The following is a 144,179-nucleotide window of genomic DNA, read 5'->3' on the forward strand; positions in this document are numbered from 1 at the left end:
TTATTTTTGTGTAGTTGTATATTGCAATAATAACGTATGGTTGTCACAAAATCCCACGGCACACCCGGACTTGCCTCACGGCACACCAGTGTGCCGCGGCACACCGTTTGGGAACCACTGCTCTATAGTGCCCGTAATAGTGTTCACTGGAGTCCAGCACCTCAGCACCCCCACTCAAAATACCTTCTCGCGCCTCTGGGTCTGGGCCAGGGAAGCGACGGAGTCCAAGGGAGAGGGGAACGGAGGTCTGACCAGGTTGGAGAGTGCAGGGAGAAGAGCCAGGAGGAGCGGGACAGCGTCCAACGTTGGAGGTGGTCTGGAGACAGGAGCTAGGAGTCAGGCTGGCTTGAAGCTGCAGGCACAGGAGAAAACAGGTCAAACAGGGAATCGCAATCGAAGACTTTCCAAAGCTAGAGACTGACTGTGGGTACAGAGTCTACGATCTGGCGAAGTGGAGGAGTCAGGGCCGGAGTCTTATGCCAGAGGTGATTGGATTGTGGACGCCTGGCTCCCACACACCTGTCTCCACTCCTACACTCACACACAGGAGGTGGAGGCCATGACAGTTGCATGTTGTTTTTATCGAATCAGAAGATGTTTAAGACATATGCTTTATGTTACGTCATTTTGTACAAGATAATAAAGTAAGAGTATGTATCAAATATGTTGTTTGTTTTATTTTAATATATTGAAAGTTAACATAGTAGGGGTGTAACGGTATCCGTATTCATCCCGTACCGTCACGGTTCGGACGTCACGGTTCGGCACATGCAGTCGAATACGACTTTTTTTTACGAGTGGGAAAAAAAGTCTGTCATTCAGGGCAGTATCCACTACACCAGGGGTACTCAAATACAAATCTTATAGGTCCAAAATAAATGTTTCAATAAGACAAAGGTCATTACGGTCATTCAAACTTTTAAACAATGGCAACAAGATTCTTAACATGAGGTTGCAAAAACAAAATTTGTTTTCATTGTTATTGTGTCTGTGCTTGATCCCTCAGAGTCGCAGTGTAAGAGCTGCACAGTTATGAATAAAGGCAGCTGCACCCTCTTTCATTCAGCATTCCCATTATTGCTTTATACATGTCTTGCCCCCTTGTGTGTCCACTGAGGTTCGTCAGGCCCAACACATCTTCAACAAACTCCCCCTTTGCCTCATCATAAAAACTCACAAACACCAGCAACTGAGCATTGTCAGTGGTGTCAGTGGACTCACCCACAGCTAAGGAAATGCACTGTGCATTTTCTATTAATTTTTTTTCATTTCAAACCTTTATTTAACCAGATTGGTCCCATTGAGATCATAGATCTCTTTTTCAAGGGAGACCTGCAGCATATAGGTTCCACATGAAACATAAAACAATAAAGGACATTATACATTATATTTACAGGATACATAGTTATAGACATTTACAAGTGCCCATTGTATCAGCAAGCATTTCATTTAGCCTAGCTTTAAAAACATGCAGAGGAATGAGATTGCTCAGTTTCAATTCTTGCTGAAGATTGTTCCAAGCAGGTGGAGCTGCGCACATAAAAGCTCTCTTACCTAAGACAGTCCTTGCTCTTGGCACATCTAACAAGACTACATCATGTGACCTCAGACAATAGCTGCTTGCAACTCTCTGTGTTATCAGAGAGCAGATATAATACGGGAGTTTACCCAACAAAGCTTTATAGATAAACGTGTACCAATGACTGAGCCTCCGTACAGAGAGTGATGGTAAACCTGCCTTGGTATACAGTGTACAGTGATGTGTAAGCGCTTTACAATTTGTGACAAATCTCAGAGCACTGTGATACGCAGCATCCAATTTGCTCAGGTAATTGGCAGGTGCATTCATATACAACAAATCACCATAGTCCAGCACAGGGCCGTATTCACCATATACATTGGGGGGGGACATCTCCCCCAATATTCAGATACACTCCAAATGTCCCCCCCAATAAATAGCAACAAAAAAAAAAAGTTTACATTTTTTGATTTTTAAAATTAAAATAAAATTGCTATTCTATAACTTCTTTATTTTGGTTATTTGTATACGTGAAAATCTATATATTCTGGTTATTGTGAACTTCAACCAAAATGATATTTCTTTTCATATGTAAATTGGGTTCCTTATTTTGTACCCGGGGGTGTATTTCCCTGTTGCACGTCTGTGTCCACCTTCAGTTAGCTTGATGCTCCAAGCAGGTCAGTCATGTTTTAATTTGCCCTCCATCAGTTCTGGTATCTTTTCTAGTTAGCCCTAAAGTAATCTATATTATTTATTTCGTAATGGTAATGTTAATGAAACCCTCCGTTTAGCTTCTTTGTGTAAGTAACTTGTAGTTCTGATGTTAAAACCGAACTTTTCAGGAATAGTAGCTAACTAGCTGTGGGCTAGCTGGTTTCAGTTGTTAGCCAGGGTTTGGCGGGCTAGTGTCAGCTATGTGGAAAATGACGGTGGTCGTTTGGATGTAATCCAATAGATATTTATTCATGTGGATTATTTCTATTTTATTTGTAATTTGTAGGGTGTGGAAAGATTTAAAACTGTGAACTCCTATGGAATTCCAAAGGTGCCAGAATTATTAAATAATAAATATTCTACAATTATTATGAAATAGTATTTCATAATCGTCAGAAGCATTTAAAAGATACTCACACGCAGGAGGTTGCAGTGTGCATCATAGCTTGTGCTGGGGTTTAGAACGCTCAGAATTGCTAATAAACATGTTTAATGATCTTATATCCAGCGCTGCTGAACCCGTATTCATCACATCAGCAACTGCAGAACGCCGAGGTCAAGCTGTAAGGCATGAGCAAGAGGAAGGGTGGGCAGTGACATTAGACAGTTTTTTTGGGCAGCCTCAGAAAAGAAAAAAAAGTAAGTTAGAGCAGTGAGAAAGTGAGTATTGTTTCCAGTCAGATAGCTGTTTACTGATAATATTTCTTCCATGTTCACTCTGGTGTGTTCAGAGTAAGAGAGAGAGGGAGAGAGAGAATGTGAGCATGGCGACCAGACAGGGAGAGTGTGCGCTGGTGACATGGAGGTAAGTCAGAAAGGAGCTATATTGATGGTTAAGACAGAATAATGACAACATAGCAGTCTAATGTTAATGTTAATTTAAGATGAGATCATCCTCATATGTATTTCAGATATACCACCATCAAGCAGGGAGAGTGAGTTTGACATGAGAGAGAGAGCAGCCAGGCAGGCGAAAATGAAGGTACAGGAAAGGAAGGGGAGGAGCTTGGACTTTGCCCAAATCATCCAAATGTGAAAGTCATACCCAGTCAAACCCTATCAAATAGAATACTCTACTTTCAGGAGAAGTGGTTTGAAGATCATACATGGCTCCATTACAGCCCCTCTGTAAAAGGGGTCCTCTGTTTCTATTGTGCTAAATACTTGCAGCACAAAAGTCTAAGCTTGCGTCAAAAGCAGATTCAGTGTTTGTCAAGACTGGTTTTAACAATTGGAAGAAGGCACTGGAGAAATGTAGTGTGCATAAACACAGCCAGTGTCACAAATTAGCTGTGATGACTAGGATTCAGGAGCCAGAGCCTGTTAATGTGCAACTTTCACGTGAGCTTGAAAGACGGCAGCAACAAGCAAGAAGAAATCTGATGAAGATTGTTGAGGGTGTGAGGTACTTGGCGCGGCAAGGTCTGGCTTTTCGAGGCGATCAGAAGGAGAGTGGGAATCTAAGCCAGCTTCTAAAGTACAAGGCAACGGGCGATGCAGAGCTGACCTCCTGGCTAAAAGGTCCCCTCGATTTCACCAGTCCGGAATTGCAGAACGAACTGTTGAAGGTGATGGCCAATACAATCGTCAAAGAAATTGTGTCGGAAATAACATCAATGCCAGTGGTCCAGTTCGCAATTATCATTGATGGCACCCAAGATATATCAGGAGTTGAGCAGGAGTCAATATGTGTGCGCTCTGTAGATGCAGATCTACAACCAAAGGAAGAATTCCTGGGAATCTACCAAGTGTCCTCAACAACAGGGCAAAATATAGCCAAGATGGCATGTGATGTGATGACGCGCCTACAGCTTCCTCTGTCTCAACTCCGAGGACAAACTTATGATGGTGCCGCAAACATGGCTGGACGATTGCAGGGAGTGCAAGCCATTTTAAGGAAAGAACAACCGCTGGCTGTGTATTGTCACTGTGGTCCCCACTGCGTGAACTTAATTACACAGGCTGCCTGTGGAGCCTCTCCACTAGTAAGAGATGCAATGGGTCTGGTCCATGAATTGGGGGGGCTTCTTTAATCAATCTGGCAAGTTCATGTTGATTTTCCAGAATATCGCAAAATCAGAGCATGGTTCAACTTTCACCTCATTGAAGCCTCTCTGTCCCACCAGGTGGACTGTACGTACCCCTGCCATCCGCTCAGTTCTCAAGCAGTATGAGTCAGTGCTGATGGCCCTTGAAGAAATGGCATCATGCAGCTCACCTGAAACTTCAGCCAAGGCCAATGGTCTTCATGGAACATTTCTTAAAGGGAACACTGTGCTCGGCCTTTTAATGGCTGAAGACCTGATGGGGATTTGGAGTGCCTGAACACCTCCCTGCAGCTTAGGAAACAGACCGTTTCAGGCATGTTGGAGGCTGTAGACCATGTCAAAACAAGCATGCAGGTCAAACGAACGGAGGAGCATTTTGATGTATTGTTCTCGAAAGCAACTGCTGTGTCAACAAAGTTGGACCTACAACCAATTCAGATCCCTCATGTCCGCAAACCTACAAAGCGTTACACGGGTCAGGCTGCAGCCCATATCCATCCCGATGCCTAGTCCTTGTACAGAGTCCAATTCTACAATGCCTTGGACACAGTGAATACTCAATTCATAGAGAGGTTTGAACAAGCTGGATTCCACAAACTGCAGCAGCTTGAAAATGTGCTGCTACACGGAGACATGGACAAGGTGGTAGAAGAGTATCCTGAATTGAATTCAAGACTACTGCAGGTGCAGCTGGCCATGTTTGAGGCTAATTACACCTATGAAACAAGCTCAGATGTTGCTAGCATTATTCGGGAAATGGTGGCCAGAGGTGAGAGGTCTCTTCGGTCAGGTGGAAGCTTTAGTAAGGCTTCTGTTGGTCGTCCCTGCCTCTTCTGCAGAGGCTGAGAGGAGTTTTAGTGCCCTGAGGAGGCTTAAGACATGGCTTAGATCATCGATGAGTCAAACAAGGCTGAATAATGTGGCCATATGTCATGTGCACCAGAAGAAACTGGACAGACTGGACCTTGAAGGAATATGCCAGTCTTTTATCAGTGCCAACGATAAGCGCAAAAAGGCTTTTGGGTCCTTTACTTGAGGGTTGGGCTTTTTGGGCGGGTGTCTGGGAGGAAGATGGGGGTCTTTTTGATTTTGAATGAGCGGCAAGCAGCTAGTGCGAGTCGTGGCTGTAAAACAAAAGGGCAATAAAGTGTTCCTGTTTCTATTGAGATTGCGTGGCACAGACCTTTCTATGGATTGAAATGCTTTAATGTGATTATGGTTATAGTTGTACTTTATTCATCCCTAATCTCTGCCATTACAAACAACAAAACAAGAAAAGCTAAACTAGATAAAATAGGGCGATGTAATACAATGCACAATTAGACATTATGGTAAAACATTTTAACCAGTTAAGCCCCAAGCCTGTTTTTCAGGTCTCAGGTTTGAAAATGACATTCCCAGGGGGTCTGGGGAGCATGCCCCCAGACCCCCCTAGAGGAGGTTAGGTTCCCCCCCCCCGCCCACACCCCCCGTCAAATTGTCCCACCCACATTGAGGATGCTTCCTACACCCATGCCTGAGACACAGTTTCGTGACTATTGTTGTGTTTTGCCCCCACGGGCAGGGGCATGGGGTTTAACAGGTTTTAAAGTATCCAATGTGTTAGTGATTTTTTATGTATTTTCCTTTAGAATGGCAGGAAATTAGTATTCAAATTTTTATTGAATTTTTGGTCCCCCCCAATGTAGACTCCATGAATACGGCCCTGGTCCAGCACAGGTAAAAAGGTCACAGTGACTAGCCTTTTCCTGGCCTCAAGCGAGAAACAGGACTTGTTTCTGAAAAAGAAACCTAGCCTAACCCTCAGTTTTTTAGAGACTTTCTCTCATAAATGTCCGATGAGCCACAACTTTTCTTTCAAAACAAAGCTGCCAACTGGGGTGGCAGCTGGGCAGCTGGGTACCCCGGTAGGTGAAACTAGGCTACTAGCTACAGTACAGATGGAACTAGATGAGCTGTTAACTCTCGCTCTTAATTATTTTTTTTAAACTCTCGCTCTGAAAGAGACGAGACACACGTTTTTCCCACCCGCATTACGCGAAGACCCGCCCTACTGTGCCTCTGATTCGCAGATTGTTTGGGGGGAAAAAACGCTGACGGGATGCTGAATGTGATTGGACCAATGCGTTGACAGACACACACAGACAGTGGAACAGGACATGCAGAGCGCTGTTTGCAGTCTATGGACATAGCGGATCATTTTGACTCACTGAGTTGTGGCGATGTCTCGCAGATAACACAGATAATATATATGAAAAGTATAATTCGCTCAGAGTCCAGAGACAGTTGTGGTTCGGTCCGGATCCGGACCGGAGTCCGGACTTTGAGGATGCCTGCACTACACTATATATAATCCAGGGGGCGGTATTGCGCCTAAAAGCTGTTTGCCAGCCGCCCTTAAACAACAAATGAAGAACAAGAAGAAACAACAACAAAACGAACTAAATACAAGAAGAAGAAAAGTTAGTATGGCGATTTCAGATAACACACAGGAGCTAGAACCCACCTGCTTCTTTTAAATCAGCTGTGTGGGAACATTTCGGGTTCCCTGTGCACTACAATAATGATGAAGTGTGCGAGTGGTGGATCGGAAGAGGACGGTGTGTCGGCGTTGTTCGATAGCGGTGCGGTATGCTAATGGTAACACACGCCAAACATGCTAAATCATATCAGAAGGCATCACCCAGATTTGCCAATCACCGGAGCCCGGCAAAAGACAACAGCAGTTCAACAGCTGATCCCCGCTGTTTTTAAGAAGCCAATAGACATGAAAGCCGTGAAACCAAAATAAATAACAGGAGCTCTTGGCATAATGTTTTTCAACGACTTTGCGCTCTGGAAACACTTCCTTATTATTTATGATGTAATATTTTCAAGACATTCTTTTTAGTTTTACAGCTTGATGAAACCTTTTAGTTTGACATCAGCCATTATAGATAATATGGCCATCTGAGTGTGTGGTGCTGTTTGTGGTTTGTTTTTAACCAACCTGATCTCACCAGAATGCGTGACTCCACCACGACTCCTTAACACCGCATTGCGTGGTGGTGTCACGAACTTTGTTACAATTACGTGTCGGCACCACACAAACAACCCCAATGTAAAGTGAATGAGGTTCTTTTGTCGTGGTGCACACACGCATTTCTACAACGTCCTGCAGTGAGCTTTTATTCTATAAAACGTTTTTAAAATCTACTTTATAGCTTGTAGAAACTCACGGGAGGCTTCTTTTATTTTATTTGTATTCATAACTATTTTTATTTTTTCGTCAGAATGTATTATGGTGCATTAGTTACGAATTTTTGGTCTCAAAAAACAGTGCATTGTGTGTAATACAACTGTGATTTTATTAAATTAGTTAGTTTTTAAGGAAGGCCAGAGCTTCAGCTGTGTCAAATAGATTGTTCCCTTCAGTTAACGTTTTTTAAAAGAACATTATATTCTGATTTGATAATGTCCCCTTTATTGTATTACGGACAGCAATGTGAGCATCCATTCCCATTGGATAACGCAGGATTTTACACCCGGAAGTAAGTATACTCTTTACTGTCGATTGATTTTACAGTGCTATCTGCATTACTCATCAACTCAAAAACACCAGATTATCCTTGTTGATTACACAACATTGGTTGGTTTAAATTGTGTACAATGCTTTTGTAATTTTCCCCTTCGATTCGGAGAAACAAATATTTGTTCAGTTTAGGATGGCCGAAGACACTACACTACCCAGAATCCTCAGCTATTGTCTGCGTTGCCTCAAGCTCTGTGATTGGTTGACTGCATTCCATATGAAAAAAAACTTTTCGTGAAAGATAAATCATACTTTATTCAGCAGTGCTTGCTTTACTCTTTGAAAGTCATCACATGAATGCATTGTAATAAATGGTTTGGCTGCATTAAATATTACACATCTGTCGTAGTTCTGTATTTGTATTTATCTACAGAGATCTGGCTCAGAATAGACCGGAAACTATTCTTTTACCGTTCTGTTTTAATTTCACAATAAAGTTAGTAGTAATAATTTGTTTTGATATTATTGTTTTTTATTAACTACTCATGTTAAGACCATCTTTTCTGTGTTGCTGTGGGGTTTTTCCATCGCTTTTGTGTTACAAATATCAAAACAATAACTAAATATATCCGTCGTAAACTAAACCAGAAACAGCAGTATATTTTATTTTGTTAACACTGTAAACTTGACAGATTTTTAACCCAAACCACCTACTGGTTAAAGCACGTTATTACACGTTTAGAGTAATATTGAAATCTTGAAAAGGGATGTCCAAAATAACAATTATATACAGTTTTTAATTAACTATTTGTAGAGAATAACGAGTAATGTATATACTTTATAGGGATCTGCAGATACATATTTAGTCTTCTCAAGCACCAACAATCATTACATTACATTACATTGCATTTAGCTGATGCTTTTATCCAAAGCGACTTACAATAAGTGCGTTCGACCAACAAAATACAAGCTTGAAGAAAACAGAATCATAAAGTACATCAGGTTTCATAGAGCCAAAACATTTCAAGTGCTACTCAACTGCCTTTAGATAAGCCAGTCCTACAATCAAATATCTCTCCTGATTGTTGGCACTTGACAATCACCTTCCCTGAATTTTACTCAGGTGTAACTAAAGTCTGCTTTAAGGGTTGTTTATATTTCACATCATTAATCAGAATCTGTAAAGTAACTAAAATAAATGTTGTGGAGTGAAAATACCTGGTTAACCTTAAAGAAAGCCCTCAGGATTATAAAAGACTCCCCTCACCCCAGCCACAAACTGTTCTGTCTGCTGCCATCTGGCACAACAGCCGCATTCTAGGAGAGGATGTGGCTGTTGTGGAGGACTACAGTACCTGGGAGTGCACTTATGGGCTGAACTGGAGGATCAACACTGAAGCTGTGTACAAGAAGGGGATGAGCAGACTCTATTTTCTGAGGAAGCTGAGATCCTTCCACGTGTGCAGCAAGATGCTGGAGATCTTCTAGTCTGTTGTGGCCAGTGCACTCTTCTTTGCTGCGGTCTGCTGGGGGGGGGGCAGCATCAGAGCCGGTGACACCAGCAGGATCAATAAAGTGATCCGGAAAGCTGGGTCTGTCATCGGCATCAAGCTGGACCCCTTTGAAGCTGTGGTGGAGAGGAGGACACTGAACAGGCTGTTGTCCATGATGGATAACCCACCCATCCTCTCCACCTGCAGCTGGACAGACAACGGAACTCCTTCTCCAACGGACTGCTGCAGCTCCGCTGTCACAAGGACCGATACAGGAACACAATCCTGCCCACTGCAATAACTCTGTACAATAAATCACCTCTGGCTGGAAGAGAACTCTCTGCTCCATAGTTTCTCTAATACAACCTCGCTGTACATTGTACACATATATAATCTGTTCAATATTTGATATTCCATATTCCATTGTCATATATTTTTGAATATGTATATTTGCATATATAATATCTACATGTATATTTTCTATTTCAACACGTATATATTTTCTATTTTCTTTTCTTTTCTTTCTATTCTTGTTTATTTGTGGTTTTGTTTTATTGTAAAATGCCTTGTCTTTTATGCTGCTGCAACAAAAACAATGTCCCAAATTGGGATCAATAAAGTACCATCTTATCTTATCTTATCTTACATCCGGACCAAAACCACTAGACTCAGGGACAGCTTCATCCCACAGGCCATAAGACTAACCTGCACTTTGAAATAACATCCATAACATTCATCTGGCTGCTACTTAGAAATGATTTGTCTAATATATCATATTCCAATCACTTGTATAGACTCTTATTGCACTATTTCACTTTTTACTATTTTTCTGTTTGTATTGACTTGCACTATTTTTTCTGTTTATCTGTTTTATTGTGTTGCACTGTTGGAGGAGCCTGTGACCTAAGGGGGGAGGGGGGGGGGGGGGTAGGAGACGTTCGATTCCTGTTTTGAATAGCGTGCCGTCGATGGGTTTCATTCCATTTCAAAATGCTGTTTGTCGCTCAGCGTAAACTTCAACATTGTCAAGTAAAGCACATGGTGTAGTCCCAAACGATAGCTGAGGATTCTGGGTAGTGTAGTGTCTTCGGCCATCCTAAACTGAACAAATGTTTGTTTCTCCGAATCGAAGGGGAAAATTACAAAAGCATTGTACTGTAGTGCCGAGAGATATGGAGTCAGAGGCGGTGCAAGGAAGGTGCAAGAATAGCAATTTATTTACAAGCTGCAAAGGACATGTTGTCGGGTCGCAGCCCGGGTCGACCAGAGAGAGAGCCAAGAGGGCACACCTATTTATAGGTAACCCATAACATGTCCGTGTGGGAACAATAACCGCAACTGTAGTTCCAAGTTTGAATTATGTCCCAGTGGTTAAATAGGTGGTCACCACACAAGCCCCTCCAGAATTCAAACATGGCAAAAAAATATATCCCCACGTCCGTGGAGGAAGCACCACAAGGGCCGAGGAGGGTGGGGCCGCAGGTGAGGACCGGGCCATGGAACGGGCCATGGAACGGGCCATGGAACGGGCCATGAAAGGGGGCCGCAGGAGAGGGCAGGGGCCCTAACGAGGGCGAGGGCACCCACACTGGGGGCGGGCCGTCGTAAGGAGGCCGCACTAGGTGTTGCGGAGAACCCAGCAGGAAAGAGGGCAACCCGGCCGCAGGCAGACGCACAACGGCGGCGGGCATGAAGTCCTCGGCAGGCGTCGAGGTATCCCCGGAAGAGAGGAGCAGTCCCCCCCGGGAGGAAGGAGCACAACCCGGCCGCAGGCAGACGTGCAACGGCGGCGGGCACGAAGTCCTCGGCAGGTGTCGAGGTATCCCCGGGAAGCAGGAGAGGCCAGACAGGGTCCCGGAGCGCGCCACCCATGGGCCGATGGAGCATGGGCGACGTCCGGAACTGTCGAGGCGAGAGGGGGTCCAGGAGTGCGCAACCCAGGCGTCGATGAACGTGAGTGGCGTCTGGATATCCCCGGAAGGCAGGAGAGGCCAGACAGGCTCCGGAGCGCGCCACCCACGGGCCGATGGCAGCATGGGCGACGTCCAAAACCGTTGAGTCGAGACGGGGTCCAGGAGTGCACCACCCAGGTGTCGATGATACCGTGAGTGGCGTCTGGAACCGCCGTCGAGGTGGTGAAAAAGATGAGAGTGTCCACATGAGGTCAACCGGCTGGTCGAACCTCCTCTCCGGCACCGGAAAGAATTGTCAACAGTCAGATGTTAACAGAAATATGTCGACAGCCGTTAACAGCTAGCCGTTAGCCACTAGGTGGCAGCCATGGGCAGCTGCTAGCTGTCGTTAGCCCCTCGTGGTTAGCCGCTAGTCATCGTCAGCTAGCGCAGCCAAGACGTGCAGCCGCACGCCCCGAAGAAACAAGCCCACGAGGTAGCAATCGGGTTGCTGGTCGAGCAGGTCGTGCATCGTCCTCCTGCTGGTTGGAAAGCCGATGCGGGAACGGCGAGCAACGTCCCCAGCTCTTCTGCGGGGCGCGCACCGAGCCTCAGTCCGCGTGCCGGTGGCAGCCACGGACGATTCCAAAAATCCCCGGCATTTCGAGAAAGAAACATGAGTTCCTTTTGCCGTGTTCGGGTCCGTCCCGGAAACTTCTCGAGACTTGTCGGGGTCACCAGTGTAGTGCCGAGAGATATGGAGTCAGAGGCGGTGCAAGGAAGGTGCAAGAATAGCAATTTATTTACAAGCTGCAAAGGACATGTTGTCGGGTCGCAGCCCGGGTCGACCAGAGAGGGAGCCAAGAGGGCACACCTATTTATAGGTAACCCATAACATGTCCGTGTGGGAACAATAACCGCAACTGTAGTTCCAAGTTTGAATTATGTCCCAGTGGTTAAATAGGTGGTCACCACAGTACACAACTTAAACCAATCAATGTTGTGTAATCAACAAGGATAATCTGGTGTTTTTTAGTTGATGAGTAGTGCAGATAGCACTGTAAAATCAATCGACAGAGAATACTTACTCCCGGGTGTAAAATCCTGCGTTATCCAATGGGAATGGATGCTCACATTGCTCTCCGTAATACAATAAAGGGGACATGATCAAACCGGAATATAATGTTCTTTTAAAAAACGTTAACTAAAGGGAACAATCTATTTGACACAGCTGAAGCTCTGGCCTTCCTTAAAAACAAACTAATTTAATACAAATCACAGTTGTATTACACACAATGCACTGTTTTTTGAGAACAAAAATTGTCGAAAAATTAAAATTATTATGAATACAAATAAAATAAAAGAAGCCTCTCGTGAGTTACTACAAGCTATAAAGTAGATTTTAAAAACGTTGTATAGAATAAAAGCTCACTGCGGGACGTTGTATAAATGTGTGTGTGCACCACGACAAAGGAGCCTCATTCACTTTACATTGGGGTTGTTTGCGTGGTGCCGACACGTAAATGTAACAAAGTTCGTGACACCACCACGCAATGCGGTGTTAAGGAGTCGTGGTGGAGTCACGCATTCTGGTGAGATCAGGTTGATTAAAACATGTAACATCTAAAAGGGGTCATAAACAGTTTTTTCAATGCATCTGGCATTTTCTTGACACTTAACAGCAGTGGCTCTGGGAATTATTCATAGTGGTTGCTTCGCCTCTATCTCAAATGGATACTTCAAGCTCTTCTCTCTGTATAATTCATTCCATATAGTACATCTGCATTTTAAAACAGCTCATAGTTTCTAAATTGTAAGATGCGTAATACTTACAATGTGCAGGAATTATAGAGTGACTTTACTGCCAAAAATAAATGCTTGACCTACTTTCTCTCACCTGTTTAGCTACGAGCTTCTTTTGGAAATAGCTGCTTTACCTCTGAATACCAGGAGATGGCAGAATAAGTCAACTATCACAATACACAAATCTGTTTAAAGTTTCCTTTGCACAATATGTAACAACATCACTCTATTGTTATTTGAATTGTGAAACACCCCCACAACTTGTAAGTGAACAAAACACTTACAGTTTGCTGTATACACAGACACTGACACTTTAGTTCTAATAATCATAACTTGTAGACATTGCTTTTTCTCCGCACGATGGTGACATAGCATCACATTATCCAAATGATACAACATGTTAGCTGTTGAATGGGCAGCATGTGTGGAGGTGTGTTTGGATATTATCTTTCCTGCATGGCCCCAAGTCACCAATATGCCACAGAGAGATATCACTGTGCTTTGCAGTTATCTTTATTGGATAAGTTGAAATGAAGGGAGGGGTTATATTGTCTGATGTGATTTTTATTTTGGGTTGTTCTGTCATTCCGTTTTAGTTGTATATCATGAAGTAACATACAATTAGTAAATATTCGAAGTACTTAATATTGTAAAGCTGTACATGTTCCTTAAACTATTAATATGCACCACTTCTGTTTCACATACAATGGGCTAGAGAACGCCTAGCATATGTTGAGGTGACTTCATGTCTCTATATGACTTAAGTCTTCACTAAAGTCAGATGTCTGAAAAGTAACCTTGGAGTGTTACAGCTCTTAATTTTTTTTATCATGTGTACCTCATTGCCACAGGCCAGAATACTTTAAAAGCAAGAATGTTACCTTGATCTTTGAAACCATGTTGTTGCGGAAAACATTGTCAGTATGATTGCATATCATTACTTAGCCTGGGTATACAATAGTAAGACTCCTTCAAATAAATAAATAAAAAGCACACTTTAATAACTAATAATGTTTATTACAATACGCATAATCAAATGTGAAGCTTTTTATATTGACCAGAATCAGCTTCACTTGCCAAGTCAGTTGGACTCACACAAGGAATTTAATTTGGGATTCTGTGGATCTCTCAACATGCACTCTGTATATCTGGAAACAAATTGCCTCTGCAATGACTGTACATATTATAGTAGCAGTGTCCTGTTTTTATCAACGCTAATTGACTCTGGCCGTCTTTGGGTAGAAGGACATCCTCTGACTCACTGCAGAGGAAGCACTTCTGGCTGAGAATTTGAAACAAGTGGGGTCTCACTCTGACCTCACTTTCATCCTTTGGGAGGAAAAGGGGGGGAGTAATGAAATACTGGATGTGAGCGATGTAGAAGTATAGGTGAATGAAACGAGAATATGAGGAGGACATAATGTTGGCTTGAGTATACAGTACTTTTAACATACACAGAATATAGCTTGATATATAGTAAATGTGAGATGGTTTATAATGTGGGCATTTCCCCTAACTTTAAGGTGACTTAAATGGAAGGATATCAACGTTTTGATGGGCTTGTCAACTGTAATTTGCTTCATGTTTCTAAAGAGGAAATGAAAATGTGCAAACATATTTTTAGCTGCCATAATTTGGTTATTGTTCTCTGAACAGGAAGCTTTCTGTGGGAGAGGATATCATTTAAAAAGGACAAGAACAATCGAATTAACAGCATCTTGATGGCCATAAAGCATGTTAACAGTTATTGATTAAAGACACACCATCTTTAAATTCATTCAGCGATACTGAATGGAAATTCTTTTTTTAATCAAGTCATTTTCATTGAGAAGTCTATTTGTGAACATTAGATTACCCTATTATCATGATTTCCCGTAATGTAGATCCACTACAGTAAATGAGTGTTGGCTAAACATTAATATGACATGTTATTTAAAGCATCGATAACAAATGTATTTGTTGAAAATATGGCTTTTTTAAATACATACAGGTTATGTTATTTCAATATGGCAAGGGGACATTTCTATTCCGTTTTGAATGAATGATTATAAAGTTGTGGGCTTAACTGATTGATTCATTTATTTTTTTGCTCAACTGTGATCAACTGTCACTTTTTGATAGTGGGTATATTCTTTTACAATACATGACTATAAACTGGTTCATTCTGGCTTTTGATCTAGCTTCCAGGCATCTTCATTGAAAACAACAACAGGCCATGACTTCTTGTAAATGGCTATCACCACACAGTGACAGATGGAGAAATGCACCAGGCATGCTGGCTTTGGCAGGAAGTAGCACAGCTAAATCTGAGCTGTTTTAACACAATAACCACAAAACACACACTGTACATTGTCAATAAACATGTAATTTAAAAACAAAACAAAAAAGGTGTAAAGTAAGGTAAGTAATTTTGTAAAGTAAGGCAGCTGTTGCAGCAACCAAGAACATTCCTGGGACCCAGCCCATTGAAAATGTCCACTGTAGTGAACATTTTGTGAACATGCGTCTCCTTTGACTGTTTTGAGCTACTCTATCAATCTCTGATGTGCTGTACAGGGGACATCCTGGTCTTTCCAGTGATATGTCATTGGTTAAAATTGCATGCTGGGAAGTTCCTCTTTCTTTTCATCCAAAATGGCTGACATACCAAAAACAAAATGTTATAGAAGCAGGAGGAGAAGTCAAATATTGTTGAATAATTGCAATTGTTACCATGAAAATCACATATGTTCTTGATTATTAACATGTGAGGAACTATATAATTAGTTATAAAAGCAATTAAATAATTCAATTTTTCAAATAACAGATCTTTTATAAATGTCCATTCTAGAGGACGTCAGGACCATCTTCATGGACTTAATGACTCAATATGTTGCAGGAGACGGAACTGAAACAAGACATTTTCTGTACCAGATAGTTCAGGGGAGATTCAGATGTTGAGCTCTCAGATGATGAGAGAGATGAGGCTTTCACACCTGGGATAGAAGAGGGTCAAGAGGAAGGGGGGGAAAGATGCAGGAGGCTCCATGAGCGCACAGATAGATACATAGAGACAGATAGGGATGAGCTGGAAAGACATGGCCCCCTGTGGGCCAAGAGTAGCACGTATGTCTTATTGTTGTTTTTATTTTAAGTGGAGCCATGAAAAATAAGAATTGGAATGCAAGCTTTGTTTCTATGAGCATGGTGAAATGGAGACCACATCCATACAAACTAGTCAAGATGACCCTACACAGCCCGTGCCGACTGGAGTCGATTACTTTTCCCAGTACATTGACTACAAAGTCTTTGAAGATCTGGAAGGACTCACCAAAAACCAGACTAGTTTTTTAGTGAGCAAATAAACAGTGTTCAGATCAATTACTTATTTATGTTTTAAATAAAGGTGAATGTATTCTTTTATTAATATCACTCTATAACCATAATACGTTGCATAGTCTATCTGTTAATTTGGGCTGTCTTTTCAAACTAAAATGGTCCAGACGTCCTCTACAGTGGACATACTGTAACATTTAAAAATAAAATAAAATGTAAAAAGTCTATATTGCAAGATGTTTTTTTAACCCTAAATAGGTAGGAAATCACAAAAAAAAAAGGAAATTGGAAAACTCTTTTTTTCTTTGGGTCCCAGGAGGATATAAAGACAATACAACACAAGTTACTTTTATTGGATTTAGTGGGATTGCAAACTATTTGTCCTAAAAGGTTACATTAGTCGTTCCTGTAAACTAACGTTTGTCCTTTAGGAGATATTGACATATAGAGGGAAAATAAGATGATTTAGGATTTCTTCATCGTTTTTTCTTAATTAAAATATCAACCCTACTTATTTCAAAGTGAAAAAAGTCCATAAATGTTGGACAAACCAACTAGGAACATGTTGCAGTGCAGCTTTACGCCAAGAGAGGGCGTCAGAGAGTGACATCGGCTTTAATCCAAGGCAGATTTTTTGCTGGCAAGAAATCCACGTTTTGGCTAAAATTGACATCAGCGTCTCCTCCCACTAACCAGGCTCCCGGCGCGATGCATGCAAAGATTGTGTATTGATGGGGCGATGTACTACTCAAAAGCCTTGCATGCATTATGACTGTAATTTCTAATTGTGCTGCCATTGACTGTTGATCACCATCTTCAAATGTTAATGGTTATGTTTCGTCCTTTACTGTTGTACGCAGTCCAATTGTCTTCCTTGTTTCACTCAGATCTTCTCAGATTACATTTATCAATTAACATGTAAATGCCATATGCTTGTATGCATCCAAACTAATTGTGTGAGAAGGGCTAACATTGCTAAAGGTTGTGTATGGGGTGCTGATTCTTGTGCTGGTTTTTCAATGGTCTAGGACCATGTCAAACATGGCAGGTGACCTCCTGAATGCAAACACTTTGCCATTATTATTAATCATGAATTTTCAATTTGCATAGGACAACCTGAATGCACTTACCATGTGCACTATATATTTTGTGACACAATAGGCTGCAAAATATTAATTCCAATTTGTCCTCTAATTTATTTAGGCCCCTGTTGGCTCAGCGGGTAATTTATCACATAACCACCCCTTGTCAGATTCATTGTACCAAGATAATAATTGCATCTGATTTTGATTGCCCCCTTTCTTTCTTTCATTGCACATGGCTTAATCATGCCAATGTTATAATTTAGCTTGTACAAAGCACTGTACCTTTAAGTACACACTCACACAGAGCTTTGTGGTTATAAATGTTTGTAGATGTAATGAAAATATACATACAAACATCGAAGTGCTTACATGTAGGGCAAAATACAATTAATATAGTTTCATATTTGGAGAACCCTTTGGAAAAAGAAGATAAACACATTTGAAGAATGCATTGATGGTCTGCAGCAGCCCCAATTATTTCCAGGAACGCCGTTTTTAGAAGTAGGATCAGAGTGAGCCCTCTTCTCGTTTTTTGTTTCTGTTTTGGAGTAGCAAACCGCACTCCCGCCCCCTAAAGGGTCATCTCTTCAATCCGGCTATTTTATTGGCCGCAAGAGGCATCAATCAGGAGATTATCCGTGTCCGGGTAGGTTGATTACGCTCTGCAGCGCTGAGCTGAGCGGGGCTGTGCAGAAAGCAGTGCATTTAAAACCGCCCAGGGAAGACACCGCATTTACGAGGCTAGTTTTGTTTTTTTGCTGTCTCCCTCCCTCCCTCCTTGCCCCGGGTTGACTCTGTCCGGTCCACGATGAGTTGGTCGAGAGGAATGCAGCACTGGTTGACCTGAGCAAGTGCTTTTTTTGTGCTTTTAACCCCACCGTAACACACTTACTCCGCTACTTTTGATTTCATTTAATTGGATGCCGTGTCGGACTGCTGCTGTTGCTGCCACCCTGAAAGAAATAGGGAGGACCCTTGCTTCTGGCAAGTTGACTGTTTGCCTTTGCAAGAAAAAGCAAGGTTATGTAGGTAGGCATTGCTGTCGGATACATCTCCGCCCCGTTGTTTACATGCTGTAATTGGATTTTCCATCATTTCCAGCAACAGAGGCAGCTGTAGTAGCTCAGGGTTTCCTCCTCCTCCTCCTCCTCCTCCTGTTTGGAGCTTATTGCCGGGTTCAGGTGGTGTCAAGGCTGGTGGTGGTGGGAGAAGAAGATGGGACTACCTGCTCTGGAGTTCAGTGACTGCTACCTGGACAGCCCCCAGTTCAGGGAGAGACTCAAGTCCCACGAACTGGAGCTGGACAAGACCAACAAGTTCATCAAGGAGCTGATAAAAGACGGCAAGGCACTGATCCAGGCACTGAAAAGTAAGTGGAGCTTGACATGTGTGTGTTTGTAGACTCATCAATGCTCTCCATATTGACACACATCTTCTCTGGTGCATGTGGCTGTGTCGGAACGATCCAAATGCTTTGACAAAGTTGAGATGCCTTTAGGTGTATGTCTGGGAAAGAGATTGTTCTGGAAGTCTTATCTCAGTTACATTGGCATTACATGAAACACTTAGTGTGTTGTGTTGTGTGTGTGTGTGTGTGTGTGTGTGTGTGTGTGTGTGTGTGTGTGTGTGTGTGTGTGTGTGTGTGTGTGTGGTGTGTGTGTGTGTGTGTGTGTGTGTGTGTGTGTGTGTGTGTGATGTGTGTGTGTGTGTGTGTGTGTGTGTGTGTGTGTGTGTGTGTGTGTGTGTGTGTGTGTGTGTGTGTGTGTGTGTTGTGTGTGTGTGTGTGTGTGTGTGTATTGTGTGTGTTGTGTGTGTGTGTGTGTGTGTGTGTGTGTGTGGTGTGTGTGTGTGTGTGTGTGTGTGTGTGTGTGTGTGTGAGAGTTAGGAGGGCACGGCGGGTGAATTTGACGTGAGCCTTGTAGCTGTCAGCACATTTGTTTCCCCATCAACTTACATCACAAGGCCTTTTAGAGGGACATAGGGGAGTCGGCAGTGTATGTTTTACTCACACTTGTTCTCTGTTAAAGGCTGTGATGGGGTTTGACTACCAGAACCTACTATAAAAGAGCTGTTATAATTTATTAGAAGAGGTGACGACAGGTTTACTTTTTTAGTTTTTTAATGATGTGAATGAAAACCTGTTAAGACATGTAGCCTACAAGCGACACTACATGTAAGTGTAGGTACCAGCAATAGAAATCCAAATAGTTATATTTAGGTATAATAAGTGGTTATAAATGGTTATCCCTGCTGAAAAAAACAGCTTAGACCAATTTAGCTGGTCAACCAGCCTGACCTGCTAAGTTGACCAGCCTGACCAGCCAGTAGGTTGGCTGGTTTAGAGGGGTTTTGGACACTTTAGCTGCCCAGGATGGCTGGTTTGGTTAGCTGGTGCACCAGCCATCCTGGCCAGCTAAAAAAAACAGCATAGACCAGCATAGTATGCTGGTATGCTGGGCTGGCCACCATGCTGGAAGCTTACCAGGATTCCAGGTGACCAGCATACATTGTTTAAATACTGGTATGATTATTTAAACCAGAGAACATAAATATATTACAAAGATTCATTGTGTCATGTATTCTGGTATCTACCAAAATAAAGTCATTGTAAAGTGTTCATAACTGTATTTTAATTGAATAAATAGCTAGTTAATAATTATAATAAAATACACAGTAACAATACAGTAATTATAAAAATAACAACCAACCTGTAAATCAACCTACACATCAAAAATAAATATATGATCTAAAACAGGTGCATTTGATTTGAAAATAAATAGAATTACATATTTAAATGGTAACAAAAACAGTAACACCATGTATGATAAGAAAAAGGTAACAAAGAAAGTGTTTTTCCTTGTTCATGTCCATAATGTTTCCCGTTGTGTTGCGTCCAGCCTTTCCCAATCTGGCCTGCATCTCTGTCTGCTGAAGCCACTTCTTGAAGCAAACTGAAAAGAAATGTACAGATATAAGTACACTGTAAAAATAAAACTTGACATTACGTTAACTTGATCATCAAAGTATGGTAAAAATACATTACAAATTACAGTTGGTTGGCATAGCCGTTACAGTCAACAATTGCTTATGGTGAATTACAATGCAGGGCTCGACGTTATAAATAGCCCGGGTGTCTAAATAGTGCTTCCGGGCCATTTATAATGTCGAGCATAACGTGGCTTTCCACCTTGCCCGCTCGGGCCACTAAAAAGATTGCTTTAAAAAAAAAAATATATATATATATGGTTCCTGTAGTATAGCTTTTAGGTTAGGCTTTGGTTTTGTTACGGTATTTACAGAATGTTTTTGCCTGGATTCATAGTAGTGTAGGACTGGCAGCTGCATATTACACTGTGTAAAAGGTGTGTTTAGTTGGGTCAACACTGTACCTGCACGGCTGATACTGGAGATATCAGCAGAAGGATGGTAAAATCCTGGAAAGTTCAGCCTGCTGCCTGCCTGAATTATCCACCCTGTGTTATCTGCTGTACCTTTTTTTTTTATAGAAGAAACCATCTCAGTCTTCTTTATACTTCTTCTTGGTCAGCTGATGTGTGGCTATAACAACAATTCTGCTTTTGTCCATTGGTGAGATCTAGAAATCAAACAGCATGGCCTGATTCCCTGCGGTTGCAATGAGTGAGAGTCATTTGCTTGTTCTGTGCCATTGTAGCAGGGTGCTGCCCAACAAAGAGCAGATCAACAGATGTTCCCAGCTAATATTTATATACCTGTAGTACACAGTGTTGTTGCCCTTTGCTGGCACATGAGATGACTCCGTTGCAACAGGTCTTTTCTAACAGGACTGTTCAGCTGCACTGTAAATCGTACCTGCTGCATCGTTCAACACACCTCCTCTGCTGTGAGGCATTGAGAGGATGTGTGAATGTCCTGGGAAGTCCCTCACGTTTTGTGAGATACTAATTGCTGTTGGAGGAGGAGCCCCAAGAGCCCCTGACAGCTTTCACATGTGTTTTTGGTAATGACTACATCAATGTTACCACCGAAGGAGAAAGTGAAACATTTATAGCCTGCTACTCAGGAGTTTTATAGTGTTACAGTGTTAGTGTGGACTTAATAAAGCCTGTTGTTATGTAGCTGCTATCTCTATCTGATGATTATATAGACTGGTGGGACGACATAAATGGTACTGTTTAAACAGCTGCATCACTGGAATTCAAATATAAAGAATTGGCACTTCTGTGCTGTAAATAATGCATAATGATTGGATGAAACGGTACATTATAAAACAAATAAGATCTGTGAATACAAATATGAAAGTCTTGTTTTTGCACAAATGAAAACATGTACACCTATACTATTGAGTCTGGAATGCACTTATTTTTCTCTTCTAAATTGAGAAAGATGTTTTGACAGGCTCATGTGTGATTTATTGAATAGAGGAAGTTTCACACGGAGATCACAGCTATTGCAAATGTATAGCAGCCCTATCCTGTTTGTGGGTACCAACTTGGGTTATGTAGGAATTCAACAAGTGCACACGCACACAGGCAGGCTAGAGCTGCTATGCATGCACACTCACATATACACGCATACAAACATGTGTGTTAGCCAGATGTCATTTAAGGGCAGAGCTAGCTGGTCATTATGGAGCCTGTGGAAGAGTTTGGCTCTCTGCTCCACCTCTAACATGACACGGCTCAATCAGCCAAACAAACCCTAATTGCAGGCTTGAATCTCCCCGGTGCTGTGAGGGGAAACGAGACACCGTGTTTAGACAGTTTATGTGACACTGACACATGATGTTGCCAACTTATTAGCTGAAAGTGTAAAGAGCAGTGGAGTTTCTTCAAAGTTCACATCACTTGGCTCAGGAGAACATTTGGCACGTCTTCTGTGAATGTGTCTGAGCTGGATTCTGTGCCTTTGTTTTGATGCCTCCCTCTTTTTCTATATATCATCACTATGTAATGTGACATTAATATCTTCTAGTAATTTGCTACCAGATCTGTGGTATGCTGCTGTCAGTAAAACAATGCAACTTATTGCCCTGACAAGTTGACAACGGATAAATACAATCTTAGAACAGGATTAGAATCAACTTCAAAACCCTTTTACAATTTAACCAGAAGTCAAGCAGTTAACCTGCTATAAATAAATTGAACAATCCATGATTTTAGTTGTAAAACAATGCTAAAAACTGTAACTTTACACATTCAATGCATATTACTAGCTTCGAGTCCGAGGGCTCCGCTGTCAGGCACTATAGTTTTTCACGATGAGGTCATCGCCCACTGCACTGACAGTACCACTTCCTGGAATGAGCAATGATGGAGTCATTCTACCACTAGGACAGTTGGTGATCAAATTGTCAGGCACAGTTGCACACGACACACACACACACACACACACACACACACACACACACACACCACACACACACACCACACACACACACACACACACACACACACACACACACACACACACACACACACACACACACACACACACACACACACACACACACACACACACACACACACACACACACACACACACACACACACACACACACACACACACCACACACACACACACACACACACACACACACACACACTTGTGTTACAGCCAAAGCGTGACATTTCATTTTGTCATATAGATTTTTTCTTCACCATTAATAAGAGCTTTTAGAGCGCGGAGGCCTGAAACGAGAGAACACAGCTGGTTGTAGAGTCCAGTTAGTGTTGGCTGTGTGGGACTGTATGTGGAGTTTAATATTGTGCATGTATGATGTTGTTAATACGGATATAGTACATTCCTGAACTAGTATCAATGTGGTCTAGTGACCCCTTTGTGCACAGCATGCCCACAGTGTGCAATGTGAGTGTCTCCTGACCTTAGATATACTTTCTCATATATGATGCTAATTTAGAAAGGGTTAACATGTGAGGAGGACAGATAATCCGACATGATATAGAGACATGCAAAGGGGGGGATGGGCCTAGGTAACAATGCCCACTCATTTATTAGGTCTGGATTTGGTTTCAACTCGATAAGATTTATTTAAGCTATACAACACAAAGTAAACTTGACGTTATTTTAATGTATCCATAGCTAGGGCTTGGCGAGAGGGTCTGCCTCTTAATTTGGACAATAATGGGCTATTTTAGTCCTATATAATTTCCAGATTTAACTAATCAAAATGTTTGTAACCAGAGAAAAAGTTGATGCGGTAACCTTTATTAACATAGCCCAACATTAATCTTCAAGAACCACTGCATTTAAAAACATAGTAAACTGCTTATCCTGCTCTATACATTGCGGTACATATATTAAAAGGCTTGACTCTGAAAGCACACACACTGTTAAAGCATGTGCAGCTCTGCTATGTGCGGCCTGTTACTGCTTGAGAACATCCCTCCACCGATTAGCACTGTCTTGATAATGGCTTTGTTTTCAGACGTTGACTCTGGGTTCAAATTGAACCGTTTACGGCCCCTAGCAACCTCACAAACAAGCTGCAGGCTGTAAGAGCTTTTGTGTAAAACGTCTCTCAGAAGGAGAAGTGGGAATTCCCTGAGATGGAGCGTGCGCCGTTCCGATCCATATCGCTCTAGATCTTCTTCTCTCTACCTCCTGTCTGTGTTTTCCTGCAGCCACCCACTGTGCTGCTGATGAGTAATAAGGAGGGTAATAGCAGTCATTCCGTGGCTCAACTGTCAACTGTGCTGATAGATGAGGGTCACACACACACGCACAAACGCACACCACACCATACCATAACTAATTCTCAATTATGGCTGATGGAGGGAGTGAACCCTCGGTTTAAAAAGGTTCAGAGCAAAGGGAAGAGTATGTGCCAAGGGGCAAAAGAAAGAGAAAAAGAGGAGGTGGGGGTGTTGTTGTCTTTCACAATGCTGTTCAAAAGCCTATCATGGTCTTGTTTTCTACCCGCCTATAGAGGAGCACAGCGATGTGGGTTGTGGAGGGAAGAAAAGGGGAAGGAGGAGAGGATGGAGCAGCAATAATCGGGGAGAGAAAAGCGGTACAGGGTGTCACTGTCTGAAGGCATTCCTCTGAAAACATCTCTCATTAAAACAAAGAGAAAAAGAGGATGTGTGTCTGTAGGTTTTATGCATGCAGCATGTTGTCTCTGTAGTTGATTAATATTCTGGATCGCGCACACAACATGTGTGTTTCCTATTGTGCCAGTAGATTTCGGCTCATGAACACGTTTTGTGTTGTGTGTGTGTGTGTGTGTGCACGATGCCACTGGCAGTACAGCACAGTGGGGGTTGGGGTCTTCCTCTAGCCGTGACGTAGCTTGGAGGAGAAGGAAATTAGGGCACGACTCACTCAGCCTAGCTCTGGTGCTATTGTTGCCTCGCCTTTGTCAGGGCAGACTGTCTGACACAGACACGCACACACACACACAACCGCAGTTACATGTCGTCACTGACTTTTAACATCACTGCATCAAAAAAGATGTATATTTGTCCTTTAAAAAAACAGCAAATTCACCAATACTCACATTCAGATATTTTTTTCCTAGTGGAAGTGATTCATTTACTTAGTGCGCTAATTAGTGCGCTGAATATTCATTATTTCATAGTCAAAAGCATAGTCTTTGAGCATTAGGAAAAGCGCTATAAAAAATCCCATATATTATTAGTATTATCTTTTCTTTTTTTGTGAATATTGTCAACAAATAGAGCTCAAGATGATTTCCCACTTACATTCGATCGCCACACGTTTTCAAAATCGCAAGGATTACACATTTACCGAAGCAGCAAAGCTACAGTAAAGAAAGCAGCAGGCGTTTGGCTCTTTCACTTGATTACACGCTGGCTGGGGCCTTTCTGTGTTATACTTTTGTCTGTGTGGAAATCACTCCACATGGGACAACATGGGATTTGTTCTTTTGTTCTTGTACATCAGCATTTTGTATTATACATGAGTACATGCACTTTTTTTAGATGTACAGAGTAACAGTGGTTTAGTGGGAAAATGTGCATTCTTCAAGAACAGTTATGTAACTGAATACCTCTATATAATTAATAAGCTCATTAAAAATCTATTGGGGTCATACATCGGGTCATGGAGAGTATTTTAAATACATTTCTCAGCCAGCAGAGTTGTTGCAGAAGTGGCATGTGTATATAATACCCAGATCGAAAACGCTCTCATAACAATCTCACCACAGAAGCAGATCTCCAGCCAGTGTGCCGCTTCATCTCATTAGCTGAATCTTTGATGTGAGTATCGGCCCTGGACTCCAGCTGGACTGAAGCTGGTAAATATTTTAGCTCACGGGCTGATTTAGTTACACTGCCCGGCAATGATACAGTGACTCTGCCCCTAGATGCACTGTGGTATCACTTACTTTTGTGTTTTCTCTCATGACAATATGGGACTTATATTTCTGGTATGCCATCTCCGCTATAGGCCCTAAACATGCATATACAAGCAGATGTAACAGGAAGAAGCTTCCTTTTTTTTCTAAGCAGGTATTGTTGTTGCAAATGTGCAAATGTTCACACATGCAACCACTCGTCCATGGTTTATTCTCGTAATGTGTTCACGCCGTCTTCAAATCATTTGATTCTATGTTAATATGTAATGTACGTCTTTTGAAAGTAGATTTACAAATTAAATGGGGAAACGTTTTACACGATTTACTGGGTTAGATTAAATGTGAAGTGAGGAACTGAAAAGAGGAACTCTAAATGAATACATTAGTTTTCTCATGGTATAGTTATAAATACACTAGAGCATTACATGAATTATAGTTCCACATTTTCACATACATACAAAAACTGTTGAAGAAAGGAAGTGGGATTCAAAACCGACGTGTTCAAATTTGAATCCTGAGTGCTAAAATGCTCCTCTGACACTTACAGTAAGTTAATTGGCAGAACTGCAAACACCATCTGTGGTGTACCTTTCTCATGCTGTATCTGCTCGGCCACACAGTTTACAGTTCTGTGTAAAGAGAAGGCTGAGGAAACCTCCATTTCTCTATATGCTGATTCTTTTTATAAAATAATATCTCTGTTTTCGTGTACCAGTGACATTTCTTCAGCAAAAACCTTTGGCTGATGAACACCTATTTTTATAATATATATATATATATTTTTTTTTGCATTGTTCTCATCATCAAATAAAAGTTTGCTTCATCATTATCCTAACTTTTCCAGCCGAGGCCTAACAATCAAGGCGGTCATTCTTTCAAAACGTGTACAAGAGTGTTGAAATAGTTTGGGTTGAATTAGAAACATGTATACACGTCTCAAACTAAGATCTAAGGTGAGCACAGAACAACTCATTCTGCACAGTGAAGGTCAAACAGTCATGTGACGCAACAATCAGTAAAACACACTTTGATTAGAGGGGATTATAAGGAGAAGCGATGGAGTGCATGGAAACATTCAGTTTCTTGTCTGCTAAATCAATTGTTTAAACATGTTAATGAGGTTCTAAAGAAAGAATAAGGAAGAATGAAAAAAGAAACATCCATGGATGAGTCATTGTCAGGGAATACACTGTGTGTGTAACTTGCGGTCACTTGAAACTTGACACGGGAAAGATCCTGGCTGCACCTTGTTCCACCTGACAGTTTGTACTCTGTGCTTTTGCAGCTGCACGTAAGAAAAACTCTCCTAACAAGTTCCAGTGATGTATTGAAAAAGCACGGCTCATTCCTAACAGTTTAATTTTCCTAACATAAATGAAGCAGTCTGCCATGAGATGAGATAATGTCTCTTGTAATCCAATCAAAACTTGATTTAAGATTGTTCTCAACTTGAACTTTAGTTTCCTGTTACTGCTGCAGCTGCTGGCCTTATTCTCCATTACAGATGGTTCTGTAAAACCAGAAAACTTGGCGTTATGTAATTGATATTGGTAAGATGATGCTGTGTAAATGTTACGCTTGGGGACATACACAGTTTTGCTGACTACACATGAATTTGATTACATTACATTACATTACTTATAATGTCATAAAGGACCAGGACTTTGGTCAAAATAGAGTGGGCTTCGCATTTCACAGCTGCTTAAAATCCTGCTTTTATTATGCTTAGAGATGCATATAGTTTAATTATTCTACCTGAAACTCCAATGTCATCCTCTTGTAAGAAAAACAAACAGCAGCGTGATTGAGCTTGTCAAGTTTGGTTTAACTTGAAACAATATGAAAGCTTAGACATAAAGAAGTCGGGTTCAAACAGCATTATTAACTGTTGATCAGCACCTGATAACAATGAGGGGGGAAAGAAATGTTTCTGTTTTGTATGTTTTGCCGACTACAAGTCTGAACTCATTTTACTGAGGGCTGGAATGAAATAGAGCTCCAGGAAATGTTTGAGATGTGTTTTTAATTTCACTGCCTGGGGGCCCCCAGGAAGAGTCAAAGGTTACACATACGGTGTGTTTCTAGTTCTAGTTCTGAGCTTACATACCACCTTTTGTATTATTGTTTTGGTGGCAATACACCTTATCTTCAGTGTAACACCGGACAGGATGTTTTTTTGGATGTTGGAACTTGTTACTTTTCATACAGTGTCACAAGACCTGGATGTCTGCAGAATGCTTTGCTGGTTGTGAAAGAAAATATGTTTCAATGTAATAATGGCAAGGTTACCAAAACAGGAAGGTACTGATTACGGTTAATTATTGAATACCAAGACAATGAAATGCAGGTTTTTTGCTACCCTGCAGGAAGAATAGATGTCAGAGGAAGACAGGGAGATTTATATGAAGTGTTTAAGTGAATCTTTAGCTCCAGGGTATCATTAACTTCTTCGCCCGCAGTGTTGAGCTGTCAGTGTCAAATATAAGACCGTGTGTGAAGATGAACTAGACACTCTCAGCCTACGGTGGAGTATAGGTGTGGTGTCTCTGAGTTGCTACCTTGAACAATAAAGAAAACTTTGAATAAATGTTGCCTAGAAATGTTACCAGGAACACTTGGGGAGATTCAAACAGGTGCGGCTTAAAAAAGGGTAGAAATACACCCACACAGTCGTACTCTCACACAATACACACATATGCTGACACATGTTGTTGATAAAATAGATGTTTTCTTCCACTTCAAAGCTAGTGAGTCAGAGCAAATGGAGAAGAGCCAGTGTTACAAGTCAGACCAAGTATGGTGTTCGAATCCTGCCACTTTTCAGGGAAGTCTTGAGGTGAAAACAGGTTGTTGTTGGCTTTGAGGGATACTACTGTCTTTAACTTTTTTTAAAAGCACTCGACAAATGGAGGTTCAATCAAGTTATATTTTGGTGCCGTTCAACCTCTTTCTGTAAAAATGAACTATTGGGTGAAAGTATCAGAATATGTTATATAATATGATCTTGTGAATTTCTGTTTTGGATGACCAACTTCAAATGTAATTGATATTGGTGAAATGTCACTGCAAGTGTACATTTGACGCTTAGGGACGTGCACGGTTTTGCTTACTGACTACACATGAATTTGATTATATTACTGTACTTACAGTATAATGTCATAAAGGACCAGGACTTTGGTCAAAATAGAGACAGCTTCGCATTTCACAGCTGCTTAAAATCCTGATTTTATTATGCTTAGAGATGCATAAAGCAAATTGCATAATTATTCTACCTGACACTCCAATTTCATCCTCTTGTAAGAAAAACAAACAGCGGCGTGATTGAGCTTTATTGCCAAGTTTGTTGAACTAAAAAAAACGATGAAAAGCTTAGAGCGACTTCATCAAGATCATAACTTCTTCAAACAACTTAAAACGGTAAGTAACTATTGAATAAGTGTATTGCACGTCATTTTTATCAAGAGTTGTGAAAGGTCCTTGTCATTGGTTTCAACTTCTATATTTCTGGTATCGTGACATCCTTACTCCTCAGTAGCCACTCAAAATCCTCAAAATATTGTATGTTTCTATTGGCAACACTATCACATCCTCCCTCTTTTTTGTTCCTTCTCTTCCAGCTTACGATACGATATACTTTATTGTCCCCGTAAGGACATTTTGTTTTGTAATTCCCTTCACCATAAATGTTCTTGATAAAGGCGTTGAAGTGGTGTTAACACTGGCCATGATTACAACTAAAAATCACAGCTTAATATGCTATATTTTAAACAAGTCATTAAAGAACATCAAGTAAGTCCTGCAGGCTCTCATTGTGTTCAGTCACAATGGCATTGAAGGAGACGGTTGACCTTCCAATGAAACAATGATTCTACTTTCCCCTTCTCCTCCTTTTCCTCTTCCTTCTCCCTTCCTCTTTCCTAATAAACACACATTTCCACATTTTAACCTCATCCTCCTTCACCTTCTTTTTCTCATCCTCCTGTCCCTGCTCATTTCCTTTTTGTCAATGTGAAATGGAAATGCCTGTTACCCTTCTTCTTTCCTACAGTCCCTCTCATCCTGTTTCCCTCCCTGATGTTACTCTGTTTCGTGTTATTAAAATAGGATAAGTGCTTTCAGAGAAACCGCCCTTAGTTATTATTGAAGAAGTCATGTCAAATGAGTGAAGGCATATTCAATGAAGTGCAGGAACCTCTAACTCTTTCCATCACTCCCATTGTTTGTATCAAAGCAGACCGCTTGCTGGTCTTATGATGGGTTTTGCCAGAGGTTGTGTTATTTTTATAACAACGAGACATGAGCAAACCCCCACTGTTTAGTAATCATACCAGGCATCAATCCGAAACAAAGAGTAGACTAGTTCAATTATGTGATTAGAAAAAACTATGAGCAGTCGGTAGATTATGAGTTGTTCATAACAATCTTGATTCTGAGACATGCATATATGATAAGCGCATGTCCATGTGCATTCATACCCAGCCAGAAATGTTTTATTTATTAAATACAAATATACTTTGTTGAAATCTATGCTGTTGATCAGGGGTCTCAAACTCAAGGCCCGGGGCCCAAATCCGGCCCGCGACTTCATTTTATGTGGCCCCGCAAGAGCTTGCAAAGAATATAATACGTTTATTATACGGTAACATGCCACTTTACAGAAGCAGGTTGCCCATAAACTACATGTCCCACAATGCATTTAGTTTTGTGACATGCGCACTGAAGAGATTTGCAATGATTTGCCCTTGACTTCTGCTTTCAGACGTAGTTAATTACTAAGTTATTATCCTATCCGATAATAATCCAATTCAGAGGCAATAATGTAATATAAATATAATACATTATTTTATACATATATATATATATTTATATAGTTACAACCAGCCCTTTGAGTGCATGACATTGTGTTTGACACCCCTGCTGTAGATGGATGCACAATGGTTCTCAACAAGGAATGGATGCATTGAATTATTGAACACAATGCAGTGACAATGCAGTCTTGGCGTAGTGGGGAGTCAGCAAGCGTAGACATGACGGCATATCGATGGAAACAAAGTGAGTGAAGGCAACGTGTCAAGTTTCAACGGAGTGAAATGGAACCAACTGAACTTGTCGTGTTGCAAAAACCTACAGATGCGCAAACAAAATTCAAAACACCATTAGGAACCATTTATGTGCTCCAAAATATGTAGCCCAAACATCTCTGTACCTTTGACGGATAAAAAGGTTCACAGAACAATTGTGATTTGTCATCAAGACACACATCACAGTTACACATGAATAACCTGTTACGAGGTGAGCATACATGCAACATGACTATTGAGAACTGCCCAGTTGTGAAGTCATTTTCATTAAAGCATTACAGAGCAACCTGGTTACATTTGAATTGTGTTCGAGTTTAACTTAAATCATTTATTTTCATAATTGAGGAATTGTAGGTCTACTTCAATATCACAGTTCTACTTCAGTAGGTTATACTCTTTCTATCTCCAACACTAAATCACTTAAAGCAGTGTTTTCTGAGGAAAGAAAGCGGGCTACTGCTCAACTTCCAACTCCTAGATTTCTCAAGCTGGTAGAGGGATTAAAAGTTGTAGCCCTCCTGTCACAACCTATTATAAAGGCCTACATTAGATATGTAATGAAGGGCTTTAAATCAGTATCTCAGTGCCCTAATTGTCCCCTTTGACGCTCACCCCATTTTGATAATGTATAATTGTATACCAAGACAGAAACACACAATTTTAAACTCACTCTATCTGTGTGTATGAATGAAAGAGACGGAGCACGTGCAAGAGGGGACTGAAGAGAGGACTCGGCTACAGTGCTGTCCAAAGCCAACCCAAACAAACCACACTCCACTGGCATGGGGAGCGAGGAAGTGTGTGTGTGTGTGTGTGTGTGTGTGTGTGTGTGTGTGTGTGTGTGTGTGTGTGTGTGTGTGTGTGTGTGTGTGTGTGTGTGTGTGTGTGTGTGTGTGTGTGTGTGTGTGTGTGTGTGTGTGTGTGTGTGTGTGTGTGTGTGTGTGTGTGTGTGTGTGTGTGTGTGTGTGTGTGTGTGTGTGTGTGTGTGTGTGTGTGTGTGTGTGTGTGTGTGTGTGTGTGTGTGTGTGTGTGTGTGTGTGTGTGTGTGTGTGTGGTGTGTGTGTGTGTGTGTGTGTGTGTGTGTGTGTGTGTGTGTGTGTGTGTGTGTGTGTGTGTGTGTGTGTGTGTGTGTGTGTGTGTGTGTGTGTGTGTGTGTGTGTGTGTGTGTGTGTGTGTGTGTGTGTGTGCGTTCAGCTCCCATCCTGCTCCAAAAATAACCCCCCTGCTAAGATTATTTAATCCCAAGGTTAACACTCCGTCTTCGCTATATGCCTTGCTCTTTATCACACTCTCACACATTTTATATGACTACTGTACACATACTCACACCACACACACATGCAGGGGTAGTGTGGGGGGTGGGTGTCCTGGTGCAAAGCCAGGCGTAACTCAGGCTTAGTGGGGGTAATCTTGTAGGTGTGTGCTCGCTCTATTCTGTCTGTTTTCACGCGTCTGGTGTCATTGTCTGGGGTAGATTTGTTGGCTCGGCTCGATGTCTAGCTCTAGCTTTTCCCCTCAGGACGAGGGAAACTCTTTATTATTTAGGATTTTCTTTTGGTCTTCCTCAGGATTTTACTTTGTAATGATATTTTGGATCTTCCTACTCTGCCCTTTGGTTGAGATCACATCCTGATGGGACGCTGATGAGACTCAGGGTCACAGGGGCAAGCTTAGATTAATGCTAGAGAGCAGGGGGGTTACTGCTGGTGTAGGTGGAAGGGGATTTAGTTGGGGGGGGGGGGGTAGGGATTTATGTCCATCTCTGTGGGAAACTATAGCAAATACAGACCGTTTATGGGGTGGCTGTGGTTGATGCTAATGGCACTGGATGGGGCCCTCGTCTGATGAACTAACAGTGTTTTATAATCCTGGGGCACGTACCTCTGGAAGAAACTAATATACAATTTAAAGTTGACTAGTCTAATTTCTAAAATGTCCCAAATTGGGATCAATAAAGTACTTCTTATCTTATCGAACCCACTGACCCTGCCACAACTCTAAACCGCCTCACACAAAAAACACATGCAGATACACATTCGATAATTAATGGTTCATTTATTTCAACTGACAATTGTCTTTATTGTTTCTGTTAAAAATGTTCAACAGGTAGGTTTCTTTATCTAGATATTGTGGCATCATGGCCATCTATTGTACCGACACAGAAAGCCAGTTTGACTTGTCTGTTTTTAATTGTAATGATGGATGACTTTCCTCATCAAGCGAGACGCAATATCTGGGAGTTGGCACAAAGAAAATTCTTTCTACTCTAAATTTAGACCCTCATATAAACTGACAGAATCTTTCCCAAAGTAAATTGTTTTGCTGTGGCTTCTTTTTGAAGTGGGAAGTGAGGGCGAAAGCCGAGCAAGGCTGTGATAAAAATGTACATAAATGGAAAAGGAGGAGACAGCAAAAGCAAAAAAAACAAACAAACATTGCCATCTTCAATATTATGTCACTGGTGCTTATCTTAATTTGTACAGGCAACTGTGATAATAATACACTAAACCATCACCATTAACATCACTCCTGCTTCAGACAGCTGGCAAAAATAATATATTTTAAATTGAAGACTTTACACCGAGAGACGTCCAGTGGAAATGAAAGCGCTCACAGGAAGTGTGGAAGATCATATGTTGATAAAAGCACATTTTCTGGCTCACAACTTCAACACCAAAACCACAATAATGTAAAGCTCATTTGTCTTGTTGAACACTGTTGTCGGTCCCAAAAGTCCAACTATCAACAGACCATCACACGTTGAACTCTTTATCTGATTTCCAGCTATTTGAGTTATTTCGTCTTTTTAAAAAAAACAAGCTGGTGATAAGACTGCATTGAACTAAATGGATAACATATTGAAATGTGTAAATTGAGTGGACCCTTCAGCTTCTCTTTGAACCAATTCTCTGTCTTACTTGTGGGTAGTCCAGTTTGATTTCACAGAGTAACCCTGAAGTCTTCCACTGAGATGTATGGGGGATACATCTTCAGGGTAACTTCAGCTACCTTTTTAAAACAACTCTGTTAACTCCTCTAGTCAATTATGTGTGTTTTTCTTTGGAATACATTAGAAATGGGCTACAGGTAATTCTAGAAATAAGATAAGGGCAGGTGATTGCTTTATTTCCACCCAAATCTTCAAAGTTTAGTAAACTAAGTTTGCAGCATGTTTGCATGCTGAAAGAACTGTAATAGTTTGTATATCATTAGTATAGTCTCAGACTATATTGCTCAACATATATATCGGTTAAGTTTAGTTTCCCACAATGGTTTGTTATCTGCAGCAGTTCCTACTCAGAAAATCAGCTCAACTTAACAATGAACAGGATTTTGTTTATGAAAGTGTTATGTCATGCCGCAATATGTACACTTGTACTTCCTTGTATAGACGTCATTTTGCAAAAAGGAAGTGCCTATCAGAACATGGGGAGAGTATTTTTGGTTTTTGAGTTTTACATTTCCACTAAGAAAGAACCATTGGTCAATGTGGTAAAAAAACAAAACAACTACATTTGTAAATGCTATATTTGTGTAATCGTTTCAGTATACATTCTTATATGGATTATCTTTGTGGCAGACAGGAGGAGGCAGTAGATGTTAAAATGCCCTTCTGCTGTGTTCTCATAAAGACGAGGTAGACATGTGGGTCATGACCTGAACAAATGACAGAAAGAAGGATGCAATTCATAATGCACATCTTGGCTCAAGGCAAAATGCGTATATCATGTCTATGAAGGTTAACTTATAGCTTGTTCCTCCCAGATTCTGTGTGAACGCATTAGCAGGGTGGTATTTATTTTGCTGTCCTGCTCTGTTTTAAACCTCCAAGTAACCCATCATATTTAGTGTGTATATCTCATCTCTGTATCCCTCTGTGTCACACTGGCCTCAGAGGAAGGACTTGAACTGACAAGCCACCGAGCAGCAGCAGCCACTCGCCCGTGAATCCCCCAGGCTGCCATGATCTGTCCTGACAGAAAGAGAGACAGAAAAGGAAATAGGGTAAATGAAGGCAGAGGCAGAGTTAAGAGAGGGGGTAATAGCTACACTAACAAAAGACTCAGAGGACAGAGCATGTACTCTCTCTTTATCTGTGCGATCTGTGGACTCTGTAATGGCCAATGAAAAGACAACGAGGCTGCGTGTGTGGTTGGACTCTAATAAAGCGTATGATGGTGCCTTCAGGGCAGCTTTTAGTGTCCTACTGGGAGAGAGGCTGAGAGCAAGACGAAATGGAGGGTTCAGCTTCTGTGATCTCTGTAACAGATCAGATGTGTGTATGTATTAGACAAGCCAATCAGTAATGCTTTTATTACCATTACTGTGAAGTGCTGTGATCCTCAAGAGATACAAGAGTTTCAGTTAATCAAGCTCATCTTTTAGATACTTTTACAATGTTTAGTCTTGTGTTTCTGCCATAACTTAAATAGATTTTAAAATGTAAACGTCAGTAGGTGCAGTTGCTAATGGTTGTTTTGGAGAAGAGCTTTATTAATATTTAAGTTTAAATGTGCATCTTTTGCTCATCTCTGTTGAAGTGCCCTTCAAAACATATCATTCAACTGAAAGGTGAATACATGTGTTCCCAAAGGACCTACATTGCATTTGGTTGCAGTTTTTAATGGTCTTTTATTAATTTGCCTAGACTGTATTAACACTATTTGGCTATAGTGACTAGAGAGACAGAACAATGTGTGAAACATGATGAAGGCTACAAAAGCAGAAATTATGAAAAAACGTTTGCTGAAAATATATTCAAGCTTATCCCTCAGCGTTTCAACACCACATTAGCTAAGGTTCACAGATGTTTTGAATATAATAGCAATGTTCTTGTTAAAAATTCACATGACAGAAGTTGTATGTGTTGTGCTGTGGTAGCTAGGATGCCAGCTCTGCACGCTTTCTTTGCACACTGTCCTTTTATCCCCCAAACCTTCTGTCCTCCTTCTGACCCGCTAGCACACACCTCTCCCTAAACATTTAAATCCTGCCGTTGGCTCAGATTTACTCTTGGTGTTTGGGAGACCTAAACTGCCGCAATGCTTTCTCATGAGTAATTGTCAGATGTTTTGTTGTTCTCTTAACATCTGTCATTTCCTGAAAACAGCAATCCTTCACACGTTCTTCACACGGTGATTGGCTACGGTTTACATTTTTCTCTCCAATACCATAAATGAATTGTAGAAGAAACAGTGTGCCAATGTTTTCATCATTTCAGTAACATAACACCATGATGTTAAAGCAACATAACTCGAGCATTATGTAGTGATTTGGCTCCCGGCCTTTCTTGACCCTACAGCAGCTTGCCTAAGGCTGCAGCAGGTGTCAGAGACAGCTTGCTCACAGATGCATGCGTACGCACAGCAGCATGAATACATGCACGCTGAGACACACACACACTTGGCCCATCAGTTTGCATTGAAACTATGGCCACACAAAAGTCGGCACATTCACACATTTGCAAAGAGTTTTTTTCCCCCTCAAGCACAGATGCATGTTAGGAGATAATTGATAAAAGTATCAAATTCCACGCTTAAAGCATGGTAAATTATAGGATTAACAATTAAAAAAAGAGGGGAAAGAGCGATTTCAGCTGGGAGGGGCTTGATCTGCATAAGGTTTGTCTTGCTAAAGTTTGAGGTTTCAGCGCTGGTGAAGGTCGGTTGGGGGTTGGGTGTTGGGTGTTGGTGGGTATGACTTCAAGGCTCATTCTTGGAGCTCAAAGAATATTAATTTAAAGGAATATTTCTCTGCCTCTAGGGATAAGGAGTAAAAAGGCAGGGGAATTAGCCAGAGAAAGGGGGGTTTACAAATGCAGACTTGCAGGCTAGACTTTATATCTACATCAAAGTGCACATTTCTTCTTCCTTCTTTCCGGATTCTGTTTGAAGCTGAATTTTTCCGAACACCTCTTACACCTCCAGCCAAATCTCTGCTGCCACAACACATAACAGGCAGCTAGGTGTGGGGAGGGGGGGGGGGGGGGGGGGGGCACGGTTGCTAGGCTGGCTGGTGAATGTCAGATGGCATTGGATACACAATGAAATGACTTCTCTGCTCAGTGGTTAACTGGTGCTGCGTCAAGTTTAAGGTTGCCTCGTGGTGGCCATTTAGCCTGTGTATGTGTTCACTGAATCAGAACATATAGTTTTTAGGCCAACAATTATGGTCAAATTTCCCATCACCGAAGTTTATTCCATCGTTTCTTTTTTAGTCATTAATACATACAATTGACTAAAACAATCATTCAACCTTTAATTGCAAACATATATCAGTTATGAAAAAGACACGTAGTTTATTGTCGGAAGATTATTTATCAACAATTTTGTTGATTTAATAATTGTTTTTTATGCTAAACATACTGTACATGTTTCTTGCTCCTCCAAAGTTTGAGGATTTACTCTTTTTATTCATTTCATATTTTTGTAAAATTATTATCTTTGTGGTTTTTATGATAATCCTTTCACAAAAGATTTGTATTCAATATGACTGCGGTTGTTACAATAAGCTGTGCATGTTGTCAATGTCAGAAAGTCATTTAATGTGACTGACCTAAAGGAATCGGTCAGTCATTCTCAATAAACACTTTGACACCCCAGTACATGAGACATTTCCTGTGCTATAATAACACAGAATGTTCCCACGTCAGCTTTGGGTTGAGTTTTTCTGGCTGGAAAACAGTCTGGATGGAGAACCTACTTCCTCTTCCTGTTCTTGTTTGTTTGTTTCAAACTTCCCAGCGTAACGACAAAGAGAATAAAGAGGGTGGCACTTTAAACCTGGGAAAACTTTAAATTAAAAAAAAAAACACGAACGGCTGTTGCACATATTAAACTGTGTGAATATTTTGACAAAGAGCTGCAAGTGCCAAGTATATATATATATATGTGTGTGCTGTGTTTATATAATGTCTCATTTAGTTCAATCAACATCTTTAAACCCTACAATATTTAGTAAATTATCATATATGGCCAAGAACAACAGGTATTCCTTATTTTGGGAACCTACTGTATCACCAATGATTGTATTGCAGTTTTGCTTAAAAAATGCCCTGCTAAAAAATAAAAAAGATAAAACTTGGAGCTCAAGTTCTAAGCTTGAGAGCCATTATATTTTGGAATTTAAATAAAGAATAAAGTTGAGCAAGACTTCCAATGATTTAACTGCCACTGCGACTATCAAGTCAAAGGTTGATAACCTCTGTTTCCCATTTTAAACCTCAGTTATTCCTTTCACTCTTTTTGGCTTCTCTCTAAATCCTGTCCTCCGTTCCTTGAGAGTTAAGAAATGAGGTCATGGAGGATTTTAGCCAATCTGGTTAGAGACTGCTGATTTATTTCCTGCTTGATTGCACACTGAATCTGTATTCAGAACGGCTCTCGTGTGTCATTGGATGGAGAAGAACAGCATTCTTTCAAAGGTCTTCAGCACAGTCAGCACTGGCAGCTAATTCTAGCATTTCATTCAAGAATTTAGTATTAAATGAGGTTGGCATTCATTAACCTGTTAAACCCCGAGCCTGTTTTTCAGGTTTCAGGCTCGAAAATGACATTCCCAGAACAAATGACTGTAACTTCACTTCTAAAAGGTTTATATGAATAATTTTTGTTATCAAAGCAAGGTTACATCTGTGAGTTGGATGTAGAAGTGTCAGAATCAATATAGATGTTTCTGTGTCAGAGTAAATTCAGATGGAACATAGCAAAAAAATGTAAATTCCTGTCTCCGCCTAAAGAAAACCCATTACTTATAGTGAAGACCAACCTTGAATGATGGGTTAGTAGCCTAAAAGCTTTAGGAATCCAAATTATAACATATAATAAATACCCTGTATCAAGATTGAGGCAAAACAAGTGACATTTGACCTTTTTAGAGAGGTTTATGAAAATAAAATCCAGGCGGAATAAGCTTTGGGCACATTTGGGCCCATTTGGGCCCATCAGTGCCATTTGACCTTTTTCAGATACCAGACTATAAAAATCATTGTATTACATTGAATAATCACTATAGGTATTCATTCCATTAAAAAATTTTTTTTTTTAAAAATGTAAATAAAAAAAAATATTCTTAAAAAAATATTAAAAATATTTGTGTGAGTGTGTATAAAAAAAATCAGGGTCCCCGTCGGCGGGGACCTTCGGGCTTAACAGGTTAAAGGCAAGTTGAGCTGAGCTGGCATCTGCAGGACAGCCTACTCCATTAAGCATGTTATGTGTTTAAGACTAGCATTACAGACCCAACGGCTATTATAGTTGTACTACGTTACACCTTTGAAGGGTCAATTCTGCACGTGATGCTATCAACATTTCCTGGATAGGTGTTTGGATTTTTGAGGCCTTGATTCAAACTTGAGCACAGTAAGTTCAGGTTGTATGGTTTTTACCTTACACCTTTTTGAATTTTTTTTTTATCAAGGTGGGTTTTTAGTTTTCAATACACTGTTGCCCATAAGGTTTTAATACAATATTTGTTTACCTCGTCTCATGAAATTATTGTGTGTGTGTGTAGTAATAAAAAGAGGAATGTGTCTGAAAACAAAATAATTCCAACTTCATGGGCAACAGTGTAGAAAGACCATCAATTGGCAAATGAACTGCAAATCAGCATTTGCCTATTCACCGACATTCATACAGAGGCAAGGCACATGCCGACCGAAGCGACTAACTCCCCTTTTGTGTATGTGCTCCAAACATACACATGCATCAGGAGCAATCATGAGTTGAGTATCTTAGCAAGTTGACATGTTGACCCCAGGCGGTGGGATCGAACCCCCAACCTTGTTAGATGACCTCAATACTTCGCAGACACAGTTTCTGAAGATGTATTTAAGGAAAAAAGGCCCAATAACAAATGTAAAGATGGTATTCAATATAATTTTCATCATCACACATACTAAAAAATTACTTTTTACTTTGAATTATTGCATTTTTAAGTCTATATTAGGGCTGCTCGATTATGGCAAGAATCATAATCACGATTATCCATTGATGTCAAAATAATTTGAACAGTATGTTTTTAACAGTTGATTACCCTGAACTTTAAGTATAATTCAACTGAAAAACCAATACAAAAAAAAGAAAAGACATATATCTACGTTTTTAAATAAATAATATCAAAACAATAAATACAAATAAAGAAGATCAACAAATATTTTGGAGCGCACTTCCACAACCTACTAAACCTATATATATATATATATATATATATATATATATATATATATATATATGATAACTAATGTCACTCACAACCTGTAATGTTTAATTATACTGCTCCACGCAGTGCTCTCTCTTTGGTTACCCCTTATCCGGAAACCGGAAGTAGCTGAGAGGCTCCGGCTTGACGAGGTTAGTAAAGGTTGACTGTACGCTAGAGCTGACCGGAGAATAAAGACACGGCAACAAAAGCTTCTCTTGTAACGTGTTTTTATGGATTTATTAAACACACTGCAAGTCACAGCACAACCTGGCCGAGAGGGCTTTTAGGGAGCGGCGAAAGTGCACGTGCGGGCAGGATGTATAACTCAATACAAATTGAGCGCATCATTGGCGAAGTCACGCCCATCTACTTCCGCCCCATGGGACCTTATTTCTGAAAAATTATGTATTGAAGTCAATGGTGAGAGAAAGATTATCTTTCGATCCCATTTGAATTGTGCCACAAATTACACATATGATGTTTGTCAATCTTAAAAAATCATTTCCATGTCAAAAAAGTCACAGTTTGTCTTAAAACTGTTGAAATATAAGACTATGAAAAATACGCAACTAGAAAGACTACAAATCCCAGAGTCGCGTAAGTGAATTTAGCTAGCTGACATTAACGTTACACATTACACTCGTGTTACTCACCGAAACCTTGTAAAGCCGGTCCCGCATGCTGGAACCGACTAACTCCCCTTTTGTGTATGTACAGTTCTCAACATGGCCAGACTTGTAGTGATTTTCACCTCTTTTAATACTTTTCGCTTCATTCTGAAAGAAAGAGGTGAAATGTGCTAACCTGACGGCCATCTTGGTGTTGGTGACGTATGCAAGACCAGAGTTGTAGTTCATTGAGCGCTTCACACATTACTTTATGTTTTTGACTTGCAAAATTATCTTTTAAATTGACAAACATCATATGTGTAATTCGTTGCACAATTCAAACGGGATCAAAAGATAATCTTTCTCTCTCCATTGACTTCAATACATGATTTTTACGAAATAAGGTCCCATGGAGGTCCCCCGGAAGGGGAGGGACTTCGCCTCTCTATTGCGAAAGGGAATGCAGCAAAATAATCTTTTTTTTTCGAGATTAAAATACGATTAATTGCACAGCCCTAGTCTATATGTATTATTGTTTTGAGTGCACAACATACTCAAAGTTGTGTATCATTAGTTAACAGGATACAACAGGGATGCAGGGTAACTTTTACATTTGATATAATCCACTCTGGGTTATAATAAACAATGCCTTTAGTATAAATGAGCCCACAAGGTCTCTCAGAGAGGTTTGTGCCAGTATTTTGCTGTTTGTTTGTGTTGTTGCCTGAACCAGAGGTCAGGTTTGTGTCGGGCGTAGGGGAGGAAGCGGACGAAGGCTATTTGGAGACTGGCACTAATCTGGTTAGTGTGGTTTCCAGCCTCTCTTTTCTCGTTCCACTATCACCACGCTAGCCATATGGGTACGATGTTTTGCCTTACAATGCTCTATAATGATGACTGCTGCTTGAACATTGACTTGAACTATTTGCATGCGATGCTGAACTACAAGTCACCCCTCAAGTATTTGAAGTTCATTATTTGAGAACGCTGCATTTTTTCCCGCAAAGCTGATGGAAAAATGTGTGAACAAAGTTGCCTCATCGTTGTTGCTTTAACATGATTGATTCACAACCCTCTTGACATAATGATAAAGGCAAAATGTTATTTTTCCTCTGTTTGTGTTGGAATGACATTTAGTTTGTCTTGTACTGTACCAGCGATGAGTCCATGACCTCAAGTGGGACTACAGAGTTTCCAAGGCAGCTCAGAGCAACAATAGCAAGCCACAACAGAAGGAAAACCATTCTGCCAACCTCTGGCTCAGGATTCATAATCTGTGTTTCTCACCTTGTCAATGAGTGTATGAATGTGTGTCTGTGTGTTTCTCGCATCCCGTGTTTTCCACGCTTGCTGTCAGCTCTGTATAACGGGAAGGTCATATATTCTCTTACATATCCTGTTTTGAAGAGGAGGCCTGGGCACCGTTGTAAGTCATGGTCATCCTATCAGTAAATGCTATCAGATAAATGTTTTTGTGGAGTGTCTGACCGCTGTTCATTTTGAGCAATCGAGCAACCATTTATTTTCTTTATCATCCATATCCATTGAATGTCATAATATATTGAAAAAATGCCCATTGAAACTTTTTGAAGTTTGATTGGTTTTTCCAGTACAACAGTCCTAAAACCAAAGATATTTAGTTTTCTTCCAAAAATGAAGACAAGCCATGTACACTCACAAGTGAGAAGCCATTAAAATAGTTTCTGTTAGAAATAGCAAACTTAAGGTGAAATAGGTTGTGTGTACTGTAGCTTAACATCATTACACAGTGAATGACGCTGTTGTCCCTCATCTGAAGCTGTTTAAAAATAAACTTTTCTTTTTCTTTACGGCTTGTTGCAAACTATCTCAGCATCATGAATGAAACTTCTAGAACACATGCTACCGGGAACACATTGATACTTGTGGTGTCTGTGTCCTCCTCACTTCCCAACAATGTAATACATCTGTCTGAAAACGTGGTGTTTTCCATTTAAACAGTAGGTCATTTTTAGAGGGAAAAGGGTTTTTCTGGACCTGTGTCGTCCGCTTGGATTCCAAGTCAGATTGTCCCACATTCTTGCTGTGGATTTTTTCGGCCGGCGGTCCGCAGGATGATTTCACCCCCACAGACGCTCTTTAAAAGAAAAAGAGAGAGGAAAACCTCCCTGGTTGTCTCTGTTCGCTGTGTCAGCAACAGGCGTGGCAGTGCCAAGAGCGGGAGAAAGGTTGAAAAAGGGTTGCAGAGAGAAAGTAAAGGAAAGTGTGTGACGAGCATTAAAGTGATGAACACAAAAAGTAACGATACAGTAAAGATCGAAAAAATAAAGATGACAGATGTAGACACTGGAGGAAATACTGTATAAGAGACTTAAACAAAATACAGAGAAAGTGAACTCCCTGCTCCTTGTGGTGGCCTTGCTTCTTTGTACATGTTGCTAGGATACGATAGCTATGTGGCCTGGGACAAATGGAGGGAGAAAGTGAAAGCCTCAATGATGTACAGTGTTTCTTTTTTTATTCCCAGAGCTACACAGCTCATTTCCAACTATTGGAGCCAATTATACTATTATATCATCAGTAATATAAGTAGAACCACGGACTCCGCAAAGTTTTTGGATGTTCAATGTACATTGTACAGTTGTACTTTGAATTGTGTCCTGTGTACTGTACTGTAAAGCACGTTGTACATCCCTGTTGAGAAGGGTGCTATATAAATGATAGATAGATTCAACTTATTGTCATTACGTAGTACAGGTACTATGTAACAAAACTGTTTCTCTGCATTTGACCCAGCCTAGTGTTAGGAGCAGTGGGCAGCCATTTAGTGCGGCGCCCCGGGAGCAGTGTAGGGAACGGTGCCTTGCTCAGGGACACCTCGTAGCACTTGGTCTTTCCGGGACTTGAACTGGTGACCTTCCAGTTGCCAAGCCAAGTCCCTATGGACTTCGCCACCACCGCCCCTTACTTACTTACTCACATGTCTTGGTGAATGAAGGACAATTAACAGTTTTTTAAGAGCAAGACAAATACTAGATATCCAGGCAGATATAATATACATTTTTTTGGTGTGGTGCTGAAATAATAAAGTTAATTGATTTAATGCATTGACACAATTTGAAAATACATTCAATCTTCAATCAATGTATTAAGCAAATGTATCTAATGTGTTGCTTCTGAAATGTGATAATGTGCTGCTTATACAAACCATGTACATTGTCACGTGGCAATCTTTGGGTTTCGGACTATTATTAGGAAAAAACAACACATTTTAAGATTCTGCCTTGGACTCTGGGATCTTTTTTTTGGTGGACAAACTTACAAATCAATCAAGAAAAAAACAATATTCAACAGATTAATGAATGCTTAAAATAATCATTATTTGCAGCTCTCCTTGAAAGAAAAACATGTATTTAATATGATTCCATGACACAAACTTCTATCTACATCTAACCAACATTTGAGTTGATGCCATCAGTATAGTAGCAATGCACAAACCTAGATCCTCAATCATCAATATCTGAAAAAAAACGTTTTCTTTGCCGCCAGACAAGAAGAATAAATCAAATATATTGATGACTGAAACTCAGACGGAAAGAGTTCACATCCCCTCTACCTCTTCTGCTCCAGCTGTTTCTCAGCTCAGCTCCCCTCAGTTCCTCACTAAAACTATATGACTCTGTTCCTCTTGCCTCCCCCTGTTTCCCCCAACTCTTCCAGCCCCCCCTCCACCATCTGACTCTCAGTTCATTCTAGTCGGGACTCTGTGTGTCATTGTTTGGCTCTTTTTGTTGCCAGGCTTCATTTAGCCATTGTTAATCTCTGTGTTGGCCTCCCAGTGCCATTCAGTCAGTTTCTGATGAGCAAAGTACTATTCCAGGGTAAAGAAAAGCCATCATAAAGTAGCACAGAGCTTCATTGACTCCATAATCGGATACAAAGGAGATGATTTGATCTCGTTTTCTGGTGCTTTTCTTTTTCTTCACTCCTCCTTTAATTTCCGTCCATGGGATTCCTCATTGGGATGGGCAGTTTGACACTCATTAAACAGGAATGAAGTTGCAAGTAGGGTGTGTGTGTACTGCAAAGTGTTGGTGTTGTTTTTAGATTCTTTAGCTCCTTGAAAGGTTGGACCTTCTCTATGGGGTAAATTAAAAGGTTCCTGCTGTTCACTAATTACACATACACACACTTGTCCCCTCAGTCGCTGCACTGATTAATTCAGATGAGATGAAAGCCATCTGCTAACATACACAAAGGGAGTGTTTCCAGTGTGTCTGCTTTGTCAACCCCAGTGCTGTGTCATGTGTTGGCCCATGTTTGCTTTTATTAGTGATCCCAGATGCGGGCAAGTGAGTGCCTCTGTTAGTCAGTATGTGTGTGTTTGTTTGTGTGTATTCACTGTCATGACTCCCACATGTGAGGGAGTTCCATCACAGCTTAGTACTGTTGATGGTCCACAGAGCTAATGCTGGCAAACACACAAAGGTTTCCACAACATTAACATTAACCTTATTAATATTAATGTGTTCTTGGTCTTCAACATAAAAACAAACCGTTTTTGTTGCAGGTTAAGTTTAAGGATTTATGAAATTGAAGGTTTTGATTTTTTCATTATTAGAATTAGCTTATGAACCTGAACCGAACATTTCGGCTTCATTCAGTTTACTAAAAAATAAATTACGTATATTACTTTTAAACTGGAAAACCAACAGTCGTGTTTTTTCATGCACTTTTTAAAGATGCAGACAAATATTTTAAACCAGTGTAAAATTAAAATACTTAATTGTGGCTTTAATATTACCTAGTTTCCTTCTTGAACTTATATTTAAAAATAGAACTGACAGTGAATGCCTGGTATTTGGTTGGTGGGGGGTCTGAGTGTCAGTCTCTAGTTAAACCACCAGCAAGAATATTTATACAAGTGGCGGCAATTAGTGTGTGATTGATAGGTATGTACGTCTGTGTGAGTGTGTGCACAGTGTGGGTTTTTAACATTTTGTCTTTCAAAACAGCTAAAGTGGGTGTGCGAGAGTACCTTTTGGCTCACCCTGCACCACATAAGGTTACACCATGCTGGTAATAGGAAGTGGAGCTATGAGGCAAATGAAAGGCTGCTCTGTATCTGAAGTCACCTTGAACATCTAATGGAATTGAATACTACATAAATAAGGATCCAATTTAAAATGTATGGAAATTGTTTCCAGTACTTACCTTTAGCCATAGACAGTTTATGTGTTTTACTTTTATATATTTCAAGAATCCCCAATGAAGGTCTTTCATCAAAGTCAACTCAAATCAACTTTGTTTTTATTTTTTATTCATTTATTTTTCAGTGTGAAGGTTGCCCCCAGCTTCTTACTTAAAAATCATTGAAATGTATAATCTGTATCTAAATTGAAATATGTGCTATTTATTTTTCTAAGGTGGCATTCAATGTTCATGTTTACAACTTGCATTAGCATAATTTATGTAATATACATTGAAAGTTTGTTGAAAGACACATCTACTGTAATTTACCCTTTAATATAAATGCAAGTCTTTGTGTGTGAAAAACCTTTGCATTTGTATGAAAGCATGCGTTTCCTGCACGTACGAATGGATGTTTCAAACATTTTGGCAGCAGCTTGTCCTGATGACATATCTGTTTTGCAGCTAGAATCCAGCTTATCCTTTAGAAGGTGATGACAACAAATATGACTGAGTAATGTTTTCCTCTCTTGCTCCCCACCTCTCTTCCAATCTCTTACACTTTCTTTCAATCTTTGAAATGACGTTATCGCTATCGCATCCAACTCAAATTTACAGTGTTGAAATACTCTTAGACTGAATGATTATTCTTGTGCCAAAACAAAACAAAATACAAATGAATTTGAATGTATTGTTTATGTGCAGTTGGAATATACACTTTCATGCCATTATTCAAGTTAACCATGAACCATATTCCAATGACAGAACAGGCTGCATTCTTCTGGGATTAGTGATCCACCTTTAACCTTTTAACATGAACCCGTATTACACAGCCTACAGGGATTGCATGACAAGGTATTATGTTATATAGATATAATATCATTGGACAGTGTTAAGCTTTTTTTCTACTGTTCTCCAGCTGTATTGGTGAGTCGTATTACAGGCGGATAGTGACCCTGAAATGTGGGTCTGTAACAGGATCTACATTCATGGTCAGATTTGACCTTAATCACCGTACATGCACCACTGAGGGCACAGGAAGAGTGATGAGACCGTATGTTGTGCGTCAACGTGGACTGACCCAGTCTGCTTCACATAAAGCTGACAGAGCAGAATGGACAGACGAAGGCTGACCTTTGACCTCGGCTTCCCCCCAACCTGCACTAACCATGGCAACACCTAAAAGAAGCCATCTCAACTTCCTTGTCTTTTCTCTCTCACACTTTCCTTGCTTTTCCAGCTTATTGTTGCCATGAATGTAATGTGTCCTCCCCGCTTAATGACAAAGTGGCCTTGTGTTCCCAATCCAACAGGAAAGGCCGGCCGTGTGCCCTAGATTCACAATATTTGATGATGTTGTTCACTCACATTGGCCTCTTTTTATTTATTAAGTTGATTTCAAGCCACTCTTGCTTAATTAATGAGGAAAGAAGGAGGCTAAACAGATTACATTGGATTCAAACTCACAAGGTTTCATTTAGATAGTTGTTTGCAAAAAGGTCTGTCTGTTCGGTATTAACAACGTGTCACGTGTTCTGAATTGACCAATCGGAATCGATTATTCAACTGAGCTATGTAATACATTTGAATAATATATTGTAGGGCCATACCTATATAAAACATGTCTGTGAAGTTTTTCAAAATACCAAACAGATCATGCATTTTAGCCATGCCTCATTTCAGTCCATTTGCTCTTTTCCAGCCCTGTTTTTGCAAGGGCTGATTCTGCTTTTGTGCGAAACTACAGCACCACTTACAGGCCTGGCATATGTACTACAGCGTCTCCAGCGCTTTCCAGCGGTCTCTCATTCCCCTGATGGGGGAGAGTTGCCCATATAGGCGGAGCTCCCCTTTTCTGACGTCAGAACATTTAAAATAATAATCAGCTCCGTTGCAGCCCCGTTTTTAGAGATTTGGGTAAGGAGGGAAGGAGAGAGGGTTGTGTTTTCTGACACTTGGTGAGTTCCTTGACACACATATACTTATTCATGTATAAAAGACGTACACAAGTGCATTTTGCATGATAGGTCCCCTTTAAGTTTGACAGAATAGATGGACCTTTCTGGAATCAGATACTCTTTTTTTTTCTGTGTAGGTCCCTCCATCTGCTGCTCTGTCTCTGTCTTTCACACAGATCATTCTTTTGGGGTGTGGTAGTTGGCTCTCAGATATTTAGGTCACTTTTACATGATTTTCCTAAGCGAAGTGAAGGGATTTGGCAGCAAAATATATTATACTGTACTGTATTGTATTGTATGCACCTTGTCTTCTAGTGATGCGGTGTAACCTTTATATATACAGTCTATGGGTGTAACATCTAGCTTCTACAGTGCAGCATTTGACTGCATATGAGAGTAGAAACTAGAGTGTGTGAATGTGAACTATAGTTAAAAAACTGAACTAAACTTACCATCGTTTCCCTTCTTTTACAATTAAACTATTGATATGGGCATCCTCTATATTCAATATCTGTCAGGCTAAACTGTCGGTCCTATTATAGAGAAATCTATTTGTTTAAATGTGTGTTAAATATAGGTGTAAAGCCAACGTACAATAAGTAGTAAACATGGTATTAAGAATCTATCAGCTTGATAGGAAAAACACATTGAATCAGCTTCTGCAGTTACAAATAGTTGTATAAAGACCATTTTGTGCATATAACACATGTGTTTAATTATGGGCAGTTACAAAACTTATTTTTTTTTCTCACCCACAGGGCTGGACCTTTACTAACATTAAACACAGTGTAGCTGGATCCATGCTAACATCTTTAGACACTCAGCGATATGTTATACTAGTGTGAAGCCACATGTTGAAGTCAATTACAATCATATGCCATTTTTCTTTTATTCGTCCTGGAACAATAGCAACCAAAACACACTGACAATAATGACCGTAATTACTAAGATTAACACAAAAGTGTTGTAAGTAAAATTCTCTCCGGACAATTAATGATATCCTTCCATTGTTATATAGATAAAGCCAGTACAGGAAGTAACATCCAGTTAAATCACCAGATTTTATGAGAAGAACATGCCAATTCAATGTGTATTATGCATTTACAGTCTTACATTCTCACAAATGCCTCTCCTTGCTTGGCTGCTAGGTCATGTAAAGAATTAGATGAGAACACTGAAATCTGTCTTTGTCTCCCCAGATGAATACTGTGCATGTGTGTGGTGTGAGTGTTTGTTCCACATGATGAATAGGGTTTCTATTCACATGCCTGTGAACAAAGCTACTGCAGAGTTTCAGCTACTGCTGGATATCCTGTTGATTTCACACAGGCCCATTCTTTCGACTGTGTATGTGTGTGTGTGGTTGTGAGTTAATACACATAGCAGTCGTTGTACAGTGCGGCTGCATGGTTGTGGTTAATTACAGATTCCTTGTGTGTGTGTGTGTGTGTGTGTGTGTGTGTGTGTGTGTGTGTGTGTGTGTGTGTGTGTGTGTGTGTGTGTGTGTGTGTGTGTGTGTGTGTGTGTGTGTGTGTGTGTGTGTGTGTGTGTGTGTGTGTGTGTGTGTGTGTGTGTGTGTGTGTGTGTGTGTGTGTGTGTGTGTGTGTGTGTGTGTGTGTGTGTGTGTGTGTGTGTGTGTGTGTGTGTGTGTGTGTGTGTGTGTGTGTGTGTGTGTGTGTGTGTGTGTGTGTGTGTGTGTGTGTGTGTGTGTGTGTGTGTGTGTGTGTGTGTGTGTGTGTGTGTGTGTGTGTGTGTGTGTGTGTGTGTGTGTGTCCCCTCTGCTGTTGTGAGCAGCAGGATGCCTCATTCCAGCAGTATCCACACCACTGTCCTTCACATGTCATTGTTAAACTGCAGGCAGAGCATGTGACAGGCCTATTTAAGGCTCACAGGATGCCCACTCACCCGTATTAGAAAACCCCCTTTAGGACATATCTATGTGATGCTCCAGGAAGGAGTGACCCAGATGTGACCACCTTTGCCCTCTTGAACCTCTACTGCTACATGTTGTATGTTGTGTTGTTAAGTCTTGTGATTTTGTACTGCTACTTGACCAGGTTTAAAGAATATCTTTTATTTTATCACCATGGGATTTCCTCGTTCAATTAAAAACAATCATAAATGTTCTCTTTTGTATCAAGTTTGACTTTTACAAAAGAGTTTTTAGAAATGTGGCCACATTATCATTCAGTTTGTTTGTTTCTCAACTGGGCTCTGGTATGAGTACGTGAGAGGGTTAAAGGGAGAAGAATGGGGCCAATTCTGTTGTGTGAAAGAACAGGGAAAGAGGACAGAGAGGCAAGTGTTAACAGGGCCACACATACATTATCACAAACATATTAATAGTAGGGACAACATAGCACCATCTAAGCATCTAGTATCTTGGAAGCCCCAACAATGGGTCTTTTTTACCCCCTCAGCTAGAAATTCCAACCAACGGTTGATTTTTATCACTTTAACAACAGACCTACGCAGCAATACCAATGATGGAATGCTTCAGTAGCAGCAGGAGAAACACAACTCATAATTATATTAGTTTGGTGGTTTATTGACATGGTTGTACACATTAATGAGTGTATTTACAGTGGAACAGTGTTAGAGTTTAATAGGAACAGCCAATGTTAGGGCAATCAGCAGTTAAGACATCATCCACTATGAACTTCTGTGTGCTTGTTTCCTTATCATCTCTCTACCACTGTCTATCATTAAGGATATAGGTCTCACTAAAATGTACTGATTTGTTACTGTACTAGTAGGTCATTTCATTTCAAACCTTTATTTATACAAATAAAATCCCATTGAGATCATTGATCTCTTTTCCAAGGGAGACCTGTTCAAGTAGTTCCACATGAAACATAAAAGCATAAACAGAACAACAAAAGGACATCATCCAGCATCATTTACATAATTATCCACATAAACAGGTACCAATAGCTTCTGATTGAGTAGCATCCAACCGAGCTTTAAAAACATTTAGTGGCACCAGATTGTTCAGTTTCCATTTAATTTGCAGACTATTCCAAGACAGAGGAGCTGCGCATCTATAAGCTGTCTTCCCTAAGACAGTCCTAGCAGTTGGCACATTTAATAAAACCACAGCATTAGGTATCAAAATTCACTCTAAAAAAAGATCTCGTTTAAACTGTCCCTTGTCGCATCTAGCTATAATTATCACTTGGTATTCGATTATTATCTGTTCATTAATTTAGAAAAATAAGATATTTAACCAATTAATCAAGTGGCAATCAAGCATACACATGAGATATAATAGGATGTACTTTTAAAGTTACTTTGAAATACACATTGGTGAAATACCTTTTAACTTGGGGTTTGAATTTGTGATTTACTGCATTACAATATATTCAGTACCATACATGGTAAGGCATCAGTACTCATTACATCTGTAATTATTTTACACAAAAGCTTTTCTGGACAATGTACTTGTTTTGGAGTATAATTCTTTCTTTGTTTTGCTGTAGTTTATTTGGGTTGGCGAAATCTTTCAGAATCATTAGGGCCTAACATTTGTTTTGGATTTAGAATCATAGTCTGAGTTTGAGAGCTGATGTGTGCTTGTGTACAGATGCATGAATGTATGTGTGAGTTTGCATGTGTGTGAGTGTGGTGCTGGTGCCAGCTTATATTGAGAACATAGCTACGGGGAGCAATATGACATGCATGATGTATCTTCATATATGAGCCAGAAACATTCTTACGTTACCTCATCACAACATTTGCCAACATTTACACTGAACCATCCTCCATGGACAAGTCAAGTAAACACAAATGCATGCTTCGGAGTTAGTTTTTCATGGCAGATTTAGTGAAAGTGATGCAACCTGAAGTCATTGTTCCAAAAGTAGAATAAAGTCATAATTTAGACATTGGGCTATTGACTCAGTGTGCCAGCACAAATAGAGAGACACAGTGAGTACTTTTAGTGTTGTAAATACAACTTGGATCTTTCCATTACGGTTTAATGGCAATGTTTGACACAGTGAAGGAAGATTAATCAGACTTTTAAATCATATTGCCCATATTGTTACCTTATCTACTTACCTTATGATTTAATGTATCCAAGACACCACAATACATATACAAACTATTGTATTTGTTTTGTCTACAACGGATTATTTCAGATTTTAGTTTTTTGCCATTCTTTGAAACTGACACAAAAAGGTCATCATAGTATTTACAGTACTGAAGTCTACTCACTTTTCCTCCCTCCCATTTAAAGCAATCCGACTGACTCGTAAAAGGGAAATCATCCGTTACACCTAATGACTTCACTCCTAAAGTACTTTCTTTTCAGAATAAACGTAAATCTTTTGGATGCTCATTTTACTGTCACATAAACTAGGTTGAGTGCAATACTTTAATACACGCGTAAAATAATCTAGCCTGTTTAAAAGTGCCTCTGCCAGCAGTTAGTATTAGAGTTTAGGGGATGCTGCAGGCAACATTTATTAAAATGTTTTCATAATGATTTAATGCTCTGCTAAAGGTGCATTTAAATGTACGAAAGTTTAAACAACCACATCATTTTGAGCTTGATGATTCATTTAAGATTTTCCTTTGATTAAGTTTAAAAAAAAAGTGGTCAACTATGACTCAGCTGCTCAGTATGAATGGTCTGTTTTTTCAGGGGGTTTATGTGTGCTGGTCTTAATGAGGACAGTGTGTTGCTTTCACTTTTAAAAGTGAAAGCCTAGGAACACAATGTACATTTTTTCAGTTTCAGCATATCAAAGATATCTGAGTATTATAGGTGTTTTCCAGACCAATAATACAAGTATCATATTTGCAAAAGAGGGCAACATTTCAAATCAGAAGTGGTTTACAAAAATGTTTTGTTTTTCGCAACCAATTATTCAATACCTTTTTTAGTGTTTTCTAAAAAAAGCAAAAACAGGAAGACATTCAGTTTTCTGTTGAATATAACCAGTTCTGTTTCGGCAGCTACAGTAGCAGTTGATACTAGCAACCTGATATTGAGCTAAGACCTGCTGCTTTTGGCGGAACAAAAACTCTGAAATGGTAAAGAGAAGTCTGATACACATCTAACAGTGTAGTGCATCTTAAGCTGTACCTTTTTTAAATGCCCTTCTGTTTTCCTACTCCCTGGCCTGCGGCTGTTGTTGATGTTGAGTGTGGCAGGAGGTAGAGTGGAGAAATGAACAACATTCGGCACGTTTCACTCACAAGGTGCTGAGAGGAACTGTCAGTGGCAGAAAGGAGAGTGAAGGGAGTAGAAAGCTACAAATAAATAGAGAGCAGTGAAGCAAGAGTGAGCAGGGCAGTGAAGAAACAGATATAGTTTTGTTTCGCTTAGCAGACTCAGCATGACACCAGTCACACTCAGGCTACCCAGGTTAGTGAAGAAGGTGTGATGGAGAACAGTAAAGTTTGATACAGTTTGCAATATGTTGTAATACTGTTTTACATTAATTGTCACTGCATCCTTATTTGCTAATGGCTGATTTTGAAAATAAAAGACCCACAATCTTTATACAACTGCTATTTACAACTTTCCAAGCCTAAACTGCCATTTGTTTAATATTCAAAGGATCTTTAGAGTTTTGTGCAACAAAATAATCTCATGAATTGTTAACAGTACTTTAAGACCCTTATATGACAGTAGCGTTTTAACTGTGTTGTCACGTTGCTGCTAGTATCTCACAGATGACTTTTCCAGGTGCTGAAACGTTTGGCTTCATCATCAACAACACAAGTCAGCGAAAACTAGTAGTGCTATTTTGACTGATTTCGATAATTATTTAATGTCCACTACAGGACACCACTAGCAACTGTGTCAGATTGAATTGATCAGATGTGACACTAATACAACTGATTCAAACTGAATAACATCCCAAGAGAGACTGTGGTGTGTCCAGGTTTGTGTTTGCCAGCTTGTGTGTCTGTGTTTGTTTGTGTGTCTGTGTGTGTTTTGCAGCACACACAGCAGCTCCTAGGTCTGTGTTTCATTTGACCAACTGGCAAGCTGCAGGAGATCTCAGTCACACACTGTGTGGTATTTACATGAACATGGTCCATTACACTCTGTCCCTCTTCCCTCTCTACACTCACTGTCCTCTCCCTGACTCCCTTCTGGTTTTCCATGGGACTTTTGATCTATCCTCTTTTCTTCCCCTCTTTATTCCTCTGCATCCCTGTCTCCATTTTTACTTTTATCAGTAGTTTATAAAAGCTCCTCTGGAATACACATTTGCTTGTGTACTTTTCCTGTCCTCCTCTCTGGAAAAGTGGGAGATCCCTGCTGGGGTGGACCACATCATACTGTTGCTCGTTTCTTTTTCCTCTGACCATGAAAGGAAAGGAACATTAGCTAAAGCTTCAATAGTTATGGTCATCATTTTTTGAATTCCTGACTTGTGATTTTGAGTTGTGCCTCTCTCTGTTCCTGTATATAAGGTCAGTCCGACAACAGGAAATATTGTTGTGAAGGTGACCCCGCCTAGAGTTTATATGGACGGGAAGCCAAACTGGCTGTGAGCGTCTGTCTCCTAGGAGCTCTTAGCGCCTCATGTATTATTTGAAAGGCATCCATCTGTCCGAGGCTTTTCACCGCCTCACTTGGCTAATGTGACTTAAGTTTAATGGAACTTTTTTGCACTTCTCAGCACATACACATGTGTGCAGAGACATAAACCTCCACAAAGATATAGGAGCTGTCAGCCTTCATCACTTACACCACTGGGGATCCACTCACAGTATTTGCCTGTTTGAATTTAACCTCTTTCCACTCACTTTCCCTTTTATCGTGTCTCTAAAATGCTAACTTTTTAAATGAAATCTCAGTAAACTTACATTTTTCTTTTTCTTTTCTCTCCATTCTCTCAGGTCTTTCAACAGCCAAGAGGAAGTTTGCTGACTCTCTCAACGAGTTTAAATTCCAGTGTATTGGAGACGCAGAGACTGACGATGAGATATGCATAGGTGAGCTCGCGGAAATGAAATTCAATACATTTCCTGTACCAGCAAAAGTAAAACCTGTAGAAATATAGTGATATTTGTATAGTCCGTCGCTGCAATAGGACAGCTATTTCAACACTATGGCAGAAAAGATCATCAAATGTTTTTCTACTGTCATTTTTAAATCTTGGGGAAGTGCAAGATGTAGAGGGTTAAATAGTTTTCAAAACACCATTCAAATTAAGTATTGTATTGCTGCAGAGATTTCCTAGCATATAAATTGTTTTCTTCCGACTACAGAAAATGTCTATTTTTCGTCTTTTTAATCACATCATAATCATAAATGTTTTAACATTTTAATGAAATGAGAATAAGGATGTAGAAGATAATTCCCTCTAATAGCGCAAATCAGATTGTATTGCAATATCAGTCGAAGTGATCTCTAAATATTCCAGCCCTAATCACCTCTGTTATCAAGGCCATTTCATGCAATAGCAAGTCATTAGTAACTCGCCTAAAATGATGCAGTTGGCCTTTTTTTTCATTTTAAACTTTTTAACAACGTTCAAACAGTACTCTAGACTAATTGTATATTGTCTATGACAACAAATACTGTGGTACTGTTGTCTTGCTGTTTGTTATCTCTAGTGGTCATCATTTTGGAATGCTAATCCTCACTCTTCACCTTCATTTGTCTGTTGTCATTATCTGATGTGCCAAAAATCAATAAGTGGATTTTTCCAGTGGCATCAGTCACCAGTGGTGTGCAGACAGCGTGAGATCTACGGTCCAGTTAACAGTGTAGATTCATGTTTATTCTCCAAAATAAAAGCTTAATTGACATGCAGTCATCATTACAATGTTGATTTAGCCTTGTCCAATACAGTAAAAACAGGATAAAGTATCCTACTCGAAGTGATATACCTCATAGCCCTGTTCTACATATCCTGTTTTTCTTTTATTCAAATGTTGCTATCAAACCAGTATTATAACTTAATGCTGACTTACATGTCGGTGTATGTACTGAAGTCATATGAGTTTCACCGCACCCTCTCCTGCTGCCTGGCTCTGCCTGTGCAGCTTCTCACGGGCCTGACCCACCCTCTACTGTTGTTTAACTAACCCCGGCTATCTTTCCTGAACAGCTTGCTGATCAACTGGGCTGCACCACAGCACTGTTGATTTGAGTGTATAGTCCTACTCATGTCCAAACTAGTTTCTGCTCTCTGATACAGTAATCATGCCACTCCTAATTAATCTACAACACATCAATTACAAAAGAATACTAATATTAACAAAGTTGCCTTGCAAAGCAATGGAATAATACAATACAAATAGACTTTACTGGGTCTATATCTATCCCTTAATATTGCATGTTTAATACTCCATTTGATGTATTATGTGATTGACCCTACTGGAAGGTTTGACTGAGTTTATTAAAGGATTGCACTTATTTTCAATCCATTCCTTCCATAGTTTTAAAGTACTGGTCTATCTTCCAATACCTACATCCTTTAACATGAAGTCTGATGTTGAAAAGCAGAGTGAGGGAATATGTGGGTTATGATGACTCAAGAATACACTTTGGCTCCATTGTCTATGTGCCTGAATGTGATTTGTACATGTCAGTGCACACACTGCACATGCTCAGTCCGTATCTGCCCTTAATGTTTCTAAGTATCGTGTTTCTGTAAAGTGTTGGACAGAACAGAGGCAATTGAAGTGGAAACTACAATGCAGCCAGGAAACAAGTGCTGTGCTCGCTGTGAAAGCACTATAGAAACAAACCATCTCAATTGTGGTTTCAATTTCAAGTTAATTCCTCTCCTGAGTTCAGAAACATTTCTGAGAAGTCCACCAGCACCTCGTGCCAATCCTCTCTAATCACTATCTGTCTTTCTGTTAGCTTGTGTGTCTCTCATGATAACAGCTTGAAATACCAACTATCTCTCTTCCTACTTTTCTTTTTCTTTAAATCTCTCTGTCTTCGAATATGTCTGCCCTTAGCCAAGTCTCTTCAGGAGTTTGCAGCGGTCCTGCAGAACCTGGAGGACGAGAGAACACGCATGGTGAGTAACCAAACAAGTTTTTAGGAATATTATAGGATTTCAACAAGAGGGAGTTGGAACTGTGCATATACTGCTCGTCATTACTCAGCACATTTTTGATGGTGACAGGTTATATTTAATTTATTTATCTGTTGAACTGATTATTGTCAGAGGATTGGTTGATTTCTTATTTTTAGTTGTCCCTTGTCGTTCCTAGACAATTATGTAATGTCTGGCATTATACTGTACAATATTCACATATAAGCTTTGGTTAAACGGAAAGGGATTAGTTACCATTGTAATCTACAAAATGAATTAAGAAATGTAAACTTGTTTGTGTGTGATGTTGTGTGTGTGTCCGTAGATCGAGAATGCCAGCGATGTGCTGATTATGCCTCTGGAGAGGTTCAGGAAAGAACAGATCAGTGCAGCGAAGGTAAGGAGGCAACAAAGCACAGCCACAGGACTGGGGTGTCGGAAATGGCTTCTGCTACATATATACTGTGCATCAGTATTCATCTGGCAGTACACACAAATAAGTGAATACAATTAAAATCCTTGTATTGCTTCTGAAGTTCTTAGAGGAGCACTGGCAGACACATCGAACACCCATGCATAATATTGGCAACTCACTATCACCTTTTTGACGTCACTGCAGTTGATCATATTTTCATTATTGTAGCCTTTTGTCAGTGTTTAATTACCCATATACAGTAGTGTATAGTTCTTATTTTATTTTCCTTGAAATAATTTGATCACAGCAGCTCTATAAAATGACATGTATAAAGGTAAATAATAGAGTTTCAGTGAGCTCCTTCTTAACACAGGATAAGTACAGTATTCTTTAGTGTCAGTTGGAAGGTTCAATAAACTGCGTTACAAAAAAAGTCGCTAATGGTTTTGGAAATATCTTTTATTAATTGATCATAAATGCTTACACACTGTCATTTTTTCTTTAGTTAATCACATTCACTATAACTTACTGCAAGACCACGTATAAGTTCTGTTCTCGGAGCAGTTATATAATAAGTCAAAACTCAAAAGCTATCGGATAAAATAACTATATGTTTGGAGATTGAAAACCATGCACTTTGTATCGTGCTCCACAGACCTGTGAGTTCAATGGCCCCTTACAAGGCTCTGTCTTTATTTAGTTCATAGTCAGATGCACAAAGATAATCTAAGAAAGTGCTTTTATCAGAGGCTTGTAGTAAAATGAAGAAGTAGCTTAACTACATACAAATAATATTTACAGCATGTCTCAGGTTATTCCATGATTACCCATGAATCAAGGTCTGAACCATCTCTGCATGACCTGGATAGGAGATTAGAGAAATAAATAATCCTGCCATAAATTACAGGATGGGGGGGTCCCATAGAGCAGCAGGACCCCCTAATGACATACAGTAGTCAGTGTTGTCTTACAGTTACAGTGTATACATCTTTTTGTGGAGGAGGGCATGGAAATATTGAATAAAAAACAGCAAACAAGTAGGTAAACAGGAGAATGTTTTTCTCAAAGTGTCCACTAAATTGATGATGTTCTTTGACTTTATTTTCAGTGTATTCAGCAAACCAAATGTTCAACTCTCAAATGAACGTATAAGTACCGTACTGTATATTTGAGGTAATCCCCAGCCACCATGTTTTAAATGTCATGCTTCAATGTTCAAACCTCCTTACAGCAGATCATAGTGGACTCACCATGTGCCGTCATGAGCCATAAGACCGAGATCAGAAGCAACGGGGGGTCCCCTGATTCATGCAGTATTTAACATGTTATCAGTATATACCCTGCTAATCCATCCCCATATATCAGGTCAGAGTTTGAATGTACATGGTGGCCAGATTATGAAGTAAGCATTATCTGTGCCATAAAGTCAATACGAGAGATGTACTAATCCCAGTTTAGCCCTAAAAGAATTGATAGCATCTTCGCATGGCCAGGTTCACCTCGTCCTAAATCTACAGAGCTGACACAAGAGGAGTTTTAGGAGAATTACTGAGAGTTCAAAAAGAGTAGTGGAATCAAGTTTTAAAGTCTTTATTTGAAGTACATTCAGGTCCATGCCCTAATCTTATTCAGTGCGAGATAACACAAATGAAACTGCGGCAGAAACAAAGTCCCTAAAATGCATTGCACAAGTTATCTTTTCAGCTCCACTGCAAGTATACATTGTAAAACTCTTTCTTAAAGATAAACAATAGTGGCACCCTTGTGCTTTAAAAGGACATATATCTGGCAACATGAGGCCCATGTTTGTGTTTAAACACCAGTACTGCAGCAACAAGCACGAGACCTTTATGCTACAGCTGCAATGTTTTTTTAGGCTTATTATTACCTGCACCAAGTAGGTATGTTTTCTTCTATGTTTGACTGTTTCTCTGTCAGCAGAATAACTGGCATGATATTCATTAAACTTGGTAAACCTGGGCCGAGAAAACCCCCCAAAAATAAGAGCAAATACACTGTTAAATTGGGGCAGATAATCACACTAAGTTTGACCCTCGTTAACGTTGTGAAATAGGACATTTTTGTACCATTTAAGGAAGTGTTAGAATGATTTGAAAACGTAGTTTCGGATTGGGAAAACTCCCGATAACAGCAACATGGAAAGTAGACATTTCATGGCTCACCGGTACTATTTATGTTGCTCTTCATTAGAAACTTGCATTATATAATAATCAGATTGGTCAATTTGTCGATTAATTGGTTTGTTTGCAAAACTATTGTGAATACAGGTCTGAAAAACAAGTCTTTACTGGTGATACATTTACAGTTTGACAAATGGATGTTATCAGTGTCACTTTGACCCCATGCAAGGCCAAGCAGATTCTGACTCTTATAATAATATGTTTACTTATGCATTAAAATAAATGTATTCCGCTTTTGGTGAACCTTAAAACTGGTATAAACAAAAAAATGAATAAAAAATGTGAATGTTTTCAGGTTTGTTAAGATGTATATGTTAGCTTCCTGTTTAAGGGGGACCATCTAATAATTGTTTGCATGACAGCAGTGGAGTACAACTGTGATGATTCAATGTTGTGAGGTGGCACGGCATGATCCTGTATAAAGACACAAACAAACATAAATTGTGTTTATTGTGCTGTTCTGGAAAATAAAAATACAATCATAGCTTAGCAATCACACTGAGGGGAGATCGCCACCTGCTGGCTGACGATGGAACTAACTTAAAGTAAACTCATTTGGAATGCCTACAAAGTTTTACCAATGATTTGGTTAGTAAAATAAAACATATGCATGTATACTGACTGGCTCATATTTAGTTTTCATTTACGCATTTCAAATTTCCGAAAGAAAGTAGAAAACCTTCTTTCAGTTGTTTAAATAAAAAGTATTTTAAGTCAGAGTAACCCATGCAACCCCTAAGGAGAGACTCACAGAATAGGAACATTACAGAAAGGATTTCTACAGTGAAGATGAAAAAGTAAAGGAGGCCTTGTTGTTTAGAGGGAAGTTTACCGTCTCTGATGCGATCTGCAGCTGCTGTCTGTTCCTCCTCTGGCCCAGAGGACTCTCCTGATGTTCAAACTGTCCTGGCAACGGAACATCCCTGTTTAGTCATATAACTGCAACAAGGGTTGCTATCACAGCATTTTGGCATTATTGATACTTTTTTTGGTTTTGATATGGGATATTCCTTTCTCTAGCAAACTCATTTCAACCACCACAAATGACCAGAAAGCAAGACTGCTGAGTCATCAAATTAAATACATGACGGATTGAGGCAATTCATCGAATAATGCAAATCAAACCAACAAAACCTTTACACAATTATTTATTTCATTATAATTGTTTTGATTCTTATTTGACTAATGCAAATAGTAAGTTTGCGCTTCAACTAATTATTATTATTATTATTATAATTATATTTATTATACTTTATTATTATTTTGTTATTTCTATTATTTATCTGCGCATTATTTTCTAGATAAATAGTTTGGTGTAAAAAAATAACACCCGAGTATCTCAATGTCAAAGGTTATAGCTTTAAATGCCTTGTTTTGATGGGAAAAAAGGAGAAAAGCAAGTATTATTAATATAGTAATATTTGAGTCTAAAAGCAGCATAATGTTCCATTTTTCCATGCTATTTGGATTTGAGCTTTTAACTTGAAGCTCCAGCCGGTCATGTCATGTGAGGTTGGGATGAAAAAATACTAACTGACTGGGACAGATGCACTTTTATAAAACCCCAGGGCCTCTTTGAGATGGGAAGACCCGCCCTGATCTGCCTCTCCTCTGTTTGAGAGGCCTTCTCCAACATGCTTTCTCTCTCTGAGAAAAAACGAAAGCAATTTGAGGACAAACACACCCTGTTCTATCTGTCCCTGGTGGTTAATCATCACTTAACTGCGTGTCTCTTATGTCAGTGAAGACAGCTCTGATAAAGCGGACTGTTGTTTATGAAGCAGCTGTGCTCCCCGGAGACACAATCTCATACTGGCCCATGGAATGGAAAATATTTCTCTTCATTCACAAATCTGCTCTGGTTGATTACAGATGGTCATATAACATATAAATCCTGTTAATATGATACAAAATATAACAGATGTTTGGGCTATTGAGTCGGCTTACATTAAATTAGTTATTCTGTCTGCATTCAAACTAAAATCGTTTTCTTTTTGTTACAGGAAGCGAGGAAAAAATATGACAAAGAGACAGAGAAGTATTGTGCAGTGCTGGAGAAGCACCTTAGCCTTTCAGCAAAGAAGAAAGAGTCACATCTACATGAGGTAAGATAGCAGTGTCACAATGCTTTTCCTTCTGCCACCTGAACGACAATAGATAGATAGATAGATAGATAGATAGATACTTTATTAATCCCAATTTCGGAAATTAAAAGCAGTTTTCTTAATGACATTCCCTGTTACAGGCGGACAACCAGGTAGATACCGTACGGCAGCATTTCTACGCAGTTTCTCTGGAGTACGTCTTCAAGGTGCAGGAGGTTCAAGAGAGGAAGATGTTTGACTTTGTGGAGCCTGTAAGTCCCACATTTGTATAATCTTGTGTTGTCTGCCTCTACATGTACCTCCTTCATCTGCGTCATGTTCCTGCTGCTTTTGTCTCCCTCAGCTGCTGGCGTTCCTCCAAGGTCTTTTCACCTACTATCACCACGGCTATGAGCTGGCAAAGGACTTCAACCACTTCAAGACTGATCTCACCATCAGCATACAGAATGTAAAGACACACACACACACACACACACAGACACACACACACACACAGACACACAGACACACAGACACACAGACACACAAATATCACAAGCAAGGTCACACTGGAACCGTAATAAAGAAATAAATAGTACATACAGTAGTACATTTCTGAAAATACTGCAATACCTGAGACCCAAAAGACATCCAAAAACCTCCCTACAAAAATAGAAGCTAAGAAAGATTGGAGGACATATAAGTGGATTGAAGCATTGAACATTCCTTTTTTTTCCTTTTATTCAAAGCATTTTATTTTATTTCTTAGAATGCTGAAAAATGTTTTTAAAAATAAATAAAAATCCACTTTTTGCATGTTAAGCTGACTCCTGATCAGGCCATTTAATTAAATGCGTGTGTTCCGTCTTGCTTGTGTGGACAGACGAGGAACCGTTTTGAGAGCACGCGGTCAGAGGTGGAGATTCTCATGAGGAAGATGAAGGAGAATCCACACGAACACAAGAGTGTGAGCCAGCACACCATGGAGGGATACCTGTATGTGCAGGAGAAACGTACGTATCCGCCCACACACGTCACCTTTCACAATGAGTGCGCAATTCATTCAGACGTAACAACTGCTCCAATTGTGTGTGGTTACCATGGTTACCAATCTAGCACTAATGCAAGCATGACGGAGATTTTTTCACTTTTCCATCCTTTTTTTGTTTTTGTTTTAACACCGTCTCCCTCTCCTGCCTCTGTTTGTTTGTTTCTCTCTTAACATGTCTCTTTTTCTTTCACTCGTCCCTCAGGCTCATTTGTATCAACCTGGGTGAAATACTACTGTACGTACCATCGTGAGCCCAAGAGGATGACCATTGTCCTGTTTGACCCAAAATCAGGAGGGAAAACGGTGAGTAGCTTTATGGATTTAAGTTGCCATGCCACTAAATTCCTTAGCTATGTACTAGTATATATCTATAGGTATTCAGATGCTCCACATGCTTAGACACAGACGTACCAAAAAAAAATCATCATGTTCTCTGTTTTTTCAATTGGCTTGCTCACAGTTTATCCCACTGTGTGTGTGTGGATATATTATTATTTTTACCAATACACAACACGTTTTACAGGATATTTTGAGAGGAGCTACATTAGGATTTTGCAAGCAGAAAATTGTTCAAATGTTTTAAATCATCAATGGAAAATGTCAAGTTTAACGTCAGTCCCCTAGCTCCCGTTCTGACGCATGTTTCCATTTTACAACAGCGTACAGTCATACAGGGACATATCAGTTTTAACACAGACAGAAAACATTTTCTCCCACAGCAGCAGCCTCATAAATGAGTGCAGCATCTCCAAAGATATTCTGAGTAAGCAGCATGACTCCAGCTATTTTCTCAAAGTGCTGTCTGTTATCACTTCCTACACAATGAATAACCCAAAGCTCATTGAAGTTCATGCCTGTTTTTTGAGGGTTCTTACGGAACATTCCGAGTGATTTACTGGAGAAAAAACACTCAACATCTCAGAAAGCTTTTCAGGCCCAGCACAACGAAAACATATATGGGGATCCAAGAGCCAAGATGAAAACATCAGTCCTGGGCCCAACATATCAACATACCCCTGTGTATTAAATTCTAGAGCCAGAAATGTTATATAACTGCCAATACTTTTAAAAAATATATACATTTGTGTGACTTTCAACATGTGGCGCTACCAGAAATGTTAACCCTATTAGTAAAGAAGATTACATCAGAAATGCTTCATACAACCTTAAGATTTTTAAGGCATTGTTTGCTGTGTACTTTAAGCTTATGGGCTGAGTGTCTCTGTGATGAGATGTACTCAATGCTGCAATTGCTTTAGTTTAAAAAATCTCAATGTGCTTCTTGTTGGAAGTTAAGCAAGTTGGGAAACTGCCTGTAGATTCAGTTGCTCTCCAACAGGAGAGGATTGTTAGTGAGTCCTTATTAATTCAAAAAAAATACTCCTAAAAACATCCCTTTTGTCTCAGACTGTTGTCCAAAAATCACCCATCCTCATCTCATTGTTTTGTTTGACGCTCATCAGGGAGATGAGGAGAGCTTCACCCTCAAGTCGTGCACCAGAAGGAAGACGGACTCGATAGAAAAGAGGTTCTGTTTTGATGTGGAGGCTGTGGACAGGTCAGTGAGAGTGTGGTTTTACTCTGTGTGTCGCCTGTTCAAACCATGCACTTCCTACACAATCTTCCTTTGACCCGCCTCAAACTGATTATTTTACTTTACTTCTCATAAATATAACACATTTAATTTATGTCAGGGGTACAAACGTTGTCTTAATTAGTCAGTTTAATAGACAAAAGGTTTTATTAGGGTTTTCATATTCACACGTTTTATGGATGACATCGGGCCATGAACCAGAATAATTCAACAGACAGAAAATTACAAAATGATTTTTAGGTGAATTTGTTCCCAGCAATCCAACAACTTTCTGAAAAACACACAAACAAGCTGGAAAGAGTTAAACAGGAAGGACTTCTGATTTTTGTTTTGCATCTTTGAATTTGACAACACTGTATGCTGTTTTCATGTAAATAGTCACAGTTACATTTCTCTGATCAGCCATCAGTTCATGAGTGGCATTATGTGTTTTTGATGTGGTGTAATTGCAGCTAACCGACACACGGGGGTGCTCAGTTAGTTTGGACATAAAGGCGAGACATTGTAGCTGTTCAAGCTCTCGTGCTCCTCCTCCTCCTCCTCCTCCTCCTCCTCCTCCTCCTCCTCCTCCTCCTCCTCCTCCCTCTTTCCTGCTCCTCCTTAACTTGAACCGTTCTCCATCTAATCCACTTATCCTCACATCTCATCTACTTGTTTAGCATTACTCCTTACATTTATACTAATAATATGCTATATATGTATTGACGTGTGTTTGTTGGTAAGGTAGTAAGGTAATTTATGAATGGTGTGTCTGTTTACATATCATTAATGAGTTGCCTTACTAAATACATTTCATTAAGCCCATTTTGTAAATATTAGTTTAGCTTTGAACATGTCTGCGTGCGTGGGCACCCCTGTACACCATGTGCACATCCATCTGTGTCATGATTGAAGGGCGGTGTATTGATTGGTGCTTGGGGTGGGGGGTGATGTGGTGGAGGTGACAGCTGAAGGTGAGTATGCAGCCAGTGACAGGGTGACAAACTACAGGAAAGATAGGACATCTTTACAAGACAGGAATGGACATGACCAATGAGGCTGTGAGAGTGTGTGTGTGTATGCATGTGTATCAGGGTGATTTTGTAGATGCCTAGTGGAATGAGTGGGAAGTTTCAGGCTAAATGATCTGTACCTTTTTTTCCTTTTATGGTGAAAAAGTAAAGTGATACACCTCTGCTTTGCTGTTGAATAAGTATGAGATTTGCAAGCAGTGGTTCTTCTTAATACAGCTGCGGTCATCTGAGGCAACAAGCATTTGTTTATGTATTCTTGCTTTTGATGATTATTTAAAAATCTAACAGAATATATTAAGCCAAACATGTATTGGCATGTTTTTCAGTGTGCTTGTATGGCCAGTGTTTGCAAGGTTTGTTAATTGCCACTGATTATAATATTTGATAAGCTAATGTACCTTTTTTGTTCGTGTGTTTTAAAGGCCAGGAGTAATAACCATGCAAGCTCTCTCAGAGGAAGACCGCAGGTTGTGGATGGAGGCCATGGATGGGAGAGAACCGGTAGGTTACAAGTTTATTCTTCTTAACGGCAAGGCACCCCCACCACTCTGCACTTTTATACAACAGAAAAATTCAAACAGTAGAACCACAAGGTCTAACTGTGTAGTCCCTCTTAGGTCCAGTTCCTTTGGCAAACACTGTTTCTCTGTGAGGGCATCTACACTCTGGAACACAATACGAATACAGATCAGGAATAACACCTCTTATCATACGTTTAACCACAATCATAAGAACTGGCTTTTAAACAATCAAAAATGTGAACACTTTTAACTGAATCAAGGTATGATGATATTTCATCTGTTTGCATGTTTGTTTGTTTGTTCCTCTCTATTGTTGTACTACTGTTCCTATTTATTGTTGTACTGCTATTTATTTATTCTTGTACTGCTATTTATTTATTGGTGTACTGATGTTATCTGCTGTACTCTATTTAATTATGTTTTTATTTTCTAGTCTTGTTGTGGTCAGTTAACATCTTGCCAAGGACAACAGTTGCAAATTAGCCTGCTGGCTAATACTGGCTCATTTACAGCAATGTGAATTAATGTGCACTGTCCTTTAAATAAAACAAACAAACAAAAAAAATGACAGCGAGAAGATAGAGAAAGAGAGACAAAGAGAGAGAAGGGTGTACGTGTCTTAAAAGAAAAACAAAAGCCCAAATATTGAACTAAAAACTTTAGGAAGGAAGTAAAACAGTGAACCATTAAAACAAACTTTATAAAACATAGAGAAAAAGACAAATAACAATAATAAAACAGAAATAACATCACCTAAATGCCATTCTAAAAGATAACAGCATCTCATTGTTCCTGAAATGGCACTTATCAAACAATGTCAGTGTAACACCAACATACTATTCTCCAGACCTTATCTCGTAAAATAAGGTGTGATTTAGCAACTTTTCTAAAGTTAAAATGGAAAATCAATCTGTGGTGGGGTTGTTTACTTAATAATATGCAACCCTTGATGTGGGCTTTATTTGAAGAGTCCCACGTGAGAAAGCTTCTGGAATCACTAGGAAAGTTGACTGACAGTCAGTTTCCCCAACTCTTCATTTGTTCCTTCATAATATACAGTTTGTTTGCCCTAAGGATGGAAGTTTGTTAGTTATTCTTTCCACACTCTTATTTAGTTACTCATGGTCATGCCCCAACACCTCTTCATTCTCTTGTCTTCATTCACAAAGGTAATCACCGTCAATAAAGCCACTGCAAGCTCCGACAAGCAGTCTCTGAGCTCTGGCAATCTGTAATAAAACAAGACATGTTGATGATCATGTTTTACTGAAACTTGTTCAGCCTTTGTAGTTGTTGTTAAGACTTCCCTCTTCTCTGTCTGCCAGCCCCTTGATAGTCAATACAAGCTCACAACTGACAACAAAATGACTGTAAATCCTATATCATTTTTCTTTTTAAAGGTATGAGTTCTAAATATAACTACTCATGGATATGCACATTATTTTTTTAAGTAAAAGTTCAGGCATTAAGGAGTATACAGAGCTCTAGCTTTAACACAATATTCTCACAATTAACATGGGAACTAAAGTTTTGAAGATTACAAAAAAGTCAACAATAAGTGTGACACTTGTTTACGATACTCAATAACCTGATCCATCCCAGATAAGTTCTTCTTATAATTGGGATAAGTAGCTATAGCCGCGTTCACACTGCGGTACTTTTCCCACAAAGGTTCATGCGAATTTAGTGCATGAACTAAGTACAGATCGCGTTCACACCAGAAAAAGTCCCTGGGGGTGGATTAGGCAAATGAAGCCGCTGACGTCACTTCTTCTTCTTCTGCTTTGGGTTTACTGGCAGGCCGCAACCCACTTCACGGCGTATACTGCCGCCCAAAGTCCCCGGCCGGAAGTCCCCGGAGTTGGGGACTGGCTTCAGTAGAAGCTGCTGGGAGTCACAGCAGCTTCTACTGAAGCCTTCCGAGTAAATCGCCAGAACGCCGACACCTCCTCATCTCCACCGCTCCCATGTTTTATTTTATGTTGCCATAAGTTAGTCTCTCTGCGTTTCTGCGCTGGGCTAATGCTAATGCTAATGCTGCTAATGCGAGGATAATAAAATGGCGGCTTCACAAAACTTTTTGGGAGTTTTACGGGGCGTGGTTTGCAATTCGCCCAGCCAATCAGGAATATAGCTCTTTTCTCAAAAAAGAGCCGCTCGAAAGTCCCTGCTCTCTAGCAGGGACTTTCGAGGGGGTAAAAAGGTTCGCATGAACTACTTTTAGTACCGGCTCTTTTTGGTGTAAACGCGATCATGAACTAAGTTCGCATGAACCTTTGGCTATTCACTAATAAGCATTCAAAGCTTATTATGCAAACATGTAAAGCAACTAGAATGACAGGTGTGTTTTATTTTGTGTGCGTGTGAAATGTTGACTACAAATGTGATGTACACACATATCATGCCTTCATTAGAGTTATTTGCAGGTTTATATCTGTGGGTGTGTTTTTTATTTGCAGGTGTATAATCTGAATAGAGACAACCAGGCTGAAGGCCGTAAGTAGCTTTAATTGGTATCAATGAACTGTTAATTCAATGGGTATTATATAAGAAATAAGAATATATCTTGCTTTCTAAATTGGTAGGTTTATTGTTAGATTTTAATTGCATGAATGCTGCATTTAACAATCTCTAAAATAGTAGTTTTGCCCACTGTTTGTATTTTTAAATACTTATAATCAAAGCTCATATTCTTCCTCAGTATGTATTCTGCTTGTCTCCATCTCCATCAGTGGCCCAGCTGGATGTGATCGGGTTCAACGTGATGAAAAAGTTCATTTATGCAGTGGACACTAGAGGTACACTGTCTACTCTGATTTAGTTTTATTTTCTTTATTTTGTGTTTCATCTGATATTTGTATTTCCCACCACAGTGGCACACCGGAAAAGCTATAGATACTAGATAGTCTGCAGCAGTTTGCACTATTCAGTAAAAATATACACAGTATACGCCAAAAACGTAAACATAGACATGCACTTAAACAGCAAACTAACAGCCCTTTTCCTTCACTAAAAATAAATAAATGATATATGTAACGTGAATAGACGAGTAGTGTCTTACAAATCTGGTAAAGGCTAAATGATTAGTTGGTAATCAATTAATCAATCATCATTAAAAAAAACACATTTTTAAAACGACATATTCCAACAACATCTGGGTCAAACTGGTTTGGTAAGTTGTCTAGTCTTTACAGACTTTTTATCTGAAATGTCTCCATCGAGCTTCACATGTGCATATTACTCCCTTTTCCCTCTAACGGCTGCATTAAGAGCATCTATTATGGAACTCACTTGAGCTTTTTACCGCTTAACAGATGTATTTACATTTATATGGTATATAATGAAGACATCTCCAAGCTGCTAGAATTTTTGTTTCTCTCATGGACATTTATGAAAATAATATGTATATAATATGATGAATTCAAACACTTGTTTTTAAATTCAGATTCTATAAATCGTCCTAAATAAACCAGCCAACCTTGGGTTTCTTGAAAGGTGCTATATAAATCCAAGCTATTATTATTATTATTATTATTATTATTATTATTATTATAAATACCTTTCTCAGATATGGTTCCTATGGTGAAACAAGAAGGCTTAGCTTAGCTTTATCTTCAGTTAGTGTAAATGCAAGTGTACAATACTCAAATGATTAACTTTGATGATCAAATTAAATTATGTTCTGGTTAATTTAAATACGGTAAACACAGGAAGTAACCTCTTCTCCTCTCCAGGTATCGATGATCAGGGCTTGTACAGAATCGTTGGTGTGAACTCCAGAGTACAAAAACTACTGGGCCTAGCTATGGGTAAACTCAGAAATATAACAACACTATTTATTCTAAATAAATATTTCTTCCCTTCTCTCATTTAATCAGTCTATGTTTTTCTTATGTTTCACATCAGATCCCAAGACATGTGCTGACGTGGAGCTGGAAAACCACGAGTGGGAAATCAAGACTATCACAAGTGCTATCAAGCACTATCTTAGGTTCGTGTGAAAAGGGTTACAGAATGTGGAAATGGATTGTTCGCTTTATTCAAAACACTGAATTATTTCTCAATTCATTGGAAATTGCAGCACTTTTCTCCTAACTCAGTATTTTTGATAACTGCATATTGCGGCTTCAGTTTATGCCTTAAAAAAATAGAACTCTTGCCATGTTTCACTTTGTTTAATTATTTGTATTATTTCTTTGAACATTTGTTTTGTTGTATTTCCTTGTTAAGCCTATTTTATTCATTTAAGAAACATACATTTTCCCATAGAGGGGGTGTTCATTGCACAAAGGATCCATACAACTTAACAAGTAGATCCCAGGTCTTAATTGCTGGTCATTTTATAGCAGTTGATGGTTAAATGCCTTCCTCCTCTTTAAGAAAATGCTAATGAGCAAAGGATCAGGACTGAGAGAGGCCAGGAATAGGCAGCTAAGTAGAAGGAGAAACACATTAGGCACACACACACACACACACACACACACACACACACACACACACACACACACACACACACACACACACACACACACACACACACACACACACACACACACACACACACACACACACACACACACACACACACACACACACACACACACACACACACACACACACACACACACACACACACACACACACACACACACACACACACACACACACACACACACACACACACACACACACACACAGAGAGAGAGAGAGAGGAACACAGGTCAGGCCTCATTGAAAACCAACAGGAGTAATAACCCTCTTAAGGCAGACATGAGAAACTGATGTCCAGCTATGCACCCTGGCATGATGGAGATGAAAGACGTGAAGGAGAAGATGGTTAGATGTGTGCTCATCTAGAACTGTCCATAGTTATAGATTTTTGGTAAAAATTCAATTTTCCCAGCTGAATCTCTGCCACTATGTTTCCAGGGTGCTGCCCGGACCTCTGATGACGTACCAGTACCAGAGGAGCTTCATCAAAGCTGCCAGTGAGTCTAATTCCTGTCTTATTTGCCTCTCTTATGTAGGTTCATTCAGCAGAATATAAAAGAATCCCTCTTGCAGGTTGAGGTTCTTTGATTCCCGGTGAACCATATAAAACTCTGCAAACAGATTCTAAGACGACTTTGGAAAAGCAAAAAAAAACAAAAACAAGATGGAGTACATGGAGAGCTAACCACAAACTGCTCAACTGGAGAATCCTTAAGTAGCAATTGGTTTGTCATTGATTCAAGATTATCCTGTATACAGTGTATGAATAGAATAAAGATGGATTAGAGGAAATTTGCCAATACTTGAGACAGGAGTACTTCTTCTTTGCTCTCCCAATGAATGTTAAGCAATATCTTCAGGCTCCCTCCTTATCTTATTTTAGAAAAGAAAAACATATGAAGGTCATATTACATGTACGAGAGGTCTTGACTTGCTTTTAAACCAGTTACAAATAGATGACTCGCCTACTGAGTTACGAGGGCACCCACTGCGCCACCATGTTGCCTCTGTCTGTCCATTTGCTCTTTCAGCTCAGCCCCCCCACTGCTTTTTGTCATGTGGGGTACTCAGTACCTAATCAACCTGCTGTGTTACACAATATTTATAGGATTATAACCCATAATTAAGGGATAAGCCTGGGAAGCTGATGAGGAAAAATGACATCCTTTTAAAAGATAAATGTTAGTTTGTGTACTGAGGTTTTGTTTGGTTAAAAGGAAGCTGCAACATATTGCAATTGTGATTTTTCTCCCCCTGTGTCAGATATGTGTGGGTTATTGAGTCAGGATACCACATTTCATTTTCTAAAAACGCACAGCTGTTTTAAAGATGGATGGCCTACATTTTTTAACAATCACCTCAGTGTATTCCATTTTTCTATTTTGGCTCCTCGGTGAAATGAAATAATAAACCCTTAGAAGTGTAATTAATTCATACTACAACACATTGACTCTTTAGAACAGAATGTGTTTTTAATTATACGTTTTTTCTGTCTGTCCTGGTTTGATCTTGGTTGGTTTATTAACACCTGATTGACCTGTTGAGTCTAGTTTTGTCCAGTCTGATCTACTGTGTTACAGGATGCGTCAGTGACCTGTTTTCTAACTTTGGTGGTAGCTAAGCCTGTAGAAGCTGAGCTGAAAGGGGAAGGAACTCCAGGAAATGACCTTATTTCTCTGGCAACACTACCAGGAAATGGCTCCGCATTGAGGCCAACTGGAGAGAAAACGAGAAAAGGGTGAAACCGTGTCTATTAGGAGAGAGGAATAAAGCGTGGCAGTGAAGAGTATCAAAGTAGCCGGTTTGATACACACTTGGACCACCCATGCTATAATGCGTGTATTCATGGTTTTGATATAACCATAAAATCTAACACATGCTTGCCAACTATTTATAGACGTTTACAGATTTATATCTTGCATCTCGCCCTAATTCTTTCCTTCTCTTTAACTTGCCCCTCTGTTTTTCCTCTGCCGTTCATCAGCTGCTGTTTGTGTGTGGGTGTCTGCATTTGCACGTCATGAATTAGTGTGTTCATACTGTGCAGAATGTGCTTGGTTGTGTGAGTATGCTTTTGTAATTTTCCAAAGCAGAATAAGGCAGAGGCAGCGGGGTGTTTTGAAGACCGTGTCCTCGGCTGAACCCCCTCTTTCAGCTCTTCCCTTACACCTCCCTCTTTAACATATCCTTCCTCAGCTCCACCCACCACCCTGTTGGCAAATCTTCTCTTCCTCCTCTAGTTTCCTCTTGGCCTACTGCCCTCCCATGCTTATCTGGTTTTAAGTATCCAGTTTGAATGGTGTGCTTAGTATTTTGTAAGGTTTGAGAACAGCAGCTGTATTATTTTCTGACAAGCACCTGATGGGTGGGTCAGGATAAATAATATTGTTTTAAAAAACATATTTCCTAACTCTCCAACAGTAACAGTCATCATTTAAATGTAATTCATTCTTCCCTTGTTGTTCCTATGCTCCTAAATACATTTTTGGAGCACTGATTGGAACCACGAAAATATAGACTTAAAGAAAAATACTAAGAGGAGGGAGCTGAGAGTGCCACCCTTTTTCCAGATACCTGCTCTAGGCATGTGCCAGCAAGAACACACTTCTTAAATGTTACTCTTATCTTCTTCTCTTTTTTAATCTCCTTTCTGTTTTTTTCTTTCTAATTGTACTTAAAAGCTGGACCACCTTTCATCAATTCTGAATTCTCTGACCTAAACTAATGCAAAGTAAGACATTGCAAGATTAATTTCACAATGCAATTGTAGCCGCTTACTTCAAGCAGTTATTGTGTGTTACTGAGTATGTATGCAGGATTTTAACTTCTCTCTAAAGGTCTCTCATTCCATTCTTAACAAAAGTATTTTATCACCTTTTGAGAGTACAACCTATTTCTTTTGACAATGTGTTATAGTTTGCAGTTATCTCCATTCGTATGAAGACACAACCTCATTATTCTGGTCGTTATCCAAAGCTAATGAGCTTAAGCTAGGATTGGTATTTAGATAGACCTGTAATGGATAGCATGCTGTTCACCTTGCATGACTCCTGCTGTACCGAACCACACTCCATATTACCATGTTTGTTCCCTCTTCTGTTTCTCAACATCTAAACGTCCTGTGCTTTTGTGGAAAACACTGATCGCTTAAGTGACGAGGGGAGAATGTCAGCAATTGTTGGATAACAAAAATGTCAATGGACATCATCTTTTGAAGCAAGGCATAATGATACTTAATGGAACAGCACAGTAAGAGTTTGAGCTGAGCTCAATCCTTGGCCATCAGAAATATCTTCCCTCCTCAAACCGGCTAGCATTGTTTCTTGCAACAACAAACACTGTGGTCAATAATTTAACCGCATTGTGTTCATAAATGGATGAGGTCAGTGTTGTGTTGCTCCTAGCCAGGTGGTGTTATTTCAGCCTGCTTCTTAAACATTATGTTTTTTCTCATCTCCTGAATAATAATTCTGATCATTTTTTCCAATTATGGTCAAACAGTTCCCGGAATGTCTTTGAGTTTCATAAGAAACAGATTACATGATACTTTCATACTGAAAGCACACACCTGTTGAATACAACGGCACTCACACATTTTTGACACTCAATCCGAAAGGTTTGATGCCAGTTTTTTTTTTTAATGAAATGCTTGCTTTATAGTATTTACTAAGCTTGTCAAAAAAAACTTGTTTTGCCCGCAGCTGCTTATATTAGAGCAATGTGTTTATTTTGTTGATTGAAACTATGTGTTTTGCAATATTGATTGATTTCATTGGCCACTTAGAGAAGCAGAGGATCCACAACATTGACATATTATCACCTTATGATGTGATAGAGAGGAGAGTCTGAAAGTAATTCTCTGTTGGTTTGTCTCTTTAAGCAAACCTTTATTTAATTCACGTTAAAACAAGAACACTGATGAGTGAGTGTGTCTTTAAAGAAAATACTAGCTTTCACAGTTGGAGGGGTTTGACCTTTATTCGCTTTGAAGTATCTTTATGCTCCAGATGAAGTAGGATCATGTGATCTTTTGTTCAGATTTTGTTGCAAATCATCACAAACTCAGTTTGCATCCACTCAGTTTATATACAGGACACTGCTCTTAAAAGGGTTACAATAGCAATATATAATTTGTGTCTTTTTTAAACTGTACATGTAGTATGTTTATATGTGTCTAACCCACCAACGTATGAATTCAAGCAGAATGCTAAAGACCAGATATAGAATATACTGCATTAAGCTGCATAGACCAGGTGATGTGGATGATGTATGAATAATGAACGTTAGAAAAAAGTGAAACGGGTGGTTGAGCTGGAGTCAATCGACGGTCAGCAGATGTGGCACGCCTCTTGATGTAATGCACGCTTCATTTACTTTAAGTGGATGTACTACATGTTTGCTTTCCTGACTGTAAACGCCATACATAATCCAAATCCCCTCATCTCATGCTTAAGAGATGCACAGATGTAGTTTTGATGAAGGGAGACCCAGACTTGTTTTTTCCCCTGTCTTTTTAAGACAAGAAAAAGGTGTTATGCAATGAACATGTTCAACACCTGTCCATAGTTTATTTAATAATAAGGGAGGACATGCATGAACTGAACACGCATGTGTGTGTGATCACATATGTCTCAAATGTATAATGTATAACTGTATTCAGTTGCATGCACCCCCACAGGATTTTATAAGGCTAAACATGAAGACTGGGAAAGTACTTTGTCCATGCATTTGTCTGAAGGCCTGTAATTCAAGGTTGGAGAGAAAAAGTGGCTTTAAAAGGTCCCCTTCTGTATAGTGTTTTATGAGATGGAGGCTGCAGTGATAAATTACTTCCGCTTGGTGTAATCACTTATGACTCAGCACCATAGCTACTGCCTACAGAGTCACATCCTACCCATGCGTCACAGCCTACGTTTTAAGCTTGTCTTTTGTTTTGTTTTTTTACTCATCATAGCTTCTGGTGTGTGTGCTTATAATATTTCCATGTAAATATTTCCAAAGCTGTATCCAAAATCACATTTTTGTCTTCCTTAGAAATGAGACACATTGTTACCAACAAGCCTCTCTTGGCAAAATTATTCCAGAGACTAATATAATTGGAAAATATATAATAGAAAAAGCAGTTGAATTCTGCATTGAATTTCATTCTGGATCAAATGAAAACATTTGTACTAAACATTAAACATGTTTTTCCCCCTGTAAAGCTGATATATGAGCACATTTCTGAGTGTGCATGTAGTGGATTATAGTTGAAGAAAAGGAGTGTGTGCTTGAGCATAATGTGTGTGAATAGGATGCATAATAGGGAATAATGATTGTAACTGTTTGAATGGTTATGCATATATTTGAAGGTATGCATCTGTGTGCAGTGAACGTGCATAGAGGCGTATGTTGAAGGTATTTCAGAGTGTGTGTGAGTGGTCACATGCTTTTGTTTTATTTTAATTGTCTGCATTTGCTAAATAATAGTTTGCAAGGGGCCCTAAGTAGTTGGTCTCTTAGTATCTATCTGAATGTTGCTTTGTGTATTAAATACTGCTTTTCAGCTCTGGTTTTGGTTAGAAATGTGTGGTGTACGTGACTGTGAGATTCTCTTACATTTGCAAGTGTAATGCCTGGCGCTGACAGCCAGGGCCCGAGCGTTGATCTATTGCGAGTCGGCTGCCATCTCTCTATGCAGCCATGAATTATTGTTGTCATAGATCAACAACAGGTCTCTCTGGCCGCCCGTCTATCTGTTTGCCCTGCATGTCTACCTATCACCAGGACACACAGATTTTCCACTTTGTAGCCTTGTTAAACACTCAGTAACTAGCTCTCCAATTGCTTCTGACTCAATCACTCTGCCTCGTCTCTGAAGCTGTCTGGGTTTCTTCCTATAAAACATTTACAAATGGACTTTCAGTCCATATTAAGAGAGTTACAAGCGCTTTCAAACCTTCAAACCTAAAGCACTAGGCTCGTATTATTCTAAATGTCTGTAAAAAACAAAAGATCTATTAGTCTGTCCCTAAATAGCTTCTGCCTTATATAACTTCTCCAATGGGTTCATAAGAAACATGGTCTTTGAAAACTGAAATGAACTATGTACTAATATCTGTGGAGACCTCAGTCTCGACTGAATCTAATACCTTTTTTAACGCGTAAAGTCCCTTTTACATGTTTTTTTCTTTTCTAAGCTAATTTTTACAGATTTAATTCACATAGAGTATGGTATACTGTATATGCCTACACATTCCAAATGTTTATGTGTAAAATGTGTATAGGCATGACCTTTGTACCAAGAATAAACAGTCTGGTTGCATTGGTATAGTTCATACTTTGGTTTAGTGTTTTTTTACTGAACTTTATATGTTCAATGAGGGGTTAAAGAAGCTAAGGTTATTATGTCTTTAAAAATCTCTATCTCTGTGTCTTAATATCTTTTTGTTTTTTTTCAGAGTTGGACAACCAAGAGGCCCGAGTTACAGAGATCCATGCCCTGGTACATCGGCTGCCCGAGAAGAACAGACAGATGCTGGAGCTGCTGATGAAACATCTGTCCAAGTAGGTATAGATATCACAGACGCTGCCATGTTCACAGCCACGAAGTGTCCACTTATTTCTTTAATTCGCATCTCAAATATGTATCCTTGTGATAAATTTAAACTGGGTATAAATTCAGTTGAAAAGGTGTACCTGTCAGACATTAACTTGATTCAACTTTAGTTGAACTTGAATGAAATTACTTCACACTGGAATAAAGCCATGATGCTGTCAGGGTTGGTTACATACAGTGGGGCAAAAAAGTATCTCCCACTTAAAAAGATGAGAGAGGCCTGTAATTTTCATCCTAGGTACACTTCAACTATGAGAGACAGAATGGGGGTAAAGAATCCAGGAAATCACATTGTAGGATTTTTAATGAATTAATTGGTAAATTCCTCGGTAAAATAAGTATTTGGTCACCTAAAAACAAACAAGATGTATGGCTCTCACAGACCTGTAACTTCTTCTTTAAGAGCCTCCTCTGTCCTCCACTTGTTAACTGTATTAATGGCACCTGTTTGAACTTGTTATCAGTATATAAGACACCTGTCCACAACCTCAAACAGTCACACTCGAAACTCCACTATGGCCAAGACCAAAGAGCTGTCAAAGGACACCAGAAACAATTCCCCAAAACATCACTGCTCTAGAGGAGATCTGCATGGAGGAATGGGCCAAAATACCAGCAACAGTGTGTGAAAACCTTGTGAAGACTTACAGAAAACGTTTCACCTCTGTCATTGCCAACAAAGGGTATATAACAAAGTATTGAGATGAACTTTTGTTATTGACCAAATACTTATTTTCCACCATCATTTGCAAATAAATTCTTTCAAAATCAGACAATGTGATTTTCTGGATTTTTTTTTTTCATTTTGTCTCATAGTTGAGGTATACCTAGGATGAAAATGACAGGCCTCTCATCTTTTTAAGTGGGAGAACTTGCACAATTGGTGGCTGAGTGACTAAATACTTTTTTGCCCCACTGTATATGTTACATAGTTTAACGTATGGGTGTAAAGGTCTTTTGACAAACTACCAAATCAGTGCTTGGAGAAAATAGGATGATACTAATCAGTAGCTGATTAAAATGTAATGTTTTGCTTGAGGACATTTCAGCAGAGATACTGAAAAGCACTCTGATGTGTAACAAATCAGTTATTTTCTTTCTGGGTTTTTCTCCCAGAACTTCAAAACCCACTTATGAATGTGCAGTGCTGCACATAGAACAAATTCAACTCTAAGAAGAAAAACATTTGTGACTCGACGGGATTTCTGTCTGTAGATTACATATCCACAAGCTGTTGCAGCCCATAAGCTAAAAAGCAAAGCATGCCCAGTGGGATTATGTGTAAATATTCCTCTAAAGCAGCTGACTGGCATTGTATTTTAACTCCTAACCCCTATCTAACCCCTCTGGCTATATGGGGCTTTTCCTCAACAGCATAGCATCATATAATGTGCAGAAAATGTGACATCCGCCACGTTTAAAAACATGTAGGCGAGCTCAAATGTGATATGCTGATTACATAAACATCTTGACCACGGCTTAGTGCATCACATCTGCCTGTGCTCATTATCATTTTCACTGGCTTATAGGTTGAATGGCTCATTCAGAGTGAACACACCTCAGCTCTCAGTCTAACACAAATTATGCATTCTGATACAGGGCTAAGAAAATAAGGATTTCCCATGTTCCCAATTATAATGTCCCCTCGGGCTAGTACTGTTAACCAGCTACGCACTTGCCCGATCATGCAAATGGTAAACATAAAATTAAACACATTGTTATTTATTCCAATTATCCTGGAAACAGGAGTCTAGTTTGGCAATGTTGGAAGTTGTGGTTGAAACTCTAAATTCATTTACTGAAATAAAGATAAAACATGACAATTAATTAGGTACTGTAATGGTTTACATAATACCCGCTAACAAATAACACAATTTGTATAAGGGCAGGTAAACATAATTTTCTGACATACGTTTCAGTTTTCTTTAACAATATTCTGGATAGTGTGTTGATTAAAGTTGATGGCCATTTGAGCAGATATTTGATGTGCTGTAGAACTGTATTGTTCCATATTTGTAAATGCTACTCGCTTACTCTCTTCTAACCCCCCCTCAACAGTGTGGCCAGTCATCACCAGCAGAACCTGATGACCATCGCTAATCTGGGCGTGGTTTTTGGGCCAACTCTGCTCCGCCCACAGGAGGAGACGGTGGCGGCCATCATGGACATCAAGTTCCAGAACATTGTGGTAGAGATCCTCATAGAGCACCATGAGAAGGTAAGATGGAATTTGAGTGTGTATATACAATGAATAATATAAGCAAAAGCAACCGCACGTAATTTAAGTTTTAATTAATGAATGCTTTGTCAGGGGAATTGACTTGTATGTAATTGTGAATTCAAACAACATGCTATGCACCCAACTATTTATAATTGAAAACACCCAACACCTGCTAAGTATACGCAATAACTGTATATACTTAAAATCCAGTTATTATGAGATCCAGCTTATTGGCAGGACCAGCTGCGTACAAATGTCACCATGGAAACAGAAAATTCAACATGACGGTTTCAGACCCTCGCATTTTACACAAAAATGATTGCAGACACACAGACAAAAAACACAAATCCCACACCCTTTTAAATGCCTCAATATACACACATGCCGGATACGTCTTGTTGCAACAATAACACACACACAGAGACAGCACTGTCCATCATTCAGACCTTACAAACAGCAACTCTATCTAGTGTAGTACAAGATGTGATGGAGCAGGTCTGAATCTTTCAAAAAACATCATCACGTGTCACTGTCTCCTATTGTACACCTGCAGAACAATCAGAATTGTGACAGTCTGCACCTCACATTTTTGCCCTCTCTCCACAAAAGAATGATAAGATCATTTTTTTCAGGCATTTTGTCTGTTTTGCTTGCTGATTTCAGCCTGAAGATTTCATTTTGGTGTTGACAGTATTGAAACGATTTACTGGAGCTTTGCGAAATGCTCATGTACATGTCATGAGATCCAAATCAAGACATCAGATCCAGGAAGTTGAAATGGGTTGCACAGCTATCTAATCCTTTTTGTTCCTCTTTTTTCCATCTAAAGTGAAGTTATGGGTGTCAACCTTGCTGATAAAGCGATGACAGATGAATGCACATTGGGATAATTATAAAAAATAACACTAACAGCCATATTTAGTAGCAAGACATGTATATATAGAAATCTAGATACAGTACATCTGCTGAGTCAAAATACATTCCACAAATTGCAATCTGTCGATTCTGCATATGTGATTATTGGGAAAATAAAAAAATGTTACACAGCAACACAGTCTTATTGCTATGTTTTATGTGGAGTCTAAGCTGCAAAGTTTCCAATGGCATGAATCCAGGAATTAATATTAGATACATTGTTCCAGCTCACATCTTATACCACTTGTCTTTTTAACAAAGGAAAATATAGCATAATTTTAAACTAGGAGTAACATGAGTCATAGTACCACTGGTGGTTTAGCAGAACCTTATATTGTGCAATTATGCCTTTTTTTGTTCATATATTCCATCATTTCACAAGCTTGAAAATAGTTGAATGGATATTCATGTGATTACACTTTTAATAACCTTGTGATTATGCATCTGCCTTTAATCCGGTCAAATAAGCCACATGTATCTGCAGTTGCATATGGGACCAAGGTTGATCGCAGCAGCAAGAACATGGTGTACTTGTTTACTACTTGTTTTTTTCAGTGGCATTTTTTTATTGTAGTTCATTTCTTTGTACTTACAAACTGCCTGTGTTGTTAATGCAGATATTCAGGGACGTGCCGACTCCTGCAAGCGGTCCGACAAACATGCAGCTCAACCTGTCCAGGAGGAGAAGCACGGAGAGCAAAGCCCCGTCCTGCAGTGAGAGGCCGCTCACACTCTTCCACACACCAACACATTCTGTTAAAGGTGAGCTGGACCACCTAATATGCCTAATTATAAATAATTAAATAAATATACGAACAGTTTTCCTCCCCTTAGTGGTTTTCTTTGAGTTAGCTCACAATATGTTTGGTTATGGACGAGACTAAGAGAAAACCGATTGGCTTGGAATCAGTTAGCCTATAATCAGAGGGAGGTTAACAGTTGTATGAAGTAACCACGCCAGTATAAAGTTGCTACTTGCGGAAAAATTGGCAACATGTTTTGAATAAAAACACCACGGACTTTGTGAACCTTTCTGTGTTCTTGTAGGTGAAAAGAAGAACAGTATTGCCAATGCCACAGTTGCCGAGCTGCAGCAGCCGATATCCTCCACGGTGAACTGTAACAGCAGCAGCAGCAGCAGCAGCAGCAGCCAAGGCCGCACCCCGAGACACAGTCTGACCAGCAACGAGGGGGAGCAGGACGCCCGGCAGATCAGACCCAGCTCACTGTGAGTCATTATTAGTAAATTCATCATTGTGAATGAGATGTTTAGGGTAGTAAGCACAACTGCAATTGCACACCTATATCCAATGTACAGTGTACATGCAATTACACCCGCACAACCTACCTCACATATTTCAGCCTTATGGGGGCCAAATCTGCCCCATTTTTAAACTAGAGTGAAAGATCTTTAAAAAAGAGGTGACAACTGCAGAGCAGATTCTGTGTATTTTAACAATTTATGGTTAGTTAATGACACATCAGCAGCTCCTTTGTATGTGTTTACCATTTACACTTCATTTTCTACTGCCAGAAACATGTTCTGTCCTTGTTTTCTGTAAGCTGTGGTGAAAGTGTTTGTAATTGTTGGAGGAAATGCTTTGGGATGTTTCGGTCCACAACATCTGCTTTAAATCTTTTGGGATCTTGTAAAAACCCAACAGATATGTCCAGATTTGTTTTTTCTAATAGAATGAAGCTCGAGGTGGTTTTCATCAACAATCGAAGAAGGATGAAAAGAAAAGAACCCTTTTTAAGAAAGAACATTAAGGGAAATCACCATAAATAAAATACAAAACAAAAATAGCTAAAAGCTTTACACAGCTTCACAGATGTTTGCGAGTAGGGTTGGCAGAGAGTTTGGACCCATTTTTATATATAGAGAGAGAGGCAGGTACAAATACAGTCACAAGGGTTCAAGAATGTAAACATCAACTTTTTTTCATGCACAGAAAAAATTCACAGGAATGCATGAGCGCATATACACATGTTAGCATATTGAGCTTAGCAAAGCAGTCTTGTGACTGGCAGGTTGTCGGTGTAAATCCCAAAAGTATCTGGGAAATATTCCTAGAAAGGAACTGAACTGCCCCAACAATAGAGGCTGTGTCTACTTCCCCTGAATTAAGGGAATCTGAAATAAAAACAAGTACATACGCACATACCTGAATCATATCGCGCATACATAATCTACTCAAATAAGTTTGAAATAGGATAAAGTACCTGGCATGTATATCTTGGATCTATCTTACACACTGTGTCTGGCCCACAGTTTACATGACTGAAACCAAAGACCAACTTAAACAAAAATATGTTGACTGTCCGAACAAGCACCTCCATTACATAAACACTGGACACACACATGTTTTTATTAGTTTATTATTAGCAGGGGTAACACACCCCTGCATATGGAATTCAATGCAACGTGAGGACAAACAAAAGGCCCGACATCATGGGATCTTTGGTGTTGACACTTTGTGAGATCAAGAGAAGATACATACTACCAATCATCTTATTTACCGAGAGATTCCCAAGTACAGCCTGCAACCATGACGATGCTCATCAACACTGATTACCTCTCTTCCTCTGTGTCTCTGCTGCTACTTTCACTCCTATATTCTTTCCTTTCCCACTATTAGAGATTGTTTGTTGCATCCAGCTTGTGTTTAAATGCTCACCTCTAGATGTAAATTCTCTGCCACTGTTATATCTGTTTGAACATCAACCACACTTATACCTACAACCTAACCCATTCAAGTAATTCCCTCAGTGAAAGTTACATATCTAATGTGTGGATTTTGTTTTGATCATCCTAACATAACACAACAAAAAGGATAATTGAATATTTTGTAGATGATTGCATCTCTACCTTCTATATATGTTTTACCATGTGTATATCAGACTGAACATTGAGTAGTAAAACCTGCAGTTAACAGTTACACTATTTTTTTATTATTTTATTTCTCTAGGCAAAATTGTCTTGGGCTTCATTTAGCTGCAGATCAGCCCTAATTGCAAAAGCCAAGAATACATATACAGAACAAACAACACAGTTTAGTCCGAACAACATTTTTATTGTGTGACCTTAGTCCTTAAATTGTATAAATGACTTAATAGCCGTGTTCTGTTGCATTTCATTCTCTGTAATATCACTAATTACAACATTTAGTACAATGTTCCTATAAACCCCTTAATAAGCAGCGTTTATTAGATGGTGATTAGATTGCAGTTTGAACTAGATGGAGAAAAAAGAAACACTTTAAATGCAAGATATATATCCACTTAATGAGGTGTTTTGTTGTACTAATAGGTAAGGACACAGTCATTTGTGTTGCATTGCACATTGAGTTTTCACCCAACAGTGTTGCAACAGATAAAGCACTGATAAACGTATGTCATATTTAACTGAAAGAGATATGTATAAAGAGACTTTTTTCCACTTTAGGAGATGCTTTTATTGAGAAGAGTGCCGTCAAGTGTTATTTATGTTGTGGCCCTATTATATATAAATTGTATGTATGTGTGATAGAGGCAAAACAGATTTACCTTCATTTATTTTGCTCTCTCCAATTTATCGTTAACTTCATACAATTTCTCAGATGGAAAGCCTTCTTTTCCTACTAATGGATTTTGGCTATATTTTGACATCAGTGAATTTAGAAAAAAAGTGGTCAAAAATAAATCGGTGTGAAGAGACAGAGCTGAGGATTGTATTTTAGATTTAAAGATAAAGCTGTTGGGTGATTTCAGGCTGTCAACAACAAACCACAATGATAATACCACACACTACAGAACAGAGAACGTTTTTCTCTAAATCTTTTAAAGAAGTTAGTAATAACCCAGTTTGAGGAGTAGGAGTAGCTGCCACATTTGATTTGGGTAGATTGTGCCACGTTTTTCCTTTTTAGAGCAACAGTGCTTCATGATGTGTGTCATCTTTGCAAGTCATGAGATGTTGAAAAATCCATAATAATAATGTTGATCTCTGCATAGTACAAAGACTAATACATTGCCCTGAGGAGTTAATACAGTAGTTATAATGTTGGTCATTGTACAGTAATGGGCCACATTCTTGTCTTCAAATGTCCTAAATCTTATTAGCAAATTAGATGAAAATGGTTCCAACTAATATTTTGTTGTACATAATGGTTAGTATGTGGTTTAACATCATGGAACTTCCTATCATTTAACCATTACATCTATTTTAAATGAAGAACATTGTTTAAAGGGGGCAAACAAAAGCTTTATCTGATCTAAATGTACTCACAGGTCAAGAGGAGATGAAGACAGATTATTAGAAACAGGTTTAACCTCATGTTTTGAAATGCTTTGAAGACATGCGAACACACACGCACACTAGGCCCTAGCAGATCAGTCAGTTTGACAGAAACCATGGTTCTTTTGTTTAGCAGTGGAAATTAGATGGAAATGGCCACATACCATTCATAAATAATCATAACATTTGGTCGAGTGCAAGGTATGGATTTTCTAAATATATTCTGATTAGGATAAAGAGCCTTTGTTTCTGGACAATGTATGAAGTCAAGTGAAAGGCAAACTAAGGTCATGCATTAGAGGTGGGGCCTTATCTTTTGTTTTCTGAGATTCATAGGGTCTAAAGGTCAAGATATCTCAGCCTATGATGCTCCAATATTTATTTATTTTCATTATATATATTATATAAGACATTTTCATAGAAGTACAAATACTCTAATTGCTTGCAATTCGTTTACAATCCCTGCAGCAACAATTGTGTATTAGGAAAGGATCAATACTCCACTTTCAAACAATCTTCTTCAATTTGCTAAAAGATGCTCAAGATCTGATTTTATCTAAACCCATTTACAGAATAATTTGTAAAGAAAATTCAACAATCAGCAGACATAGTTACGGTATGGTATTTAAGTCTATTTGATTCTGTCAACTCTGCTTCTGTGAACACTACAGTCTGTGACTCTGAAAAACGTGTGTTAGAAAACCCTTTTAGTTTTACCCCGTTTACTGTTGATGTTGTTCGTGAAGCTTTAACCAAGTTAGATCCTAAGAAACCGGCCGGCCCGGACAACGTAGAACCCTTCTTTTTAAAGATAGCTGCAGATTTTATTGCTCCACCTCTCACTACTCTTTTTAACCTCTCCCTCAGCACTAACACAATTCCAAAATGGTGGAAGTCAGCGTATGTCCTGCCTTTGCTAAAAGGTGGGGAGGCCACCTTATTAAATAACTATAGGCCCATCTCTAAGTTGTCAGTTCTGGCTAAGGTTCTTGAACGCTTAGTGAGTGAACAGGTAAAGGTGTTTTTATGTACAAATGACATCCAGTCTAAACATCAGTCAGGCTTCAGAAAGCAACACAGCACCATCACTGCCACAATGAAAGTGGTGAATGATGTGGCGAGTATTTTAGATAATAAGCAGAGTTGTGCAGCTCTATTTATTGACCTTTCAAAAGCGTTTGACACCGTCGATCATCACATTTTAAAGCAGAGGCTAGCCAGTATAGGCATGTCCAGCCATGCAGTAGGGTGGTTTGTGAACTACCTCTCTGAAAGCTCCCAATGTGTTCATTTTGATGGGCTGTCTTCTGAGTGGTTGAACATTGCTAATGGTGTTCCCCAAGGTTCTGTTGTAGGTCCACTTTTATTCTCCATCTACATCAACAGTTTAGGTGAACATGTGGATGAAGCTACTTTACATTTGTATGCGGATGATACCGTGATGTACTGTGCAGGTCCCTCCATTAAGGAGGCTGGTGTTAAATTACAGGCTGTTTTTAACATTATTCAGACGCAGCTCTCTGAACTAAAGCTTCTTTTAAATGTTGAGAAAACCAAGGTAATGCTCTTTTCTAAAGCTAAAGCTAAAAAGATACCAGAGCCTGTTTTAGATATTGTAACTACGCAAGGAATAAAACTTGAAGTGGTTACCTGTTACAAATACCTTGGTATCTGGCTTGATGATTGTCTCACTTTTAAACTTCATGTCAATAACCTGCTTAAAAAGCTGAGGGTTAGGCTAGGTTTCTTCTACAGGAACAAGTCCTGTTTCTCGCTTGAGGCCAGGAAAAGGCTAGTCACTGTGACCTTTTTACCTGTGCTGGACTATGGTGATTTGATGTATATGAATGCACCTGCCTATTGCCTGGTCAAGTTAGATGCCGCCTATCACAGTGCACTAAGATTTGTGACAAACTGTAAAGCATTAACCCATCACTGTACCCTGTATGCAAGGGCTGGTTTGCTTTCACTAACTGTACGGAGGCTCAGTCACTGGTACATTTTTATATACAAAGCCATGTTAGAGAAACTTCCATCTTATATCTGCTCCCTGATCTCACAGAAAATTGTAAGTGTGCCAACTGCTAGGACTGTCTTAGGGAAGACAGCTTTTAGATGCGCAGCTCCTCTGTCTTGGAATAGTGGTGCCACTAAATGTTTTTAAAGCTCGGTTGGATGCTAGTCAATCGGAAGCTATTGGTACCTGTTTATGTGGATAATTATGTAAATGATGCTGTATGGTGTCCTTTTGTTGTTCTATTTATGTGTTTATGTTTCATGTGGAACTACTTGAGCAGGTCTCCCTTGAAAAAGAGATCAATGATCTCAATGGGATTTATCTGTATAAATAAAGGTTTGAAATGAAATGAAAGTCAAATCCGAGCCCTACCATGTTTTCTCAATCTCCAAGAACCAGACGTAACAGGTTTCCAAGAAAACAAGCCTGTACCCTCATCACAGACAAGAGAGAGGTACAGAGGGCGGAGGTTAACATTCCCCTGAGACAGATGCACTTTTTTTTGTTTTGACACCTGGATTACGGGTCAGCGTTTTCTCGTCAAGTTCTTTAACTGTTTTGGCTGGAACATTCCTGGAGGACTCACACCTCTTTCCAAATGTCTCTTTAAGGTATCTCACATGTAAATCACATCCACGTGACTCTTTGTAGTAATGCCGGAAGAAAGTTAATAAAAAACGACAACTTAGACAAACAGTCCAAATTGGAGAAGAGGCTAGTGAGCTACAGAAGGAGTGAGTAGAAGTTTACTGACTGACCTCTGAGTCCATTATGCACTGTGAATAATATGATAAATATCACGAGTGAAACCATGTTCCTGACCTTCGATCTGATGAACTAAGGTAAACGCATAAATGTCAAACAAGTCTCTTACCGTCTTCCCTGCTTTCCAGGGTGAAACACTGTGAATTCTAATCTTTTCCTCCTGTTTTGTTTGACATTTGAGAGAAAAATCCAACGAGAAGAGATACAAATCTAAATAACCAATGATACAAAAAAAGGGAACTCTACTGTACCGTCTATTGGGGGGGGGGGATCATGAAATCATCACATTAGCCGCGTTCACACTGCGGTACTTTTCCCACAAAGGTTCATGCGAACTCTTTAGTTCGCATTAACTAAGTACAGATCGCGTTCACACCAGAAAAAGTCCCTGGACACAATATTCTCACAATTAACATGGGAACTAAAGTTTTGAAGATTACAAAAAAGTCAACAATAAGTGTGACACTTGTTTACGATACTCAATAACCTGATCCATCCCAGATAAGTTCTTCTTATAATTGGGATAAGTAGCTATAGCCGCGTTCACACTGCGGTACTTTTCCCACAAAGGTTCATGCGAATTTAGTGCATGAACTAAGTACAGATCGCGTTCACACCAGAAAAAGTCCCTGGGGGTGGATTAGGCAAATGAAGCCGCTGACGTCACTTCTTCTTCTTCTGCTTTGGGTTTACTGGCAGGCCGCAAACCACTTCACGGCGTATACCGCCACCCAAAGTCCCCGGCCGGAGGTCCCCGGAGTTGGGGACTGGCTTCAGTAGAAGCTGCTGGGACTCCCAGCCTTCCGAGTAAATCGCCAGAACGCAGACACCTCCTCATCTCCACCGCTCCCATGTTTTATTTTGTGTTGTCATAAGTTAGTCTCTCTGCGTTTCTGCGCTGGGCTAATGCTAATGCTAATAATGCTAATGCGAGGATAATAAAATGGCGGCTTCACAAAACTTTTTGGGAGTTTTACGGGGCGTGGTTTGCAATTCGCCCAGCCAATCAGGAATATAGCTCTTTTCTCAAAAAAGCAATAGAGTCTGGCTGCAGACCGCAGCAAGGAGGCGTTTCCTATAGGGGCGTTTCCTATAGGGGCGTTTCCTATAGTGAACGACGGGAGCCGGCTCTCGCCCGTGAACGAGCCGTTTTTTGTTTTGTTTTTGCGGAGGGATCTAGATCGGCATGAAGGCACATTATGCAATGTGCAATGTGGACATTATCCCGCTTATTACACATGGCCACATTCTCAACAAAGTAACGACATGACTCCCAATAATAATTGAAATGCTTTTATGGATTTAGAAAAAGATTTTATTGATTTAAAAAATAGTTTTATGTATTGATTTAAATTGACATGCATCCGCTAAGAAAAGTAGTCCGTTGTTACTGTTTGAACTAACGTAACAACGGCAGGACCTGCTTCTATAGTGTTTTTGAGGAGCTTTTTGATTACAGATTTGAAAACATCGTTGCTTGCTTTAAAAGTAGCACAATTTATTATGTCAAACCTTGAAAGATATCCCTGCCCTAATGCCAAAAGTAACTGAATATATGTCGCCGTAGCTATGATGTCTATGTCTGGACCGCTGCGTAAAAAGGAGGGTTTCTGACCCATTACTTCTCTTCTTACTTCTATAAGAATAAAACACGGAGGACGGAGATCTCTTTGTGTCCCCCTCTTCTCCCCGCTGCAGCCTAGCAGTTGATCTCAAAGCACGCTCCCCTCTCCTGCAGGGAGAAAAACTATATTTATATACTTTATATAGGTCGATACAGTAGCCCCTTTTTTAAAATAGTTTTTATAGGTGTTGCCATTTGTTTTGTGTAGCGTGGTTCTACAAGCAAGTCAATGCATGAATTGGGTGGTATCAGAGAGTTACACAGGTCTGTAAATGCAATGAAAACAATTGGCCACAGCAAATAATTTATATTAAACATGTAATTTTTACTTTTGAATACTTTAGTACAAAGGATGTCTTGAATAATTTAAGTGATATATGTGTACACATATAAATCATTAGTCAAAACAGCGCTACATTTGATTTAATTAAAAGGTATAATATGTGGTAAACTGAAGAGAGCCGGCTCTTCTTGGTGAGCCAAATGATCCGGCTCAGCAAGAAGAGCCGGAATTCCCCATCACTAGAACAATGACTTCTTCTGCGAGGATTTATAAAAGCAGCTGGAATCCCTTAAGTTGCTATTGGATAAAAAAAGTTAGGAAACGCCCCTATAGGAAACGCCCCTATAGGAAACGCCTCCTTGCAGCCAGACCCATCTCCAAAAAAGAGCCGCTCGAAAGTCCCTGCTCTCTAGCAGGGACTTTCGAGGGGGTAAAAAGGTTCGCATGAACTACTTTTAGTACTGGCTCTTTTTGGTGTGAACGCGATCATGAACTAAGTTCGCATGAACCTTTGTGGGAAAAGTACCGCAGTGTGAACGCGGCTAATAGATATAGATAGCTATAAAAACGCACATACATGCAGTCATATGCAGTGCCAGTCACTACTGCTTGAGCTAATGACCTGCTTGATCATATTTTAAACCATTTGCATAATATGTTTCCCTTTTTGTTTTCATGCCACACAACACATCCTCTCTCTCACACTCTTAGATCTTTAGATATGATAGTGAGTACTGGAAGTCACTCAGACAGGAGTCAACTCAAGTTTAAAAGATATGTTGAAGCTGCAACCCTGATAACACTGGATATGTTTGATTTTGCCTCAGGCATTAAGATCAGAGACAGTTGTTGGTAGACTTCCTCTAGTCGACATTGATCTGATCTCTGCCTTTTTCAGCAGCTTATCCTCTCGTCTGCATCGCTGTAAATATAATTGATCGGTTATGATGCCCTGTACCACAAACAATCATCACAAGCTACACACTCACAAGTCTGGCTATTTCACAACTTGATCTGTTTGAATGAGGATAACGATGCCATATCAACATCTAAATGATAACGAATAAGAAGATTAATTAAATAGCAAGCCTAATTATTTCAACTGATGAGTATAAAACATCTGCTTTTGCCACTCATTGATTACAAATTCTCCACTTTTGATTTTTTCCTAATTACCAAAGCTTCCGTTCATGACATTCAACATTGTACAGTACATATTTCATATTAAAAGCTTTAGTATGATACATATGCAAATAGGCTTTTGAGTTGATTTCATGAATCAGGACAGTTAAGAATAACTTGAATTAATAGGTAAATAAAAAACTGTATTTTGGTTAAAGAAGAAAAACTGCAGGGTGGTGAGTATAAACACGTGTCTATTTATGTTATGATGAAACTTTGGCTGTGGAAACGGAGGTCACAGTGACATTAAACATTTAGGAAGATTTCCGAATCAGAATCCACTGTGTTTAACGTAGAGTTTTAGGTATGTGCAAACATGCGAGAAATTTGAATTAGAGTTTGCAGTAACTGTGAAGCAGGGAATAAAAGCCCAAAGAAAATACTGGTTGTCTCTGCCATGGTGGTTATTTATTTTGGGCATTTAAAGTAATAGTGTTCAGCTGCGCAGATGAGACGGTGTCAGTGCTTCATAATGGCTTGAACTCCATAAGTATTTATGATACTACAGATGCACCTTCAGCACGCCCAGATGAAAGCAGCAGCGTGTCTGTTAACCAACCTAACTTGTCCAACCGCTTTCCTGTCATCGGTATCACTAGAATATACAGCTTATCGCTTTCACTGTGTAAATATTGATACAATGTGAGGCTCAATGGTGTCTCTGAACATACCTCATTCACACCAACGGTGTTTCAGGGCCGGTTCGGAGCTGGAGCTTGAAAAGCACCGGGTTTTCCTCTTCACACCGCAGCGGAGCAGCCTCTTAGCTCCGGAATCCGGTTCATTTCGAGCACCAAAAAATTGTCCGGCCAGAGCAAAAGCACCACATGCTTACGTTGAGGCGGGGGCGGGATCAACTCCTGAACAACAACAAAAAGCCGGCGTTTTATCCAGTTTGTACACAACGATGGAGAAACTTAACAAGCAGCAGTGCTCCACTGAAGAGACCAGCTACCTACTGGGAATCTGGGCTTCCGAAGAGGTACAGAGTACAATCGGCCATTGTTGTTGTTGTCGGTGTCAGCTATGAGGGGTTTCCAGGCGGTTTGGCTTTATGAAGCAGGCATGCAAACGGTTACGTCATGACGCAAACGATGACGCAATGACGCAGCACCAGTCGGACTCTGGGCAGTGTGAAAAGAGCCGGAGCTAAACCGAAGAACCGGTTCTGAACCTGAAAAGCTCTAGCACGGAGCTTGAACCGGAGTTGCGTTGGTGTGAATGAGGTATGTGACAACAGTAGAAAGTAAAAGTCACGATGCTCACTATTCAAATATTTCAGAGCTATTTGCACCATTGTGCAAATATCAAGTTTTGGAGTCAAAACTTGATATTTGGGGTCATGCTAGTTATGCAGATGTATTTCTTGAATGGCCTTTACACAGTAGATGACACATTCCTTTGTAAAGTGATCTTCCCAAGGTTGTAAACCTTAAATGTTTGTGACCTTAAAAAGACATGTAATTTGTCACTCTAAAAAGAGATACGATCAACAGGAGAGCACTGACCTAGTTGAGAACTTTAAGAAGAATCGCATGCCGTTGTCGCAGTGCGGCAACTTATATAACTTTTTTAACTATATTTATTAAAAAGTCATCAAAAATGAAACTCTTGGTGTCATATTAGTGGCAAACATTGTTTTTCTCTAAATGGAGGTAGTTGTTTTAAGTGTTAAGAATGGTCATCATTGCCTACATTGTCTTCATTTTAGATACATGCATGCATACATTTCGGCATATTTCGTAGTTTCTTTGTGTACACTTAGCATGTTGTTTTTTGCAGGGAGTGTATGTCGTGTTGTAGCACAGTGAATAAATGGCCTGTTGGCAAGGACTGTATGTAGAGAGAGATGGGAGATTGGTTTACTTAATATGTGCTGTGAATATCACAGCCAGACTGTAATCACTTCAAACAAGTTGATTCACTCTCTCTTTTGCCTTGCCTGCAGATATATGTGCGCCTTACCTGAGAACAGAGGGAACTTAATTCGAGAATACATCATTGATTTAGAAAATCAATCAAAGTATAGTAGATTGTCAGCTAGAAATCATCCCTCATTGTTTCTTTTAATTGCTTCGCTAAAGGGAGAAAGAGAATAAGAATGGGTTAGAGGGAGATAAATGGAAAGTAAATACATTGCAACAGAGGAAGCAGATGACAGAGAGAACTCTGACAAACGAGCAGTGAGTGACAAATGGAGAGAGAACATGAATCTTTAAGACAGTCACTCAAACTGACAGTTTAACATTTAAATAAGGAAGACAGCAGTCTAAAATACAAAGCAAATGTCAATAAAATGAAATTCAAAACTTGAAAAGAGCGACAAGCTCAAGCTACATTGCTAACATGTATTGACTATGCTTTATTGGCTGACATATCTAGTCATATTTACCTAGTTCCATCTGACTTGAAACAGTATAAATGATATGTCACACCAACAGATTCAATTTAGATAGTCAGTTTATAACTTTGACAGTGTTCAACCATGTACAATAATAAGTGTAAACTTCTAGTATCTGTGTGAAACGTTTAGAAGCTCCAAAACAGCCGCTGATGGAACAATGTGTTGAAATATTTTTGACAACTGCTGTGTCGAAGGTCATGAATGAACTTTCCATCTCAAATCCATCACTCTGTCTGTTTCACTTCACAACACTCCACTGCAGAGTTATAGCCAATATTTATCTTTTAGAGTGCATTGTTGGCATCAGCATGTTTGTTTATCACTCGTGTTAAAGGTGGTTATTCAAGTAACAAATCGTTCCCAAAGACAAACCGACCATGATTATTGCAAATCTTGCCTGAGGCTAGAGCAGTGTTACTATGGCTACCACATTTCATTAAAAAAAGAAATCCATGCTATCAAAAAGGGCCCTGATGTTCAGAGTGATTGATAAAAAAAACACTACCTGGAGACACCCTGAACCACCTACTGCATGTACTGTATTTGGTGCAAAATACTGCTCTGCTCCGCTCTGCTCCTCTTCTTTATGACTGATTTTTCGAAGTAAGCTGTGTAATAACAAACAAATAAAACAATCAAGATGACCCGCTTCCTGCATATATGTAATTTGGTTGACCGTGATTGTATTTTCTTTTTGCTTTCTGTCTCTATTACGCCACACATTTTCCTCATTCTTTTCTGTCCGAAGCCTCTCAGTATTTCACCTTCAGCATGTGATGGAAAGTTCATTGCGTGTCATTCCTGATAAGTGAACAGAAAATGTGTGCGTGAGTGTGTGTTCAATTCAATAACTGTAGAGACACTCTTACCTAAGCTTGGAAAGAGTCCCACTAAAACTCTGTTATTACAGTAGATACATTAAACCAGTCTTTATATTATTTTATCTATAACCATGTTGGTCCTGTTGGTTTGATGAAACATGTCCCCTGTGATTATAGACTGTGAAATGCAGCAATTAGTTCATATATTGCCCAGACAACAGAATCATGTTGGGACCAGTACGCTGCATCCTTCTGTTGTTTCGGCTCTGGAAGCTCAAAGGAATGCACTGTTTTTCCTAATAATGATTATTAGCCTTCATTTAAAGTTGTTATTTCAGTCAGGGCCGGAGCACATTAAGCCGCTCACGTCACCCATTGAGAGCTATTAAGGAGTCAGTTTCTCCTTGCAGCTAAATTATTTGGGTTTCGTTCTAACCAAACTATGTGGGAGGTCCTCTCTGCTGACTTGTCATTCGTTCCTTGGGTGCTGGAAAGCTAATATGGGTAGACTCATTGAGAGAAAAGTAAGAAGGTCAAACCCTAAGTCACATTACATATCTGGAAACATGATGTCCAAATTAATATCTAGTTAGTGAAAATAGCTTTCCTTTGTTTTTACAATGTCAGAAACATTTAGCAATGAACTTTATGGCTCATTCATTTAGATATATTACTTCATCTTCGTCTTTTCATGTGTTTCCAGGTTGAACCCAAAGAGTCGTGGCAGCATACCAACCAGGTAAGGAAATGACCTCTTAATCTAAGACATTTTGGTCAAAGCTGATGTTTAGTAGTCAGTATAATATTTCCAATGCTCTAAATATCATGTTGTGTGTGTATGTGTGCTCCATCAGTGCGATGTCCCCCAGCCCCACCTCCCCCCGCTCACCCTCCTGGCCCATGTTCTCCGCCCCATCGAGTCCGCAGCCGCCGTCCTCCGCCTCCAGCGACTCCTCCCCTGTCAGGTTGGTCCCCATTATTTGTGTAACGATTTAATCAACGCTTTTCACTAATCAAAGGAAATATTTCCCAAATGTTCCAGTTTGCTCTTAAAATTGCAGTAATTCTAGAAAAAAACTCTTTAATTCAAGCGCTTATTGACGCCAGTCTCTTTGCTGCAGCAGCGTCCTTGAACAAGACTTCCAACAAGCTTTTAGCTTTCCTCATCTTATAGTGGACCATGACCTCTGAACTTCTGAAATGAAAAGAGGGAATTGAAAAGCTGACTCCTCGTTGCATCAGTATAGCCATACAGCCACAGTAGAAACTGTGTTTCCAGTTTCAAGGCTCTTGGGCAATACAAACCTAACCACAACCCAGTGGAAGTTATCTTAATGTGTGGTAAAAGCTACAGGAATATACTGCAAAAGAGAACACTTCCTTAAAGTCTGACCCATTGTTAAAAATGTGAAATAGCCATTTAGTACCTACAAAACAGTTTGTAAAAAGTAATCTGCTGTGTGGTTCGAGGGTCTAAAGTTTAGTTTTTTTCAAACTGAAAGCTGTTTGTTTGTCCCGCTCAATCACTTAATGTCTCACTCTCTCACTCTGATGTCTCCAGTATAACTGGCAGGAAGGCTCGAGCGCTGTATGCCTGCAAGGCAGAGCATAACTCTGAGCTGTCCTTCATCGCTGGGACCATTTTCGACAAAGGTGAGTAAAGCTCTGTACTTGTGAGCAAAAGGAAAGAATGTGTGCTGGGGTTGGCAAAGATAACAAATACATACTGTCAAAACAACTGGTCAGGGGGTTGAAGCTGTGTTTAAAGTAGTGCAGAGACTTTGCCTGCACCATAATCCCTTGACTGCAATTTTTTTTTAATTGCTCTAACGGTTTTTCCCGTAGTTAAGTGTGGTTGTTATGTTGGAGGAAAGAAGAAGATGCACGGAACAAAGAAGCTTTTTAGTCGATAATTTGATAACTACTGGGAGCTGAATCCATAGGGTGTAATACATGTGACGTTTTGCAGTGTATTTTCATCCAACACCTGGTTTTAAAATGAGCTTGGATGTGCAGTTGCTCTTATTGTTCACTTCTCCAGAGAATATTAGGCTCTGGCAAGCAGTCTTATGAGTAATGCAATTGCTTTTGCTTGCAGCCAAGCACTTCAATTGTTAAGGTATAATTAGTCATTTGCTTAGTTTTTTTGCAAAAAAAATGTTTATGAAACACACACATACATACACACACACACACACACACACACACACACACACACACACACACACACAAAGGAAACAAACACGTTTTGAAAATATTATTTCTATTTTCCATAGGCTTCCTTTCCTTTTTCTTCCCTTTCCCCTCTGCATAGGCAACTAAATACATACATTCCCAAGCCCCTCTCTAGCCAAGTTTCAGCCCCTCCAAACTATAAATCACATTTATCTCCTCAGTTTTCTTTGGACTGAATAACCTGATGAAGTTCAGTTCTGTGCAAATGTAGGAATAATAAAACTAATAATGCGGTACTTACAGTATGTTGTAATTTCTTATCCGTAAAAAAAATATATTTTTAATTTCTGTCTGTCCTGGAAGAGGGACCCCTCCTCTGTGTCTCTCCCTAGGGGTTCTTCCTTTTTTCCCGTGGATTTTTCTTGTGCGCTGCAAGGGTCTAAAGACGGAGGGTGGCGTTTTTTCAAGCTGACCCTGACCCTGAGACACATTTATTATTTGATATATTGAGCTAAATAAATAAAATGTGATTGATTTATAGTGTCGTAAACATAAATGTTGGAACTTTACCATGGTCTGTTGCCTTGCAGGCAAAATCTGTAGGGAAACAGACGCAGACTCGGGAATGGTAGAAATTCCCTTTTTTAGTCTGTCCATTTGATACATGCTCTCTCAGATCCCTAAATAGAGTGCGTCAAGGCTATTGAGGGTTATTGTAATGCAATGCAGTGTCATCGGAGCCATTCAGGGTCAAAATGTGACCTTGGAGACATGTTATCCCCGAGAGGCATCTCAACCCTCTGGTCCGGTCATGGCTATCCAAGGACGGCTGTCCACACGGATCTCCAACAGCAGCCTCCTAAACCCCTTTTAGCATTCATGAGAATACTGTTACAATAAGATGTATAAAATGTGTTTATCCTAGTTGTTTTACAAAATATTAGCACCTTTTTTATGCAGCTGAAGGAAGACTTATTTTTTCAATATTTATTTCTATCTGACAGATCCATAATAATCCAGAACAGATGAAAGCTGTGTGCACAGACACATGTCACATTTGGTGTCTTTCTTTGATGTGTCTGTGGTAGCATTTTCTGCAGCTTTGTGAGTTTCCCTTTGAGGACAAGTGGTGGTTACTTCTGCAAAAGTGTTCATATCACTTCCTGTGTTTTAGCACTACCTAGCTAGAGATCTCTCTTTTTGTTTTGATCTTTTTCAGAACATTTCAATGTACATGCCAAAAAAAAAACCCACCTAGCTCATCTATGTTGCTTCCTCATTATCGGGGTGTTATTGTAGTGTAGTTCATACAAGCCTTTTATTCAAGAGAGCTGGCAGACGTACAACCTTAACTCAGCTTTTTAATCTGAGTTCCTTCTGTAAGCTCTGCTTCAACTTGCTTTATTTACAGCGTTCACCAATTGTGTGTTTGCGTCGTGTCTTCCTGTCCCACAATGCATCAGCAGATAACCAATGAACGCTAACCAAAACATGGGCTAAAAATGAAGTGACTTTTGGCATTCCTCAAGTAGCCAGACTCATGACTCAAAACAAATGCTCTACATCTGCAGGATGTTTGAAAAGGCCTTATTAACTCTGAGGCCATCATATTAAAAGCTGTGCAACAGAGGATATATTATTCAGAAATGTAAACAGAACATTACAAGTACATTAATCCCAAGCTGCTCATTTACAGTAGACTGTCCATGGCCACAACTGTATAAAAAAGGTTACCGAGGGGACAAGGACAAATGAAATGTGAATCTGAAATGAAAACCTAATGATTTAATATGATTGATTTAACTCAGACTCCTCAATCGCAAACGGAAGCTTTTAATAATATTGGAAAATAATTGTTGGTTGTTTGGTTTAGGCTCCTTTTACCAAAATATTATTTCAATACTTAGCTAGTTCTCACCATCATCTACAGTTGATGAAAGCATTTCCCTGTATTGATTTGCTCAATGATATAGTTCATGTTATGTCTGTGTGATGTTGATATCTTGAGCTGTTTTAATGATATCAATGTTTCTTTCTCTCTCTCCAGTGCATGGCTCCAGGGAGCCCGGCTGGCTGGAAGGGACACTGGATGGACGAACAGGATTGATACCAGAAAACTATGTGGAGTTTTTATAGTCCATGGCCCAGAAAAACACTTGAACTGGACAATTAAGGACTGGAATTAAACAAATTGGACTAGATTTGACTGCACATGACTGGACAGACTCTATTAGATCATTTATTAATCTGAACGGGACCATTGTTGATGAGGCCTCTCTTGTCTCAACTAGACTGGGAATTCAAACTGGACCAATGATCGAAGCCGGACCGAAAGGAGAGACCCATGAATTGCACTGAAAGATTAGTCCCACTGTGGTTCCGGCTGTTATTGGATTAGTGAAGAAGACTTCCCAAGTCCTGGTGAAGATGATGTGGTAATGAACCTGGAATGTGCGCAAGAGAAAGTGTGTGTGTGTGTGTGTGTGTGTGTGTGTGTGTGTGTGTGTGTGTGTGTGTGTGTGTGTGTGTGTGTGTGTGTGTGTGTGTGTGTGGTGTGTGTGTGTGTGTGTGTGGTGTGTGTGTGTGTGTGTGTGTGTGTGTGTGTGTGGTGTGTGTGTGTGTGTGTGTGTGTGTGTGTGTGTGTGTGTGTGTGTGTGTGTGTGTGTGTGTGTGTGTGTGTGTGTGTGTGTGTGTGTGTGTGTGGTGTGTGTGTGTGTGTGTGTGTGTGTGTGTGTGTGTGTGTGTGTGTGTGTGTGTGTGTGTGTGTGTGTGTGTGTGTGTGTGTGTGTGTGTGTGTGTGTGTGTGTGTGTGTGTGTGTGTGTGTGTGTGTGGCGAGAGTGATACATGTATAAATTAGGTGATATGTTGGAGCTATACGGCCCTTGCTTTATTACTTTGAACTGCACTGTCTGCCATTGCTCCAGAATGTCCTCTTTTCTATCAGCCAGAAATTGAAAAATCTGCCTGTGGAGATGATGGAGATGATGACGGGGACATTTTTTTTTAAAAAGCATACGGCCTACATGTATACATTTGGACTTGCTAGTTAAATTCCTCACTGTTTAAATGATTGCTAATTCCATTGGGGGGCCGAAGCTTTTAAAGAAGGTTTTAATGATGGGGTTTTGGTTGTACGGCTCTAAATGTGTTTGTAAGCACTTGCTGTGGCGGTCTGGTAATTCTCCAGGACAAGACTCATCCTGGCTTATGTTTCAGAGCTCCGGTTCAGCGACAGGAGCCCCAGGGTAGATCAACACAGAACGAGGTCGCCGCAGCAACAGTTTGTTAAAAGGTCATCCTTATTCCAAATGCCGCTTGCAGAGCCCTCAGAAGAAAATTGAAATATTCCAAACAAGTTCCACACGCAAATCATAGGTTTACCATGCAGCGTAGGAGTAACAACTGAGTGCTGCTGGTTTAAACAAGCCCAGCTGTGAAGCCTGGCTCTGCTTCCACAGCTTTGGTATTTTTAGATTATTTAAACTAAATGGATCCAGTACGTGTTATTAAGTTATACTGTATTTGGATCATTTAATTGTTTTTAATTCACAGAGCACCTGTGTACCAACAAATGTATCCCATTTTTTTTTAATCTTTATTTACAATTCATCTTATTTATTTATTATAAGCCTGCAACTTATTCTCCTTCTTCAACTATTATTATGAGCAAACAACTAAAGTAATGTCAGTCTAAATAAGTGCTGTGAGCGTTGTGACAAGGATAGGTTTTTTTATGTAGAATTATAACGATGATGCTAAAACTGTGATTATCTGAGGATGGACATTCACATTTGGAAGTGGAGTTTAAAGATTGTAATTTAATAGTAAATTAAATACAGATGTGGTATTCATAAAAGCTCAAACATTTGACAATAAATAAATACAATACTTGTTCCTTTACTGCTTAGATTGCAAGCTGGTCTACTTTGGGGCTCCTATGAATTAACACAAGCTACATTTTTCCTTGAACATTTTTCAATAACCTTTGTCTTTGTTATTTTAGAGCAATATTAAAGAGCATTTATTCATTGTAACAGGGAAATCAAATGGGAGAGTAAAAAAGCAACTTACATGTGAAATGAGACTACTTTGTTCATATCTGAACTTCCTATTTATGAGAGTTTCTTAAAGGCTCAATCCTGAACTGTATTCATTTTGAGGTGTTTTATTGACATTGTAAATAAATACACAGCATTTGATAAGGTATCATTTTTTAAGTATGACATTTTATATTTTGTATTCTTAGCATACTAACTTAATTCCTTTATTCCATCTTTGTTGCCCAGATGTGTGTATCATTTAAGTCTATCCTTAAATATTCCTCCAGATGTTTTGGTGAATTGACAAGTTGTGCAGAATAAAAGATGAATGTTCAGCAGCTGCAGCCGTCGTCCTTGATGTTTCTTTTGGATAATATGCCAGCATTTTTACCCAGCGTTAAAGAAGTCAGACCAGGATCTACAACAGTGACGTTTTCAACCAAAATAAAGCAATTATTTGATTATGACTCCAAGAACAAAGTACATGTATCATTCTGTTCAACACTCAAAGGGTGTTCAGGCAATTGTGTTTTTTTCAGTGTTTTATGGCAAACTATACTATCTCTATTTTCTGACATACTAGATTATGACTCTTTTAATACATACTATATGTATACACTGATTATCAATAATATTTTAAAACACTTACCTTTTTCATGATATTTTCAATTTAATATACTATGACTTTTAAAAGAAAAGACTATATTATGACATTTTTTTTATGTTTTAACATGACCTTTTGAATGATATTTTCCACATGTTATACTATGAATGTCTTCTTTTTTCCTCAACATACTTTACAATGACTTTATGACATATTTACTGACTTCAGATTTGTTGACATACCATACTATTATTTGATATGACATTGATGACCAGAGTTTGAACTTTTCAAAATGGGCGTGGGCGGTGGTGGCGAAGTCGATAGGGACTAGGGCTGAAGTCGAATAGTCCATTTAGCTTAGGAACCTTCCTAAAGGAGTGAAATGACCCGGAAGTCCCTCAGTGGCAGCCATGATAAGTGCCGTTCGAATTCTCTAGAATGATGAGAATGAAAGGAAAGGAGGTTTCAAACTTCCTTTATAACCTCCTTTAGCTTAGGAACCACTGGACCTCCCTAACTGACAGGAGAAGCGAAAATGCTGCCCCACAATGCATTGCAGCCGCAGCATTTGCTGTCACTCAACAGTCGGCCGTTCACGGAAAAAAACGATTATGACGGAGAAATGATATCATGAAAGTTACGGTGCTTATTAAGCTTTTTAAAACATAGGTGGTAAGTAGCCAAAGTGCTTTGTTTTGAACGTTCATCAGTATTATAATCAAAGAGAGAAATATGAACGTTACTTTTTTACTGAAATGATCAAATAAAGTCAACATCTCACAGTCTTTACTGAGCTGTGTGGGGTTTGTTCAACTTTTAAAAGATGTTTGAATGGTGATATACACAGTGATAGATGTTAAGGACTAACGTTTATAATAAATACATCTGTATTGATTTTTAAGATCTTTAGTTCATACAATCATACGTATTGGGATAATTTGTATTAATGTGGACCGGAGGGAGAGGGTGACGAGCATACGTTTCACTTTCCTTTTTTATTTCAATCCCAACTTTGGTCATGAAGAATATGTTTCTCTGTTGTCCACGTTCATAAAGCAAAGCAGCAGCATCAGAGCACGGTGCAGAGTCTCTAGATGAGTCCGTCGTTCTTATTAAACATCCATGTTGTAGTCCGCTGTATAGAAAACTGGTTTCCATAGTTTCCCCACAGCAGCAGACGCACACAATGACGTCCGCTGGCGCATCATAAACACGTCGGATAGTGAAAGTGCATTCGGATTCTCTAAAGTACCGCAGTCTCTTCTCCTAAATCCTTTTTAATTCTCCTATCCACTATCCCTTAACCCCGTGACGTTTCACTCAGAGGTCAAGGAATAGACGATAGGGTTAGAATTTAGGAGCTGATTTTTAAACTATCCGACTGCAGCCTTGGCTTGGGAACTGGAAGGTCACCAGTTCAAGTCCCCGAAAGACCAAGTGCTACCGAGGTGTCCCTGAGCAAGGCACCGTTCCCCACATTGCTCCCCGGGCGCCGTTCAAAATGGCAGCACACTGCTCCTAACACTAGGATGGGTCAAATGCAGAGAAATAATTTCCCCATGAGGGATTAATAAAAGTTCATCTCTTTATCTTTAAATACTACATGACTTTTTCATGATATTTTCAACTTTCAAGGATTTTCTTCAACATACTATGACTTCTTTTATATTTACGATGTAGTATACCACAACTTTCTTTATCTTTTTTGACATACTTATCTATGATTTATTTTATATTATTCGACATTTTTACTCTATAAAATACTATGAACTTTAAGGAGATACTTTAGTATATTTATGATTTTTTTTTACTTTCTTATGGCATTCTATACTGTAATATACCTTCTTGGCATACCATTACTTTTTATATTAGATTTTTTATGAAATATTATACATTGACATTCTTTTTTTTACAATATACTATACTACAGCATGACTTTTTTATGGCATAATAGTTACACTTTTTTATGAGATACAATACTATACTAAGACTTTATTGCATACATTTTTTGCCTTTTTTACGACACTATTACTCTATGTAATTCTACATAAACTAATGCTTAGCAGGTCAATAAGTGTACATATCCCATATGTCAAAGTATTCTTTAGATGATCAGTTTTGACACTCGAGTTTGCATTCTTACCAACATTTCCAAGTCATTCTCAATATCTTGAAGAAAGACAAAAAGTGGCGCTGAGCTTTGAAAAACTAGGAACTTTATTGTGTAAGATGTTTGAACTAAAGAGAAATCAGTTTTTCCGACTCGCACTCTCAATCTGTGATGACAAAAACATCATCCAAGCAGTTTACCAACACAATGGCAAATCCAATGTCAAAGAACAACACGGATAACTTACATTAATTCAACATTTAATCAAATAGGTGAAAATATTGACACTGACTACAGAAGAGGTGTAATACACAAGTAAAACAAACTTGTTTTTTTTTAACAAACATTTTATATTTTTTGTTTGTTTTTACATTGGATTACATTTACATAACTGAAATACGAACAAAACAGACTTCAATGAAAGCCATAGCCATATGTACCAGTGAATCATGATCTGCCCTTAATCTTTAAAGATAATATTTGCATGTATTTTATACAAAATAGACTTTATTAACCAGTATGAGGGTAGTGCAATTCCGTCAGGCTCTGGTAGATTTACTTTCACACGGAGATTAAACTTTTTTTTTGTCTCATTTTTCTATTTTATAGTGACCAGTAAATCCTCACAGCAATATACATGGGATCTAAAGTCTGAACCTTTACAAAAGATATCTTTGAAATAAAATAAGAAGTACTAGAAGTTCAATAATAAGTGCTACTTAAAATGTAACTGCTTGAATACTTCTTGTTTGATAAATCTTTTTTTTTTCTCTCCTCTGCTTTGGTCACTCTTATATAACGCAAAAACCTCCTCCCGTCTGCCTCACCCTCCCTCCCTCCCTCTACCTCGTTTCCTTATAACTTTAAAACACAGTGAGCATTCATAGACTTTCCCATTGACTCGTAGAATTTACATTTACTTCACAAGACAAACATGTTTAACACTTCCTAATGTATTTAACACGTCTACCTTTATCAAACACCAACCAACAAACAGAAAAATATTTACTTTCTCGATTTGTTCAATGTACAAAAAGGATTGGGTAAAATTATTCCTATCAAAGAGGATCAGGTTGATCCATTCAAAATCGCAGAAAATATTGTCTTTTTTTTACACTAGATCAATCTCCCAAAGCATTGATATTTGTTTGGGGTTTATCTATTTCCTGATTTGAAATTATATTTCTATGGCTCTCTGTCTCCCTTTCGCAAGGCCTTTACATGTAGTTGAAAGGTCAAGTAAAAATGTATAGGAGTATAGAGGTAATGTCCTTGTAAAAATATGTTGTAATAATAGACACTGTTTACATTGCACTGGATATGTCGGTGCTGCTATATACACTTATGGCCATTTAGAGATGAGCAGGGATATGGTTAGGTCTACATGTTAAAGCTGGTTTTTCTGAAGCACCCACCTGGAAACATCTCTAATACTGCATGCACAAGTCACCAAATAGACAGTTTAATCAAATCCTCTCCGGAATAATCCACATTAACGTGAGCGGCACAAGCCCGTTTTCTTCACAGCAAAAGGCCACGAGAGTTTACGAGTAAAGCTGAAAGCCTGCACTGTACACAAAACAACCCTGCTGTGAGTAACCATCCTCTGGCAGAATGGCTGATTAAAAACGTGATGGCTTTTCTTGAATAGTGGCTTGTATGCGTCCAGACTCCAGAGTCTGCTGTGCTGTTAGCTGTAAGTAACACACAAATGGCCGGTCTCTATGGCAACGTGCTACCTGGTCTGTTAACTGCCATTCGGAGTTATGTGCAACAGAGGGATGAATACCATGCAAAGTGAACAGCTGAAAATCTATACGGTCGACATTTTAGGCAGGAAAACATTGAGGAAAATAGATGAAGGGGGGGGGGGGGGGATTGTGTTTGAGCTTTTAGCCGAAGCCAATGAACAACTGCACTGTGTGTTTTGCTTTGGCCATCACATAAGCTGGTATGAACATGTTTTCAAATTACAAATGTACAAATGCTGACCACCACCCGTTTAACAATAGAAGATATTACTGGTGACCTTGCAATTTCAAAAATACAATATATTGTGCATCTCCAAAAAAAGTCCATCATACAGTACACTTAACTTGGACGATAACAATCAGTACGTTTAAGCTGGTGTAGGTTTGACACTGAACATCTGAGCGCCCTGAAGCAAAGGTAAACAAAAAACAAGTGTTGTTGTCTCCCCAACTGATTAATCACTCCAACACATCTCCAGAAAAGACATATCAAAATGTGATACAACATTTGGCACTAGTGGAACACATCCAAGTGATGTAGTCACTCAGCCTGAGCTTTGATTCACTTTATTTGGATCAAACTGCATCTTCTTCCAAAAGATATCTCAATTTTAGAGGTGAAATCCTGTGCTGGGAACAGAGGTTCCATACATTACGTCTCTATTTATATATTATTTGTCTATATCTCATATACACAAAATATGTAATTATGTATGGAATTGAATTATCTTTTAATCGTGAGTTAAACTACTTTATAATAAACCCACTTCCTGTTTGTGAAAACTATTTGAGATGAATCTGATTGAAGGTTATATTTAATCTAAAATGCTATTTAGAGTGAGATGCAGTACTTTTGTCAACAATAATATGCTTTTTGTTTACCTGAATTAATATATGATAAAGTAACTGATGTCACTTCTCAGTACTTCTGAGGTTTGAGCACGGTGTAGTACTTACTGTTTTCATGGCACCATATTTTGAAAACCCAACCAGTCTAGTAATCATTTTATAAAACACACATTGAACTCTTTCCTTTTTGACCTTCCTGTGATTACTGGTAGCGGGAACAGGCAGTCTGACCAGGTAAGTCAATAAAACCACATTTAAAAGTAGAGTTGTTTGAAACCATTTACTAAACGAGAAAGTAAGTATATGCAGCTGGAAAAGAAAGGACAATTTTACTTTAAATCAGGCTCGCTTGAATCATGACAGCTATCTACTAACACACAGACGCCTTGGGTGTTCTTTTCCAGGCAATTTAGTTTTCAAAACCCCTCCTGTGTGATTGCATCTGAATAAATTGCAAAGGTTTGTAAACAAATTTGATTTAAATGAACCCTAAATATTATAAAACATCAGATATGCCTAGTTTAATTCCAGTGGTGTCCATTTAGCACCGATGGGGTTGAAAATCGTTACAACCTTGTTAAAGAACTTGGATTTTATCTAACATTATATCATATTCTGTTTACTGGAACTTTAAGTAAATGATTGGGAAATGCAGTATATTAATCAAATATACTTTACATGGGAAAAAGAGACACACATAATGTGTTTCGGGACTTAAATATTGTTTTGATAGTTTCCCTGTCTATTTTCTGTGATTCTTAAACTTTCTTATGACATTAAAATATAAAATCTTCATATTTCGTACTGCTCTGAGTATTTCTAACTTGTACAATAGGCTGTCTTCCTAAATCGGGGGGGGGGGGTACGTCTGAGGATCAAAACAATGAGAGCTGCCCACACTAAAAACACAGAAAACAGCTGCTTGGAAAGGAAACAGAAATTGCAAGCGTGGAAAACAGAAATAATATGTGGACATTTCTCAAGGTACTGTAGATAGTAATGCAAAAAGAAAAAACGTGGTTTATAGAGGATGGCTATGAAGAGCTTTAAAAGCTAAAAGGCACTTATTTTCCCTTCTCAGATACATCCTGTGTAAACATTTTGCTAAGTGAATGTGTGTCTTACAAATACTGTTGTATGTTGTGCATTTGTAAGCATGGCTTTCATTTGTGGTAAGAAATGCGTGTCTGCATAAAATAAACGAATATTATATATAATAATATTCCAGTTATGTTCTTTCATTGGTCAGGTATATAAATCTGATTCAAATCATTTCAGTAATGATGAATGATTCACAGCTGAAAACAGTTTGTCCTTAATGTCCTTTAGTCCAGAAGAAGAGATGTTCTCATGTTAGAGTATGCTTCGTGAACACGTACGACATTCTCTGTACTGTGGAGCTGGGGGGGGCAAACAGAGACATATGGGCAGGTGAGCAGAGGAACTGTAAGCTTGAACTCGTACTTCAATACGCTGCTAATCTAACAAGTAGGACACGATATGAGGTGTCGTGTTGAGGGCGGAAAAGGACTTTCTAGGTATTGGCTTGTCATTAAAAACAACAATACACAACTGGAGGCAGGAGAGGGTAAGAGGCGGGCGGCCACCAAAAGAAACTGCATTAAAAACCTGAGGACAGGGCCATGGACGGAGGAGGGGCCTGGAAAAATGAAATAAAAAATAGATTCCCAAAATGCATCCTCCCCATGAGACATTCAACGCCAACATATTTCCCCTGTATGACATTTTCTTCTTGGTTAGCCAAAAGGAAGGCCTTCAGGTCGGTGGTAGGGTTGTCCACAGTAGCTTGGCCCGACCATGGACCACATGGGGAGGCGTGAGGCGATGGGAGGCGAGGGATTGTGCTCCGATATAAGGTTGACCGGCTGAGGCCTTGAGGGGCGTGGCTGAATTCCTAACGGGGGGGGGCCTGGGAAAACGGAGGAATCAAATCCGAGTGCTGGGAGAGACAGGACAAGAGAAGGTTTAGGGCCTGGGGCGAAAACTTGGGGCCCCATGAGAGGTTCGTGGTCAGGGCAGGATTTAAGGCATTGCTTCACAGTTTAAGGCAGTCATTTCTGATGAAACAGCAGAGGCTTGACGCTCCCATCTTTAAATTTTGGTATTTGGTTGGTGATGATCTCTGCCAGCATCTCCGGGAATTCCACACTGAGGGTTTTATTCACAAAGGTGTAGAAACAGATCTGGAGAAGACCCTCCACCATCTGGAAGAGAAATCCACAGACCGACAGATTAGTGAGTCTATTAGATATTAAACAAAATATTGCAGGATTAACATCGAATTAGCTTTGGATTCTATATACAGAAGGTCTTTACTTCTGCAATAAAGAGGCTTTACAGAGAGGGATAGATATAGAGGGCTTGTAACAGATTTTAATGGAACATACAGTAATGCACTTAGTGGGATATGAGTTCATGCTTCTGGGTTTTAGACTAACCAGCATGGTGCAGGAAACTCAGTGGAAGTTATTGATGCACACAAAAAAGCCTGGCTGGTATGAAAAAAGAGACTTAAAAGGAAGCCATGGTACAATTCTAAAATGCTTTATACATCTGCTTTCCTGCCTATAATATGTAGCAAACCATATAGAGTGCAAAGAAAACACAAGGCATGCAATACACAACAGTCTGTGTGTATGTTTATCTGACCTCCTGCATTGAGTCCAGTAGCTTAGTTAGCTGGTAGAAACGCTGCCAGTTCTGACTAGCGTTCTCCTCTCTTTTGACGATAGCTTTCCCCAGTTCCTTGATGTACGTCATCCTGATCTCGTCAAACACCGCCTGGCTCTTCAGGCCGTCTTTCGGTACTACACACACACACACACACACACACACACACACACACACACACACACACACCACACACACACACACACACACACACACACACACACACACACACACACACACACACACACACACACACACACACACACACACACACACACACACACACACACACACACACACACACACACACACACTCACACCAAGAGACAGAAGTGTTAAAGTTATCTGGCAATAGCAGGATTGTGACTTGTAAAGATAATAACAAAAATACATGGTATAAACCAAAGATTCTAAATGTTTTATTGTGGCTGGAGCTCCAGTCTTCTACATCTGTGTCAAACTGAAAATCCAGCAGCTTATTGTCTTAGTTCTCTCTTTATTGTGTACTCTGCTGCAAAAAAAAGCCATATACATTAATATTCCATTAAAACTTATTATGTAGGTCCCCAACCAGGACACTTGGGAGATGCTGACTAAGAACCAGAATGCTGTAGGCAGTGGAAAATATGCAACACTTAACATATATAGCTTTTATGCTAAATGTTCCGTAGCTGGTGTGGCCTGGATGAGGATCTGAGAGGCGCAGTTAATGTCTTCATAAAAATCACAAACTCTGCATTTACACTTTATTTTAAAGATCACACACTGGAGCTTTGGACTGTGCTCGTCATGGCCGAAGAACATCAAAATGCAGTTGTCATCACAACCATGTCAACAGACCACGGACCCCTTGTCAGTCTGGTGTCTGAGGCAACAATAAAATAGCCACAGTAACGGGCCAATAGATTAAGCAAAGCCACCGAGGGCATGGTCGGAGTGAAATGCTGTCTGATTACATAATCAGATAAATGGGAGACACCACAGTGCACATGCTATCTGGCATCCTAATAATGCCTTGGCAAAGAGTGTAAGAGTGAGACAGACTGCCTATCCTGCGTTCTATTTTGGATAAAAGAAAACAATGTGTTGTTATATAACATTTAGTAGAGAAGAGCTCTAATGAACTATTTGGGCTTTTTTTAAATACCTTTTTAAATTCTGTCTTCAAATGTGCTGAAAGAGAAGTTGGCCCTCTGAACTTTTCACTTGTGTTTAACAGTAAATCAAATTGTCCCATAGGTCACTTTTCACTCACATGCATGATAAATGATTAAAACAGCTCAACGCAGCTGACAGTTGTTCCATCCCGGAGGGGAACAGATGGAAACAGCTCTTAGGTACGAGAATGCAAGAAGGGCTCAGTGTGGAAATGTCATTTCCTCTTCATAACGAGAAAATCACCTCTAAAGTGCATCCTTTCCCCTTCACAGGGAGTGAGGCATAGGGAGGAATGCTCCACTCCTCACAACACAGTTATTAACATAATTAGGAAGACATTCGATTCAGTTTAAAAGCTGGAAATGTAAAGGGCACTCACTACAAAGTTAGACTAGTAGGCCAATGCTTTTATAGCCAGTATTGGGGAGAAAGCATTTCATGTAACATCGTGTTTGTTACATACTCTTATTTAGACAATGTGCAATTTTGATGATATCCATGAAAGACAAAAAGCTAGTGTATTATACTGTGATATAAGAAACTTAGTTGACCTCACTGTGATGTTTATCATTTTGAGACAAGCTACTGAACCGAATGTATGGTTACGATACAGGGCAGCTTTCCGTAAATGGGAGAACAAAAAGGGCTGTCCAAGAGATGAAGTACCTGTGGGACACTTTAAGATCTTTTCAACTGGCTGCTGCCACACGAGGACGAATTCGGTCGTTTGCGTTACTGTTTAGTGTCATATAGACCGTTCGGCCACACGAGGACGACCGAATACGGCACTAAACGACTGAGGAAACGATAACGGGTCCCAAGGTGGATAGAAAGGCATACGCAACTCTCTGGGGGGTCAAACGGCTCCGTGTGTGCGCCCTATCCGAACATTTTCAGATCACTGATAGTGATTGCGCAATAGTCCCGCCTCTCCCCACCTCTTCTGCTCACCTCCGTTTACCCCGCGCCATTGCTGAAGTGTTTCGCCACCAACAACAACAACAATGGCGGATCGCAGAGTTGCTATCGTGCTCCGGACGCTATTGACCATGCTACAGTTGTTTGTGCAACATCTACAGCAATAATGATGAGGCAATAGCCCCGCCTCTCCCCACCTCTGCTGCTCACCCCCGCATCAAAGTAAACTGCACCCTAAATTCAGATTATTTATCTTTCTCTCGATATGGACCTAAACGCGAATGAAGTCTAATCTGACAGGACGGAGACACGCAGCTCTGCTCACCTGCAGCTCCTCCCGCTGCAGCAAAACACACACTTCAAGTCAGATCATCACCCTTAGCTATTTTAATTACCTCTCAAACTACCTAAACTAGTTATAAATATGTTTATTTTTACTGTCAGCCGGGTCACTGATTACTGGATGAGCTGCTGCATGAGACAGACACTGGCGCTGTCCGAAGAGAGGGAGGAAAAAGAGAGGCTCCGTGTATTTTATTATTATATTATATAGAGTCGTTATTCATTTGTTTTAAAGCTCAATAAATAACAAAGAAGACCTTTGACCGGCACTTTTATAATTTTGTCCGGAAGATTTAAACTTTAATACACGCTGACTGGCGAAAAACTCTGCCCGGTTCCCTCGGCCCCCACCGCGGAGAATAAACAGAAGGGCAACCATGACAACCATGCTTCTTCGCTGCTTTTGTGGAGGAAGTTACAGCGCCACGTACAGGCTCCTGCATATGTACTGCAGCTTCTCCAGCGGTTGGAGCTAAACGGAGCGGTCTCGTGTGGGCATCTATCCGGATAACTATTGCGTGTGGACGGAAACTTGTTTGCGATTGCGTTTGCGTTAATCCTATGCGTTTAGCCGTTTTCGTCCTCGTGTGGCCGCAGCCTGAGACAGTGACTACAGAAGATGAACAGACTGTACTTTTGAGAAAAAACTGTTCTCAGGAAAGCTTAGAAAACTGGGTGCCGTGATGGAGTTGTTACAAAAGCCCTCTGTAGGGTAAAAAGCATCTTAAGACAGGATCATACCAGTAAAAGGTCAGAAATCTGTAAGTGTTAATATCCAGATTTAAGACACTTGATTTTAAACGTCTTGTCTTTTCAGGGCACTACATTTAACTGTGGGTTTGTATGGTTTTGCTGCATTAATCATAAAGCTAAAATAGTTTCATAAATTGTGTGCAAGTGCGGATCAAAATGCTTTGATTATGCAAAAGGGAAAAATCGAATGTGTGCGTTGTGGTTATTTAAGTACAGACATTTTTTTGTTAATGTTTATTTAAAAAAAACTGAGCTTGGAACTGAGAGATGAATCTATTCAAATATATCCTATCTACCACACATATGTACTCATCCACGCTCAACGATAGTGCGAAAGCATGAGCCTACATTTGCATTTACGAAGCAGTCTGTCTGCATTCCACTAAGTGTGCTACCCTACTGTGAGAAAGTGAGCTAATAGGCTGCAGCAGTAACACCTAGTTTTTAAATATAAAAAGTGATAATTAATGAATTCTACAATAAGTGCTGGAGTTTGTTCCTGAAGTATGAAAACACTGCATTACAATGAGAAGCTTGTTCATTACCTGTGCTAAGCAGTAACAGGACCTTCATGCACAGGTACTCGTCATAGGACACCTGCAGTCTGACAAACTCATTACAGATTTTCAGCATCTGCTCGCACTGGTCGGTCATGAAGGGCAGCTTCATGCGATCTCTGAAAAGAGGGAGATGAAAAGAAAGGGCAAGGGAGAAAGTGGAGATGAGGGAGACGTGTGGAACGGATGGAGACAGAGGGGGATAGACAAGAAGGAAAACACAGAGATATAGATTAGAGTTAAAGCTCTTTCACTCATCCTGTTATTAAAATCTAAATAAACAGCCCCAGCAGGAAAGCGCCACAACCGTGCAAGAGAAAAACCGGACTGTGAAATCAGTCTTGATGGATTTTCACACCTCACTTCCACTAACACACAGCACGTATTACTTTCAACCTCTAAAATCAATACAGCACATTCTTCTCATACATAGCCTTGGGTTTAGACAAGTCTATTCATTCTGCCCAGCTGCAGTGCTACCGGTGAAGACTTGTTCACCTTTCATATCTATTTTTACCCCTCTTGCAGTTTGTGTCCTTAGAGAGCGGATGTTCACAGTTTGGGCCTACTCTTTCTACCTACATCCAATAAACATGAGCTGTTTGCACCTTGTCAGGGGCGAGAGCTCAGTGTTTGTAGCAATCTCTCAATATGATTCGAAAAACCTTTATTATTTGGGGAAATGAACACTGCACTTCTAAATTCCTACTGGTCTCATCAGACTCCTTAAAAAAACAAAATCCATGACCAGAATATCTGCCAGGTAATTTTTCAAACCGTAGTACAAGATGTATCTCAATCTCAAATTATTTAAAATGATCACTGAAATGTTGTGCTTTGATCAAAGATACAACATTACAATAAGATACATTAATCAAATACATACTTCACATTTATGTATTTTTTTGAGAGATCAATACACCAGGATGCAATTAGCTTAGCTGAAACATTGGAAGCATGGCGGTAAATAGCTACTTAGCTTCGTCAAGAAGCAACAAATACCTAAAGTATTTAACTTCCTATAAAACCCCAAATCTAGAAATAAGGGATGTGTGTACACCTGTAAATGTGTGTATTTTTAATCTTTGGACAGAACCAGGCTAGCTGTTTTCCCCTAGTTAATGTTAGGCTAACCCAATCAGCTCCTGGCAAATAAAGGTCTTTGTCTAATAACACATTGCGCCATTAGCGGTTTATTTTATCATGATTTAATAAATGAACATTCAGCAAATTATTTCCAGTAAACTCAAGAGTCATTGGCAAGTGGTTAAGCCAAGTGATGAAGTCAGACACTCTGAAATGAGCAAACGAAGAATAGGCTGTAAAAGGTTGTGCTGAAGAAAAGACTGCATAATACACAAAAGCTGGCCTTTGTACGCACTTGTTGATGACGAGATCAGGGGCGAAGCAGAGCATGCTACCGTTACACTGCTCGTACGATCTCCAACCCAGACTGAAGGACATGAGGAAGAGCCATGAGCACTGCAGCAATGTCATCTGGTCATCCAAATGCAGGTTGCGGAAGCCTTGGAAAGTCAGATAAAGTGGATTAGAAAGTTACATTTGAACAATAAGTCCTTTGTTGAAGACCTTAGGGCAGGGGTCGGCAACCCGCGGCTCTCGAGCCGCATGCGGCCCTTTAAGCCCTCTACTCTGGCTCCCTTGAGCTTAGACAAAAATAAGAAGGAAATAAAATAAAAATATTTGTAGGACTATTTATATTTTGTTGCACGGTTGAAAATGTTTCGTATCTTGTATTCTGAGGTGATACTGTGACACATAAAACAATTTAAAAAACGGTTTTAATTAGGTCAACTAAAATATGCGTCATATCCTGCTACGGTCCCACACCAGCGCCTTTTCTTGCAGGCGAATAACCTGACCCCCGGCTCGATGAGCGAACTATGGATCAATCAAAGAAAAATAAAAGTATTGGAGGAACACAGGATTTAATTCTGCGTGGACAGAGTTACAGTATATGCTTTCACAGCAAACGATGCTGGCTCACCGGTATGTTTGATATGTGGAGAGAAGTTGTTAAAGGTGCTGCAGCCTTTACGTACTGTATATGGGAGGAAAAACACGGAAGAGGAAGACAGCTGAAGATCTTCAGTCATAATTCAATCAGTTAACTCTTTTTAGGGTGCAGCTATATGTTTTATTTATTTCAAAGTGGGCCCATTTAAATTTTCTTCAAATGTGCAGAGTACTCCCAAGTGCTGTGTTGATTTATTTAAAAGTTGGCCTGTTTATTTGTTTTAATTCTCCTTATAAGAGTTCTTTGTTTCTTATTAGAGGTAAACAGTTTTCTAATGTAATAAATGATAAATGCAAAAAAACTGTAGTTTTTGTCTATGATGTAACAATATATACAACTTTATAAGCTATCAAGCTATCACATATGTTTTGCGGCTCCAGACAAAGAAAATTGGTGGAAAAGGGGGCAAAATGGCTCTTTTGGTCAAAAAGGTTGCAGACCCCGCCTTAGGTCAACAGAATAGTATTTATTAAACTGCATTTCATTCAAAATAGTGTAAAATGTGTTTTAACTGATTTACTAGGGTGATGGTGTCTGTTGCTGCCTGAAATATATTTCACATAATTAAGTTTGTTTTATAAAGAAAGACAGCAAAATATTGACTAAAAGTGATGAAGAAACATTGAACAAATTGAAATGTAATTACCCAATACATAATTTAAAGACAACAAACCAAAATAGTACGTTGTAGTTCAGTAGATGTTCAAATTGGAATAAAATTGCAGTTCAGACTTTTACACACCATGAAAACCCTAAATGTGAAACATCACATGAAAACCCCCGCTCGTTGCAGTTTCAACGAGCGTTGGCTAGCAGAAGACAAATACAAGCCATGGCAAAGACGAGGGTCAAGCCCACGAGTAGCCTCCTGCAAAGTTTGCAAAAATAACGATGCGAGAGTCTGCGCTGACGAGCCACATGAAAGGTACGCCGTAGTAGAGCATTTTAGGTTAGGCTAACGTTGCATGTTACGTTTGTTTAAGCTAACGTTAGCTAGCTGAATAGCGAACTCCATGAGGGATAATAATAATTGCAGGGGACAATCATTTCAGGCTAATACGCTACCAGAGGTGGAGAAGTACTCAGATATTGTACTTGAGTAAAAGTAGAAGTACTCAGATATTGTACTTAGTAAAAGTAGAAGTACTCAGATCTTGTTCTTGAGTAAAAGTAGAAGTACTCAGATATTGTACTTGAGTAAAAGTAGAAGTACTCAGATCTTGTACTTGAGTAAAAGTAGAAGTACTCAGATCTTGTAGTGAAATTATAAGTACTCAGATCTTGTACTTAGTAAAAGTAGAAGTACTCAGATCTTGTACTTAGTAAAAGTAGAAGTACTCAGATCTTGTACTTGAGTAAAAGTAGAAGTACTCAGGTCTTGTACTTGAGTAAAAGTAGAAGTACTCAGATCATGTACTTGAGTAAAAGTAGAAGTACTCAGGTCTTGTACTTGAGTAAAAGTAGAAGTACTCAGGTCTTGTACTTGAGTAAAAGTAGAAGTACTCAGATCTTGTTCTTGAGTAAAAGTAGAAGTACTCAGATCTTGTACTTGAGTAAAAGTAGAAGTACTCAGAGTGTAGGAATACTCTGTTACAGTAAAAGTCCTGCATTCAAAATGTTCCTCAAGTGAAAATAGAAAAGTATTCTCATCAAAATATAGTGAAAGACAGTAAAAGTAGTCGTTGTGCAGATTGGTCCATCTCAGAATAATATATATGATATGTTTTATAATGATTGATCATGAAAGTGTTCTCAAAGCTGGTGAAGGTGCAGCTAGTCTGAAGTACTTTGTAGACTGCAGGGTAGCTGGTGGATTTACTCCAGGTGGAACTACAGTCTGATTTAACACTTGATTAGATTTCACATCATTCATCCACATCTGTGAAGTAACTAAAGGTGTTAAATACATGTAGTGGAGGAAAAGTACACCATGTACCTCTGAACTGTAGAGGAGTAGAAGTACACCATGTACCTCTGAACTGTAGAGGAGTAGAAGTACACCATGTACCTCTGAACTGTAGTGGAGTAGAAGTACACCATGTACCTCTGAACTGTAGTGCAGTAGAAGTACACCATGTACCTCTGAACTGTAGTGGAGTAGAAGTACACCATGTACCTCTGAACTGTAGTGCAGTAGAAGTACACCATGTACCTCTGAACTGTAGTGGAGTAGAAGTACACCATGTACCTCTGAACTGTAGTGGAGTAGAAGTACACCATGTACCTCTGAACTGTAGTGCAGTAGAAGTACACCATGTACCTCTGAACTGTAGAGGAGTAGAAGTACACCATGTACCTCTGAACTGTAGAGGAGTAGAAGAACACCATGTACCTCTGACTTGCGTTCACTACCAACCTAAAAGTACCTCAACAATTAATCAATAATGTATTGAAAAGTTATTTGGCTGATTGTTTTATATCGGCTCAGCCAGGTATATGGGAGGCCCAGTCTACGTACAGATCACTAATTTTAAAATATTAAACTTAGTTTTCTTTACTTTAATTTTGCATCCTCGTGTAGAATGCTATCACGAAACACACATTTGGTTGTTTATAGCATAAAGAACATCTGATTTAATGTGAGGTAGGGAAATAATCATTTGAGTATGTGTATATAAATATGTAATTTACAACAGCTGTAAGATGCTGGAAAAGCTGGAAAATGCACCTTGAAAATGCTTGAAAAGTGCTTGAATTTGACTTTGGAAAAGGTGTAAGAACCCTGAATAAAGGTTACATTACATTTTTAATTGTGTGACCAATAGCAACAATTACAGCGAGAAGGAAAAAAAATTCCAAGCAAATATTTGTAGCGATTATCAAGTCATGTGGCTTCTTTCTCATGATTAGAAACTAGCATGCGGGGGTGAACAATTTGAGTTTTTCTGGAAAAAGGTACTACGCAGCAATGAATCCAGCATTGTTCACAATATGTATGACATGAATTTAAGCCATTTGAGGCAACAATAAAATAGTAAAGTATACAAACTGCATCTACTGTATGATGACAATTCTAATCTATAATGTTCCCACAGAGTTTTGCAAAAGTAATTAGTAAAGATGTCACTGACTATAAATACAGTAATTTGATTTGCTTTAAAATCAAAATTGAAAATGGTTGGTTGCCATATATATGTTTGCTTAGAAATGTTAAAAATATAAACATAATCTTTATGCACATTACAATCACATTAACTTCAGCCATGACCTTATCACAAAAAGTACTTTGAAGTTGTAGCATTTCTAAAGTGAATTATTATACGCCTGTTCTGTCAGTATTGCAGATGTCACACTTTTTATAAATAGTAGCTGAACATGTGTGGTTCTTTGAATGAACTTCCACGAGGAATCACATGGGTTATAATATCTGTACAGTCTTAAATTAAATACACTCAGAATGAACACCACTGCACCAATTGAGATAACTAACTGGCAACCAGCCTAAACGGGATTAAATCAGCTACACAAAGGCTCCTTATTTGCCTATAATTAACTCTACGAATCCACTTGATCAGCTAACAGATAGTTTAAATCTGAAAAGCCCCATCAAAGCTATGAATGTGGCAAGAGTAACATGTCTTTACACCTGTTTTAGCCACTAGCCGGTTCACTTTGACATTTATAAGTATGATAAGTTATGTTCCTTCAATTGAAACCATCACATTTTTCACAATGTTTTTACCAGTTGACTTGCTGCTAATAGTGTTCTGAAGTCTCATTCAGGAATGCTAACAATGTTGACAAGCAGATGCTTGGTTTACTGGAGGGCAGAAGTAAAAGCTACACCATGGTGTACCAAATGTCTAGTCAAATATTTACTTTTCAATTTGATCTTAAAGAGTTGCCATATCCTGTAACAGCTGCATGTATTCCAAATGACAAATTACTTAATTTTCCATCACTGACTTGTCCCACTGCCAATTAGTCTCGATAGCAAGACTAATTGGGCTCACTTTTCTTAGCACAGATATAGAACCAAACCAAATCAAAGGCAACACGTGTTTAGGAGCTTTTTGTTACCTGGCAGTGACTTGGCCCACTTGACTGCAGAGATGACCTGCTGCCCCCCAAGCCTGTTGAGAGTGGTCATGAGCCGCGTAGAGGTGTCCGGCAGAGTGCTGTCGTAGCCCGAGTAAATGATCTCTGGCTCAATGGCCTTCAGCACAGACAGCATGGTGGGCACGAGCTGAGGGATGGGTCTGGGGATGCCCAGAACAAGCATGTTGCTGGTGGGCTCTGAGGGTCCAGAAGGCCGCTGCACCTTCATCTTGATCAGCTTCTTGTTTTTCCTCGCTGGGAGACAGGCGAAAGGGAAATCAAAAAAAAGAATGAGCAAAGAGTCATACTTATTCGGCAAAGGTGGCCATGCTTTCAACATTTGTATTTGAATGATTTCTGATATTACAACCAACAGCATCTACACAACTGAATAATACAATTAAAGATCAAAGCAGAAAGATGTTGGTTAGGGTTTAATAGACGATACACTTAGATTATTGTGACCACTGAAATGAATTTGATGGAAAGTCATGTGCTTCCTCCAGACAGGCATGTACTGTTTGTTATAAAATGTACAGACTGCCGACAGAAGGAGAGATGTTCATAAGCCATTTCCACTCTAAATGAATCTGTCATGTATTTTCCTGATTAATAATTTTGTCTCTAGAATATCAGAAAATAGTGTTAAAAATGTTACAATTTTCTAGGGGCAAAAGTGATCTTCAAATGTCCTGTTTTTGTTATAAAACTAAAAATGGACAAATGTGTACATTAGACAACTTTTAAATTGCTGCTGTAGATCATATTATTTATGAATTATTAAACATCATAATTATGTAATAAAATTACCATCGTACGAGTTTAAAGTTTTGTGCAATTACTTTGAACCCAATGAATTGTAACAAACCAGTGAAAGGTCGTGAGAATGTAGCATGCCGGTTTTTACACAGCCATAAACTCTTCACTATCTGAAAAAAAAAAACATTCCCTTTCTCAGAAGAACATTAAAACGTTTTATTCTCAGTTTCTCAGTAGCAAATTGCTGTGTTGATGCACACATGTAGAATATCTGGCCATCGTTTTAGAAATGTCTACCACTAAATGTGCAAAAACATGTTTGTTTTTTTCTACTCTACCTTTTTTAATTTCCTCTCCTGGCGTTTCTATAGCAACTGAGAGCCTTTCTGGGATCCTGTCTGCTGATGCGCTGACGTCCATCAAATCCCTCTCCTTGTCCCTCTGTCTTCTGCCTGTAGCAAACTACTTTCACCTCAGCCTGACAAACACTGCACTGTCTACAAGTAATCTCACTCCACACAGAGCGTGATTTCATGCCCCGAGGAAGCATCAGCTGAAATAACCTAACAACCAAATTCTGAGTAGTTGTGCTTCACTTTTTGCTTACCATGTCCATCTCCCTAAAATGTGACTTCTTTAATTGTTTCTCCCTCTCTTAACCATTTATCCTTTGAAGCAGTATTAGGTGAAGGATCAGAAAGTGTTCCAAGGCTCTAGAGGCGGGACTTGACAGTGGATTTTGAATTGACGTATGTTCCTGAGGAGCTGGAGCTCTCATACTGCCTCAGCTGTAAACCAGCACATGTGTACAGAACAGCACATCTATTGACAATGGCTTATACACTCGCACAGAAGACATGCATTCACAAATCCAGAGTCTCATAAACCAGCAACATTTCAAAAAGGACTTTGAGATCTGTTTTCGTCTCTCTCACTGTCATTATCTAAAATAAATCATTGTAACTGACTAAAAGTGAAAAGCCCACATAGTGAGTAATAATACCCTCATTTTATTCCTACAGGAACAGATTAAGATTATTACATAAGAAGTCATTGTGAGAAACATCACAAAATAAAAAAGTTAAGGCAGAGGCAGAGATTTTTTTAAGATAAGGAGAAATTACAATGTGGTAAGTAAAAGAGGAAAATATAAGGGACAGTATGTTTCAATTATGTTTGCTCTGTGAATGCATGCCTTACAGTACTGCTTTAATTGCCCATGACATACTGTATGTTCACAGCAATGGTAATAAATTAGTCAATATTTAATTACTTGATATACCCTTGTTCCCTCTTTGTATAAATCGATCATTCAATTGATCCCATGCATTTCACTTGGTTGTTTATTTATGTTGAGATGGAACATTTCCCTCATGTCATATTGTTTTAAATACAATACTGCTTTCAAAAAGGATCTAGGCTACTGTCTTTATCAATAGTATTCCAACAACAACCCTTGAGTGTAAAATCACAGTGCATACTGTCTTTGATTTGACATAATTAAACATATCTCAACATGTTAAGATGTATGGGAAGTGGGAACAGCTTAAAACAGTACTGTAAATAAGTAAGTACATTATCTCCATTACTTAGTGTTAAACTACAACCAAGATTATATATTTTCAATTTTCCAGTTATCATACGAGACATGCTGGAGGTTGTAGTGGAAAAAGTGTGTAGCAGGGCTGCAGAGCCAATCACATGACACTCAATGAAGGGGAATTGCAATTGTGATTTCTATAATCTCTTGGTTTATATTCCAAATATATTATGTCCAAGTTAACATTGTAAAATGTAAAAATGTTTATGATGATTGCACTTTGAGAGTGTATTATACATTTATTATAACAAATATGGCTCCATTCCTGGGGTCTTCTCTTGAGTGAACACCACCCATCATATGAAACCTCACTTGACTGTTATCATGTATGTAGCCAGCAAAGCAATATCATAGAAGCAGACGTTGAACAGTTGTCAACATTTAAAGGTCTCAATTTTTATTTCTCCCTTATGCTCAGCTGTGAGGTGGGTAAGGAGGGAGTGGGTGGAGTCTTCTACAGACCCATATTGCCTAGTTGTTGCTAGGCCACGCCCTATTTGGAGAAAAACCCTGAAATAACTCCACCCTAACGACCTAATCTGTTTGGAAATTCCACACATTATAAAAGCAAAAGGACTGCTGTCCCACTTTAAGATCAGTTATAATAAACCTGTTCCACCCTGAGCCTCTTTTTCAGGTCTCAGGCTCGAAAATGACATTCCCAGAACAAATGACCATATCTTCCCTTCTAAAAGGGTTAAATTAATAATCTTTGTTCTCCAAGTAATGATAAATCTGTGAATTGGATGTAGAAAAGTCAGAATCAATATAGATGTTTTTTATTTTAAAGAAAATTCAGATTGAACATAGAACTGTAAATTATAGTGTCTGTCCAAACATTCTTTTTTACTTATAGTGAAAACTACACTTGGATGATGGGTTAGTAGACTAAAAGCTTTAGGAATCCAAAGTACAACATATAATAAGTACCCTGTATCAAGATTGATGCAAATTTGACCTTTTTAGAGAGATTTAGTAACAAAAAAACCCACTTCTGGGGTCATTTGGGTGGATTTTCCATATCTCTGGCCCCCCTTGGTCGATTTTGACCAATTAAATCTCCTTCTAACCCTAGAGCCAATGGAATCAAGGGAACGTTACCAAATAAGGAGTGAGAGTGACGCATAGCCAAAACCGGAAGCTGCTCGGTGGCTACCATTAGCAGCTAACTTTTTTTCTCCGATTTTTACATAAAAATTGAATTATGGATTATAAATAATTTTTTCAAAGCGACAGACACATTATTAATTTATGGATTAACCGATTCAGCCGCGTTTTTTCTCGTTTTAATGCCATTGAACACGTCTTTTGATCAGATTGACAGCCACGGTGAGACGATCTCCCGTAAAAGCTCCGTAAAGGTACGTGTTGTGATGTCTGGGTTTGCTTCCCCTGTCGCGGGATCGGATCGCTCAGTGATGATACTATATACCTAAATAATCTGTGGAACCTCAGCTTGAATCGGATATATTGTATGTGCAGTTACGATAAGTAATAAGGGTATCTTTATCTTGTGCCAAAGTCAGTTTGCATTTATTTTTTCGCTCAGGGGTCATTTAGACGCTTCTTATGAGACATGTGTTTTGTTTTGGTAAAAATGGTTCATATCTTTAGTAAACTGAGATTCTTCCCGTTAATCTGGTGTTACACATTAATAGTTTCATAAATGTTAAGAAGCCCTGAGACACAGTCTCGAAAAAAAACGTTGGGGGGCTCCAGGGCTTAACATTAAGCCTGATTTAAAGATGGGTTTGACTGTTTACCTTCCAAGTTCATTCCGGCTTGAAGACATTTCCTGAAGCGGCAAGCTGGACAGTTCTTCCTCCGTATCTTATCAATGATGCAGTCATTTCTCCCCGCACACAGGTAGTTGTGCTGGCCTGTAAAGAGGTGGGGGAGAAGAAGAAGAGGGAAAAACAGAGACATATTAGCTGGCTAAGAAGGTTTGAGAAGGATTAGCCTGAACCACCTGCTGATTCTATAGTAAGCCTGACAAGCCTGTGACATTCCTCTGGTGTTAACAGTTTCGCTTCCTCAAGTCTACGCCTTATGGACAATACAAGCTCTTTCCCGCGCATATAGACATACACATTTATATTGTGGCCCATGTACCAAAGTGTTAATTGTACCCATTTGTTTGCAGAACATGATTCATTCTCTTAATAATTCAGTATTTGCTACATGACTAGTATGAGGGAATATAAACCGGATGTTGAAACTGTGAAATGATACATTTATATTTAAATTAAGAGGGGAAAAATAGATATTTGACAAGAAAAGACTATATTTAATTATTTTTAGAAGAAAAGTTTGTCAGTTACATGCATGCAACAATATTTACAGCAACAGTCTGTTCTCTGACTTTGAACGTGAAAATAAAAAGCTGTTTCCGTTGTAAGAAACACAATCTGATTGAAAAATTAAACCAACAATGTACCTCCAAATGTTCTACACTTACAAAATTACACTCCGTCTGTATTTCTAAGACTTAAACCAATGTGTTACTACTTCACACGTTGTACTTTTTGTATAATAACAATAAAAGGCTTTAACTTAACTTCAATATAACAAGTAACGAATATATGATTTTAAAAAGGCTCAGTCACCATCAAAAACAACTGAGCATGGTAGTTTTTAGAACATATTATTAAAACAGGACTACGGAATTTTTGTCGGGGACTATTTCTATATATTTTTTTATTTTGTGTGCTAGTAAATCTAGAATAACACATATTAATGAATGGGAGCTGTTATAGCAGTTTAGCACTTAGATAAGTAGTTCCCTAACTGATTGTGCCATTGCTGAGCAACATTATTGAGCTCTTTGAACATCAATATTGCCTCTTTAATTCACACAGTGTCAATGTGCACCATTATTTGTATTCATGTAATATATACTGCCAAAGGATATGGCTGTGAAAAAACCTCAGTGGGGCTGCAATATACTTCCAGCCTGGAACATCTATTTGACGTGATGTTATCATGTCAGCTCATTACATTACATTTAGCTGACACTTTTATCCAAAGCGACTTACAATAAGTGCATTCGATCAACAAGATACAAACTTGAAGAAAACAGAATCATACAAGTACATCAGGTTTCATAGAGCAAAAACATTGCAAGTGCTACTCAACTGGCTTTAGATAAGCCAGTCCTTTATTAGTATATAAGTGCTTTGTTAGCAATTCTTTGTTAGTAATTATATCGCTCGAAGTGGAGATGAGTTCTCATTCATAACACTCCGTTCGATGTCTCACTATGGGATGCGCCTCATCGCGGAGCAAACAGAAGCATCAATCTCATTACGCCAATCCTGATTGGCTGGTGATCTTGACGTCAACGTCAGGGGAAATCACCCCCTATAAGTAGCCTGCGCCACGACGCATGCGTCATTCAAACACCTCTTCTCGCTTCAGAGCACATCTCTAATGGTAGCCGGGCTAGCTTAACAGTCCATAGACTGAACCAAAAGCTAATTTCGGTCGACGGGCGTTAGCCGGCTACCCTATTCTGCCTCGCAGAAGAGTATAGTACTAACACACCAGTTAGTATTATAATCAACCTCGCCGTTCTTCCTCTGGAATTAAAGTAAGGTTTTGATTTTCAAGTTAGCAACACACCCGTTGCTAGCTTGTTTTTTTCCCTCACTGCCGACACCACGGTAGCGAGGACGTTTTTTCTTTTCCCTTCCACCAAGGAGAAAAAGGATTAAAAGGATATTACCACAACAGGTAATATTCTTTGAGGAAAAAGACCCACACCGTCCTTTTTCTACGGATTAAAGACAGGTTGGGAAAAAAAAATTCTCTCGCCGTACCTGTTACGAGCGGGTCCTCTTCACGCCACGCAGCGTATAAAATGGACGCCTCTCTCCCTCACACCAGAGGAGTCAGGAACTCGGAGGCTCGGCTCTGCGGCTGCGGGGTGAAAGTGTCAGGCACAGACTCACACCAGATCTGTTCGACTGCCTCGGGCTGGAACACGCCCAGGAGGCCATTGACAACCCCGGCTCGTGCGGGCATTGTGCCCGCTTCACTATGAAGAGCCTCCGCCGAAGGTTAGCACAACAAGCTAGCCTGTCGGGACAGGACCCCCTCATGTCCACTGGTTTGCCGGCTGGCAATCAAGACACGGGGGCGTCCGCCGCAGAGATGGAGCCCCATCACTGGGTCGGTCTGGGGCTCATCGACAGCGGCAGCCGCAGAACCGGAATCCCGCGCCATATCAGGCCGAGACCCGGTGGCGGCAAGAGACGCGGGAACGGGGCCCCACGCTTTACCAAGCTGGGGCTCCCGGCTGGACCTCACCATGGTTTCACCCGCGGAAGATGTCCTAGAGTTAGACTACATGGAGGACGAAGAGGATACCTCTGAGTTCCTCCTGTCTGACTCGGATGAGCAGGAAGACGACATCTTCATGTCATCGGCTCAGGCTGGTAGCGGCTCACCTTCTACCAAAGGTGGGCCCGTCACCAAGCAGGAACCCCACGCTACCAGCAAAGTCGGACCGTTTTCAGTCAGCAATGACTGAAAAGGCCCACAAAGTGGCAGCGTTGTCCGCCAGGGCCCTGAACGTGTCCTCGCTGTTAACCGCCTACCAAGCGGAGCTCTGCGAGGACCTGTCGGGTAACCCGGGGGCAGCCACTCTGGACGAGATGGCAGCAGTCACGGACATTTGCTGCCTCCCTCGAAAGGTCCAGCCGCTGCTCTCGCAGCAGCAGTCCTCTGCCCAAGCTGCCTCGAACTCTGCGCGGTTTAAAACACCGAAGACGCAGAGGTCGCAGCCCATTCCGAGTCCCCAGCCCAGGCTGGAGACAAGGGCAAGTTGGCCGAGAAAATCTCCGGTTCTGGCTGCAGCTCAGGCTCAGCCAACCCAGAATTTCGGCCAGCAGTCGAGGAAGAAGAAGCGAGCGGCGTGACAGCCCCTCCTTCTCCCCTCCGTGAATGGGTTCCCGCCGCCTCGAGAGATGCCTAAACACCATCCTCAAGTCCGCACAAACACATGTCACACGATTCCTCTGTCATAAAACATTTGCCGCTGACGCATCCAGGCTTCAGGCCGAGGGCGCAGCTCAAAAAAATGAAAAGAAAACCATTAAAACCAATAAGCAGCCCGCCAATGTGTTCCCCTTTTGAGAGCAGCTACGGCATCTCTCAAGAGGCGGATTATTGACGGGTCCGTGAAGCCACCGCCACGCGCATGCGCAGTGCCAGCTGGGGCTTTAAGGGCACCACCGCCACCCACATGCGCAGTGCCGGCTAGAGCTGTAAGGGCACCACCGGCACGCGCAGGCACAGTGCCGACTGGAGCTGTGAAGGCACCACCGTCACACGCATGCGCAGTGCCGGCTGGAGCTGTAAGGGCACCTCCGTCACGCGCATGCGCAGTGCCGGCCGGAACCGTAAGCGTGACATCTCAGCTGGCTCTAAGGAGATACTCACGACATCTGCCTGGGCTTCTCAAAACAGTCATACTTCATCTGTTTTCACAAACCCAGAGAGAGTCAACCCATATAGAAACAAAGGGTTTTATCTATAATGGCCACCGAGCGGAGTCAGATTACGGGGAAAAATGTCCTCGTAAAGCACCCACTCAACATGGGCCTCATAATAAAACTAAACCCCGCCCGCCACGGCGTGCGGAGAGTATTGGTTATTATGTAATGCGTAGTGGCACTACACCCGACTTTTCTAGTGCGGGACGCGCCTACGGGTGCTGTCTTTTCACGGACGGTGGTCACCACGGACGCAGGTCAGACAGGCTGATAGGGTATTTACGAAGGTCGCCCGGTGAGAGGTCCCTAGAGCAGAGACCTCCAGCGGGCACACGTAAACTACCCGGAGCTTTTAGCGGTGTTCCCCACCCTAAAACGCTTCCTGCCTTTTCTCGGAGGACACCATGTCCTCGTGAGGACAGACAACACGATATCGTGTATGAACCGCCAGGGGAGGTTGCGTTGTCTCCAGTCACACACACTGGCACACAAACTGATCCCTTAGAGCGGCAGACGTCTCCTCTCTCTGAGAGCGACACAGGTACCGGGTGTTATGCACCTAGGGACAGAATTACTGTCCAGAGGTGCACCACTCTAAGCAGACTGGACTCCTCATCCAAGGATCGGGAGTCCGCTGTGGGTGCGTTACGGCGGAGCCGCGTTAAGTCTGTTCGCAAAAAGAGAAAAATGCTCAATGACAGCTGTTCTCTTTAATGCACGATTTAAACGCACTGTTAGGCGGGGACACACTCGTACACGATCGACCTCTGGGTCCTCTGTGCGTGTTCCCACCCCTGGCTCTGTTACCCCCAACTCTGGCCAGAGTGAAGGAGCAACGCCACACACTTACTCTGATGTTTCCGCCCTAGCCCGCAATGTCCTGTCGGGGTGATGTTATCATTTCTACAGGACTTGATCGATAAACACAGAGCTTTCTCCACGATCAAGGTGTACCTGGCTGCTATTGCTGCATGCCATGTGGGCTTTGAGGGTAAGATGGCTAGCCAACATCCTTTGGTTTGCCGTTTTATGAAGGGAACTCGCAGGCTCCTCCCTGTCTCCAGGTCGCTGGTGCCCTTATGGGACCTGGCAGTGGTTCTAAATGGGCTCAAAAGGACCCCATTTGAACCCCCGGAAGGAGCTGACATGAAACATCTGTCACTCAAGACAGTGCTGTTACTGGCCCTGGCATCCGCCAAGCGGGTCAGCGATATCCATGCACTGTCTGTACATCCCTCATGCACTCAGTTCGCCCCAGGGCAAACGAGAGTGTTGTTGAAACCCAACCCTGCCTTTACACCAAAGGTGGTTGGTTCGTGTACCCCAATTGACATTGAGGCATTTCCTCCGCAGCTGGTTTCCTCCGGGGAGCAGCAGCAGGATCTGTTGTGTCCAGTCCGGGCTTTACACACATATATGGACAGATCAAAAGAGCTTCGTCTTAATGACCAACTCTTCGTGTCCTGGGCTAATCCTCACAAGGGTAAACCTGTTACTAAGCAACGGCTCTCCCACTGGATCGTGGAGGCAATTCCTTTGGCCTATACGAGTCAGAATCTGCAAGCACCTTTGGGTCTGCGGGCTCACTCGACTCGGGGCATGGCTACATCCTGGGCTTTGTTCAAGGGTGTTTACATCCAAGACATCTGTGCAGCGGCAAGCTGGTCTTCGCCGCTCACGTTTGTCCGCTTTTACAGGCTAGACGTCTCCGCTCCAAGCGTGGCCCGAGCAGTGCTGGGCACCTTGTTGAGTCGGGACTCCACCTGTTAAATTCTGGTTGATCGGTGATCTTCGAGATAAGCTCGTCTGGCAATACGGGAGCTACAATATCCCATAGTGAGACATCGAACGGAGTGTTATGAATGAGAACTATAGGTTAACCCCAGTCCTGAGAGTAACATGAAGTGAGATGTCTCACCGGACGGCCCTCGTTGCTATGGTGAAGGGAGAAGAGGTGCTTATTTTGAATGACGCATGCGTCGTGGCGCAGGCTACTTATAGGGGGTGATTTACCCTGACGTTGACGTCAAGATCACCAGCCAATCAGGATTGGCGTAATGAGATTGATTCTTCTGTTTGCTCCGCGATGAGGCGCATCCCATAGTGAGACATCTCACTTCATGTTACTCCGAGCACTGGGGTTACGTAAGTAACCTATAGTTTTCAGTCTGCACCGGAAGATGTGCAAGCTTTCTGCTGGCCTGATTTCAATGGGGAGCTCATTCCACCATTTTGAAGCCAGGATAGCAAACAGACGTGTTTTTGCTGATGGGAACTTGGGTCCCCCTCGCAGTGCGGGTGCAGCGAGCCGTTTGACTGATGCAGAGCGGAGTGCACATGCTGGGGTGTACAGTTTAACCATGTCCTGGATGTAGGACAACCCTGTCTCCTAAAAATTACATTCCCACAGAACTAAACTGCATTCTCAATTACGTTTAGCTAGAAACGTATTTTCTCCCACGTTACATTCGTTATGAACGTATCTTAAATACGTTTATTTTCTACATATCTTCTAGAAACATGTTTTCTCCCACGTTACGTTTCTTATGAACGTATCTTAAATACGTTTATTTTCTACATATCTTTGCCATTTATTGTCTTGCTTATAATAATGATAATAGTCATTTATAAATATAATTTTAGAGCACACATTTGAAATCAGTAGGCGAGGCTGTAATTTCGCCAGCTGTTACTCTCATGAGCGAGGCAGAAAATAATAGTTTTAACATGCCAAAAAGCTGCTGTGTTGTTTATTGCACCTCAAACATTAAAACAAATCCAGAGTTACGTGTTTCTGTACTTCCTCTATGAAGAAAGGACAGTAACAGAAGATCTCTGTGCCTTCAGGCTTGATCGCCATTCAAATGACAGCGTTGGTTTCCCCAAAAGTGGGCGGGGCTGTAAAGTGACGTAGATTTTACTCTCATCTATTATTCAAAACCATTCTATTTATTTATTAACGTAAATTACATGCCAGTGTTTTATCTTTTTATTTTAAATCGTATAATGTCTGACTTTTTGTCCCGTCTGTGAGGAAAATAAATGGGGCTTCGAGCCTCAAAATACTGAAATCTGTATTTTTGAAAATCTTTTTTTCCTTCTAATTTGTTATTCTTTTCTAAATAACACACTGTTATTTACTCAACAATAACACACAATTATCCTTGTTTTTATTTATTCGTTTAATTCTAAAATATTGGGCTTTTTAGCATGCTTTTTAGCCATAAATAAAGTCACCGGAAACAGACGTTGGCCTATAAGGGACATTTCGAGCGATACACACCACAAACCCACTGAACAGATTACACAAGATCCTCAGTTTGAAGCTCGTTGATTGGATGTTTTAGCCGCAATGCATGTTGGAATATGATGTTAATGCGATATGATATCCGAAAACATTTTACAAAAACACATCTGCTGTAGTTCTTTATTTATAGAGCCCTGATGAGAAGACTTCTAGACAAACAGGAGAACTGCCGCCAAAACTGAATATGTGACGTGGATCATAAATATATCAACAATTAAACAACATCTTGCATTTCTTTTCACAAAATACATCTCCTTGCAGTATCAATAGTAATTCGGCTGACTTTTATATTTAATCCAATTGGTAGATAGGTTATATTTACACCATAACGGTGCACAGCTGATAGAAAAGGACTTGTCGTTTTTAAATATATTACTGATTTTCTTTGAATATAAGGTGTAAATAATTAGTTGAGAGAATAGTTAGGGGATTTGGGTGATGGGAGACACATCTATGCAATCACAATTTCAATAGCTGACCATTAAATGACGGGTATGCCTTTCTGTCTGTGATGTTTTACAAATCAGATATTAATGTGTAGAAGTAAAACATGAGAAACAGTATAGCAATATCCTGTAAAATTATTTAAAAACATGAATAAAACTACACATCTTCAGATGTTATACATACATAAGTGTCTACACTAATAATACAAAGTTATTATTAATATGCTGTGTGTACCTTGTGTGCACCGCCTAGTGGTTAAAGCACGTTATTGAATTATTTTTGTTGAATAATGTAATTTTGATGAAAAAAATATTAAGAGTACATACTTTCATAGGGGGAAAGTAGAAGGTCAATGATATAAATATAGAATATAAAAAATTCAAGAAGATACTGCAAGTGATCTCTACAATAAAACAGTTTAGTGCAGGATGTACAAAGATATTAATATGAGGATGTGCACAACAGACAAACTAATTTACCTTTATTAACACTTTAAATAATACTTTAGGTTAAGGTCTTCTTTCAAATAAGAAAAAAGCTTTGGGGGTATCTATCTACAGATAACTATTAAGCCTGACAAAGAACTTAACGTCTAATGTATTGCTTTCCTGCAATGTTAACTATGTTGGAGCACTTATTTTAACTGATATTATACACATGAATTATACTCTTATGTATGTAGATAGTATAATAATAAATGTGCAGAATATGACAGTGTAATGGTGGAGGTATACACACATATTGATAGATGTCTTGTAATGCACTGTTGAGGAACCTGTGACCCAAGTTTTTCATTCATTGCATAACTACACCATAGTTGTGTATATGATATGTCAATGAACCTTAGAAAATCTTGAAAGGGATGTGCAAAATAGCAATATATATACAGTTTTTAATTAACTATTAGTAGAGAATAACAAGTAATGAATATGCTTTATACGGATCTGCAGATACAGTCTTCTCAAACACCAACTATCAAATATCTCTCCTGATTGTTGGCACTTGACAATCACCTTCCCTGAATTTTACTCAGATGTAACAAAAGTCTGATTTAAGGGTTTTTTATATTTCACATCATTAATCAGAATCTGCAAAGTAACTAAAATAAATGTAGTGCAGTAAAAATACCAGGTTAACCTCTGAATTGTAGTGGAGTAGAATTACAAAGTAACAATGAGCTGTCATGTGGGTATATATTAATGCTGCCCATTATGGATACAAGCGATTTTCACCCATTTAGTAATTACATGTTTTAAATGTGTACACACCAATGTGTTTCATATTGCCTAAACTTCCAGGGCTGTACACAGTTTAATACTGTCAACTTCTAATTTTGGGAAAAATGAAAAAAACGTCTTTTAAAACTACAATTCCCAGTAGAGACGTGCCATAGAGAACATGTTGCGAAACACAATAGCCAGCATGTGTAGTTCTGGGGGGGGCGTTCGAGTCCAGTTTTGAATAGTCTGCCGTGGTTTCGTTCCATTTCAAAGAGCTTGACGCTCGGCGTAACCTTGGCGCACTGCCACTCCAACATCCAATCCCAGAGCTTGAAGATTAATCACGGGGTTTGTCAACAGGACTGTAGTCCCAAACGATAGCTGGGGATTATGGGTAGTGTAGTGTCTTCGGCCATCCTAAACTGAACTTTTTTTTGGATAAAATATTGCATTTACAACACCACATCTGGCATCACAGAGATCTTATGTTACTGTCCTTTCTTCTTAGAGGAAGTACAGAAACACGTAACTCTGGATTTGTTTTAATGTTTGAGGCGCAATAAACGACACAGCAGCTTTTTGGCATGTTAAAACTATTATTTTCTGCCTCAGAAGAAAACAGCTGGCGAAATTACAGCCTCGCCTACTGATTTCAAATGTGTGCTCCAAAATGATATTTATAAAGGACTATTATCATTATTATAAGCAAGACAATAAATGGCAAAGATATGTAGAAATAAACGTATTTAAGATACGTTCATAAGAAACGTAACGTGGGAGAAAATATGTTTCTAGAAGATATGTAGAAAATAAACGTATTTGAGATACGTTCATAACGAACGTAACGTGGGAGAAAATAAGTTTCTAGCTAAACGTAATTAAGAATGCAGTTTAGTTCTGTGGGAACGTAATTTTTAGGAGACAGGGTTGTGTAGGAAGCTCAGTAGAATTAGCCAGGGCAGCAGTGCAACAGGGTCGGGCTTTTATCACACACATACTTCTGTGGCAGAGCCTGAGGAGTGTCATATTAATCCTATCTTTCCAGCATCAACACATTCTTTGAGTTCAGATTGAGACATAATTAATTTAAAAAACACAATGAACAAGGGATGTGCCATGAGATCTTGGCAAGCATGACATGGTCATATTTTTAAGTTGAACTTTGACACAGACTTACTGCTATGATTAACTAGAATCACCTCTGATCTACTTTATGAGTAAATAACCCAACAAAGAACTTCACTTCTGCTGCAGAGATTGTGTACTGTGGAAAACAGAACACAGGCACCGATTTAGAAATGTTCGTTATGGCCTTAACTTGTTAATTCTAATTAGTTACCTACATTTAATTTCAAACCTTTATCTATCCATGTATCCCATTGAGATCATTGATCTCTTTTTCAAGGGAGACCTGCTCAAGTAGGTTCCACATGAAACATAAATAAACAGAACAACAAAAGGACATCTTACAGCATCATTACAGGTATTACAATTTACATAACTATCCACATGAACAGGTACCAACAGCTTCCGATTGAGTAGCATCCAACCGAGCTTTACAAATATTTAGTGGCACCAGATTGCTCAGTGTCCAATTCAATTGCAGACTATTCCAAGACAGTGGAGTTGCGCATCTAAATGCCATCTTCCCTAAGACAGTCCTAGCAGTTGGCACATTTAATAAAAACACAGCATGCAATCTCAAGCAGTAGCCACTTACAATTCACCGTGAGATCAGGGAGCAGATGTAGGATGGAAGTTTCCCTAACATGGCTTTGTATATAAAAATGTACCAGTGACTGAGCCTCCGTACAGTTAGCGAAGGCAAACCAGCCCTTGCATACAGGGTACAGTGATGGGTTAATGCTTTACAGTTTGTCACAAATCTCAGTGCGCTGTGATACGCAGCATCTAACTTGACCAGGCAATTGGCAGGTGCATTCATATAAATCAAATCACTATAGTCCAGCACAGGTAAAAAGGTCACAGTGACTAGCCTTAAGCGAGAAACAGGACTTGTTCCTGTAGAAGAAACCTAGCCTAACCCTCAGCTTTTTAAGCAGGTTATTGACATGACGTTTAAAAGTGAGACAATCATCAAGCCAGATACCAAGGTATTTGTAACAGGTAACCACTTCAAGTTGTATTCCTTGCGTAGTTACAATATCTAAAACAGGCTCTGGTGTCTTTTTAGCTTTTGAAAAGAGCATTACCTTGGTTTTATCAACATTTAAAAGAAGCTTTAGTTCAGAGAGCTGAGTCTGAATAATGTTAAAAACTGCTTGCAATTCAACAACAGCCTCCTTAATGGAAGGACCTGCACAGTACATCATGGTATCGTCCGCATAAAAATGTAAGGTTGCTCCATCGACATTTTCACCTAAACTATTGATGTAGATGGAGAATAAAAGTGGACCTAAAACAGAACCTTGAGGAACACCATTAGTGATGTTTAACCACTCAGAAGACAGCCCATCAAAATTAAGACATTGGGACCTTTCAGAGAGGTAGTTCACAAACCAACCTAATGCATGGCTAGACATGCCAATACTGAGTAGCCTCTGCTTTAAGATGCGATGATCGACGGTATCAAACGCTTTGGACAGGTCAATAAATAGAGCTGCACAACTCTGCTTATTATCTAAAATACTCGCCACATCATTCACCACTTTCATTGTGGCAGTGATGGTGCTGTGTTGCTTTCTGAAGCCTGACTGATGTTTAGACAGGATGTGATTTGTACATAAAAACACCTTTACCTGTTCACTCACTAGGCGTTCAAGAACCTTAGCCAGAACTGACAATTTAGAGATGGGCCTATAATTATTTAATAAAGTGGCCTCCCCACCTTTTAGTAGAGGACATACGCTGACTTCCACAATTTTGGAATTGTGTTTGTGCTGAGGGAGAGGTTAAAAAGAGTAGTGAGAGGTGGAGCAATAACATATTCAGCTATCTTTAAAAAGAAAGGTTCTACGTTAAATTAAATATCTATGTTAGAACACACTGGTTTGGAGACAGGTTTTAACCAAATCGTCAGTGACCTAATGACCTTTCAATATATTGAAAATAGTAATATTTATATATTTTATCTTCAGCTCAGGCTCTGTGAAAAAAACAAAACACAGCCATATCGAAGCGCATCAATGAGTCGCATTCTCCCACTGAAAATGTTGAAGAGCACCTCTTTTAAAAAAGAGCAAACGCTCCTTCTGGATGACTGTGTGACTTAATTATACTGTACTCCCCCATCGCCAATTACTGTAGATATGGAGAACTAAGGTGGAAGGCTTGCTTATTAGTCACTTGTGGTATAATAGCGTTTCTTAGTAGTGCAGATCTACACAGCTTTCAAATTGTGAGGAGTGGAAAACATATGGAAACCCTGTAATGTTGAGCCTTTTCTTATTCGTGAAACTTGGCACTATATATTTTTTATTAATGTAGTGTTCATCGTAGCCTACTTGATAAAACAATAAATATTCCTCTTGTTCTGCCTTTGCTGCCCCGCAAAAAACATGCATTCATCATCATAATTATACTAATTAAAATTAGTTTATTTTGGGGATTCACTGGATGCTCTGCAATTTCCACTTCCTGCCTCGCGTCAAAAATAGACCAGCCACCTATTTTTAGCGGAGCCCAGCGCCGAGACGCTTCTGGGACACTTCTGAGCCGTAACGCGGCGCGTCTGGTGGAATAGCACCAATTGACTAGAGTGGCCGCGATTGATGTGAACGTCGCGGCGCAGCCGTAACGTGGCTGTCAGAGTGAAGGTGTTTTTAATGCTAAACTCAGATAAAGATCTGTATTTTAGTAAATCCCTGCAGTGTAGAGCACAGGAGCTACAATAATGTCAAGCCATAGTGACCTGCTATGTTCACAAGCCTCTGTAACACTGGCCTGTGTGGTTACCTTTGCCTTTAACTGTATCATTTACATTTTTGATGCAGAGTTTTACATTATTTTGCCATCCTCCTGTTTGCTCACAAACAAATGAAGCCAAATGCAGCAGACTGTGTGTTAGAGCAGCAGCAAACACTTAATATGGGACAGTTGATTAGCGTAGCTTAATGATGCTTCATAACAGCAGCGTACTGTGTATGAGGAGAATGGGACTAAATACATTCTGTAATAAAAATCAAGCAACCAGGTGTCTGTACTGTACGCTCTACTGTAACAAAGCAGTGTTGTTTCATAATTAACGGCCAATATAAATAATGTTGTTTTTTTTGTTATGAGAATCGCAGAAGTAGCCACCTTTGAAATCTACAACTTATTCTATTTCACATACAAGGGGAATTGATCTGCAGTTGCTGGTGATAGAAGATAGCAGCCTGGGGGCGGCCAGTTGCAGCCATCACTGAAGTCACGGGAAGTTTATGCAAACAATGGTGTGAACAGCCATCTGTGGTGTCAAAAGGACCAGCTGATTCACACCCATGTCCTCGCTCCCTTATCCAGCCTGATCTGCTAACAGGGCCGTCAGAAATGCTTGGTGATTGCTCTGGCTTGGTTTGTAGCCAACACTAGCATAGAGTGGTTGCTCCCTTGGTGCAAAGTTTAAACCTGACCAGTTTCTTAGGCTGCGGCCCCACGAGGACGAATTTGGTCGTTTGCGTTACTGTTTAGTGTCATATAGACTGTTCGGCCACACGAGGACGACCGAATATGGCACTAAACGACTGAGGAAACGACAACGGGTCCCAAGGTGGATAGAAAGGCATACGCAACTCTCTGGGGGGTCAAACGGCTCCGTGTGTGCGCCCTATACGGACATTTTCAGATCACTGATAGTGATTGCGCAATAGCCCCGCCTCTCCCCACCTCTTCTGCTCACCTCCGCTTACCCCGCGCCAGTGCTGAAGTGTTTCGCCACCAACAACAACAACAATGGCGGATCGCAGAGTTGCTATCGTGCTCCGGACGCTATTGACCATGCTACAGTTGTTTGTGCAACATCTACAGCAATAATGATGAGGCAATAGCCCCGCCTCTCCCCACCTCTGCTGCTCACCCGCGCGTCAAAGTAAACCTTGAATGCACCCTGAATTCAGATTATTTCTCTTTCTCTCGCGAGTGAAGTCTAATCTGACAGGACGGAGACACGCAGCTCTGCTCACCTGCAGCTCCTCCCGCTGCAGCAAAACACACACTTCAAGTCAGATCATCACCCTTAGCTATTTTAATTACCTCTCAAACTCCCTAAACTAGTTATAAATATGTTTATTTTTACAGTCGGCCGGGTCACTCATTACTGGATCAGCTGCTGCATGAGACAGACACTGACGCTGTCCGAAGAGAGGGAGGAAAAAGAGAGGCTCCGTGTATTTTATTATTATAATATATAGAGTCGTTATTCATTTGTTTTAAAGCTCAATAAATAACAAAGAAGACCTTTGACCGGCACTTTTATAATTGTGTCCGGAAGATTTCAACTTTAATACATGCTGACTGGCGAAAAACTCTGCCCGGTTCCCTCGGCCCCCACCGCGGAGAATAAACAGAAGGGCAACCATGACAACCATGCTTCTTCGCTGCTTTTGTGGAGGAAGTTACAGCGCCACGTACAGGCTCCTGCATATGTACTGCAGCTTCTCCAGCGGTTGGAGCTAAACGGAGCGGTCTCGTGTGGGCAGACACTATCCGGATAATTATTGCATGTGGACGGAAGCCGTTTGCGATTGCGTTTGCGTTAATCCTATGCGTTTAGCCGTTTTCATCCTCGTGGGGCCGCAGCCTTAAAGTTCAGCAATTTGATCTAGTTATTAAATCAGACTGTCTGTAAATAAGAATGTATACCCAGCATATGTCCTATTTATTGACCAATCAGATAACATGTGAAAATCACTTTTGTTTATTCACCCGAATGAACTGTAGAGTTCACTATACAATAATTCAAGTACTTATAAACCAAAAAAGGGTAAATTGCGCACAATTCAAGCACATTTGACCATTCATCAGAGACTTTTAGAAATGTAGGAATTTTGGTTAGTAAATTACCTTGAAAACCATTTTTCTACGATTGTAGTATTTATACCACATAAATAAAGCAAAATAAGTAGAAACAGTAAAACAAATACAGAGAAATAAATAAAACACAAAAAGAAAAGGTGATTTTTTACATCACATCTCAGGAGGTTAATTTGGGTCAAGTGCAAAAGAATAGGCCACATTGGAGACAGGGTGTGATTGCAATTATGTGATCTGCCATCTGTGAAGATGATGAGTTGGACTATTCCAAGCAGAGATTGAAGAGCACAAAATCACTCACAGAAGATTTGTGCCGAGTTATATTACAGAACATTTGCATGCATTAGCAGATAGCTGCGTGTTTCCAGGGAGATTGGTCATATTGCAGTGCTAACATTATACAGGGACATGAGCAAATCAACGGTAATAGTATTATTATTATTATTATTATTATTATTATCATAATCAGCATAGTCATCAACATTTTATTTATTATTTATTTGTAGATTATTAAAAGCATTTATTTACCATCTGTGTTTTGTCGTGCTCTCCATCCTTCACCATAGAGACAACGACCGGAGAATGGAAAGAAAGGGGGGGAGAAAAACAAAAATCACAGATGAACTTTCTCAGCGCTATAGGCAGCTCTTTGCAAAGATGAAACTTAAAACAGTTTGAGCGCTGGGAATTTACACCAGCACTACATAATAAAAAGCGGATAAGGGTCGCAATCAAACAACACAACAAATTAAGCAAATGTTCCAGCTCAAATCAAGTGTTACTCTTGCACTACAATTCCTCTGTGCTATTGTTTATACAGCTATTCAAACTTTCCATCAACTCCCATTCAAGTTTTGGTCCTGAGCTGATGCAGAATTATTTTATAACTCCATCGCCTTACATTAGGAATAATATAATCATTTACAATTATTTCAGTAGCAGTGTTAGTGACAGATGTATAGGAAACTGACAAATAATGATAAAGATAATGAATATATGCACAGAATGAAAGAAAAGGACATGGCTGTCTGCTCATTTGAACTCGAGTGGCTCATTTCTGCATTTAATAATAAGTTCTGGGTCCAGAATAGATAAAGGGTGGTTCATTTACTGTTCACATAGACATTTCAAATGAATGACACAGCTCATAGGTTTCATTAAAAAGACAGGAAATGGAGAAATAAAAGCAGAGAGAAGTAGAGGGAGATGGAATGCATTGCAGACACACTTAAACATAAATTACTTTCTGTTTGTCAGCTGCATTCCTGCCCCTCCCTGCTCAGGATTTTATCAAGGGAATCATGCCCCGGCTACACGAGGACAAAAACGGTCGTTTGCGTTACTGTTTAGTGTCATATAGACCGTTCGGCCACACGAGGACGACCGAATACGGCACTAAACGACTGCGGAAACGATAGCGGGTCCCAAGGTGTCCCAGAGCGCTGCGTATGCCGTTCGCATACGCAACACTCTGGGGGGTCCAACGGCGCCGTGTGTACGCCCTATACGATTATTTTCTGATAATGATGAGGCAATAGCCCCGCCTCTCCCCACCTCTGCTGCTCACCCCCGCGTCAAAGTAAACTGCACACTGAATTCCGATTATTTATCTTTCTTATATGGACATAAACGCGAGTGAAGTCTAATCTGACAGGACGGGTCACTCATTACTGGATCAGCTGCTGCATGAAACAGACGCTGTCCGAAGAGAGGGAGGAAAAAGAGAGGCTTATTCATTTGTTTCATTTGTTAAAGCTCAATAAATAACAAAGAAGACCTTTGACCGAGACTTTTATAATTTTGTCCGGAAGATTTAAACTTTAATACACGTTGACTGGCGAAAAACTCTGGCCGGTTCCCTCGGCCCCCACCGCGGAGAATAAACAGAAGGGCAACCATGACAACCATGCTTCTTCGCTGCTTTTGTGGAGGAAGTTACAGCGCCACGTACAGGCTCCTGCATATGTACTGCAGCTTCTCCAGCGGTTGGAGCTAAACGGAGCGGTCTTGTGTGGACAGACACTATCCGGTGAATATTGCGTGTGGACGGAAGCTTGTTTGCGATTGCGTTTGCGTTAATCCTATGCGTTTAGCCGTTTTCGTCCTCGTGTGGCCGGGGCATCAGATTCAAGACAAGCGTCTGGATTCACAAATTGCCTGAGGCAAGAACCAAAATATTTAACGTTGGCAAACAAAACAGGAGAATGGCTGTCTTACAAGGCCATTATAATACTATTCCTCCATAAGGCTTAATTGTATCATTAAAGTAAAAATTTTAAATAGGCTTCTTTCTCATGTTATGTTATTAAATTAAAATCACTTGGAAGTCAACCCTGCTTTGATACCGGACTTAAAGGAAAGGTTACAAGAGGCAGATACATGCAAGGTCAGAACCAAGACTCAAACCCACATACAGTATAGGCATGAACATGATGTGGGTCTGCGAAAGCTCAACAACTACCACCCCCCTATTCCACTCTGAACTTTCCATTTTATAGGATTATTAACTGTTTTGCAGCAGAGAAACAGCAGAGACTTTGCATTGCTGAGCAACAGCTTTAAAAGTTGATTATATACAGTATAACTACAATGAATGAAAGTCCTTGGGACAATATGTATAACAGTAACGGATGCTGAACATTGCAATAAGATACACATGTACGAGGGCGGGACTGTAGAATACGCAATCATGAAAATGAAAATCTGATTACAGCCTGGTGTAAATGTGGCCACTCCATTCAAAACTAAAGTTGGAATGACAATAGTTTTTCATAATTTATATAGCTGTTCACAAACTTAGATTGGTGTAAATACTATCATTCAAATTAGAGTATTTCCATGTGTCATGCCTGAGTGTGTGAGTTAATGCAGGTAGGTAGGTGTGTGAGACTAACCTTCGACGGCTCTCTTGAAGAACACCTTGCAGCTGCCACAGGTAACAACCCCGTAGTGGCACCCTGAGGCCTCGTCTGAACACACCAAACAGATCTTATGAGCCTGTCCATTGGGCTTGGATTGGCCCGACACTGAAGAATTACCGGTCTCTCCTGCTCTGGGCGAAGAGCTGAAATGCAGAGAAAAATGTGTTAAAACGGGTGAGCAGCAAAGATATTTGTGATATGCTGTACAGATATAGACAGCCATGACGGTATGTTGTACTGTTGCTAGGAGATAGGAAAACGATGTGTTTGCGCTTCCGCTTTTTTTCTACGTTGATCTGGACAAGGCTTGATTGTCAGAACGATGGTGGCTATGCTCACAGAATGTAAGCTTAATATAGAACAACAATTCAAACAGGCAAATATCTGGAACTCTTTTTTTCTGCAATAAAGAACATTGTGGCAAGCCTGAGAAGTCACTTTGAAAAGCATTCATTTTAATATAACTGATAGTGATGTTGTACTCAGAGGAAGCTCCCTGACTTTAATATAACTTAGGTAATGATTTGTTGATGTTTGTTTACTGTGCTAGCTGATTGTTTTCCTATTTTTTCTCTTCACGTGTAAGCAGAAAAGTCCAACTCAATGAAGCCTATCAGTAGCGAGAGCTCTTTTTGTCCGTAACTAAGCTCTAAATCTCACTCTAAGCCTCCAATTGTGTTACAATGTAAATGAAGGCTTGTTTAAATCTCTAGAGATACTTGAATGCAACACACAACACACACACACGAGACACACACACACACACAACACACACACACACACACACACACACACACACACACACACACACACACACACACACACACACACACACACACACACACACACACACACACACACCACACACAACACACACACACATCCCCAACTGTCTATAATTAGACTTAAAGTAACTGAGACACCTGAACTGCAGTGTGAAGCTTAACCAGGCACTAAATATGTTGGGAGTATTGAAGGCAAAGTGCCAGTGTGTGCGCATGTTAAAGAGGCATGTTGGGGTCAAACTGATTCCAAATTAGAGTTAGACTGACACTGGTGTGTAATCCATAACAGGAATTTAACAGCATTGGAGGGGCCTAAATATTCAATCCCTTATTTGATGTGGCAGCACACATTACATTGGCATGTCATTGAGCATCACGTACCAATGCCGGTTTGCTAAGCTTGATAATGACTTTGCATGCCGATGCTGCATCATAATGCTAAATGTGTTGTTACTAACCATTTTTGCCTGACATACAGTAAGAGGAGAGAGTTTATTTATGGCACTTGTTAGTCAGTGTCAAAGACCAGGAGCCTTTCTCCCCAAACGAGCAGTACTTAAATTCACACAAGCCAGAGGCTCATGGTCAGTGGAAAGACGACACTTGCTTATGTAAATTGGACTGTGCCCAAGGGGGAGTAGAGGTGGTTGATCAGGCACTCATCCAGATAAGAAGTTTAGCAGTAGCTTAATGCTGAACCAGCCAACACATGCAGACAGTTTCAAGTTGTGGCAGGATTCAGAACGCCATGCCAGCTAACTTTTGGCAGTCATTTGAAAAATATACAATCACTCTATTTTGCAATTGGCTTCAACAAAGTGGGAAGATGGAGCAAGCAGCTTGTTCACAATCTGAACGAGGGTATGGGACCCTCACAGTCACGACTATCTGTGTGTGCATTTTCAGAGACGCTAAAAGATTCAAACTGAAACGGTTAAGCCTGTGTAGTCAAAGTAAATAATAACATTTATTTTATAATAATAATTGTATCTTCATTCAAACATAAAACACATAACTCAGCAACATACCTAGCAACATGCAAGTCTAACACCTACACGTCTATGTATGGCTCATTGCAATACTGATCGAACCCACAACTTAGAACTGTTTTTTACGTCACCTATATACAAACCAAAATACTGTATGTGCTCAACAGAAATGTCCATCTTTAGCCTATGCTCCTCTACATACTGTAAACATCACAGAAAATGTAGTGGAAGACAAAGTTTGTTTGTACAAAGCTGTACAATTTCTCACAGTGATGACATTATTTGTACATTTGTCTAACTCAGATCTCCCTTATCCTAACAAGTAAAGCACTGTTGTTGGACTGTACAACATCGGCACTCTGCACATTTTGGCAGATGCGATCTAATATGTGACTTAACTTTGGATCAGCAGTCTGGCAGTAGTAGGGTATTTATAGAAAGGCCCTGTTTGAACCTCCGTTATCAGGAGTATGGTGTCCTGCTATGTGCTCATCTTTCTGGCGCTTTCATTACATGTCAACTTAAAGCTGGATTCTAGTGAAGATGCTGTGAACACTAATTATCGGGTAGTGCTTGACCTGTGATGGCTCTCTTGGGATTGCCCAGTCACCGGAAAAATAGAAAGACTTCCAGTGAAGCGGCGATCACATGACACCAACCAACCAAGTGAAGCACGTGTACTGTAGGCATATGTTTGCTTTTTAGTTTTCAGATCATTAGAGTTGCATTAGCTACAACGGTAGTATACATTCTTGTTATTTGATATATTGACTTAATGATCTTCTCTTTTTATGATTGAGGTAATACATATTTAAAGTGCTTTAGAGAGGAAAAATGTATTTTAAAATGTTTTATTCTTTCCAACCATGATTTCACATGCTGGTAATGTAAAAATGACCACAGGGTGGTGTTTGCATTAAACATTTACAACCCCCTGCTCCTCCTCGCACTCACATGCTCCTCCCTGCTCAGAGCCAACAAGTGTGGCTCTGAGCCATGCAGTGGAGATTCAAGCCTCATTAGGAACGCCACCATATTGGACTAGAGATCAATAAACATGTGCACTTACAGTATACTCAGTCACTCACCCAGTTGTGTGTACTGATACTGCACAAGTACACATCCCAAACAAATGGACACAGCACACATACTAACACACAAATACAGGCAGTGTGGTACATAGAGGCCAAAAACGGAAGTGTACTTATGTTACACACACACACACCATGCACAATCCTCTCGTATAACTTATAGAATGTACAATGTACATCTTGAAGAAAAAAATCAACATCTTGTTCAGAATCAAACAAAACCTCCATTGTTGTGTTTTAGTACACTGATAATAATTCAATAAATAGGATGTTGATTTTTTTATAAATCACATGAACATGCCAACCATTTAATTTAATTGACGTACAAATCTAATCAAATTGGAGCATTACACAAGTTATAAATGTGTATTACATTTAGTTAAGACGAGGCAGTGGAACAGCGCTAATGAAAGGCCACAGCAAACAGAGGGCCTGAAGCAGTATGAGAGTGAACTGTGATGAACTGCTGTGTCACTGGGGAACGGTATACCAGTAACTACAGTGAGAACCCATGAGAGGATTGTTTGTTTCCATTTACAGTAATCAAAGTTTTTGGGCCAATGTGTGGGAGTAGAAAGTATGAGATGGGCGGTGAGAGCGTAATGTCAAATATGAAACCATTAACATTGCTGAAGCTTAAAACAACCTGAACACACATTCGAGCAGACACTTGGGAAAACTAACATTAAGTGTTGTAACCAAGTTGTTTAACAATATTTAAACTTGCATCATTTTGGATACAAAAAAGCATCTTATCTGCTCCCTTTCAGACCATAATTATACATACAAATTTTGATAAGATCTTTGTCTGAAACCATCAGATCATTTAAAATATAGTCTTTCTAAATCAAGTTGAAACATTTTGGATGTCTTTCATCGCCATTGTATTTTTTATGTTTATCTACTATCATTTTAATTTGTAAGTATTTGTTGTATTCACAACAGCACTGAGAATGCAGGTGGTAATAAAATAAAATAGAACATTTGATTGTAAAATCCAATCACTAGGTAGCTGAATAGTTATGAAGTCATGTTGGTTTCTCAAAATATATTGTTACATATTTGTAATGGCATATAATAAACATCCTCCATGCTCTGCCTACTCTCTGATAATGCATGGGTTTCATGGAAGGCCATATATAATTGGAGAGCTATAGAAATGGACTGTATTGTACGTTTGAAAGTAAAAAGACATTATATTACTTGTGCACATTCGTGTGTTTTTTTGCAGATTAGCCTTTGGTGGTTCCAGGACAAAACACAATCACCAGCCTTTGTGGTTAAGTCAGTATCTCAAACAAAAAGTATTAACATTACAATAACAGGATTGTACATGTAACACAAAACATCTAATTAAGAAAAACATATGTGATATGCTTTGATGCTAATGATGTCATTTCAACAATGATTGAAGCAGGTCTGTATTCAAATGTTATTGTAAGTGTGTGTAATAATGCAATATATGTAAATCCTGTCCAGCCCTAATGCATGCATCATCAGCCCGTTATGTAAAAAATCGTATTACTGCTGTTGCTGCCTCCTCCCCCTGCACTCAAGCCGCTCAGCCAATCCAGAGCAACTAGTGGCAGGAAGTATAGATGAGGTCAGGCGAGTCATGGGATTATCCAACTCACCTACCCGGAGACAAGCGCATGTGTGTGTTTTCTGTGTCTGTCACTAATAGGAAGCTTGCTATATGTGAATTTTATGTTCATTTGTGAATGTGAATGTGTATGTGTGTGTGTATGTGTATGTGTATGTGTATGTGTATGTGTGATGTGTATGTGTGTGTGTGTGTGTGTGTGTGTGTGTGTGTGTGTGTGTGTGTGTGTGTGTGTGTGTGTGTGTGTGTGTGTGTGTGTGTGTGTGTGTGTGTGTGGTGTGTGTGTGTGTGTGTGTGTGTGTGAGTGTGTGTGAATGTGTGTGTGTTCATTTGGTCTTAGAATTACTGAGTGGAGCCTTTGGTTGCTAGAGAGGAGCACAGTTATAAAGCTACCCTTGTTTCAGAAATCATCATGTGATTGTGTGATGACTCCCTCTTTTCTTCTTTCGCTCCCTCCCACTAAACTCCACTCACCATCCACCCCTCCTCACATCTGAGTCTACATCTCCGACATAGGGCCCTTCTCACTTCCGTTAAATGGAATCCTTGCGTCCCTCACTTGTGTCGTTTCCCTGACTAGTCCCTCCCACCAGGGAAGCATGGAGAGACGCAAGGAAACCACGAGAAGCAGGGAAATTAGTTTTAAGAGCAATGGGATGTCGTTTCCTCCAAAGCCTCACGTGAAGCGACGTCCATTTGTGATGACGCTGCACAGCTGATCGTCTGACAGCAGCTCTGTCCCCGTTAT

At 39.8% G+C, this 144,179-nt stretch overlaps 2 protein-coding genes across 3 annotated transcripts; one reads left to right on the forward strand and one right to left on the reverse strand.

Moving 5' to 3' along the window:
* The first annotated feature begins 18,033 nt into the window (after positions 1–18,033).
* Positions 18,034–97,914, forward strand: LOC117458853 (rho GTPase-activating protein 26-like). Of its 2 annotated transcripts, XM_034099539.2 has the most exons (25): positions 18,034–18,412; positions 18,485–18,752; positions 54,582–54,677; positions 56,661–56,722; positions 57,066–57,137; positions 61,360–61,461; positions 61,602–61,712; positions 61,805–61,909; positions 62,324–62,453; positions 62,694–62,794; positions 63,955–64,049; positions 65,521–65,599; positions 68,079–68,115; positions 68,352–68,417; positions 69,354–69,428; positions 69,526–69,610; positions 70,549–70,607; positions 76,551–76,656; positions 78,767–78,926; positions 80,462–80,606; positions 80,892–81,072; positions 93,920–93,955; positions 94,071–94,181; positions 94,778–94,869; positions 97,439–97,914. In XM_034099539.2, the coding sequence occupies exons 2-25, from the start codon at positions 18,599–18,601 to the stop codon at positions 97,525–97,527; spliced, it is 2,349 nt and encodes a 782-aa protein (XP_033955430.1). In that variant the 5' UTR covers positions 18,034–18,412; positions 18,485–18,598; the 3' UTR covers positions 97,528–97,914. The 2 variants fall into 2 exon arrangements, with proteins under 2 accessions (XP_033955430.1, XP_033955431.1); XM_034099540.2 differs by having other exon boundaries at positions 18,034–18,752.
* A 4,321-nt stretch (positions 97,915–102,235) lies between these two features.
* On the reverse strand, positions 102,236–121,459 carry LOC117458607 (glucocorticoid receptor). The gene is made up of 6 exons (XM_034099199.2): positions 121,364–121,459; positions 117,224–117,496; positions 112,547–112,691; positions 111,154–111,284; positions 107,417–107,574; positions 102,236–106,971 (listed from the first exon to the last, which is right to left on the reverse strand). Exons 1-6 carry the CDS (start codon positions 121,374–121,376, stop codon positions 106,819–106,821), a joined length of 873 nt encoding a protein of 290 aa, XP_033955090.2. The 5' UTR covers positions 121,377–121,459; the 3' UTR covers positions 102,236–106,818.
* Between the last annotated feature and the right edge of the window lie 22,720 nt (positions 121,460–144,179).

Source organism: Pseudochaenichthys georgianus, chromosome 14, assembly GCF_902827115.2.
Source record: "Pseudochaenichthys georgianus chromosome 14, fPseGeo1.2, whole genome shotgun sequence".
In the NCBI taxonomy this organism is placed as follows: domain Eukaryota; kingdom Metazoa; phylum Chordata; class Actinopteri; order Perciformes; family Channichthyidae; genus Pseudochaenichthys; species Pseudochaenichthys georgianus.

Coding starts and splice junctions, on each gene's coding strand:
- LOC117458853 (XM_034099540.2), top strand. CDS start 18,599: ATGGGACTACCTGCTCTGGAGTTCAGTGACTGCTACCTGGACAGCCCC. Junction 56,723..57,065: donor AGGACGAGAGAACACGCATG/GTGAGTAACCAA, acceptor GTGTGTCCGTAG/ATCGAGAATGCCAGCGATGT. Junction 94,870..97,438: donor TGGGACCATTTTCGACAAAG/GTGAGTAAAGCT, acceptor CTCTCTCTCCAG/TGCATGGCTCCAGGGAGCCC.
- LOC117458607 (XM_034099199.2), bottom strand. Junction 112,692..117,223: donor GTGGGCCAAGTCACTGCCAG/GTAACAAAAAGC, acceptor TGACTTTCCAAG/GCTTCCGCAACCTGCATTTG. Junction 107,575..111,153: donor CCTGTTACTGCTTAGCACAG/GTAATGAACAAG, acceptor GTGTGTGTGTAG/TACCGAAAGACGGCCTGAAG.